This window comes from Salvelinus fontinalis, chromosome 6 (genome assembly GCF_029448725.1).
Source record: "Salvelinus fontinalis isolate EN_2023a chromosome 6, ASM2944872v1, whole genome shotgun sequence".
Classification (NCBI taxonomy): Eukaryota; Metazoa; Chordata; class Actinopteri; order Salmoniformes; family Salmonidae; genus Salvelinus; species Salvelinus fontinalis.
The window spans coordinates 39,564,313-39,689,925 of NC_074670.1; the positions used below are offsets into that span (position 1 = coordinate 39,564,313).

Genomic DNA, 125,613 nt, shown 5'->3' on the forward strand with positions numbered 1-125,613 from the left:
CACTTTGTTCTTTGAGATAATATTACCAATCGAACATGACCTTTATGAATTATGATGCCTTTATGTGCTTGTTTTGATTACATAACGTCAAGAAAACGATGCGTTATGATTCTGGATGGCCAGATAGCTAGCAACAATGACAAGAAACTGTCATGTGGTGAATCTTAAGTGGCTCGTTTGATCTTGTTCTTGATACCATGTCGTGTATTGAGGTGTTATGCCGGTCTATCTATGCTAATATGGCTAGCTAACCAGCAAATGTTACAATATATTTGAGAGACAAGTGCTCATTTTGCAACTTTATTTATGTTTTCAATATAGTTTACATGTTATTAACAATTTAAGCCAAGCCTGTCTCTTTTCCCGCAAAGTCGCGCAAGCATCGGTTTTGTTACTAAACAACCAACCCATCTATAAGCTATGCTTTTGAGAGGGCTCCTTGTTGCTTGAGCATGGGTCCATTTGCAGGAAGTGTCATCCATCGAGGTGTATGGCTGGTGCTTTCATATCCACATTTATCCCATTTTGTGTGACTTCCTTCAGCTTTTTGAAAGTATTTGTACACCTTGATGGTAGTGGAAAATTTTAAAAACGTTTTAGTTACGTGAAGCGGTGAAACATAGTCAAAGTTCAATATATTTAAATATCAGTTCTGATTACTTTGATAGACTATATCAACCTTATTACTTTGGACTGTGGGGCAGTTAGATCACATTAAATCACAAATAACTATAATAAGACTACTACTCTTTACCTATAAGGAATTAGAAATGTTTTAAGCTATCATTTAGGGAGAGAAATATGATGGTGCATCTAGTGGAAGAAGTTTAGAAGTTTGTTAGTGTTTAACATTTTCTGTGGTAGTGTCCCGACTTCCACCGAAAGTGGCTCCTCTCCCTGTTCGGGCGGTGCTTGGCGGTCGTCGTCGCCGTCCTACTAGCTGCCACCGATCCATTTTTCCTTTTCGTTTGTGTCTGTCTGTATTGCTTACACCTGTGTCTTATTAGTTGATTTCGGTGGGTATATTTACCTCCGCTGCCTGTTAGTGTTTGTGCGGGATTGGTTTTCTGTGGTTACGTTAGTAGGGGTGCGTGTCTGCACCACGGGGTTTCTTTTCTCTCGGCAGTTGTGCGGTTTGGTAGTGAGTTTAGGATTAGAGGTTTCTCCTCCGTGTGTAGCGCTTTGTTCCCTGTGTGTGTGGCAACCTTGTTTGGGCGTGTTTCAGTCCCATGTTTGTAGTTGAGTTGGGACTGCTCAATAAACATTATTTGCCACTGGGATTTCCTTGCTCTCCTGCTCCTGATTCCTGCACCCCCCTCCGTTAGGAGGCACGTAACAGGTAGTTGAAGTTTTAAAAGTTTTTCTTGAGCGAAGTGTGGGGATATAGTCAAAGTCAAAACATTTTGTGGTAGTTGAAGTTAAAAACATTTTACCCGAGTGGCGCAGCTGTCCAAGGCACTGCATCTCAGTGCAAGAGGCGTCACTACAGACCCTACTTTTTCTTAATTGACTTGCCTAGTTAAATAAAAAGTAGCGAAACACTTCGCTCAACTTTTTTAACTTCTTCAACTACAACAACATTTCACTCTTACTATATTATGCTACTTTGCTCAAGTACAGCTTTGTAAACTTCTTCCATTTCCATATTTCTCTCCTCAAATGATAGCATAACATTTTTATAATTCCGTATGACTAAAAGTGTAGTAGTCATGGGCCTCCCATGGTCTAAGGCCCTGCATGCCAATAGAGATCCTTGTTCGAGTCCAGGCTCTGTCGCAGCTGACCAGGAGATGCATGGGGCGGTGCACAATTGACCCACTGTTGTCTGGGTAAGGGGAGGGATTGGCCTGAGTTTGTGTGCAACCTCCACTTACCCAGACGATGGTGGGACTCGAACCAGGATCCCTAGTGGCACAGCTAGCACATATTTAAGCTGCAGCTGGCCCAGAACAGAGTGTCACGTTTTGCTCTTAATTGTAATCAGAGGGATGATATAAATACTATGCATGCCAGCCTCTCTTGGCTAAGAGTTAAGGAGAGACTGACTGCATCACTTCTTTTTAAAGAAACATTAATGTGTTGAAAATCCTAAATTGTTTGCATAGTCAACTTACACACACACTTATCCCACCAGACATGCCACCAGGGGTCTTTTCACAGTCCCCAAATCCAGAACAAATTCAAGAAAGGCGTACAGTATTATATAGAGCCCTAATTCCATGGAACTTCCTTCCAGCTCATATTGCTCAAGTAGACAGCAAACCTGGTTTCAAATAGCAGATAAAGCAACACCTCGCAGCACAACACCTCTCCCCTATTTGACCAAGATAGTTTTTGTGTATGCATTGATATGTAGGGTACGTGTGCCTTTAATTTTTTTTTAATGTATTTCTGTCGTTGATATGTTCTTGTCTATTGATGTTCTGTATTATGTCATTCTGTTTCATGTTTTGTGTGGACCCCAGGAAGAGTAGCTGCTGGTTTTGCAACAGCTAATGGGGATCCTAATAAAATACCAAATGCAAAGTAATTTGGTTGATATAGTAGTTTATCAAAGTAATCAGACCAATTATTTTACAAAATTGTAGTTTGATTATATATGACTTTTGCTTTAAATAGTCAAGTAAAACTTGTAAAACTTCTTCCATTATGACACAAATACTTTTAAAGACCTAAAGCAAGCCATCCCCACTACTCCACTAAGCTAGAAATGCCATTCAGACTTTAAAACATTCAGACTGGTCTGGAATAACTTGCTAGCAAACACATTTTTGATACTATTCATATTTTTTAAACTGTTAAACTTAAACTTTCATGAGATTTCTTCAAGATTCTAAAGCTTCCATTGTGACATAATGACTTCCAACATTCCATTTACTGTGAATGAAACAATGCAACTTTTGACACAAATCAGCTACTGATTTTCATATGATTTGTGAATCTGTTTAGTCCCGAACAGCTAGCACGACAGCTAAAATGGCTTTGGGGAAAAGAAAAAAAAAGAAAAGAAAAAAAATCAGCTAATAGGTAGAAGCATCTAACAATAACTACATTATGGCATTCACTAATCATAAACTATTGACATATAATATAAATTGGGGTACATTTGTGAACAAAATTCGAAACTTACTGTGGGGCAGTTTTGATTTTCATTTTTTAAATTATCCTTACTTTTCAATACAGTTTGCGCCAAGCGAAGCTACGTCTAGCAAGATGGCGTCATAAGCGATTAACATTTCTCGACAGAAACACGATTTATCATAATAAATTGTTCCTACTTTGAGCTGTTCTTCCATCAGAATCTTGGGCAAAGAATCCTTTCTTGGGTCTAATTGTCTTTTGGTCGAAAGCTGTCCTCTTGCCATGTAGAAATGCCCATTGCGTTCGGCATGAACTGGAACCGTGCCCAGAGATTCACAGTGTCTCAGAAATAAATGTCCCAAAATCGCACTAAACGGATATAAATTGCTATAAAACGGTTTAAATTAACTACCTTATGATGTTTTTAACTCCTATAACGAGTAGAAACATGACCGGAGAAATATAACTGGCTACACTAATGCTTGGAAAAAGGCATCCAGCATCACGTAAAGGCATCCAGGGGAAGACGTAAGCAGTGTCTGTATACTCATAGCAATAACAGTGGCCTTTTAACTGACTCCAGATCAGGGGCCAAAATGTGTGAAATCTGACTCCATGTCAGGGAAATTGCTGTAGAATGAGTTCTGTTCCACTCAGAGACAAAATTTCAACGGCTATAGAAACTAGAGACTGTTTTCTATCCAATAATAATAATAATATGCATATTGTACGATCAAGAATTTAGTAGGAAGCCGTTTCAAAAATTACACGATTTCCATAAATAGTGACAACAGCACCCCCTAGCCTCAACAGGTTAACCTGTCTAGGACTGGGGTGCCGCTAGCGGCACACACCCCCCACATTCCACTGAAAAGGCAGAGCGCGAAATTCAATTATTATTATTATTTTTAAATATTTAACTTTCACACATTAAAGTCCAATACAGCTAATGAAAGACACCGATCGTGTGAATCCAGCCAACATGTCCGATTTTTAAAATGTTTTACAGGGAAGACACAATATGTAAAGATATAAATCTATTAGCTAAACTCATTAGCATAAGACACCATCTTTTATTTGTCCACCAACACCAGTAGCTATCACCAATTCGGCTAAACTAAGATATTGATAGCCACTAACCAAGAAAAAAACTCATCAGATGACAGTCTGATAACATATTTATGGTATAGGATAGGTTTTGTTAGAAAAATGTGCATATTTCAGGTAGATGTCATAGTTTACAATTGCACCCACCGTCACAAATGGACTAGAATAAATATATAGAGCAACGTGTTTACCCAATTACTAATCATCAAACATTTCGTAAAAATACACAGCATACACTAATCGAAAGATACAGATCCTGTGAATACAGACAATATTTCAGATTTTCTAAGTGTCTTACAGCGAAAACACAATAAATCTTTATATTAGCATACCACATATGCAAACGTTACCAGAGCATTGATTCTAGCCAAAGAGAGCGATAACGTAAACATCGCCAAAATATATTAATTTTTTCACTAACCTTCTCAGAATTCTTCAGATGACACTCCTGTAACATCACATTACAACATACATATACAGTTTGTTCGAAAATTTGCATATTTAGCCACCAAAATCATGGTTAGACAATGACAAAAGTTGCCCAGCTGGTCAGACAATGTCGTGCGCCATATTAGACAGTGATCTAGTCGTATGCATAAATACTCATAAACGTGACTAAAAAATATAGGGTGGACAGCGATTGATAGACAATTTAATTCTTAATACAATCGCTGATTTACATTTTTTTAATTATCCTTACTTTTCAATACAGTTTGCGCCAAGCGAAGCTACGTCTAGCAAGATGGCGTCATAAGCGATTAACATTTCTCGACAGAAACACGATTTATCATAATAAATTGTTCCTACTTTGAGCTGTTCTTCCATCAGAATCTTGGGCAAAGAATCCTTTCTTGGGTCTAATTGTCTTTTGGTCGAAAGCTGTCCTCTTGCCATGTAGAAATGCCCATTGCGTTCGGCATGAACTGGAACCGTGCCCAGAGATTCAGTGTCTCAGAAATAAATGTCCCAAAATCGCACTAAACGGATATAAATTGCTATAAAACGGTTTAAATTAACTACCTTATGATGTTTTTAACTCCTATAACGAGTAGAAACATGACCGGAGAAATATAACTGGCTACACTAATGCTTGGAAAAAGAACGGGTCGGTGTACACCGTGCGTCCGACGCAGCAGGAAAGGAGTGCCTACCTACACGTGTTTTTGTTTTATAGGGGCTGTGATTGCGCAATCGATACCATTCAAATCGTCATCACGTAAAGGCATCCAGGGGAAGACGTAAGCAGTGTCTGTATACTCATAGCAATAACAGTGGCCTTTTAACTGACTCCAGATCAGGGGCCAAAATGTGTGAAATCTGACTCCATGTCAGGGAAATTGCTGTAGAATGAGTTCTGTTCCACTCAGAGACAAAATTTCAAAGGCTATAGAAACTAGAGACTGTTTTCTATCCAATAATAATAATAATATGCATATTGTACGATCAAGAATTTAGTAGGAAGCCGTTTCAAAAATTACACGATTTCCATAAATAGTGACAACAGCACCCCCTAGCCTCAACAGGTTAACTAGGTTTTCCTTGCAGCACTGGACCACACGACTGGACAATAATCAAGCTTAGACAAAACTAGAGCCTGCAGAACTTGCTTTTTGGAGTGTGGTGTCAAGAAAGCAGAGCATATCTTTATTACGGCCAGACCTCTCCCCATCTTTATCACCATTGAATCTATATGTTTTGACCATGACAATTTACAATCTAATGTAACGCCAGGTAATTTGGTCTCCTCAACTTGTTCAACAGCCACACCATTCATTACCAGATTCAGCTGAGGTCTAGAACTTAAGGAATGATCTGTACCAAATACAATGCTCGTAGTTTTAGAGATGTTTATTACTGGCCACCCATTCCAAAAGACTGCAACTCTTTCTTAACCTCGCTGGTGTAGGGGACAGTATTTTCACGTCCGGATGAAAAGCGTGCCCTGGGTAAACTGTCTGCTACTCAGGCCCAGAGGCTAGGATATGCATGTTATTAGTCGATTTGGATAGAAAACACTCTGAAGTTTCTAAAACTGTTTGAATGATGTCTGTGTATAACAGAACTCATATGGCAGGCAAAAACCTGAGAAAAAATCCAACCAAGAAGTGGGAAATCTGAGGTTGGTCGATTTTCAACTCAGCCTCCATTTGAAGATACAGTGGGATATTGGTCATGTTGCACTTCCTAAGGCTTCCACTAGATGTCAACCGTCTTTAGAAACTTGTTTGAGGCTTCTACTGTAAAGGGGGGCTGAATGAGAGGGGATTGAGTCAAAGGTCTGGCAGAGTACCAGGACCTGGTCATAAACATTGACATGAGAGGTAGCTCCCATTCCATTTGCTTTTTCTGAAGACAAAGGAATGCTCCGGTTGGAACATTATTGAAGATGTATGTTAAAAACATCCTAAAGATTGATTCTATACATCGTTTGACATGTTTCTACGGACTGTAATGGAACTTTTTGACATTTCGTCTGCAACTAGTGAACGCGCTTCGTGAGTTTTGATTTGTTTACCAAGCGCGCTAACAAAAATAGCTATTTGGACATAAATGATGGACATTATTGTAACGGTCCTGACCTGTTTTATGTTGTTTTTGTATGTGTTTAGGTCAGGGCATGTGTTTTGGGTGGGCAGTCTATGTTATCTGTTTCTATGTTGGTTTTGGTTGCCTGGTATGGCTCTTAATTAGAGGCAGGTGTTTTGCGTTCTCCTCTAATTAAGAGTCATATTTAGGTAGGGTGTTCTCACTGTTTGTTTGTGGGTGATTGTCTCCTGTGTCTGTGTCGATGTTACACCATACGGGATTGTTTCGGTTTGTTCGTGCGTTTTTGTAGTAAGTACTTGTTCGTTCGTTCTGCGTGTGTTATGTCAGTTCGTCGTACTAAGTCTGTCTATTTTCGTTTTGTTATTTTGTTAGTTTATTCAAGTATAGTTTGTTTCGTTTTGTATTGTAAATAAAATTCATCATGTATTCACAACCCGCTGCGCCTTGGTTCGATCACTACTCCTCCTCTTCTTATGAAGAGAGAGAGGAACGCCGTTACAATTATCGAACAAATCAAACATTTATTGTGGAACTGGGATTCCTGGGAGTGCATTCTGATGATCATCAAAGGTAAGTGAATATTTATAATGTTATTTCTGACTTCTGTTGACTGCACAATATGGCGGATATCTTTTTGTCCTGATTGGGCTCTGAGCCCCGACCTCAGATTATTGCATGGTTTGCTTTTTCCGTAAAGCTTTTTTGAAATCTGACACAGCGGTTGCATTAAGGAGAAGTGGATCTAAAATTCCATGTATAACACTTGTATCTTTGATCAACATTTATTATGAGTATTGCTGGAAATTGATGTGGCTCTCTGCAAAATCACCGGATGTTTTTGGAACTACTGAACATAACGCGCCAATGTATACTGAGATTTCTGGATATAAATATGAACTTTACCGAACAAAACATGTATTGTGTAACATGAAGTCCTATGAGTGTCATCTGATGAAGATCATCACAGGTTACTGATTCATTTCATCTCTCGGATTCGGATGGAGATTTAGGTGGGAGAATGGTGCAGTATTTTTTACTTCATGCTATCTTGGCTGAGCTCCTATGTCAAGCACCAGGAAACGGACTCCAACATCTCAGACGAAGTAAGGTCTTGTCTTTTCATTTAGCCAATTGCTTGTAATTAGCTGGATGGCTATACAGATTAGCCCTGAATCACGACGAGTGGTGCGGTGCAGACCATTTTATTGGATTCCTATGACTGCTCCCTGAAGAGCAAGAAGTAAGAATGCTCTGAATTCTGTGAAAGCGGCATCCCAGTAAATGCTGTTTGGCCACTCCAGACGTCAGATTGACCAAGCAGCCTTTTAAATGAACGAGTCACACATAGCCACTATAGCAGCGTGAGCAACTAGTGCTAGCAATTCAGTGAACAACTATCCCAAAATGGAAATATCTGACATGAATAACAAATAAACAAGTACAATCAATCTCTTGAGTACCTGTTAATGAGTGAAGTTGACACCAACCAGAATAATTATCCTACGGTATAGAGTCCTCCTCTGGCATATTGCCTGGTCTGCTGATCTATCGTTATGGACCAGACAGGTAAACTTGCATGCATATCATACTTTTTTAAATAGCTAAAAAAAAAGAAAGAAGCTAAATAAACTATTTTACTGACTGTTAATAATGATTTAAAAGCCAGAATAGTGGTGTTTAAATGTGAAACTAATATTGCATTAGAGCTGCTGATGTTTTTTTCTAATGAGTAGGCATGCATTGTGATTAATTTATATAACTATCACACCAGTGCATATTATTAAATGACACTGATGTTCAAGATAACTAATATTGAAAGGTGATATGATGCAATCTTAGATTGGAAGGCTACTTCATCCTAATGTAAACTACATGCAGATTAGCTCGCTCACAAAACTAGCCAAGTTAGCTGTATTGTTGCTTGCATGAGATTAGCTGTGGTCTTGCGGGTGGCACACAGCCTGGGAGACAGTGTTGCCTGTCAGGCATTGTTCAGGACCTAAATGTCCCAATAAAGCTTAATTGACCCATGAGCTCTTAGCTCAAGGTAAGGGACATTTAGCTTGCTAACATTCTAACTTAATTGATAATAAGCTCCAAACACAAATGAAAGCATAATGTTAGCATGGATTATATCGTCCCTTAGTGTAGCAATCAATAAAGACGTATGCACTGATCTACCATCCTCAGGCACACTGTCAATCTATCATCAATACATCCACTCCTATTTACAGACTTTATCTTGTAATCTTGACAAAACCACCTTTATTATGTCATGATCATGAGAAAATTATTGTGATTGACAAAAAAATAAAAACATTTCGTGATCATGAGATACTGTACATACGTTGTGATCGAAATAACGAGGGGAGTAAATTTTGTATTCATATGTCCTCTCTGGACTTCCATACTAAACAGCCGATAAGCAGGATGATATCGCCTGCTAGCTATCTATCGTGTCCTACATGTCACCTAACTAGGTTGGCAACGGCTGATAAACATCAGTCACTCAACATTTGACTTAAAAATTCATAGCTAAAGTTTTGCCTGTGCTGCAGATGGCGAGATACTGTACATACGTTGTGATCGACATAACGAGGTAATAAACATAACATAAACATCAGTTACTCAATTTAATTCATTGTTAAAGTTATGCCTGTGCAGCAGACGGCTATATCAGTCAGCTAATACAGGACTATTAAAGTCCCAGTGCACTACCCTATTTCCCGCGGATATGATGAGACATCCTGAAAATCGTTTTTCTCCAAATGTCTTCTGTAATGTCCGAACGGTTTGGCCTACAAACTATTATGACCCCTCCGTGGAAAGATGAGACTCTCACTAACATGAACACATTGGTTGTTTTGCTCTACGACCCCCCCACAAGTATCGTGGGACTCGTCTGATGTCGGTACCACCGATCTGCCAACTTCTGTCTGTAGCGTCGGTCTGTGGAAAGGTGACTCTCACTAACATGTACAGTACCAGTCAAAAGCTTGGACACACCTACTCATTCAAGGGTTTTTCTTTATTTTCATTTTTTTTCTACATTGTAGAGTAATAGTGAAGACATCAAAACTATGAAATAACACACATGGAATCATGTAGAAACCAAAAAAGTGTTATATAAATAACACTTTAAATATATTTTATTTTTGAGACTCTTCCAATAGCCACCCTTTGCCTTGATGACAGCTTTGCACACTCTTGGCATTCTCTGAACCAGCTTCTTGAGGTTGTGACCTGGAATGCATTTAACAGGTGTGCCTGGAATTTATTTTCTTCTTAATGCATTTGAGCCAATCAGTTGTGTTGTGACAAGGTAGGGGTGTTATACAGAAGATAGCCCTATTTTGTAAAAGACCATGTTCATATTATGGCAAGAACAGCTCAAATAAGCAAAGAGAAAAGACAGTCCTTCATTACTTTAAGAGATGAAGGTCAGTCAATGCGGAACATTTCAAGAACTTTCAAGAGTTTCTTCAAGTGCAGTCGCAAAAACCATCAAGCTCTATGATGAAACTGGCTCTCATGAGGACCGCCATAGGAAAGGAAGACCCAGAGTTACCTCTGCTGCAGAGGGTAAGTTCTTTAGATTTACCAGCCTCAGAAATTGCAGCCCAAATAAATAATTCAGAGTTCAAGTAGACACATCTCAACATCAACTGTTCAGAGGAGATAGCGTGAAGCAGGCCTTCATGGTCGAATTGCTGCAAAGAAACCACTACTAAAGGACACCAATAAGAAGAGACTTGCTTGGGCCAAGAAAATTAATGGACATTAGACCGGTGGAAATCTGTCCTTTGGTCTGATGAGTCCAAATTTGAGATTTTAGGTTCCAACCTCCGTGTCTTTGTAGGTGAACGGATGATCTCCGCATGTGTGGTTCCCACCGTGGAGCATATGGGAGGAGGTGTGATGGTGTGCTGTCTGTGATTTATTTAGAATTCAAGGCACACTTAACCAGCATGGCTACCACAGCATTCTGCAGCGATACTCTATCCCATCTGGTTTGCGCTTAGTCCCACTATCATTTGTTTTTCAACAGGACAATGATCCTACACACCTCCAGGCTGTGTAAGGGCTATTTTACCATGAAGGAGAGCGATGGAGTGCTGCTTCAGATGACCTGGCCTCCACAGTCAAGGGGCAGCAGGTAGCCTAGTGGTTAGAGCGTTGGACTAGTAACCGAAAGGTTGCAAGATTGAATCCCTGAGCTGACAAGGGTAAAAATATGTCATTCTGCACCTGAACAAGGCAGTTAACCCACTGTTCCTAGGCCATCATTGAAAATAAGAATTTGTTCTTCACTGACTTGTCTAGTTAAATAAAGGTAAAAAAAATTAATCACTCAACCCAATTGAGATGGTTTGGGATGAGTTGGACCACAGAGTAAATGTTAAGCAGCCAACAAGTGCTCAGCATATGTGGGAACTCCTTCAAAACTGTTGGAAAAGCACTCCAGGTGAAGCTGGTTGAGAGAATACCAAGAGTATGTCAAGAGTGTGCAAAGCTGTCAAGGAAAAATTATCCTTGGAATGACCTTAAAACAATTCCATATAGCTTAGTAGAACATAGACAGGGCTCTTACTGTAATGGGTTAAGCTATATAAAACAACGATTGTTGATGTGTATGGCTGCATTTCAGATACATTTTTGTACATTTGAATGTTGCAGTAATATGACCTAGGCCTAGCCTTTGAGTGAGCGAGAGAGAACATTATTTTGATAGCCCTGATCCCAATAACTTGAATGCCCCCGCATGGAGAGAAAGAGTGCTGCTCATTTTCAGCTACTCACAAGGCTCATTTGAATTTCCTGATGCATCAGAAAAATTCTCAGTGACAAAAGAGTGATGAAGTACGACCCTGCCTCACACAGGAAGCGGCGCAGGTCCTAATCCAGGCACTTGTCATCTCCCGTCTGGATTACTGCAACTCGCTGTTGGCTGGGCTCCCTGCCTGTGCCATCAAACCCCTACAACTCATCCAGAACGCCGCAGCCCGTCTGGTGTTCAACCTTCCCAAGTTCTCTCACGTCACCCCGCTCCTCCGCTCTCTCCACTGGCTTCCAGTTGAAGCTGGCATCCGCTACAAGACCATGGTGCTTGCCTACGGAGCTGTGAGGGGAACGGCACCTCAGTACCTTCAGGCTCTGATCAGGCCCTACACCCAAACAAGGGCACTGCGTTCATCCACCTCTGGCCTGCTCGCCTCCCTACCACTGAGGAAGTACAGTTCCCGCTCAGCCCAGTCAAAACTGTTCGCTGCTCTGGCACCCCAATGGTGGAACAAACTCCCTCACGACGCCAGGACAGCGGAGTCAATCACCACCTTCCGGAGACACCTGAAACCCCACCTCTTCAAGGAATACCTAGGATAAAGCAATCCTTCTGCCCCCCCCCCCCCCCCCCCCCTTAAAAGATTTAGATGCACTATTGTAAAGTGGCTGTTCCACTGGATGTCATAAGGTGAATGCACCAATTTGTAAGTCGCTCTGGATAAGAGCGTCTGCTAAATGACTTAAATGTAATGTAAATGTAAGTTAAGATCCGACATCTGTAGATGGTAACTTTAAATGGAGTAAAGTTGTGGGGCTTGTTTAGCACTTTAAAAAAATGTTGTCGGAGAGGAATACATTTAATAATAGAGCACTGTAGACAATGAGACATTGTTGAAGTTTTAAATAAACAAATACATTTTTTCACAACGTATTTCGACAACAGCAGGATTTTCTTGAAGTCCTCACTGGGCTGGAGGGGGATCAGTGGGACGAGGGACCCTCTGCACCTCTGCCCCCAGGGACACAAGTTAACTGAGCATAGCATACACAGGGCCATATAAAATCCATTTAATGTTTTGCCTGATTCCTTTTTCTCTGTTTAGTTTTTCCAGGTTTCCTTTTGTTTTTCTCGCTCTGAAAATCACACTTATTAAATAGAAAAACAGCAACGCTTATTTTTTTGTGCAGTGTGAACACTCCAAAGGAACTATCCTCAAAAGGGCCCCCGAAGCAAACCGAACTGAGACCATCTCGAGAAGTGGTCTGAGTTCCTATACCAGGGTCAGGTTCTCTTTTTGAGTACAATGTCAATGCAAAGCTCCCCAGGTTCGCTTGTCATAATTCGCGCACCACACACTAGACTACTGCAACACCATTTCCCCTGCCATAAACCCTCACATTGGTGCCACAAAAGAGAGATGTGCAGGTTTGCTGAAAAAAATGTGTGCGGTTTTTGCATATTGATTAGCGATTGTCAAGGACGCACATATTCTAAAATGTGTCAAGTTTTTAGTTAAGATTATTTGTTTGCAATATGTGCATCATAGGTAAACAGAGCTTTATAAGCTTATTGATTGTGTGGTTTGAATAGTGTGAGAAGACAACATATTTGGTGAGAATCTCAACATAGGGTACAAAATCTATTCTCTCTTAAAGGGGCAGTAGCCTACATTACCTTGGGTGGACCATTTTCAATTACAGTATTATTTATTATGCAGTAATTATACTGCTATAATTCTGTTACCAATGTTAATAGTATCTTCTGATTACAATTATTACAGTGCATTCGTGCACTGTGCAAAAGTATTCATATGACTTTACTTTTTCCACATTGTTACATTACAGCCTTATTCTAAAATGTATTCAATTGTTTCCCCCCCTCAATCTAAACAAAATACTGCAAAATGACAAAGCAAAGACAAGTTTCAACATTTTTGCAAATTTTATTTTAAAAAACTGAAATATCACATACATAAGTATTCAGACCCTTTACTCAATACTTTGTTGAAGCACCTTTGGCAGCGATTACAGCCTCGAATCTTCTTGGGTATGACGCTACAAGCTTGGCACACCTGTATTTGGGGAGTTTCTCCCATTCTTCTCCGCAGATCCTCTCAAGCTCTGTCAGGTTGGATGGAGAGCGTCACTGCACAGCTATTTTCAGGTCTATCCAGAGATGTTCGATAGGGTTTACGTCCGGACTCTGGCTGGGCAACTCAAGGACATTCAGAGACTTGTCCCAAAGCCACTTCTGCATTGTCTTGGCTGTGCGCTTAGTGTTGTTGTCCTGTTGGAAGGTGAATCTTTGCCCCAGTTTGAGGTCCTGACCACTCTGGAGCAGATTTTCATCAAGAATCTCTCTGTACTTTGCTCCGTTCATCTTTCCCTCGATCCTGACTAGTCTCCTAGTCCCTGCCGTTGAAAAACATCCCCTTAGCTTGATGCTTCACAGTAAGGATGGTGCCAGGCTTCCTCCAGATGTGACGCTTGGCGTTCAGGACAAAGAGTTCAATCTTGATTTCATCAGACCAGAGAATCTTATTTATCATGGTCTGAGAGTTCTTTCGATGCCTTTTGGCAAACTCCAAGCAGCTTCTCATGTGCTTTTTACTGAGGAGTGGCTTCCGTCTGGCCATTCTACCATAAAGGCCTGATTGGTAGAGTGCTGCAGCAATGGTTGTTCTTCTTGAAAGTTCCCCCATCTCCACAGAACTCTGGAGCTCTGTCAAAGTGACTATCGGGGTCTTGGTCACCTACCTGACCAAGGCCATTCTCCCCCGATTGCTCTGTTTTGCTGGGCGGCCAGCTATAGGAAGAGTCTTGGTGGTTCCAAACTTCAATTTAAGAATGATGGAGGCCACTGGGTTCTTCAATGCTGCAGACATTTTTTGGTACCCTTCCCTAGATCTATGCCTCAACACAATCCTGTCTCGGAGCTCTACGGACAATTCCTTTGACTTCATGGCTTGGTTTTTGCTCTGACTTGCACTGTCAACTGTGGGACCTAATATACTGTAGACAGATGTGTGCCTTTCCAAATAATGTCCAATCAATTGAATTTACCACAGGTGGACTCCAATCAAGTTGTAGAAACTTCTCAAGGATGATCAATGTAAACAGGATGCACCTGAGCTCAATTTCGAGTCTCATAGCAAAGGGTCTGAATACTTATGTAAATAATCAATTCATGTTTAGATTTTTTTTATACATTTGCAAAACTTTCTATAAACCTGTTTTGTCATTATGGGGTATTGTGTGTAGATTGATGAGGATTTTTTTTTTATTTCATCCATTTTAGAATAAGACTCTAAGGTAACAAAATGTGAAAAAAGTCAAGGGGTCTGAATACTTTCCAAAGTACTGTAAATGTCATAGTTTAACTAAATACAGTCTATTAGCTTCCAAAATGTAAGTTGTTATATCTATCTTTCCAATAACGCATTCTGATTGAATGGCTTGCCCTGCACTTTGTAAAAACCCAGATTGCATGTAGGAAAAAGATATTGGTTCCTTTCTAAACATAGCAATGTGAATTTAAAGACGACTTGGTCCAAAAAAAAGTTGACCTGAACTGGCAAAAGAGTTGAGTCCTCACTCAATGGAAAGAGCAGTGTGAATACAAAGTGAACTGAGTTATTTTGCTTTAAAAAAAAAAATAGGACTGAGATCGGTTCTTTTGAAGATAACTATATGTGAAAACACCCTTAAATAGCTGAGAAGTATACCAATATGTTATACCCTTTATGTTTTTGTCTAAAGTTGTAGAAATGTAAATTGTTTGGAAGTAGAGGAAGATTTCAAATGCTTTAACTTTTTGTTAAAATTGATGGGAAAGTGGTCAGAGTAGCATATCTTTGTCAAAAGTTGCATTGTTCACTGTGAATGGAATGTTGGAAGTCTGGGAGTTGATGTCACAATGGGAACTTTAGAATGTTGAAGAAATCCTGTGAAAGTGAATGAAGATGGACAAACAACGTACTAGTTTTAAAAGTATAAAAGATACAGTATCAAAAAGTTGTATGCACACACTGGTCCTGACCACTCTGCACATTTTAAAGTTTGAATGAGGTGTCTAGCATAAAGCTGCAATATGTAACTTTTTTGGGAGATCCAATTCACATAGAAATGTGAATTATGGATATGTCATTCTCATTGAAAGCAAGTCTAAGAAGTGATAGATATGTTCTATGTGCGCTATTTCTATGATTCCTTGATTAAGTTTCCTTTCTGCATCTTTTACTTTTGGTTTTGTACACAAGCTCCAAACAGATAAATGCAAATTTTTTATTATGGAACATATATTTCACAGCGGTTTAGATGGTACAATGATTTTCTACAATATACATGTTTTTTTGTAACAAACTGAATTAGGTGAACTATTAGAATTTTAGCAACCAAGAAATGGTGGAGCGATTTCTGCATAGTGCATCTTTAAACGGTGTAATAGTATTCGTTTTCCAGATAGTAGTAATAATAAGAAGTATGTTGAATATTTAAAGTGGGGACTCTTGCTTTGCAAGTCCCATTATGAAAAATATTTAAAGTTGGGACTTTTGCTTCACAAATTCCATCTATGTAAAATGTCCTGTTAAGCCAGGCCAATGAGAGACGACGAAAGGGGGCGGGTTCCTCTTGACGTCTGGTGCGGCGGCGCGGATGTTTGTGTAGCGCGAGATGTTTTTGTTGTTCTAATCTTCTGAATATGGCTTCGTAGCTCGTTCGACAAGGCGTAGGGAAAGTCCCCCCCCCCCCATAATTTGTTTCAGCTTGCCTTCAAGCATCGCTGCAAGATCTGCGCTACACCTACCGTGACACAGCCGAGGAAATGCGGACTTCTAGCCCTTTCGCTACGGGTTAAATGGCTGCAGCACCCACACCGTAGCAAGCTGGTAAGTAGTGCTAAATGGTGTAACTTCACGCTATGTATTTTAGTCGTTCGAATGACCGGGTTAGTGAATAATATGATGGCATTATGTCCAAGCTCTAGGAACTATTAAGACATATGGCAGTTGTAGGCTAATGCTGTGAAGTGGAAGACTTTGGCACTCACTCTGTTTATTTTTACAATAGTTGAGGTGCTCAACATTCAAGTTGCCCAATCTCAGTATAAAGTATACAGTATAATATTGCTACTGTAACGGTATTGGAACTGTAGTATATGCCGTGAATTGAATTGCATTTCCTGACTGCCAAATCACAGAGTTTCTAAACCCAGAGGCACAACATCGCAAGACTTTCGGGAACGCTTGTGAAACAGACCAAGCAGTCCAGGTCCAGGTTTGGGGTTTGAGAAGTCAGTGAGAGTAATTGTTACTTAGTTAATTTTCTGAAATCAAAAGACACAACCTTGTTTCGAGCCAATGTCTTAAGTAGTTGAACACTCCACCCTCTGGAAGGTGACAAGCTGACACGTTTTCATTTCATTCAGAAACAACTTCATATCGAAGGAGGGCCTTTATCTTACGGCCGGCACATGCGCAGTTTGTCGCGAGACTACCGTTTGAGCCATTTACGTGTTTCTGCGCATGAGTTTCGCAAGCTAACATCGCCATGACATCATCAAATATGATAGGCAGAAACTGCTTCTAAAGTAGAGATCTTCATACTGTACTGTCTTTGATCAAATTCTGAATATGCTATGCTATTATTGATAAGAATTTTGAATGTGTATTTTGACATAGGCAAAAATTAGAATATGCTATATATTTGACATACGTCTGTTTTAAAATACTTTTTTGTTGTAATATAGTTTATATCGTGCATTTCTAGTATCAATTGTGTGCGTAAAATAACCGTGCGCAAAATATTTGTGTGCATAAACTCCAGCCAGGCAAAAGTTGTATTTTTTTTTTTCTTGGTTACATTCTTGTGCAATGGGGAAAAAGAAGGGTGGCAAAAATCGTTAGGTCTACCTGCCTTCATTCACCAATGTAAAGTCTGACCATTTTATATGAATTAATGTGATAACTTGCTCAAGAGATTCCTGATGATTGCAGTTGATCATGTTATACAGTGAAATAATAGCTTAGAATAGAACTTCATTGGCCTACATCTGTCAAGATGTGATTTCTAGAAATATCATCTTGAAATGTGATAGCAAAGCATGCATTCATCCAGTTTAGGCTTACCTATATGCCAGTCTGTTGATTATGAATTCTGGATAGCGCCCACTGCCCAGAATGAAATTACTTATAGCCTAGTGATGGGCTGCTTTGTTGGGAAAGCTTGAGTCAGTGCACTGTAGTGGGTCGCCTGTCAGAAAACACACATTACAGTAATGTTGATCGTACTTGATCTCCTCAATATGGTGGTATGACATTTTCTGTGCATTGGTCATAGGACACGGTCAATATTTTTTTTTGTTATTGTCCATGTTTGACGTGATGCGGTCTTGGTTCTTTTTTTACACACGTTAAAAGGTACTGCCATCAAAGGCATTTTAGGGCAAACAGTTAGACTATACTGTAGGCCTACATGACATGCCCATGATATAAAAATATGTTTTGCGTGGAATCCTGAAGCATTTGCTTTGCATCTATTCTTTATTTCCTTCATATGTTCTATTACCCCTTATATTAATTACTCATTAGTGTGGATAACTTTAAAATCTGCATACACTTCATTTTTTTATACTGTCCTTCATTCTGAAAGGTAGTAGCTTGCTCTTTTGGAAGTTTAGAACTTTCACTGTGCACATTCCTAATAATCTCATTCACAACCCGTCACTGTTTCATTAGCAAATAAATCTACTCATTTCAATCAGGTCAGTGACCGGTCCAGTGGTTTCAAAAACCTGCCCTTTTATGTCATCTCTGTTGCCTGCATCTTTTATAATTTTCCCTGTACAAGTGTAATTACAGCTTAAGTGTAATACTAACTTGCACCACCAAGACATTTTCTGACAGAATGTGTCCAAGATGCTCTCTGATCGCCCTCTGCAATTGGTTGGTCGCTTCGTTTTGTTGTTCGATTCGATTTATAATTGATTTCTGCCTCCTCTCCTAACGGCTAAGTAGAGGATGTCACTTCAATAATGTGTTGAAATATATTATTTTACTTACAATGTGTACTGCATTGAAACATAAACATGGTATTTTAAAATAAATCTTGTTCCTCTAGTAACTAAAATCAAATAATGTTATTGGTCTCATTACACATATTATATTTAGCAGATGTTATTGCGGGTGTAGCGAAATGCTTGTCTTCCTAGCTGCAACAGTGCAGTAATATCTAACAATACACAGAGATCAAAAAAAGTAAAATAATGGAATTTAGAAATATTAGGAGGAGAAACGTCAGTCTGGAGTGTGTGTGCGTGTACAGTGCATTCGGAAAGTATTCAGACCCTTTGACTTTTTCCACATTTTGTTACGTTATAGCCGCGTTCTAACATTTATTAAATAATCTACACACATTACCCCATAATGACAAAGCAAAAACAGGTATTTAGAAATTGTAGACATACCCAAATCTATATGCCTGTAGCTCAGGCCCAAACAGCAAGCAATGCAAGTGTAGAAGCACGGTGGCTAGGAAAAACTCCCTAGAAAGGCCAAAACCTAGGAAGAAACCTAGAGAGGAACCAGGCTATGAGGGGTGGCCAGTCCTCTTCTGGCTGTGCCGGGTGGAGATTATAACAGAACATGGCCAAGATGTTCAAAATGTTCATAAGTGACAAGCATGGTCAAATAATAATAAGGAATAAATGTCAGTTGGCTTTTCATAGCCGATCATTAAGAGTTGAAAACAGCAGGTCTGGGACAGGTAGGGGTTCCATAACTGCAGGCAGAACAGTTGAAACTGGAACAGCACAAGGCCAGGTGGACTGGGGACAGCAAGGAGTCATCATGCCCGGTAGTCCTGACGTATGGTCCTAGGACTCAGGTCCTCCGAGAGAGAGAGAGAAGGAGAGAATTAGAGAGAGCATACTTAAATTCACACAGGACACTGGATAAGACAGGAGAAGTACTCCAGATATAACCAATTGACCCTAGCCCCCCGACACAAACTACTGCAGCATAAATACTGGAGGCTGAGACAGGAGGGGTCAGGAGACACTGTGGCCCCATCCGGTGATACCCCTGGACAGGGCCAAACAGGAAGGATATAACCCCACCCACTTTGCCAAAGCACAGCCCCCGCACCACTAGAGGGATACTTTCAACCACCAACTTACAATCCTGAGACAAGGCCGAGTATAGCCCACAAAGATCTCCACCACAGCACAAACCAAGGGGGGGGCGCCAACCCAGACAGGAAGATCACGTCAGTAACTCAACCCACTCAAGTGACGCACCCCTCCTAGGGATGGAATGAAAGAGCACCAGTAAGCCAGTGACTCAGCCCCTGTAATAGGGTTAGAGGCAGAGAATCCCAGTGGAGAGAGGGGAACCGGCCAGGCAGAGACAGCAAGGGCGGTTCGTTGCTCCAGAGCCTTTCCGTTCACCTTCACACTCCTGGGCCAGACTACACTCAATCATATGACCTACTGAAGAGATGAGTCTTCAGTAAAGACTTAAAGGTTGAGACAGAGTCTGCGTCTCTCACATGGGTAGGCAAACCATTCCATAACAATGGAGATCTATAGGAGAAATCCCTGCCTCCAGCTGTTTGCTTAGAAATTCTAGGGACAATTAGGAGGCCTGCGTCTTGTGACCGTAGCGTACGTGTAGGTATGTACGGCAGGACCAACTCGGAAAGATAGGTAGGAGCAAGCCCATGTAACGCTTTATAGGTTAACAGTAAAACCTTGAAATCAGCCCTTGCCTTAATAGGAAGCCAGTGTAGGGAAGCTAGCACTGGAGTAATATGATCAAATTTCTTGGTTCTAGTCATGATTCTAGCAGCCGTATTTACCACTAACTGAAGTTTATTTAGTGCTTTATCCGGGTAGCCGGAAAGTAGAGCATTGCAGTAGTCTAACCTAGAAGTAACAAATGCATGGATAAATTTTTCTGCATCATTTTTGGACAGAAAACTTCTGATTTTTGCAATGTTACGTAGATAGAAGAGTAGAGTAACGAGTAGAGTCAAGAGTAACGCCGAGGTCCTTCACAGTTTTATTTGAGACGACTTTACAACCATCAAGATTAATTGTCAGATTTAACAGAAGATCTCTTTGTTTCTTGGGACCTAGAACAAGCATCTCTGTTTTGTCCGAGTTTAAAAGTAGAACATCTACATTCCAGCCCAGGTGCAATGTAGATGTTGGCTGCTAGATGGCTGCAGTGTATGTGAAGTTTTAGACTGATCCAATGAAAGGTTGCATTTCTGTTCAAAATGTTTTATCAAGACAACCCAAATGTGCCTAATTTGTTTATTAATACATTTTCATGTTCAAAACGGTGCACTCTCCTCAAACAATAGCATGGCATTCTTTCACTGTAATAGCTACTGTAAATTGGACAATGCAGTTAGATTAACAAGAATTTAAGCTTTGCCAATATCACATATGTCTATGTCCTGGGAAATGTTCTTGTTACTTACAACCTCATGCTAATAGCATTAGCCTATGTTAGCTCAACCGTCCTGCAGGGGACCCACCAATCCTGAAGATAAAATACAAAAAAACATATCACATTTACATAACTATTCAGACCCTTTACTCAGTACTTTATCTTGGGTATGATGCTACAAGCTTGGCATGCCTGTATTTGGGGAGTTTCTCCCATTTGTCTCTGCAGATCCTATCAAGCTCTAACAGGATGGATGGGGAGTGTAGCTGCACAGCTATTTTCAGGTTTCTCAAGAGATGTTCGATCGGGTTCAAGTCCGAGCTCTGGCTGGGCCACTCGATGACATTCAGAGACTTGTCCCGAAGCCACTCCTGCATTGTCTTGGCTGTGTGCTTAGGGTCGTTGTCCTGCTGGAAGGTGAACTTTCCCCCCCAGTCTGAGAACCTGCTCCAGAGAGCTCAGGGCTTCATCAAGGATCTCTCAGTACTTTGCTCGGTTTATCTTTCCCTCGATCCTGCCTCTGAAAAACATCCCCAGAGCATGATGCTGCCACCACCATTCTTCACCGAAGGAATGGTGCTAGGTTTCTGCCACATGTGAATCTTGGCATTCAGGCCAAAGAGTTACAATCTTGGTTTCATCAGACCAGAGAATCCTGTTTCCTTTAGGTGCCTTTTGGCAACTCCAAGTGGGCTGTCATGTGCCTTTTACTGAGGAGTGGCTTCCGTCTGGCCACTCTACCATAAAGGCCTGATTGGTGGAGTGCTGCATGGTTGTTCTTCTGGATGATTCTTCCATCTACACAGAGGAACTCTAGAGCTCTGTCAGAGTGATGATCGGGTTCTTGGTCACCTCCCTCCCGATTGCTCAGCTCTAGGAATAGTCTTGGCGGTTCCAAATTTCTTCCATTTTAAGAATGATGGAGGCCACTGTGTTCTTAGGGATCTTCAATGCTACAGAAATGTTTTAGTACCCTTACCCAGATCTGTGCGTCGACACAATCTTGTCTCGGAGCTCTACAGACTATTCCTTTGACCTCATGGCTTGGTTTTTGCTCTTATATAGACAAGTGGACTCCAATCAAGTTGTGGAAACATCTTCAAACTTCATAAGTGTAGTTGGCAGTATTTTCGTTTTTGGCTAAAAAACGTACCCATTTGAAACTGCCTATTTCTCAGCCCCCGAAACTAGAATATGCATATAATTGTCGGACTAGGATAGAAAACACTCTAAAGTTTCCAAAACTGTCAAAATTTTGTCTGTGAGTTTAACAGAACTGATATTGCAGGCTAAAACCTGAGGAAAATCCAATCAGGAAGTGCCTCTGTTTTTGAAACCTCTCTGTTCTTACGCATCCCTATCACCCATTTAAAGGGATATCAACCAGATTCCTTTTTCTATGGCTTCCCTAAGGTGTCAACAGCCTTTAGACATAGTTTCAGGCTTTTATTTTGAAAAATGAGCGAGAACCATCACATTGCGTAAGTGGATAGGTGGGGGCTCTCAGAGTGAGTTGTACGCAACAGAGAAAGGCCATTGTTACTCCCGGTACTATTGAAAAACCAACACTCCCGGTTGATATATTATCGAATAGATATTTGAAAAACAACCTAAGGATTGATTATAAAAAACGTTTGACATGTTTCTGTGGACATTATGGATATTATCTGGGATTTTTGTCTGCGTTGTCGTGACCGCTTTTTCCTGTGGATTTCTGAGCATAACGTGCCAAACGAACGGAGGTATTTGGATATAAAAATATCTTTATGGAACAAAAGGAACATTTGTTGTCTAACTGGGAGTCTCGTGAGTGAAAACATCCGAAGATCATCAAAGGTAAACGATTAATTTGATTGCTTTTCTGATTTTCGTGACCAAGTTACCTGATGCTAAGTGTACTTAATGTTTTGTCGAGCGATCGATAAACTTACACAAACGCTTGTATTGCTTTCGCTGTAAAGCATAATTTCAAAATCTGAGACGACAGGTGGATTAACAAAAGGCTAAGCTGTGTTTTGCAATATTGCACTTGTGATTTCATGAATATGAATATTTTCTAGTAATATTATTTGACTGTGGCGCTATGCTATTCAGCGTTGCTGATGACAATTATCCCGGAACCGGGATGGGTGGTTCAGAAAGGTTAAGGGTGATCAATGGAAGCAGGATGCACCTGAGCTCAATTTCGAGTCTCCGAGCAAAGGGTCTGAATACATATTTAAACAAGGTATTTCTGTTAATGTTTAATACATTTGCAAAAAAATCTATACCTGTTTTGGCTTTCACCAGACAGGATGCTCTTGTCAGCATACTTGGGATCCAACATGTACGCTGCGGCGTGTATGGGCTTCAGGCAGACGTCTTAACGGCTTTTGATGTATTTCAGAACTGCAGTTTCCTCTGCTTGAAGCAACAGTGAAGTGGGAAGGGCAGTGCGGATTTCTTCTCTTACAGAGAGCAAGCAGAGTCTAAACATCAGACAGGATGGCATTGTCTCCCTCAATTTGTGCAATGGCTACTGCTATAGGTTTCGGGTGTTTCAGGCTGCTTATCACTCTCTCCCAGAATACGTCATCCAGGAGGATCCCCTTGATGGGGCTGTCCGTATCAACAGACTGTGATATTACCATTTCTTGGAGAGACTCCTTCACCTCCAGGAGACTGTCAAACATGATGACAACACCACCCCAATGAGTGTTGCTGGGCAGCTTCAATGTGGTGCTCTTATTCTTCTCGCTTGGTGAGGTAGATTGCTGCTATAACTTGATGACCCTTCACATACCTAACCATTTCCTTGGCTCTCTTGTAGAGTGTATCCATTGTTTTCAGTGCCATTATGTACTTGAGGAGCAGACTCAATGCATGAGCAGCACAGCCAATTGATGTGAGGGTAGGACTCCTCCACTTTAGACCAAGCAGCCTTCATGTTCACAGCACTGTCTGTCACCAGTGCAAATACCTTCTGTGGTCCAAGGTCATTGATGACTGCCAGCTCATCTGCAATGTAGAGACCGGTGTGTCTGTTGTTCCTTGTGTCTGTGCTCTTGTAGAATACTGTTTGAGGGGTGGAGATGATGTAGTTAATTATTCCTTGCCCACAAACATTTGGCCACCCATCAGAGATAATTGCAATATAGTCTGCTTTCTCTATGATTTTCTTGACCTTCACCTGAACTCTGTTGAACTCTGCATCCAGCAAATAAGTAGATAAAGCATGTCTGGTTGGAGGGGTGTATACATCAATAAAATCAATTTAGCCTCAAATAAATAATGAAGCATGTTCAATTTGGTTTAAATAATGCAAAAAAGTGTTGGAGAAGAAAGTAAAAGTGCAATATGTGCCATGTAAAAAAACGAACGTTTAAGCTCCTTGCTCATAACATGAGAACATATGAAAGCTGGTGGTTCCTTTTAACATGAGTCTTCAATATTCCCAGGTAAGAAGTTTTAGGTTGTAGTTATTATAGGAACTATAGGACTATTTCTCTCTATACCATTTGTATTTCATTAACCTTTGGATGTTCTTATAGGCACTTTAGTATTGCCAGTGTAACAGTATAGCTTCCGTCCCTCTCCTCGCTCCTACGTGGGCTCGAACAAGGAACACATCGACAGCAGCCACCCTCGAAGCAGCGTTGCTCATGCAGAGCAAGGCGAACAACTACTCCAAGTCTCAGAGCGAGTGACGTTTAACCGCTATTAGCGCGCACCCCGCTAACTAGCTAGCCATTCAGAACGGTTACACCAGCCTAATCTCGGGAGTTGATAGGCTTGAAGTCAAACAGCAGAGCTGCTGGCAAAACGCCCGAATGTGCTGTTTGAATGAATGTTTATGAGCCTGCTGTTGCCTACCATCGCTCAGTCAGACTGCTCTATCAAATCATAGACTTAATTATAACATAATAACACACAGAAATATGAGCCTTAGGTCATTAATATGGTCGAATCCGGAAACTATAATCTCGAAAACAAAACATTTATTCTTTCAGTGAAATACGGAACCGTTCCGTATTTTATCTAACGGGTGGCATCCATAAGTCTAAATATTCCTGTTACATTGCACAACCTTCAATGTTATGTCATAATTATGTCAAATTCTGGCAAATTAGTTCGCAACGAGCCAGGCGGCCCAAACTGTTGCATATACCCTGACTCTGCGTGCAATTACCTCACCACCATGGCCTTTTTTGCCTTTACCTCCTTATCTCACCTCATTTGCTCACATTGTATATAGACTTATTTTTCTTCTGTATTATTGACTGTATGTTTTGTTTATTCCATGTGTAACTGTGTTGTATGTGTCGAATTGCTATGCTTTATCTTGGCCAGGTCGCAGTTGCAAATGAGAACTTGTTCTCAACTAGCCTACCTGGTTAAATAAAGGTAGAACAAAAAGAGAAGTGACACAATTTCACCTGGTTAACCTGTTGGGGATGGGGGCGCTGTTTAGACTATTTATGCTAATGTGGCTAATTTTTTAAACGGCTTCCCACAAAATCCTTGATCGTACAATATGCATATTATTATTATTATTGGATAGAAAACAGTCTATAGTTTCTATAGGAGTTGAAATTTTGTCTCTAAGTGGAACAGAGCCCATTCTACAGCAATTTCCCTGACATGGAGTCAGATTTGAGAAACGTTGGCCACTTTTCTGAAGTCATTTAAACGGGCACTGTCGTTGCTATGACTATACGGACACTTCTTACGTCTTCCCCTGGATGCCTTTACGTGATGACGATTCCAACGGGCTCGATTGCTCGTTCACAGGCCCTACAAATGAAAAAAACCTTTAGCTAGCAAGTCTTTTCTTGCTGCGTAACGCGCGTGGAAGACACCGACCCTCTCCTGTTCCAAGCGTTAGTTTAGCCTGTTATATTTCTCCGGTCATCTTTTCACTCGTTATAGGAGTTACAAACATCACAAAGTAGTTAATTTAAAGCGTTTTATAGCAATTTATATCCGTTTAGTGCGATTTTGGGACATTTATTTTTGCAACGATGTGAAAAGTTGGTCACGCTTTTCAGTTCATCCCGAACGTAGTTGACATTTCCACATGGCAAGAGGACAGCTTTCCACCAAAAGACGATTTCTCCCAAGAAAGGATCCTTTGCCCAAGATACTGATGGAAGAACAGCTCAAGGTAGGACATTTTTATTATGATAAATCGTGTTTCTGTCGAAACATTTTAGTGGCTTAGGACGCCATGTTTTTTGACGTAGCTTCGCTTGGCGCAAACTGTATTGAAAAGTAAGGATAAATTAAAAAATGTAATAACGCAATTGTATTAAGAATTAAATTGTCTATCAATCCCTGTCCACCCTATATTTTTTAGTCACGTTTATGAGTATTTATGTATAAGAGTAGATCACTGTCTAAGTGGCGCAAGGACGTTTTCTTTACCAGCTTGTCTACATTTCACATTGTCTAACCATGATTTTGGTGGCTAAATATAAACATTTTCGATCAAACTGTATATGCATGTTGTAATGTGATGTTACAGGAGTGTCATCGGAAGAATTCTGAGAAGGTTAGTGAAAAAATTAATATCTTTTGGCGATGTTGACTTTTATCGCTCACTTTGGCTAGAATCAATGCTGGGCTGCTAATTGCTATGTGCTAAGCTAATATAACGATTTATTGTGTTTTCGCTGTAAGACACTTAGAAAATCTGAAATATTGTCTGTATTCACAGGATCTGTGTCTTTCGATTCGTGTATGCTGTGTATTTTTACGAAATGTTTGATGATTAGTAGTTAGGTAAACACGTTGCTCATTGTAATTATTCTAGTCCATTTGTGATGGTGGGTGCAATTGTAAACTATGCCATATACCTGAAATATGCACTTTTTTCTAACAAAACCTATCCCATACCATAAATATGTTATCAGACTGTCATCTAATGAGTTTTTTTGTTGGTTAGGGGCTATAAATATCTTAGTTTAGCCGAATTGGTGATGGCTACTGGTGTTGGTGGACAAATAAAAGATGGTGGAATATGCTAATGTGTTTTTTAGGTAATAGATGTACATCTTTACATATTGTGTCTTCCCTGTAAAACATTTTAAAAATCGGAAATGTTGACTGGATTCATAAGATCTGTGTCTTTCATTAGCTGTATTGGACTTTAATGTGTGAAAGTTAAATATTTTAAAAAAATATTTTTTTTGAATTTCGCGGCACTGGTTTTTCAGTGGGGGGGGGGGGGGAGTGCCGCTAGCGCCACGCTGATCCTAGACAGGTTAATATTGCCTGCTAACCTGGATTTCTTTTAGCTAAATATGCAGGTTTTAAAATATATACTTCTGTGTATTTATTTTAAGAAAGGCATTGATGTTTATGGTTAGGTACAGTCGTGCAACGATTGCGCTTTTGTTAAACCATACCCCGTTTGGCGAAGTTGGCTGTCGTTGTTAGGAAGAAATAGTCTTCACACAGTTCGCAACGAGCCTGGCGGACCAAACTGCTGCATTTGCCCTGACTCTGTTGCAAGAGAAGTGATACAAAGAAATTCATGTTAGCAGGCAATATTAACTAAATATGCAGGTTTCAAAATATAACCTTGTGTATTGATTTTAAGAAAGTCATTGATGTTTATGGTTAGGTACCTTTTTCGCTAATGCGCACCGCATCGATTATATGCAACACAGGACACGCTAGATAAACTTGTAATATCATCAACCATGTGTAGTTAATTAGTGATTATGATTGATTGATTGTTTTTTATAAGATACGTTTAATGCTAGCTAGCAACTTACCTTGGCTTCTTACTGCATTCTGAGAAGTCAAATATACTGTTTAGGTTTTCTACTGCCAGGTTTACACATTCACTCTCTTACAGTGAAAAGTTTTGTCCAGGAAATTGTCTAGAAAGGATTGAATTTGTTGTTGCCTAATTGTTTTTTGGTAAATTTCCACACTACTTTCCTTCCATCTATAGCATTTTGTAATATCAATCAGTTTCTTTGGCATTGATGCCTCATGATTGACCATAGCTCTGTTCAAGTAGTGTGATTTTGCTGTGATCTGAGAGTGGACTGACTGTGAACGCTCTGAGACTGAGGTCAGTGATAAAGTAGTCTACAGTACTACTGCCAAGAGATGAGCTATAGGTGTACCTACCATAGCAGTCCCCTCGAAGACTACCATTGTCTATGTACATACCCAGCGTCCGACAGTGTTGTGACACGTTTTTGTTGGTTATGTTGTTGTGGTTGTGTCTAGGGAGGTATATGGGGGAGGGAATGCTGTCTCCTCCAGGTAGGTTTTTGTCCCGCTGTGTGTTGAGGGTTCTTGTCCAGTTCTGGCACTTCCGACTTCAACTGTATGTCCTGCTGTCATGTTGAGGTCCTTGCCGCAGGGGTGGGGGGCGTTGGGTGGCCAGAAGGGGCATAGGTCTGATTTGGAGGGGCTACAGTTGATGTCAGAAGTTTACATACACCTTAGCCAAATACATTTAAACTCAGTTTTTCACAATTCCTGACATTTAATCCTAGTAAAAATTCCCTGTCAGTTAGGATCACGACTTTATTTTAAGAATGTGAAATGTCAGAATAATAGTAGAGAATTATTTATTTCAGCTTTTATTTATTTCATCACATTCCCAGTGGGTCAGAAGTTTACATGCACTCAATTAGTATTTGGTAGCATTGCCTTTTTTTAAATTGTTTAACTTGGGTGAAATGTTACGAGTAGCCTTCCACAAGCTTTCCACAATAAGTTGGGTGAATTTTGCCCCATTCCTCCTGACAGAGGTGGTGTAACTGAGTCAGGTTTGAGGGCCTCCTTGCTCGCACACGCTTTTTCAGTTCTGCCCACAAATTTTCTATAGGATTGAGGTCAGGGCTTTGTGATGGCCACTCCAAAACTTTGACTTTGTTCTCCTTAAGCCATTTTGCCACAACTTTGGAAGTATGCTTGGGGTCATTGTCCATTTGGAAGACCCATTTGCAACCAAGCTTTAACTTCCTGACTGATGTCTTGAGATGTTGCTTCAATATATCCACATAATTTTCCAACCTCATGATGCCATCTATTTTGAAGTGCACCAGTCCCTCCTTCAGCAAAGAACCCCCACAACATGATGCTGCCACCCCCGTGCTTCACAGTTGGGATGGTGTTCTACAGCTTGCAAGACTCCCCCTTTTTCCTCCAAACAAAACGATGGTCATTATGGCCAAACAGTTATTTTTTGTTCCATCAGACCAGAGGACATTTCTCTAAAAAGTACCATCTTTGTCGATATAGGACTCGTTTTACTTTTGATACTTTTGCATCTGTTTCCTCCAGCATCTTCACAAGGTCCTTTGCTGTTGTTCTGGGATTGATTTGCACTTTTTGCACCAAAGTACGTTCATCTCTAGGAGACAGAGCGCGTCTCCTTCCTGAGCGGTATGACGGCTGCGTGGTCCCATGGTGTTTATACTTGCGTGCTATTGTTTGTACAGATGAATGTGGTACCATCAGGCGTTTGGAAATTGCTCCCAAGGATGAAACAGACTTGTGGAGGTTTACAAAAACATTTTCTGAGGTCTTGGCTGATTTTGCTTGACATAATGGAAAAATCAAAAGAAGAGGCACTGAGTTTGAAGGTAGGCCTTGAAATACATCCACAGGTACACCTCCAATTGACTCAAATGATGTCAATTAGCCTATCAGAAGCTTCCAAAGCCATGACACACATTTCTGGAATTTTCCAAGCTGTTTAGAGGCACAGTCAACTTAGTGTATGTAAACTTCTGACCCACTGGAATTGTGATAGATTATTTCACTTATAATTCAATCTATCACAATTCCAGTGGGTCAGAAGTTTACATACACTAAGTTGACTGTGCCTCTAAACAGCTTGGAAAATTCCTCAAATTTCTTGTTATCAAACTATAGTTTTGGCAAGTCGGTTCGGCCATCTACTTTGCATTACAAGTCATTTTTCCAACAATTGTTTACAAAGTAGATGTCCTAACCGACTTGCCAAAACTATAGTTTATTTTTTTATTTTTTAAATTTTATCCCATTTTCTCCCCAATTTTCGTGGTATCCAATCGCTAGTAATTACTACCTTGTCTCATCGCTACAACTCCCGTACGGGCACGGGAGAGACGAAAGTCGAAAGCCATGCGTCCTCCGAAGCACAACCCAACCAGCCGTACTGCTTAACACAGCGCGCCTCCAACCCGGAAGCCAGCCGCACCAATGTGTCGGAGGAAACACCGTGTACCTGGCCCCCCTTGGTTGGCGCGCACTGCGCCCCACAGGAGTCGCTGGAGCGCGATAAGACGAGGATATCCCTACCGGCCAAACCCTCCCTACCCCGGACGACGTTATGCCAATTGTGCGTCGCCCCACGGACCTCCCGGTCGCGGCCGGCTGCGACAGAGCCTGGGCGCGAACCCAGAGACTCTGGTGGCGCAGTTAGCACTGCAGTGCCCTAGACCACTGCGCCACCCGGGAGGCCAAACTATAGTTTGTTAACAATACATTTGTGGAGTGGTTGAAACACTTAGGTTGGAGTCATTAAAACTAGTTTATGTAAACTTTCGACTTCAACTGTATATAGGGTGTGGCCAGAGTTTGCTTGGGTTGGTCTTAACTGGTTTGGGTGTGGCTTGTGATGCTCTGGTCTGGGTGTAGGTCATTTTGGCGTGGGTTCTCTCGATTCAGGTCCTTCAGGAGTTGGTCTTGAAGGGTGTCTCGCTGGTCTGGACAGGGTGTCCGTTGCTTTGTTGCTCCTGTGTGAGGTGCTGGGGCTACTTTGTGTTGCATTGAGAGATCAGGCCAGATGCATGACTTTCATATTTATCGATTGGTCTTGCAGGCAAGGCATTGCATTTCAGTGGTGGGACACACACACACACACACACACACACACACACACACACACACACACACACACACACACACACACACACACACACACACACAGAGACACACACAGAGACACACACAGAGACACACACAGAGGTTTTATAGGTCCCAGGATACACAGGCCCTCAGCTGAGTGTGTTGGAGGGTACACCCTGTTTTCACAACTTCCCAGAACGTAACCTTTTTAACAAGACTTCATTGTTCATTTAAATTGTACCATTTAACTTCCTGATGAGTGACACACTGTTCAGTGAAGATAGTGGCTGAAAATCAAGTAAAGCAATTTTTAGTGCTTAAAAAGCTTGTTTCGAAGCTAAAACAAAATATGTCAGCTTTCTTGTACTTTACCTCCCTAATCTGTTCTTCTCGATTTCTCTTTTCTCTTACTCCCTGCTCTTTCTCTTTGCCACACTCTCCCTCTTCCCTTCTCCCCCGCCCCCTCTTTTCTGCCCATGTGTGGTATCTGCATGTCCTTTTTAGGCTCAGCTTGTTCACACCTCAGTGGTTAAGTGAGGAAGGTATGCTTGTCTGTGCCTGTGTACACACCAGAGAAAAAAACAAGTGACAAAAACATGCAGGAGCCACACAGACTAGGCTACACCACCTCTGTATCTCTCTATTTCCCAATCAAGTTTTCCACTGCTCTGTAACCTGTCTCCCCTGTGAGAGTAGCAGCGCTGTAAGCAAGGCTGTGTCTGTGTTCCTTTGTGCTTGTGTGAAGCCGTCTAGGTGGTTGCCAGTGCTGGACCCCTGTGTGCCTTGCTCTGGGGGGATTCTGCTTCATGGGGGGGAGGAGTTAGGAGGGGAAGAGCGGAAGAGGGTTTTGGGGGAAAATCCTCCAGCCGTGCCTGGGATCTGCCGAGTGAATTCTGCTGACAGGAGACGCTCCAGAAAAGCCCCCACAGCCTTGCCTCTGTCTATGAAAACAGAGGCCACAACACACACATGCACAGTCTGAAAAATCGCTTAGAATCCCTATAAAGGTTTCCAGTGTGGTATCCAGTCTCTCTGACACTACTGTCTATGGTGCACCATGTTCAGCCCACAGCAATGCTGTCTGTCTCGGTGTGCTTGTATGACAAACACATATATCCACTTTTAATTGTTGCCCCCTGTGTCGTGTGTGTGTGTGTGCAGCACAGGGTGGGTTGCACCAACATGGTGTAAATTAATCTTAGATTAGACCTAATCTAGACTTTGTAAATGTAGGCTTATAATTAATCAGATATATGATGCATAATTTAATTTTAAGCCTAATCTAAGGTTAAATCAATACACATGTCATAAAGGATTCATCATAGCAATTTGTTCAAATTATTTTTCTGTGGAAACAAACCCGCATTGCTAGCTTGGTTGCTGGCTAGCTAGCAAAGTGGGTTTTCACTTTTTTGTCAAATTAGTTTGCTGGATAGTTGAGTTTTACATACATGATAAGCTAAAGGAAATAGCGTTGTTAATCACACAAAATACTGCGTATACACAGTTAAATAAAGGTTAAAATAAAAAAATATATACTGACATTTGATGAACTTAAAACCCCTATGCAGTCTTTTTATTTTTTATATCATCACTATGTCTAGTAAATCACTATTTATTTAATGAAAATATCTCCAAGATACACTACCGGTCAAAAGTTTTAGGACACCTACTCATTCAATGTTTTTTCTTTATTTTTACTATTTTCTACATCTGTGAATGATGGACTGTTGTTTCTCTTTGCATATTTGAGCTGTTCTTGCCATAATATGGACTTAGTCTTTTACCAAATAGGGCTATCTTCTGTATACCCCTCCTACTTTGTCACAACACAACTGATTGCCTCAAACGCATTAAGAAGGAAAGAAATTCCACAAATGATCTTTTAACAAGGCATACCTAATAATTGAAATGCATTCCAGGTGACTACCTCATGAAGCTGGTTGAGAGAATGCCAAGAGTGTGCAAAGCTGTCATCAAGGCAAAGGGAGGCTATTTGAAGAATCTCAAATCTATATTTTTAATTTGTTGAACACTTCTTTTGGTTACTACATGATTCCATATATTTTTTATAGTTTTGTCGTCTTCTATTATTCTACAATGTGGAAAATATATTAAAAATAAAGAAAAATCCTTGAATGAGTAGGTGTTCTAAAACTTTTAATCAGTAGTGTATGTGTTTATTTTTTCGTGTGGGCATTAGGAAACAAATTTGAAGATATTTATTTACACAGCCCTGATTTACTGAAAGGATGGTCTAGAGCTAGCCTGACTCACACTACATTGTTCTGTCGTTCCCTACATACTTTATTGTAAGACTGCCATCATTGAAGTCGTTTGTGGTGATGAGGGGCAGGGGGGGTGTTGTACAAAACAAACTCATCAGCGATTTGATTGTCTCTAACCAAAATCAAAGTATCAAAGCTCATAACAAATTTTCAAACTGCCGCTTTACCCACATGTTTTCTGGCTCTAGCCCAACCCATCGGTTTCTGGACTAATCAGACGGCCCCGAATGTGTTAGCATTCGGTAAAGGGTCGGGGATGTACTCAGATCCAGACTCATTGCGGAGAAGAAACTGACATCCGTGGGTGTGGCGTAGCGTTTGCCCGGAGCAAGGAGTCTGGGTATCCAGGCAAGTCTAGAGCTCACCCCTTTTTACGTATGAACCGTCATTGGTCTATTGTGATCAGATCACATTGTGATGTCAATATGTGCGCCAAAAGTTCCATCCCACCCTGAACAGGCTGAGAGTTACTCAAAAAGGACAATCATAATTTTCAAAATGTTAAGTGTTATTTCAACCTCATAGGGTGGAAATATATAATTTAACCCTTTTGACAGGTAAGAACACTCCAGTGTGATCATTCCACAGTGGTCCCTGCAGCATATGCTCAAACCGGTGTGATGAGAACATTTATTTAGAATGTCCAGTTACGATTGACGCAACAACAGTCAGCGTTTTTAGCTGGCCACACTGTTTTTCACAAACATTTTGCACAAATAGTCTTTACAACGTTACGTCAATGTGAGAAGTTTATTTTTGGATGCAATGTTAAGACATTCACAGAAGTAGCGACAGCATAACACAGTTCTCACCCAAACTGGAAAACGTAGGCTACATTAGTCCTTGCACTAACTGAGGATAGAGTGACCTAACACAAGCAGTCATATTTAGCTAACTCTTGGGTGACAGAAACCATAATATGAATTAGCTAATAGCAATTACTATTTACAGTTCATCACGGGTGAGCTCACCAGTGATCTAAATAATTGAGTAAAACACTTTCTAAAAATCGAAAGTAATCTGACGATGGGTAGTTTGTGCACACCACCCATGTTTGTTTTTCCGCAACCACCAAAGATAAGTGGTTACGAGATGGGTCTGTTTTGCAGTATGTATGTTGAAGGGGGTGTGTCGTCTACCATCATTCACTTCCTTTATTCACCTCCGGAAGTTTACTCGAAAGAGGAGTGAACCATCCCTTCACCTCGTTTTGTGATAACATCTTTGGTCTGACCGACTTATGTGACAACCAGAATGCATTGTATGATGTCAACAAACATGGCGCCACACATAGCTGCCATTTTAATAATCAAATCAACTGTATTTTTAAAGCCCTTTTTACATCAGCAGATTGTGCTTATACAGAAACTCAGCCTAAAATGCCAAATGGCAAGCAATGCAGATGTAGAAGCACAGTGGCTAGAAAAACCTTCCTAAGGCAGAAACCTATAGAGGAATCAGGCTCTGAGGGGTGGCCAGTCCTCTTTTGGCTGTGCTGGGTGGAGATTATAAGAGTACATTGCCATAAAGGCCAGATCGTTAGCTTAACATTAGCTCATCATCAGTACAACATTCAAAAAAGTATTTACTTATACTATATGAGTAGGCTGAACACACCTCAATTCAAACTGTTATTATGAAATAAAACTTAGTCAGAAAATCATTTGAAATTGACAAGATGTAACAGTCTATAGATAATTAGCAGGCATCATGCCTTGGTTTGAGGTCAGTGCCCTGTTGTGCAACAATCACGTTTTGGAACAGTGAGTGCATTCTGACATCATGCGCATAAAAAAAACGCATGCAGGGGCGACCATTAGATAGTTGAAACTCAAGCGTGAAAAGGTTAAAAAAAACTGCACTGATACTTTGAACCTCCTCCAGTGGCAGTTTTAGATTTCATCACTAAACTCAATTTTAAATTTCATTTTAAAACTATGGAGCAAAAATATTACATTTGATCTTGGTTTGAAGTCAATTAAACTTATTTTAGAAGAAGTATTACATTGAACTATGACTTATTTAGAACTAGGTTTATAGTTTGGTACAACATCGTTGATAGATAAACCTTGATTTAACAGAGTTTTAAGAGTTAATCCATGTTGGTGCAACCCAACCACACATTTGTAGGGTCGGTGGTGGGAGTGACAGGGGGTGTTGCAATGAGCGCAGTCAACTAATTGTCACGGCTACATTTATCTTAAATCCCCATCTTGGCGTTGTAGAGAAATGTTTGCATTTTTAAACCAATTTCCTGCAATGCTACAATTTCCTCCATAGAGCTGAGAAAATTGTTTTCAGTTTCAAAAAACGATACTTCGGGATTTTGGCAATGAGGCGATTTAACTACTTAAGAGTCAGATGAACTCGTGGATACCGTTTCTATATCTCTGCTAGCAGATACCCATAGACTTCCAATAATTGCGCTAACGTTAATTAGCATTTGTTTGTGAAACTACCTCTGACTTCCTTCATACTGGACACAGACATATAAATGGTATCCACGAGTTCATCTGACTCTGGGGGAGTAGATAAAGGGCATCAAAAATATAAATGCAACATGTAAAGTGTTGGTCCCATGTTTCAGGAGCTGAGATAAAAGATCCCAGATATTTTCCATACGCACAAAAAATATTTCTCAAGTTATGTGCACAAGTTTGTTTACATTCCTGTTGGTGAGCATGTCTCCTTTGCCAAGATAATCCATCCACCTGCCAGGTGTAGCATATCAAGAAGCTGATTAAACAGCCTGATACTTAATTAGACAATAAAAGACGCACTCTAAAATGTGCAATGCACACACAATGCCACAGATGTTTTGAGGGAGAGTGCAATGAGCATGCTGACTGTGTCCACCAGAGCTGTTGCCAGATGATAATTAAATGTTAATTTATCTACTATAAACTGCCTCCAACGTCGTATTAGAGAATTTGGCAGTACTTCCAACCGGTGTCACACCGCAGACCACATGTAATCACACCAGCCCAGGACCTCCACACCTGGCTGTTTCACCTGTGGGATAGTCTGAGACCAGCCACCCAGACAGCTGATGAAATTGTGGGTTTGCACAACCAAAACATGTCAGCAAAAACTGTCAGAAACCGTCTCAGGGAAGCTCATCTGCGTGCTCGTTGTCTTCACCAGGGTCTTGACCTGACTGCAGTTCGGCGTGGTAACTGACTTGGGCAAATGTTCACATTCGATGGAGAAGAGAAGTGTGCTCTTCAAGGATGAATCCCGGTTGACAGACAGTATGGCGTCGTGTGGGCGAGTGGTTTGCTGATGTCAACGTTGTGAACAGAGTGCCCCGTGGTGGTGGGATTATGGTTTGGGCAGGCATAAGCTACGGACAACGAACACAATTGCCAGCAGCATACCACCGTGTATCCCACTGCTGGTTTGCCTCTGAAGCTAAGCAGGGTTGGCCCTGGTCGGTCCCTGGATGGGAGACCCAGATGCTGCTGGAAGTGGTTTTGGAGGGCCATTAGGAGGCACTCTTTATTATGGTCCAAAAAAAAGTACCCCAATGCACCAGGGCAGTGACTAGGGAAATTGCCCTGTGCAGGGTGCCGTCTTTCGGATGGGACGTTAAACGGGTGTCCTGACTCTCTGTGGTCACTAAAGATCCCATGGCCCTTATCGTAAGAGTAGGGGTGTTAACCCCGGTGTTCTGGATAAATTCTCCTGTTTCAGTATGATAATGAATGCTCCCGTGTCGCAAGGATCTGTACACTATTCCTGGAAGCTGAAAATGTCCCAGTTCTTCAATGGCCTGCATACTCACTAGACATGTCACCCATTGTCACCCATTGACACTCATTGAAGATGAGTGGGAAAACATTCCACAGGCCACAATCAACAGCCTGATCAACTCTATGCGACGGCAAGGGGCGGAGGGGTGGCAGGTAGCCTAGTGGTTAGAGCGTTGGGCCAGTAACCGAAAGGTTGCTATATCGAATCCCCAAGGTAAAAGTCTGTCGTTCTGCCCCTGAACAAGGCAGTTAACCCACTGTTCCTAGGCCGTCATTGTAGATAAGAATTTGTTCTTATCTGACTTGCCTAGTTAAATAAAGATTAAATTAAAAAGATGTCGCGCTACTTGAGGCAAATGGTGGTCACACCAGATACTGATTGTTTTTCTGATCCACGCCCTTACCTTTAAGGTATCTGTGACCAACATATGCATATCTGTATTAGGGCCTAATACATTTATTTCAATTGACGGATTCCCTTATATGAACTGTAACTCTGTAAAATCTTTGAAATTGTTGCATGTTGCGTTTATATTTTTGTTCAGTATGTCCTGCAATTCTTCCATTTTTTTTCCATGGAGCTGAGTGAAAATGTTGCATTTTTAAAGCTAATTTCCTGCAATTCTATGCACTTCTTATGCTCATACATAATAACAAAATCAATTCAATATTGGGTCATGCATGCCTTGACCATGAGCCTACAGTGGTTCCTCCTTTTAAAAGTTGCGAGCTTACACCGCGGGACTTAGCGTTAACCATTGTCACTGCTTCATTGCTCCAGACCACCACAAGGGGGAGTTAGAGCACTCCTTATGCATTTGGGTCCCAAGGTTTTTATGGCCAATCATATCGAGTAGTTCCAATGACGAATTTGACGAGAGTCACCCGCCCCTGGTGACTTTTTTCAGCAAAGATGGCTGACAAAACATTACAGTGGAAGCTAATTTAGGTCATAACGTCATAATGAGTCAAACAAAAAAATGTACAATTGAGAGGAATATGTTAATGTAGAGACAAAGGCTGATTTTGTAATTCATATATACAGAATAAAAAAACAGTACATCCTGCCAGCACGCCCACAAGCGAGCCACTCAGGTGGAGAATGACACGTGGAAGAGAGCAGGAACGAGATGGGAGTAACAATCCAGGCTATTTGCTCTGAGACTGGCATAATAATGTAATGAAACAAGCAGGGAGCAGGTTTCGAACCCTCAACATTGTAGCCCAAAGTCCCACATGCTATCGACTGTGCCCAAATGTCTTAATTGGAGTTGGGGCCAATTGTGGCTGAAAACACTTGATCAATTGGAATCTTTAACATGTGGAAAGGGACAAAAGTATTATTATTAGTTTTTCACAAGCGTAGCAGGATGGCCTATTAGCTGAACAATAGACTATTCAACCTTTTACTAAAGACTTGTGTAATAGCTGAGCTAGGTGTTAACCCCCCCCCCCCCCCCCCCAGCATGCAACAAATCATTTGTATCTATCTTTCCACATCTACCTACACAAGGTTAATGTTCTGGGTAAAGAGAGTGTGTGTGTACATACACATACAGTTGAAGTTGGAAGTTTACATACACTTAGGTTGGAGTCATTAAAACTCGTTTTTCAACCACTTCACAAATTTCTTGTTAACAAACTATAGTTTTGGCAAGTCGGTTAGGACATCTACACTTTGCATGACACAAGTATTTGCACTTTGCATTCCAACAATTATTTATAGACAGATTATTTCACGTATAACTCACTGTGTCACAATTCCAGTGGGTCAGAAGTTTACATACACCAAGTTGACTGTGCCTCTAAACAGCTTGGAAAATTCCAGAAAATGTAATGGCTTTAGAAGCTTCTGATAGACTAATTGACATCATTTGAGTCAATTGGAGGTGTACCTGTGGATGTATGCTTGTGTTTCTAGCTCCAACAGTGCAGTAATTATACCTAGCAATACAAAACAATACGCACATAATATATAATGGCGTGTGAATAGACCGGATGGACAGTATATACAGTACCAGTCAATAGTTTGGACACACATACTCATTCCAGGGTTTTCCTTAATTTATAACTTTTTTCTACATTGAATAATAGTAGTGAAGACATCAAAACTATGAAATAACACATATGGAATCATGTAAGTGTTAAATGTTAAATCTATTTTGATTTGTTTTTCAAATATCCACCATTTCCCTTGATGACAGCTTTGCACACTCTTGAATGAGTAGGTGTCAATTTTTTTATTTCACTGGGCCAGTCAGTTAAGAACAAATTCTTATTTACAATGACGGCCTACCTCGGCCAAAGCCGAACGACACTGTTATGAACAAATTCTTATTTGCAATGCCGGCCAAACCCGGACGACGCTGGGCCAGTTGTGTGCCGCCCTATGGGACTCCTATTCACGGCCGGATGTGGTACAGCCTGGATTCGAACCAGGTGCTGTAGTGATGCCTCTTGCACTGAATGGGAATCAATTGTTTTGTCTCCACAAGAATAATAAAACAAATGTTTGTGGGCGGTTTTGGGATATATTTCCACCGTAGGTGTGTGTTTGTCTACTCTATCTGTAGGTATGTATGTGTTTATGTATATTCAGTTTTTTCTGCTGAGACCTCTGTACTGCAAAGCCATGCAAGGGCATCTGTTTCTCCGCTGCACTCTCTAATTGAAGGTCAATATTTGCATGAGCATTCCTACAGAAAATGTTTTTGCTCAGCTCGGGGCAGAACTCAGCGTGGTAGTGTACTAAAGCAACACAAGGTACACTGCACTTCATATGACACAAGCTGGTGATGTGCGTTAAGCCTAAGGCCAATGCTAGAAAAGAGTGTTTGATAGAAAGCAGGTATAATGTCCCTGGGCTTCATTATCACATTTGCATTTATTATGATCCCCATTAGCTACTCTTCCTGGGGTCCAGCAAAATTAAGGTAGTTCTACAATTTAAAAAACGTTACAATACATTCACAGATTTCACAACACACGGTGTGCCCTCAGGCCCCTACTCCACTACCACATATCTACAATACAAAATCCATGTGAACGTGTGTGTATAGTGCGTATGCATGTGTTTGTGCCTATGTTTGTGTTGCGTCACAGTCCCGCTGTTCCATAAGGTGTATTTTTATCTTTTTTTTCCTTTAAAAAAATCTACTTTTACTGAATGCATTCTTTTCTTGATGTGGAATAGAGTTCCATGTAATTATTGCTCTATGTACTATTGTGTGCCTCCCATAGTCTGTTCTGGACTTGGGGACTGCGAAGAGACCTCGTGGCATGTCTTGTGGGGTATACATGGGTGTGCTAGTTTTTTAAATGGACAGCTCGGTGCATTCAACATGTCAATACCTCTCACAAATACAAGTAGTGATGAAGTCAACCACTCCTCCACTTTGAGCCAGGACATGCATATTATTAATATTAGCTCTCTTTGTACATCCAAGGGCCAGCCGTGCTGCTCTGTTTCTGAGCCAATTGCAATTTTCCCAAGTCCCTTTGTGGCACCTGACCACACGATTGAACGGTAGTCCAGGTGCGACAAAACTAGAGCCTGTAGGACCTGCCTTGTTGATAGTGCTGTTAAGGTAGAGCAGTGCTTTATTATGGACAGACTTCTCCCCATCTTAGCTACTGTTGTGTCAATATGTTTTGATCATGACAGTTTTACAATCCAGGGTTACTCCAAGCAGTTTAGTCACCTCAAATTGCTCAATTTCCACATTATTTATTACAAGATTAAGTTGAGGTTTAGTGAATGATTTGTCCCAAATACAATGCTTTTGGTTTTAGAAATATTTAGGAGTAACTTATTCCTTGCCACCCATTCTGAAACTAACTAACTAACTCTTTATTAAGTATTTCAGTCGCTGTAGTAGTTAACATGTATAGTGTTGAGTCATCCGCATACATAGACACATTGGCTTTACTCAAAGCCAGTGGCATGTTGTAAAGATTTAAGGAAGTAAGGGGCCTAAGCACACTTTCTAGTAGGCTTAAATTGAAAATATGGAAAATTGGAGTGGCAATATTGTCTGCTATTATCCTCAGTAGTTTTCCATCCAAATTGTCAGACCCCGGTGGCTTGTCATTGTTGCTATATAACAATATTTTTTTCACCTCTTCCACACTCACGTTAAGGAATTCAAAATTACAATGCTTTTCTTTCATAATTTGGTCAGATATACATTACCAGTCAAATGTTTGGACACAGCTACTAATTTTTCTTTATTTGTACTATTTTCTACATTGAAGAATAATAGTGAAGCCATCAAAACCATGAAATAACACATGGAATCATATAGTAACCAAGAAAAGGTTAAACAAATAAAAATATATTTTAGATTCAAGATTCTTCAAAGTAGCCACCCTTTTGGGAGCCTCGAGTTCCTTCAATCTGCGGTCCAACTCATCCCAAACCATCTCAATTTGGTTGAGGTCGGGTGATTGTGGAGGCCAGGTCATCTGTCATCACTGTCCTTCTTGGTCAAATAGCCCTTACACAGCCTGGAGATGTGTAGGATCATTGTCCTGTTGAAAAAAAGAAGAAGCGCAAACCAGATGGGATGGCGTAGCGCTGCAGAATGCTGTGGTAGCCATGCTGGTTAAGTGTGCCTTGAATTCTAAATAAATCAGACAGTGTCACCAGCAAAGCACCCCCACACCATAATACCACCACCTCCGTGCTTTATGGTGGGAAATACACATGCGGAGTTCACCCACATCGCGTCTTACAAAGACACAGCGGTTGGAACCAGAAATTTCTAAATTTCCACCGGTCTAATGTCCATTGCTTGTGTTTCTTGGCCCATGCAAGTCTCTTCTTCTTATTGGTGTCCTTTAGTAGTGGTTTCTTTGCAGCAATTTGATCATGAAGGCCTGATTCACACAGTCTCTTCTGAACAGTTGACGTTGAGATGTGTCTGTTACTTGAACTCTGAAGCATTTATTTGGGCTGATATTTCTGAGCCTGGTAACTCGAATGAACTTATCCTCTGCAGCAGAGGTTACTCTGGGTCTTCCTTTCATGTGGCGGTCCTCATGAGAGCAAGTTTCTTCATAGCTTTTGTGACTGCAATTGAAGAAACTTTCAAAGTTCATGTCTTAACCTCTAACGCCTACCAAACCCGGATCCAGGAGCACCCCCATCACAAAAGCTGACTAGCATAGCCTAGCCTAAAGCCACAGGGATATCATATAATAAAATGTTCATGAAATCACAAGTCCAAGACACCAAATGAAAGATACACATCTTGTGAATAAAGCCATCATTTCTGATTTTTAAAATGTTTTACAGGGAAGACAAAATATGTAAATCTATTAGCTAACCACGTTAGCAAAAGACACCACTCCCATACTCCACCATTTTTTACTCCATCACCAGCTATCACAAATTCGACCAAATAAAGATATAAATAGCCACTAAGCAAGAAACAACCTCATCAGATGACAGTCTGATAACATATTTATTGTATAGCATAGGTTTTGTTAGAAAAATGTGCATATTTCAGGTATAAATCAGAGTTTACCATTGCAGCCACCATGACAACTCTCACCAAAGCCACTAGATAACTACAGAGACCATCGTCTATTAGCTAATTACTCATCATAAAACATTTCTTAAAAATACACAGCGTGCAGCAGATGAAAGACACAGATCTTGTGAATCAAGACAATATTTCAGATTTTCTAAGTGTTTTACAGCGAAAGCACAATATAGCGTTATATTAGCTTATCACAATAGCGAACATCACACCAGCATTGATTCAAGGCAAAAATAGCTATAACGTATAAACCACCAAAATATATTAATTTTTTCACTAACCTTCTCAGAATTCTTCAGATGACAGTCCTGTTACATCATATTACACAATGCATATAAAGTTTGTTCGAAAATGTGCATATTTAGCGGCACAAATTGTGCTTATACAATGAGAAATGTAGCCAAGAGCTCAAGCAATCTGTCCGGCGCCATCTTGGAAAGCCACCTACTCTTATCGAAAACTATTCATAAACTTGACTAAAAAAATGCAGGTTGGACAGCAATTGAAAGACAAATTAGTTTTTAATGCAATCGCTGAATTACATTTTTTAAATTATCGTTACTGCGCAATACAGGCTGCGATAACGCAATGCTATACTGCAAGAAATGGCATCTCATGCATTTTACTTTTTTCAACAGAACAATTAATTAACAGCATAAAGACTGCTTACTATTAGCTGAGCTTCAATCAGAATCTTGGGCAAGGTGTCCTTTCTTCAAAACAATCGTCTTTTGGCTGAAAGATGTCCTCTTGTCCAGTCGAATTAGCCGCTAAACGTTAGCCACCCACTGGAGAGGTGCCCAACTAGTGGAAGCGCATCACAAAGAAATCCAGGAAAATCGCAATAAACTGATATAAACTGCTATAAGTCGGTTTAAATTAACTACCTTATGATGTCTTTAACACCTATAACGAATAAAAACATGACCGGAGATATAGAACTACTAAAACGAAAGCGTTTGCAGGACGTCATTGTGATGTCTTCTTGGTCCAGGCGCACCGTTGAAAAGGACGGTACTTCCTGTTCCACGGTCTAATATTAGGTCCCAGATTGCGCAATCGACTCCATTCAAATTCTCACCGCTTACTGACATCTAGAGGAAGGCATATGCAGTGCATGTACCCTCATAGCTTACATGGGGACTTATAAACTGACCTTAGAACAGGGACCTCGATTTCTGAAATCTCACTCCCTGACAGGAAATGTGCTGCAGAAAGAGTTCTGTTTCACTCAGAGAAATAATTCAAACGGTTTTAGAAACTAGAGTGTTTTCTATCCAATAGTAATAATAATATGCATATTGTACGAGCAAGAATTGAGTACGAGGCAGTTTAATTTGGGCACTATTTTTCCCAATGGTGAAACAGCGCCCCCATATTGACAAGAAGTTAAAGTGATGGACAGTCGTTCCTCTTTGCTTATTTGAGCGTTTTTTGCCATAATATAGACTTGGTCTTTTACCAAATAGTGCTAACTTCTGTATACCCCCCCCCCCCCTCCCAACTTGTCACAATTGATTGGCTCAAATGCATTAAGAAGGAAAGCAATTTAACAAGGCACACCTGTCAATTGAAATGCATTCCAGGTGACTACCTCCATTAAGCAGGTTGAGAGAATGCAAAGAGTGTAGAAAGCTGTAATCAAGGCAAAGGGTGGCTATTTGAAGAATCTCAAATATAAAATACATTTTGATTTGTTTAACACTTTTTTGGTTACTACATGATTCCATATGTGTTATTTCATAGTTTTGATGTCTTCAGTTTTATTCTACAATGTAGAAAATAGTAAAAATAAAGTAAAACCCTTGAATGAGTAGGTGTTCTAAAACTTTTAATCGGTAGTGTATGTTTCACAAGTTTGGACATTAAAGTACAGTACCTTATCGTGTAATCAACTCTAGTACTGAACTATACTCTACTTTTTATTTTCTTTACTATACTTTAACGTACTGTGCTGTCCAAAGTTGTGAACCAAACTGTTGTTTGTGACGACTATGATTTCCCATTGATTGTAGCCAATTCTATTGACTCTTCGCTAAGTCCCGCCCCAGAATTTTGGGCAACCAATCGCAGCGCGCCAATGGATAGCAACTGTCGTCGAGTCCAACACCTCAGACAAGTTCACGTTTGAAATACACTACCATTCAAAAGTTTAGAAATGTCCTTGTTTTTTAAAGACAATCACTGTTTTTGTCCATTAAAATAACATCAAATTGATCAGAAATACAGTGTCGACATTGTTAATGTTGTACATGACTATTGTAGCTGGAAATGGCTGATTTTATAAAAATAATTAAAAATCATGGAATATCTACCTAGGCGAACAGAGGCCCATTTATCAACAACCATCACTCCTGTGTTCCAATGGCACGTTGTTAGCTAATCCAAGTTTATCATTTTAAAAGGCTAATTGATCATTAGAAAACCCTTTTGCAATTATGTTAGCACAGCTGAAAACTTGTGCTAATTAAAGAAGCAATAAAACTGGCCTTCTTTAGACTAGTTGAGTATCTGGAGCATCGGCATTTGTGGGTTCGATTACAGGCTCAAAATGGCCAGAAACAAAGAACTTTCCTCTGAAACTCGTCAGTCTATTCTTGTTCTGAGAAATGAAGGCTATTCCATGCAAGAAGTGGCCAAGAAACTGAAGATCTCGTACAACGCTGTGTAGTACTCCCTTCACAGAACAGTGCAAACTGTCTCTAACCAGAATAGAAAGAGGAGTGGGAGGCCCCGGTGCACACCTGAGCAAGAGAACAAGTACATTAGATTGTCTAGTTTGAGAAACACAAGTCCAACTAGCAGCTTCCTTAAATAGTACCCGCAAAACACCAATGTCAACAGTGAAGAGGCGACTCCGGGATGCTTTCCTTTTAGTCAGAGTTCCACTGTCCATTGTCTGTTCTTTTGCCCATCTTAATCTTTTCTTTTTATTGGCCGGTCTGAGATATGGATTTTTCTTTGCAACTCTGCCTAGAAGGCCAGCGTCCCGGAGTCGCCTCTTCTCTGTTGACGTTGAGACTGGTGTTTTGCAGGTACTATTGAATGTACAGAATAAACGTCCAAGTTCAATGTGTTTCCATCGCTTTTTCAACTCTACTGATAGTTTAGTCACAAAAACTGTTGCGTGAAATAGCAAATATGCATACTCTGGTCTTGGCATGTGCACTCTAGAAAAACAGCTCGCAGATACACCGGGTAGGCAAGTTAAGTCTACATTATGAGACTATTGTGGATAAGAGCAATAATATTTTTATTTGTCAAACAGCAGTCAAGCATTGATTGTCATGTCACCAGAAAAAGACACTTGCAATATTTATTGGAACAGAGCATCAAGCTCATCACCATGCACTTTCACCACCCTGTGAAGCATCATAACTTATTTCATCCATAACATAATAATCTGCATGGTGTCTCGAGTTGTAGTGGGAGGACCACACACCATATTGTCGCGTGACATGATGGTTATTATTTCAATATATGCGCACAAAGGAACTTCCACTGCCATTTCTCGCGTAATTAAGTTTACAGACACAAAAACATCCCACCATGTCGAACCAAAAAATTCTGTCTGCATTTTTTTAATTGTACCAAAACTTCCAGTTTCCATCACAGTTGTCGTAAAAAATGTTTTATACGATATGACTTTTGTGGCTGGAAACGTGGTTATGAGTAAGATGTGGAATCTAAAGAAATGGTCAAAAGCCACCCACGGATACTCCAATCCCAACCCAATAAGTATGCTGTATCAGTTCTCTATGTCTGACAAGTAGTATGGAGCTGCAGCTTGGAGTGTTTCTTTATCCAATGTAATGTATTCTCATTGAATTTGGGGATTGTTTTTTGTCCATGTTCAGAGTTACGTTAATGTCCCATCATACATCCTGGAATTACCAGGTTCTGACCACTAGATGGTGGTGTTAAGGTCATAGGAGAGTATCTCTCCCTACAGTACAATACTATTTTTGCATAATGGCAATGCAGTGTACTGGCCTGGGCAGATTGGGAACACATGGGAGGATTTTGTCAACTGTAAACCAACTCTGGGTCTGAATGGAGGTGTTTGTCGCTGTGGGCAGAGAATTATTACTTAGATTGGCTTGGCGGTGGTGTGGGTAAACTCCGTCCTCAGCAGGCTGCCTGCCGTGGGAGGTCTGTTTACTACTGGAAGACCCCTGACATCCAGCAACCTGTTGCCCTTTTTTGAACACACTTAAATGGTGCAACAACCTGTTGACTCTCCCTTGAGCCTGTGTTTGTGCAGGAGAACGCCCAACGGGTAATTAGCATAGTTTATCATAGTCACAGCGGTTACAAATATCCGCTGATATGGCACCCGGTTATACTCAACGCACCAATAGTGATGGCAGCACTGGGATTCTGCTATACGAGGGAAGCTCTGTGGAGGGAATTTGAATTGGTCTTTCCTTGCCTTTTCATGGCGTTGCTTCAACTACTCAGTTCCTGATGTCTTGTCAGGTTTTGGATTTTAGTTGAAAGTGATGGGATGTCTTTGCTCAGTTGTTGAGTTGTATGGGGAGTCATTCCATTTTTCATACAACTCCCTCTTTCTTTTCAAATTGTCATTCACCTCAGATTATAGTGACCTTAGAATAACTCTATGGGTGCTGTGGGACTATAGGCTGAGTGTGAGAGTTTTCTCTAGACTGAGAGAGTGTAAGTAGAGGAGTGTGAAAGTGTAAAACTATTTGCATGCTGTCCCGACGCCCACACAACAGCAGCGAAACGTGGGTGGAGGGAGGGAGGGGGGGCGTCTAAAAATGACACGTCCTCTTTCTATTTTTGTCTTCTATCTTTCCCTCATGCCATGATGCATCACATTTTTTCTTTCCTTTGTGCATCTCTCTTGTCAGTTCTATGGCTCTGGGTTGTTTTAGGTTGGGTTCAGACAGCTACTGTGGCAGTTGAAAAGACTTAGACCGACAGTGAGTGTTTGGTTTACTTCTGTTTGCTTTGTGTGGGCCTTTTTTCTGACAGTTAATTTTAAAAATATTAATTCACCTTTATTTAACTAGGCAGACACAAAAAACATGTTCACAGATGGGTTGTTCCATCAATTCAGTGCCTTTTGACAAGTGTAACTTAATTTAACTTAAACTTAACTTCACTTAATTTTAACATGCTGTCATAAAGAGCACATGTTCGACTTCATAAAAAAGCATGTTTTCCCAAATCAAGTTTAAAAAGTGATTATCAAGGTGCAAATAAAGTAACAGGGTTGACAGTAAAGGGGTTGACGATTTCTTCTTAAATCAGCCAAAAAATCCCTTGTAACAGGGGGAATGGAAGTGTGTTGAGGTCACACAAGAAGTTTTGTAGTGAATCTTATGTTGATGACGTAAAGAATATTTGCTGGTCTGTGGAGTGTAATGAGGAGCAACCATACTTGACACATTTCTGAAATTGCTTATTCCAGTTACTAATAAGCATGCACCCATAAACAATTAATGTAAATACTGTCAAATCCCCTTGGATTGACGAGGAATTGATGAGGGGCAGATACAATGTTATTTTACAGTAAACAAATTGACAAACTTTCAGCACACTTATAGGGAATAACATTCAACAAGCACAGCACTTACATTGGCTGAAAGAAATTGATGATAAGATTGTGGAGGCTGTTTCTTTTAGACTTCAGTGCGGCTTTTGACATTATCGATCATAGTCTGCTGCTGGAAAAACGTATGTGTTATGGCTTTACACCCCCTGCTATATTGTGGATAAAGAGTTACTTGTCTAACAGAACACAGAGGGTGTTCTTTAATGGAAGCCTCTCCAACATAATCCAGGTGGGATCAGGAATTCCCCAGGGTAGCTGTTTAGGCCCCTTACATTTTTCAATCTTTACTAACGACATGTAACCGGCTTTGAGTAAAGCCAGTGTGTATGTATGCGGATGACTAAAAGCATTGGATTTGGGACAAATCTTTCACTAAACCTGAACTACATCTCGTAATGACATTTTTTGAAATTGAGCATGTTGAGGTGACTAAACTGCTTGGAGTTACCCTGGATTGTAAACTGTCATGGTCAAAACATGTTGATACATCATTAGCTAAGATGGGGAGAAGTCTGTCCATAATAAAGTGCTGCTTTGCCTTCTTAACAACACTATCAACAAGGCAGGTCCTACAGACCGTAGTTTTGTCACACCTGGACTACTGTTCAGCCGTGTGGTCAGGTGCCACAAAGGGGGACTTAGGAAAATTGCAGTTGACTCAGAACAGGGCAGCACGTTTGGCCCTTAAAAGTACACGGAGAGCTAACATTAATGATATGCATGTCAATCTTTCATGGCTCAAAGTGGAAGAGAGATTGACATCAACACTACTTGGTTTTGTAAGAAGTTTTGCCATGCCGACTGTACCAAGCTGTCTTTTTTTAACTACTAGCACACAGCTCGGACATCCAAGCATACCCCACAAGACATGCCACCAGAGGTCTCTTCACACCAGGAAGTGTACAAACTGGGAGTGGCAATTGAATGCAAGCTTCACAAAACAAAATATTACGTGATTAATAATTAAATAATTATTACGTGATTAACCTTCTAAATGAGAGTATGGATTTTCATATAAAGTTTAACTAGTCAGTGGCCACACCCCCGTGAGCCCAGACATCACATTGAAAGAAGGGGCGGTTCTGAGTATAAAACATCCTACAAAATATACATTAAGGGAAAGTTAACCAAAGAATGACGTCTACAGGACGATCGAGGATTCCAACAGAGACGACAACAATGACATTCGGGCGTAAATATATACATTGTAATTACTCTCGATTGATTGGCCGCTCATGTGCAAATGATTAGCATTTCAATTATTATAATTATCCACTGTGTGTAGTGAATCTATTTTGTCTTTCCCACTCTGTCCTCACCCCTTTCCTTTGTCTACCAAGCCGTCATATCGGCTAAGCCCACTAGGGACTTTTCTATCATTATTACTGCTTGTTTGTTATGTATTTCTGTGATTAGTTCGTAAATAGACAATTTGTATATTGCTGATTCATGACGGAAACTAGGGTTTGTGCAGATATCCAAGGGTTTGCGATGTTCAGTAATGAGAACTGATGAGGTAATAATAATAATTCATTAATAGAAGACTAATAGATCAGATAATAAAATATGAAGCGTTATATTCTGAGAAATATTACTCTGTAAAACTCAACTCGTGGTGCCCCGACGTAGTTAATTTTTACATGATTAGTTGAACTTCTTGACGCTAGGAGGCAGAATTTTTATGTTTGGAAAAATAACGTTCCCAATGTAAACGGCCTATTTCTCAGGCCCAGATGCTAGAATATGCATATAATTGACAGATTAGGATAGAAAACACTCTAAAGTTTCCAAAACTGTCAAAAATATTGTCTTTGAGTATAACAGAACTGAGTTTGCAGGCGAAAACCTGAGGAAATCCAACCCGGAAGTGCCTCTAATTTTGAAAAATCCCTGTTCCATTGCCTACCTATCCTCCATTTAAAGGGATATCAACCAGATTCCTTTTTCCAATGGCTTCCACAGGTTGTGAACAGACTTTAAAAATAGTTTCATTCAATAGCTTTTATTCTGAAAAATGAGCGAGATTTATCAAATCGCGTCAGTGGATAGCCAGATGTCCTTTGATTAGTTCTTGCACGCAAAAGTGGAAGCTCAACATTTTCTTTCTCTATTGTATTGAATAGTTTACCGTCCGGTTGAAATATTATCGATTATTTATGTTAAAAACAACCTGAGGATTGATTATAAAAACGTTTGACGTTTCTAAGAACCTTACGGATACTATTTGGAAATTTCCTCTGCCCTTCATGACCTGCCTGAGCCTGTGGATTTCTGAACATAACGCGCCAAACAAATGGAGTTTTTTTATATAAAAATAAATTTTATCGAACAAAAGGAACATTTGTGTAACTGGGAGTCTCGTGAGTGCAAACAACTGAAGATCAAAGGTAAGCGATTTAATTTTATTGCTTTTCTGACTTTCATGACCAATCTACATTGGTGCTAGGTGTTTGTAATGTTTTGTCTAGTGATCGATAAACTCACACATGCTTGGATTGCTTTCGCTGTAAAGCATATTTTCAAAATCTGACACAGGTGGATTAACAACAAGCTAAGCTGTGTTTTGCTATATTGCACTTGTGATTTCATGAAAGTAAAAAATGTCATTTTTTTTTTTTTTTTTGCGCTCTGCTATTCAACGGTTGTTGATGAAAATGATCCCACTAAAGGGATCCGTGCGCCAAGAGGTTAACTTCATGTCAATAGGGGGGCGCTGTTTTCACTTTGGAAAAAATCGTGCCCAATTTAAATGGCCTCGTACTCTGTTCTAGATCATACAATATGCATATTATTATTACTATTGGATAGAAAACACTCTGAATCTTCTAAAACTGTTTGAATTATATCTGTGAGTAAAACAGAACTCATTTGGCAGCAAACTTCCATACAGGAAGTGAAAAATCTGAAAACGAGGCTCTGTTTCAGGGCCTGCCTATTCAACTGGCTTTTATTTATCGATATGTATGCACTTCATACGCCTTCCACTAGATGTCAACAGGCAGTGGAAGGTGGAATGGGGTGTCTAGCTTGATCTGAGGCCGAACAAGAGCTTTTGGAGTGACAGGTCCGGTATTTTCTTTGTCTTCGACGGCGCGCGGGGGAGCTCAACATTGTCTTCTGAAAAGCGTTCGGTGTACACAGCGAATATCTCCGGCTCTGATTTTATTTGATACATATGAGAAAAACATCATAAAGTAGGTTTTTTCAACCGAGTTTTATCAGTTTATTCAACGTTTAGTGGCACTTTTGCAATTTTCCGTTCTTTGCGCCAAGAGAGGATGGGAATGTTCGCGCCACAATGCTAGCCAAGGTTGCTAATTCGACAGAAGAAATGGGCATTCTAAAACCAAACAACGATTTATTCTGAAAATAGTACTCCTTGTACAACATTCTGATGGAAGCTCAGCAAAAGTAAGACAACATTTCTGATGTTATTTCGTATTTCTGTGTAATATGTTGATGCCTATTCTCCGCCGTGTTGGTGAGCGCTGTCTCTCAATAACCCAAGTTGTATGTTGTGGTAAAGTTATTTTTTTAAATCTAACACAGCGGTTGCATTAAGAACCAGTGTATCTTTCATTTGCCATACAACAAGTATTTTTATGTAAAGTTTATGATGAGTTCTTTGGTCAGATTTAGGTGAGTGTCCAAAATATCTCTGAACATTCTGGGGAAATGTTGCTACGTATTCACAATGTATAACCACGATTTGCAGCTCTAAATATGCACATTTCCGAACAAAACATAAATGTTTTGTATAACATGATGTTATAAGATTGTCATCTGATGAAGTTGTCCAAAGGTTAGTGATTCATTTTATATCTATTGCTGGTTTTTGCGAAAGCTACCTTTTGCGGTGGATAAATATCTTTGTGTGTTTGGCTATTGTGGTAAGCTAATATAATTCTATATTGTGTTTTCGCTGTAAAACACAAAAAAAAAAATCGGAAATATTGGCTGGATTCACAAGATGTTTATCTTTCATTTACTGTACACCATGTAGTTTTCATAAATGTTTTATGATAAGTATTTATGTATTTCACGTTGCTCTCTAATTATTCTGGCTGCTTTGGTGCTATTTTTGATGGAGGCTGCAATGTAAAACTATGATTTATACCTCAAATATGCACATATTCGAACAAAACATAAACGTATTGTTTAACATGTTATAAGACTGTCATCTGATGAAATTGTTCAAGGTTAGTGATTAATTGTATCTCTTTTGTCGGTTTTGTGAAAGCTACCTATGCGGTGGAAACATGGTGAAAATATGCGGTTGTGTGTTTGGCTATTGTGGTTAGCTAATAGAAATACATATTGTGTTTCGCTGTAAAACATTTTAAAAATCGGAAATGATGGCTGGATTCACAAGATGTTTATCTTTCTTTTGCTGCATTGGACTTGTGATTTCATGAAAATTATATTATATGATATCCCTGTCCCGTTAGGCTAGGCTATGCTAGTCAGCATTTTTGATGAGGAGGATCCCGGATCCGGGAGGGTGATGAAGTAGAGGTTTTTAAGAGATGCAGTTGTGTGTTTCCTGTCCGTCATGAGATCACCAAATGAAACACATTCGTCATGACTGTCCCTTAAGTGTCCACGGACCATTCCCACATTCTCAAAAATATAAATATTGTTTAGTTTGTTCTGGTCGACTCTCTCTTTCAATACTGCATGGCAGTTTCTACTAGGTATTTATGTATTTATGACCTGTCGTAAAGTCATAAAACTTGTGGTGGGGAGAGTGAGAGAGGGGGGAGCCACGATATACACCCCCAAAAGGCCACGTCGTAACACTATCTATGGTTAACAGGGTTGATGTGTTATGCACGACCCTCTCAGTTTTCTACCACAAACACCAGACAATTGCCAAAAAGAGTAGAAACAGCTCACCTGCTTTTAGTCTATGATAAGATGTTCAATGTTTTTTTGTAAAAAAATAAATATATATTTTTAAAGGAATAGTTTCACCATATTAAAACGAGTGTTCAGTTCACGTAATAGGGCTGACCTTTAAAATGAGGGACAGACGTAAATGTATCACTAATCACATGAAATAAATACTTAATCGTCAGAAATTACTTTTTGTCAAAGCAACAAAATTATTAGAAATTTTGAGACGTTTGGGATTAAGTGGGTTAGAGTCTTGAAGTGACACGGTTGTTGGAGGGACATGTGAAAATGCGGAATTATTGAATTCTCCATGTGGTCTACATTAAAGGGAACTTAATTTAACGGCTTTTCAAATTAAATATTGGTGCACAATTTCCACTTAAAATATCAAATGCAAAAGGGACTCATTTCTCAGCTCCTGTTCCTCAGGCAGTTTATTTCATACCTAGGCCAGCTAAGGTAAACTAAAGCTACAGGGGGTACAGTGTTAGACCTTGTTTTTCTTACCAATGGGGCACCAGAGAGAATCCCTCTTACAGTAGGAGGACTATGTATTCATTCACCACCAAGTGTAGATCTATAAAAAGAGTCAAACAAGCTAATTTGATCATATTTGTCATAAGCCAGCTTTAGGGTGTTTTAGTACTGAGCAATTTTTTGGTTTTTAAGGTATTTGTAAACGTTAATAATCGATCAAATTGAAGACGGGCCGCCATTGTAAATAAGAATTTGTCCTTAACCGACTTTCCTAGTAAAATAAAGGTTACATTTAAAATTTAAAAAAACAAAAATCTCATCTCTATAGAGCTGCTGCTGATGCTGTCTGACAAAATCACAAAGTAAATAAGGCAGATTTTTATGACTACTGAATATCAACTATCAATCACGTCGATCCTGATTTCCCTCTCGATATCAAATTTTTCGGTCTCTTCTCTCCCTCTCTGTGTCTGCCCCACACAACCTAACGTAGCAGGCGTAAAATAAACCGCACACAGACCGGACAAGTAAGAGCACAATGGATTATGCTCATTGTAGTAAATTACCATGTTTTCTGCGCTAAACTACGTAGAATATTGGCCTGTTGGAAACTCCCTACTTCATTGCACAGTTCGGGTTTGATTGGATTTCTCTAGAGAAACTACGCATTTAACTCACAAAAAATTAACAAAATGAAATTCAAATAATTTAACCGATGTTGTTCAATTAGTTGTTTAACTTCTAGGATAGGAGGCAGCATTTTCAATTAATTTTCATTGGGATACTAGATTTCTAATCAACCTGTTTGCAGTTCCTACCGCTTCCACTGGATGTCACCAGTCTTTGGAAATAGGTTGAAGTTATTCCTTTGTGCAAATGAAGAAGAACGGCCATCTGGAATCAGTGTAACGTTATGTGTACTGTTTGAGAGTTGCGCAAGACTAGAAAAGTAGCGTTAGTTTGTTGACCTCCTGTATTGAAAACAGATGGCCTTCACCGGCCAAAACCGGACGACGCTGGGCCAATTGTGCGCCTCCCTATGGGACTCCCAATCACGGCTGTTGTGATTCAGCCTGGATTCGAACCAGGGTGTCTGTAGTGACGCCTCTCACTCTGAAATTCAGGTCCTTAGACCGCTGCTCCACTCGAGAGCCCAATAATGTCTGAGATGGTGACTTGGAAGTAAATAAAGTAATCAAATGTAATATACACAACAACGTAAATATTTTATTAAAGTAATGTGACTTAATTATGGTTTTAAAATATATATATTTTCACCTTTATTTAACCAGGTAGGCCAATTGAAAACAAGTTCTCATTTACAACTGCGACCTGGCCAAGATAAAGCAAAGCAGTGCGACACAAACAACAACACAGAGTTCCACATGGAATAAACAAACGTCAATAACACAATAGGAAAAAGTCTATATACAGTGTGTGCGAATGGCATGAGGAGGTAAGGCAATAAATAGGCCATAGTAGTTAAAATGTAGCAAATGAACACTGGAGTGATAGATGTGCAGATGATGTGCAAGTAGAAACACTGGTGTGCAAAAAAGTAAATATAAACAATATGGGGATGAGGTAGGTAGATTGGATGGGCTGTGTACAGCTGCAGCGATCGGTTAGCTGCTCAGATAGCTGATGTTTAAAGTTAGTGAGGGAGATATGTCTCTAACTTCAGCAATTTGTTCCAGTAATTGGCAGCCGAGAACTGGAAGGAAAGGCGGCCAAAGGAGGTGTTGGCTTTGGGGATGACCAGTGAGATAAACCTGTTGGAGCGTGTGCTACGGGTGGGTGTTGTTATCGTGACCAGTGAGCTGAGATAAGGCGGAGCGTTACCTAGCAAAGACTTTTTGGCACTGTGGTAGATTGCATCCAGTTTGCTGAGTAGAGTGTTGGAGGCTATTTTGTAAATGATATCGCCAAAGTCAAGGATCAGTACAGTCATGGCCAAAAGTTTTGAATGACACATATTAATTTCCACGAAGTTTGCTGCTTCAGTGCCTTTAGATATTTTTGTCAGATGTTACTATGGAATACTGAAGTATAATTACAAGCATTTCATAAGTGTCAAAGGCTTTTATTGACAATTACATGAAGATGATGCAAAGAGTCAATATTCGCAGTGCTGCAATCCGCCCTGGCATGCTGTCAATTAACTTCTGGGCCGCATCCTGACTGATGGCAGCACATTCTTGCATAATCAATGATTGGAATTTATCAGAATTTGTGGGGTTTTGTTTGTCCACCCGTCTTTTGAGGATTGACCACAAGTTCTCAATGGGATTAGGGTCTGGGGAGTTTCCTGGCCATAGACCCAAAATATCGAAGTTGTTCCCCGAGCCACTTAGTTATCACTTTTGCCTTATGGCAAGGTGCTCCATCATGCTGCCATTCCTGAGCAAGCTCTGTACTGGTGGTGCCCCGAACACGCAGCTGAATCAACTTTAGGAGACTGTCCTGGCGCTTGCTGGACTTTCTTGTGGGCACCCTGAAGCCTTCTTCACAACAATTGAACCGCTCTCCTTGAAGTTCTTGATGATCCGATAAATGGTTGATTTACGTGCAATCTTACTGGCAGCAATATCCTTGCCTGTGAAGCCCTTTTTGTGCAAAGCAATGATGACAGCATGTGTTTCCTTGCAGATAACCATGTTTGACAGAGGAAGAACAATGATTCCAAGCACCACCCTCCTTTTGAAGCTTCCAGTCTGTTATTTGAACTCAATCAGCATGACAGAGTGATCTCCAGCCTTGTCCTTTTCAACACTCACATCTCTGTTAACTTCTTTGGGGTAGGGGGCAGTATTTTCACGTCCGGTTGAAAAGCATGCCCAGAGTAAACTGCCTGCTACTCAGCCATAAAAGCTAGAATATGCATATAATTAGTAGATTTGTATAGTAAACAGTCTGAAGTTTCTAAAACTGTTTGAATGATGTCTGTGAGTATAACATAACTCATATGACAGGCAAAAACCTGAGAAAAAATCCAACCAGGAAGTGAGAAATCTGAGGTTGGTCAATTTTCATCTCAGCTCCTATTGAAGATACAGTGGGATATTGGTAATGTTGCACTTCCTAAGGCTTCCACTAGATGTCAACCGTCTTTAGAACCTTGTCTGATGCTTCTACTGTGAAGTGGGGCCGAAGGAGAGGGGAATGAGTAAGGTCTATCATGACCTGAACAGGCACTGACCATGCGCGTTCATGTGAGAGCAAGCTCTGTTCCATCGCACTTCTGAAGACAATGGAATACTCCGGTTGGAACATTATTGAAAATTATGTTAACCTCTCTGGGGTAGGTGGGACGCAATCGTCCCACCTGGCCAATAGCCAGGGAAAATGCAGAGCGCCATATTCAAATAAAATGATATAAAAATCAAACTTTCATTAAATCACACATCTAAGATACCAAATTAAAGGTACACTCGCTGTGAATCCAGCCAACATGTCCGATTTCAAAAAGGCTTTTCGGCGAAAGCATAAGATGCTATTATCTGATGATAGCACAACAGTAACCAAAGAGTAGCATATTTCAACACTGCAGGCACGACACAAAATGCAGAAATAAAAATATAATTCATGCCTTTGACGAAATTCTTTTGTTGGCACTCCAGTATGTCCCATAAACATCACAAATGGTCCTTTTGTTCGATTAATTCCGTCGATATATATCCAAAATGTCAATTTATTTGGCGCGTTTCATCCAGGAATAACACAGCTTCCAACTTGCGCAACGTCACTACCAAATATCTCAAAAGTTACATGTAAACTTTACCAAAAGATTTCAAACTACTTTTGTAATACAACGTTAGGTATTTTTAAATGTTAATAATCGATCAAATTGAAGACGGGATGATCTGTGTTCAATACAAAAAGAAAACAAACTGACAACTTTTCTGGTAATGTGCCTCTCTCAAACAATTTACTTCAAGTGACTCATTTAAGATGGCCTTACTTCTTCATTACACAAAGGAAAAACCTCAACCAATTTCCAAAGACTGCTGACATCCAGTGGAAGCGGTAGGAACTGCAAACAAGTCCCAATGAAAACTGGTGTCCCAATGAAAACTCATTGAAAAGACAGTGACCTAAAAAAAAAAAAAAAATCTGAATGGTTTGTCCTCAGGGTTTTGCCTGCTACATATAAGTGCTGTTATACTCACAGACATGATTCAAACAGTTTTAGAAACTTCAGAGTGTTTTCTATCCAAATCTACTAATAATATGCATATCTTATAATCTGGGGATGAGTAGCAGGCAGTTGAATTTGGGCATGCTATTTATCCAAAAGTGAAAATGCTGCCCCCTACCCCGAAGAATTTGAAAACATCCTAAGATTGATTCAATACTTAGTTTGTCATGTTTTTACGGAATGTAATGTAACTTTTTAAAATCTCTTCGTCCGTACTTTCCGCTGGACTTGCCCGCGCGTCGTGAGTTTGGAAATTGTACTGAACGCTAGAACAACGAGGAATTTGGACATTAATGATGGACATTATCGAACAAAACAAACATTTATTGTGGAACTGGGATTCCTGGGAGTGCATTCTGACGAAGATCATCTAAGGTAAGTGAATGTTTATAATGTTATTTCTGACTTCTGTTGACTGCATAATATGGCGGATATATTTGTTTCTTGATTGGGCTCTGAGCACCGACTCAGATTATTGCATGGTTTGCTTTTTCCGTAAAGCTTTTTTGAAATCTGACACAGCGGTGTCATTAAGGAGAAGTGCATCTAAAATTCCATGCATAACAGTTGTATCTTTTACCAATGTTTATTATGAGTATTCCTGTAAATTGATGTGGCTCTCTGCAAAACAGGAAGTCCTATGATTGTCATCTGATGAAGATCATCAAAGGTTAGTGATTCATTTTATCTATATTTCTGCTTTTTGTGATTCCTCTCTGTGGCTGGAAAAATGGCTGTGTTATTCTGTGAATAGGCACTCACCGAACATAATCGTTTGGTTTGCTTTCGTCGTAAAGCCTTTTTGAAATCGGACCCTGTGGCTGGATTTACAACAAGAGTATCTTTAAAATGGTGTAAAATACATGTATGTTTGAGGAATTTTAATTATGGGATTTCTGTTTTGAATTTGGCACCCTGCAGTTTCACTGGCTGTTGAAGAGTTGGGACGCTACCGTCTCACGTACCATAGAGAGGCTAACGAGAGAATCACTGACATGTCAGCTGGTCCTTTTGTGGCAGGGCTGAAATGCAGCGGATTTTTTTGGGGGGGGGGGGATTCAGTTAATTTGCATGGCAAAGAGGGACTTTGTAATTAATAGCAATTCATCTGATCACTCTTCAAAACATTCTGGAGTGTATGCAAATTGCCATCATACAAACTGAGGCAGCAGACTTTATGAAAATGTATATTTGTGTCATTCTCAAAACTTTTGGCCACGACTGTAGGATAGTCATTTTTACGAGGGTATGTTTGGCGGCGTGAGTGAAGGAGGCTTTGTTGCGAAATAGGAAGCAGATTAAAAAAATAATAATATGAGTTTAATATGAGTATGGAAGGAGAGTTTACAGTCTAGCTGTAGAGTGTACAGTCTAGTTTACAGACACCTAGGTATTTGTAGTTGTCCACATATTCTAAGTCAGAACCGTCCAGAGTAGTGATGCTAGTCAGGCAGGCGGGTGTGGGCAGCGAACGGTTGAAAAGCATGCATTTGGTTTTACTAGCGTTTAAGAGCAGATGGAGGCCACGGAAGGAGTGTTGTATGGCATTGAAGCTCGTTTGGAGGTTTGTTAACACAGTGTCCAAAGAAGGGCCAGATGTATACAGAATGGTGTCGTCTGCGTAGAGGTGGATCAGGGAGTCACCCGCAGCAAGAGCGACATTGTTGATATATACAGAGAAAAGAGACTGCCAGAGGTCCGGACAACAGGCCCTCCGATTTGACACACTGAACTCTGTCTGAGAAGTAGTTGGTGAACCAGGCGAGGCAGTCATTTGAGAAACCAAGGCTGTTGAGTCTGCCGATAAGAATACAGTGATTGACAGAGTCGATGAAGACGGCTGCACAGTACTGTCTTTTATTGATGGCAGTTATGATATCGTTTAGTACCTTGATCTTGGCTGATGTGCACCCGTGACCAGTTCGGAAACCGGATTGCACAGCGAAGAAGGTACGGTGGGATTCGAAATGGTCAGTGATCTGTTTATTAACTTGGCTTGGTTTTCAAAGACTTTAGAAAGGCAGGACAGAATGGATATAGGTCTGTAACAGTTTGGGTCTAGAGTGTCACCCCCTTTTGAAGAGGGGGATGACCGTGGCAGCTTTCCAATCTTTAGGGATCTCGGACGATACGAAAGAGAGGTTGAACAGACTGGTAATAGGGGTTGCAACAGTGGCGGCAGATAATTTTAGAAAGAGAGGGTCCAGATTGGCTAGCCCAGCTGATTTGTACGGGTCCAGGTTTTGCAGCTCTTTCAGAACATCTGCTATCTGGATTTGGGTGGAGAAGCTGGGGAGGCTTGGGCAAGTAGCTGCAGGGGGTGCGGAGCAGCCAGGAGGAAAACATGGCCAGCCGTAGAGAGATGCTCATTGAAATTCTCTATTATCGTGGATTTATCGGTGGTGACAGTGTTTCCTAACCTCAGTGCAGTGGGCAGCTGAGAGGAGGTGATAAACAGTAACGTGCAGGCACTTCCATCATGGAACTTTTATTAATTGTTTTATTCTGTTATAACATTCAACCCCCACAATGTGTAGTGCTTTTAATGTAAAGAAAATATTTGAAACCGAAATACGTTTTTTTTTTACTGAACCGACCTCAAGAGCACTAATCGGCCAGCACTAATGAGTTTTAAATAATACTATTAGTCTATTTTTCCCTATTTATGTTTGCCATTCTGTCCTTGTTTGTCCAGTGTAGATATATTCTGCAGCATAGATCTGCCCCTGTGAGATGGAATAGGAAAATGAGAGTGGGGTCCCCAGAGGGTGATAAGGGTAATGAGAGAGGTGAGGAGTACAGGAGAGAGGCAGTGTGGTCAGTCTCAGTGTTTTACTGGATCAGATGTCAGATCTGGCTGAGAATAAGTATCGATCTGGATTAACAAAAGACTCGCATGCAGGACTCCATTAGTTGCCAGAGAAGCTAGTCGGCTTGAACCTCTCTTTCCTTCTCACTTGAGTGGAGCTGTGTGTTTGTGTGCATTCATAGGTGTGTGTTGACCTTTGTGCTTTCTATCTATTTAGTAAATGACATATTTGGCCCCGTAGGCCTGTGTTATGAAATAGCTATGGCATCCCTCAAAGGGGCAGTTCCTTGAGGATAGTCTTTCTGCAGCAGTTGAGGTAGGCCTTCTTGTGGTATCTGTTTTTCACCCCCAGCCTACACAAATACAAAAAAACAGGCAGAAAATGGGACAGACCCACACAGTGTGCGCACATGTAAATGTAAACTAGGTGGGCACAGTCATGTTTCTATCATAACATCACAGTCTGTGCACAGAGAGGGTTGGCTCAATGTAACCGCACACTTCTTAAATAGGCTCCCCCGCTGCTCTGTTTTGGCCCTTTTTGCGGGCTGTGTGTCCAGTTTATGGGGTATAAACAGTAATAACAGCATAAGTGATGAGTCAAAAGAGTTAGTCCAGGTAGCTACCTCATCACTTATGCTGTTATTACTGCCATAGGTTAACTATTTTGCAATCTTATGGTTTGAGTGTAGAAGCTGTTCATGGTCCTGTTGGTTCCAGACTTGGTGCATCGTTACCACTTGTCGCACGGTAGCAGAGGGAACAGTCTATGACTTGGGTGGCTGGAGTCTTTGACACACAACTTTTTGAGGATCTGAGGGACCATGCCAAATTCTTTCAGCCTCCTGGGGGGGGAATAGGCGTTGTTGTGCCCTCTTCACAATTGTGTTGGTGTATGGACCATGATAATTCCATAGTGATGTGGAGTTCTCAGCCTTCTCCACTATAGCCCCATGGCTGTGGATGGGGGCATGCACGGCCCTCCGCTTCCTGTTCAATCAGCTCCTTTCTCTTGCAGATGTTGAGGGAGAGTTGGCATGGCACCACACTGCCAGGTATTTCATCATCATCGGTGATCAGGCCTACCACTGTTGTGTTGTCGGCAAACTTAATGATGGTAAATGAGTTGTGTGTGGCCATGCAGTTGTGGGTGAACAGGGAGTACAGGACGGGACTAAGCACGCATCCCCGAGGGGCCCCTGTGTTATGGGTCAGTGTGGCGGATGTGTTGTTGCCTACCCTCACAACCTGGGGGTGGCCTGTCAAGAAGTCCAGGATCCAGTTGCAGAGGGAGGTGTTTAGTGATGAGTTGAGGCCACTATGGCGTTGAACTCTGAGCTGCAGTCAAAGAACAGCATTCTCATGTAGGTGTTCCTTTTGTACAGATGGGAAAGGGCAGTGTGAAGTGCAATAGAGATTGTCATCTATGAATCTGTTGGGGTGGTATGCGAATTGGAGTGGGTCCAGTGTGTCTGGAATGATGGTGTGGATGTGAGACATGACAAGCCTTTCAAAGCATTTCATGGTTACAAATGTGAGTGCTACGGGGTGATAGTAATTTACACCAGAGTTCTTGGGTACAGGGACTATGGTAGTCTGCTTGAAACTTGTAGGTATTACAGACTTGGTCAGGGAGAGGTTGAAAATGTCAGTGAAGACATTGGTCCGCGCATGTGCATGCTCTGAGTACACATCCTGGTAATCCGTCTGGCCATGTGGCCTTTTGAATGTTAACCTGTTTAAAGGTCTTGCTAACATCAGCTACGGAGAGTGTGATCACACAGTCGTCCGGAACAGCTGGTGCTGTCATGCATGGTTCAATGTTGCTAGCCTTGAAGCGAGCATAGAAGGTATTTAGCTCATCTGGTAGGCTCACGTCACTGGACAGCTCACAGCTGGGTTTCCCTTTTGTAATCTGTGATAGATTGCAAGCCCTGCCACATCCGACTAGTGACAGAACCGGTGTAGTAGGATTCGATCTTGGTCCTGTATTGACACTTGGTCCATCGGAGGGCGTAGCGGGATTTCTTATAAGCGTCCTGATTAGTGTCCCGCTTCTTGAGAGCGGTAGCTCTCTTCTGGTTGGGATATGTACGTACGGCCACTGTGAGGATGACCCCCTCGATGCACTTATTCATGAAGCCGATGACTGATGTGGTAAAATCCTGAATGCCGTCAGATTAATCCCGGACATATTCCAGTCTGTCTGTGCTAGCGTGATATCTTGTAGCTTAGCATCCGCTTCATTGGACCACTTCCGTATTGAGCGTGCAACTGGTACTTCCTGTTTAGAGTTTTTGCTTGTATGCAGGAATCAGGAGGATAGACTTAGGGTCAGATTTGCTAAATGGAGGGCGAGGGAGCGCTTTATATGCATCTCTGTTTGGAGTAAAGGTTTTTTCACCTCTAGTTGCACAGGTGACATGCTGGTAGAAATTAGGTAAAACGGATTTCAGTGTTCTTGCATTAAAGTCATCGGAGCGCCGCCTCTGGATGAGCATTTTCTTGTTTGCTTATTGCCCTATAGTGCTCCTTCAGTGCGGTCTTAGTGCCAGCATCAGTTTGTGTTGGTAAATAGACAGATACTAAAAATATAGGTGAAAACGATTTTAACTGAGTTAGTTCATATAAGGAAATCCGTCAATTGAAATGAATTCATTAGGCCATTATCTATGGATTTTACATGACTGGGCAGGGGCGCAGCCATGGGGGGACCTGGGAGGACATACCCACTGGGGAGCCAGGCCTAGCCAATCACAATGAGTTTTTCCCCACAAAAGGGCTTTATAACAGAAAGAAATACTCTTCAGTTTCATCAGCTGTCAGGGTGGCTGGTCTCAGATGATTCTGCAGGTGAAGAAACCGGATGTGGAGGTCCTGGGCTGCCGTGGTTACACGTGGTCTGTGGTTGTAAGGCCGGTTAGACGTACTGCCAAATTCTCTAGCACAACGACAGAGGCGTGTTATGGTAGAGAAATGAACATTCAATTCTCTGGCAACAGCTCTGCTAGACAGCTCTGCTAGACATTCCTGCAGTCAGCATGCCAATTGCATGCTCCCGCAAAGCTTGAGACATCTGTGGCATTGTGTTGTGTGTCAAAACTGCACATTTTAGTGTGGCCTTTTATTGTCCCCAGCACCTGTATAATGATCATGCTGTTAAATCAGCTTCTTGATATGCCACACCTGTCATGTGTATGGATTATCTTGGCAAAGGAGAAATGCTCACTCAAATGTTGAGCACAAATTTGTGTACATCCATGTTAGAGAGCTTTTTGTGCGTATGTAACATTTCCGTGATCTTTTATTTTAGCTGATGAAACAATGGGGCTAACACTTTACATCTTGCGTTTATATTTTTGTTCAGTATGGTCTACAGCTTATTCTAACCTAGGCAAGCAGAACCTCGAGACTTCCCTACTGTTAGCGATTGCGCACCAGCTGTTAAGAGACACACACCACCTCCCCTGAGCTTCTGTTCTGTCCTGCTGATGTATAGAAAGAATTGCTACATTTATATTTACCATGTTCTTGTTCAGCCACAACTCAGAGACATAGGATATTGCAGTTCCTTAGGTCATGTTGATAGGATAGTCTCGAACGGAGCTCATCCAGTTTATTCTCCAATGATTGCACGTTCGCCAATAGAACGGAGGGTAGAAACTATTTATCCACTCTCCAACGTAATCTCGTCAGGTATCCAGCACGCCGGCCTCTAGCGCCGTCTCCTCTGAGTGTCTGGTGATTTTGGCCTGGTCCGGGATAATCAATGTCTTTTGCCTCCGACTCATTGAAGTAGAAGTCCTCGTTCACAAAATAGCACAATTGGTCAGGAGCGATGTTCCCTCATTGTTTTCAGCACTGAGCAAATTTCATGTCTGCTGAGCACAAACTTGAATGTTCTGTGCAACTTCCAGTGCACGCACGTTTACTGTGAACACTAAGGCTGTACCAGCTTTAAGTTAGTTTTAAGTGGCCAAGTAGGCTACTGTGGCTATATTATAATGTAGGCCTACCAGAGTGGCCTACCATCAAAACAATGGAGAAAATGCATCCCATAACATTTTAACGTCGAAATAGCTTTTCTATCATTCAGCCTACAGTAGCAGCCACTGTGTGGTGTTCAATGCAAGAAACCACTTCACAAAATAAAATTCATTATTATTCCCGTACCATTATTACAGAGAATCAGACAAATTATGCTACACTCTGCCTATTGTCTACTTAGCTTATTCAAGACGTCTCAAAATACAACACCTTCAAGATAAGAAAACGCTCTTTACCTGACTCGATTTTCAAAGATGGCTTAGAAATGCACACATTTTGTGCTCTTGTTGGAAGCAACTACTCCCCCATTTGTTGACTAGAAATGATTTATAACTGGGCTAATAACTCACTAACTAGCAAAGGATATAAACACATGTGCACATGTGGATACATGCAGCTCTCGCTTTGATCTCAAAACAAGCGCATCTACTCACGACCTCTCATACTGTATTCTAAACACAGTCCAGTTCTGTTGTATAGCACACTGTATTACTTATACAACTAATATAAGGACAGGACATGAGACGGGAGTAGAAATTAACGTGGGTGTTTAATGCGTTTCACAGGACAAAACATTTCAAGAATTCTAATGTACGTAAGCAGGGCGGGTGTTACAGGTGCCCTAAAGGGACAAACTAGAATATCAATACACAAGTTCAAAGTAAATGGCACAGATCTATATATGGGAATGGCTATTTACATATAGGCCTACTGCAACCCTGATTGGTTATGACACACCAGTCTATGTAGAGTACAGGCCTGAGTCATGCCTGTCAATGCAATAGAATCCTACTCCAATGTGCTCTCCCTACAAGAAAATCTCTTGCAAAGATAGTTTTGCATACTATGTTTTGGATAGTTCGTTTTGTTACGGTATGTTACATTGAAAGTGGCTAATATTGTGTAATTCGATCATAATTCCCACAGTAGAGAGCAATGTTCATAGTGTTAACTAAAGGGGAAAACTCTAGAAAATTGAGTGAAGTTTAATCTAGTGGTTCTTTGTGCTGGCTGATATTTCTGCAGTCTGAGGGGAGCTGCACGCCCCAGCACACACGCAGTTTAGAGGGAGCATTGGTCAGGAGACCATTAAAAACGGACGCTATTCCCTCCAGCGCCATTCTCCAACAATACTATCCAGGTCTTGTTTGCGGTCTATCTCAATTTCAATCCATTTATTCAATAATTGAATTGTGCTCTTATGGAGTATTTCCATGATGTCCATTTGAACTGACAAGGATTGAAGTAATCCAAGCTCTTGTCCAGGAACTCACAACTTGAGTCCTTTTTGTGTGGAATTATTGAATTTCCTACTTGCTGTATCCTATTTTCCAGAGAGTAACTGAGCTTGCAGCCTGGTCCCCAGCCCTTCTTATCATGTCAATGTGTAGCAGCTTTCTTGTCAATCATGTCCACAGAGGCTGTATTGTCCCTACTTACTGCCCATCCACTGTAAGCCCCACTCCTCCCCCAGTTTGAAGAACAGAGAACAAAAGGATGACAGATGGGTGAAACTCCCTCTCTGGGAAGTACAGTATGGGAGGTGTGTGCTGGGGCTGCCGTACGACGGCCACAAAGATCACATTCAACCCAAACACAATACAGTACAATACTATAGAGCCCCTTCGGGCCAGGACAGGAACGGCCCCAGGCCAGCACAGTACCACAACGCCTGCCTACTACACAGAGCTGGGGGTTAGGGTTAGCACCAACAACTAAAAATAGAGAGTGGGACAGCAAAGGGGTTGAGGAAAAAGTTGATAAAAATAGGAGAGTAAGAGAGGGACAGAGATGGGTGAAAAGGTGGATAAAGGAAAACTAGCTAGGGGACAAAGGATAGCAAATGATATAGAGAGGGAAAAGTTGTGTTTGACCAAGGTTTAGAGACTGTAGAAATCCCCGTAGTGACCCCCACTGTATCTCATGCCTGCCGCCCAGTAAGGAGAATGGTAATTGTCCCACTGGGTAATAATTAGCAGACAGAACTCCCTCCCTTGTCTGTATGTGTGCCAGTTGAGCTCGCTGTGTGTGACTGTTTATTTTAGAGTATGACTCACACTTCCTGTGCCCAACCAGTGAGGCTTCAATGGAACAGCAGGGCCTCCTCTCATTCTCAATTCCACACAGGAATAATATTTTTCAAACTGTGCGGGGTACTTGAATGGATGAGCTGGCTCTGGAATTCATTTACTAGTGCACTGGGACCGCGGTAGATTTCTTTGGAAGGTAGATTTTTTTAATGTAATGAATAGAGCACCATGACTGACGTTTTGTTAGCTGGAAAAGACCACCGTTAGACACAGTCATTGTACGTTTCAGTGTTTCTTGAGTGAAATCTTCTGGGAATTCAACACGCCATCATCACTACTTCCGCTTACTTAGTCAATAATGGTTGGCGATGATGACTGGTTGATAGATCCTGTGGAAAAACCTGTCTCCCTTCGGTGTCCTGCCTGCTCTCCGGGGGAAAGACCTGTTTGTAATGGAATCTACAGCCGACTGTGCCACTTTATTAAAGGTGCACAGGAGAGTAATTGTGATGAAATGTCTCAAAGCAAGAGGATTCAGACCTGGTTTGAATGAGTGTGTTTTCATTCATATTCCAGGCACTATATTTATTTTGCTTAATGAAGTCTGACCACAAACGTTAATATTAGGGATGCACGATATATCGGTAAGCACATCGGAATCGGCCGATATTAGCTAAAAATGACAATACCGGCATTGGCCCAATGTCTATTTTAACGCCGATGTGCAAAACCGATGTCAAAGCTGACGTGCATACCTATATAACGTAGGTAGACAACGTAATGACGCCACGAAGAATACAGCGCTACACGTGCAACACAGCAATTCCTAACCTAGCCCACAATGTCTGCTGCGTGGATCTATTTTGAAGTTTCAAAGGAAGATAACAAAAAGGCCATATGCAACGTTTGTGCTGCTATTGTTTCCCGAGGGGAGAAGGTGAAATCATTCAATACCACAAACCTAATTACTCATTTGAAAGTGCATCACCCCCAAACGTTCAGCGACTACTTAGAACAAAAGCATCAAAAATCTAGGCGAACTTCCAACAATTTAACAAGTTCAAGTCCAGCAGTCATTTGAAAGAATAAGAACATTTCAGCGAGACAACTCAAAGGCAGAATCCATTAACTTCAAGATAATGGGATTCATTGCCCTTAACAATCAACCGTTCTCTGTGGATGATTTTGGCTTTCGCCGACTGGTCGAGCACCTCGAGCCCCGGTACACACTACCAAGTAGGCGCTATTTTTCAGATGTTTCCCTACTGGAGTTACACAGTATTGTTGAAACGCACATCCGTGAGCTACTTGCTATGGGCGCCACTGCTATTAGCTTCACGACTGACATTTGGACCAGCGACGTCAGCCCCATGAGCATGCTGAGTCTGACCGCACAGCGGGTCGACAAGGATTTCATACGGAGGAAAAGGCTTATTGCATGCTCAAGAATGTGCTGGTTCTCATACCGCTGCTGCCATGTCAATGGCATTTGAGAACATGTTTGAAACTTGGAAACATGAACACCTAGCTCCATTTGAACAACTGACTCGAGAAATGAGCTCAACGTCTGCAGCAGATGTGATACCATCTGTCATGGCATTGAAACGCCTACTCAACAAAACTGCCGACACAGACCGTAAGGTTAAAATAAAAGTACTCTACTAGAGGCTGTGAACAAGCGATTCTGTGGGCATTCTCTCTGGGCCTCTTTACTGTGTCGGCACCATGCTCAATGCTAGGTACAAGGGCCCCTACTTCGATGCAGACAAGAAACAGGTTTTACGTGATGTTAGACATAGCTAGACAAGTTGGAAACGGACACAGTTACAGTGCGTACTGAGGAAGAGAGGCCACGGACAAACAGAGCTGAAACTTCACTACTTGACATGTATGATGAAATCCTGGTTGAATGAAACGACTAAACAAATTAACAGCACAGAAAGTAAGTGAAATAAATAGGTTTTGATTATGTTTTACTGGTAACGGGGACATACGTAAATGCCAACAAAATAACTTTTTGGTGTGTGTGTGTGTTAGAACTATTTAACTACTAGAATGCTTAAAAGGCTGCTAAAATTCTAAATATCGGTATTGGGTTTTTTGGCAAGGAAAATATTGGATATCGATATCGGCCAAAAGTGCTTCGATGTTACAACAATGATGATGATGATGATGTTGATAATGTTTGTAATGATGATGGTTATTCTAAGGTGGCAACTTTGTAGGTCCCCCCTAGCTCTCTTAACTTTTTTTTCTCATCCCTCTACTTTCCATTACAGGGCTAACACTTGTTAACGCTTTCTCTCCATCACTCTCTTTTCGCCTCACCCCCTCCCACTCTAAGAAACACACCCTCTCAAGCACTCATCCGCTCGCTCTCTCCCCGCATGTCTCTGAAGCTCCTCTGAGGGGTGAAACCAGGCTACTCTCTCCCAGGTAAACTGTTCTCATCCTCCCTCTCTCATTTTCTCTCTCTTTCTCTCCTTCATCAATCTCTCTGTGCTCGTTCACTATTTCACTCTTTCTCTCACTCTCCGCTCTCCTCACAACTCTCTCTCTCTCATACACCCTGAGGCTAAATGGCCACTGTAATGGGATTGGTCTGTTAGATTGGGATTGAAAGTCCTCATAACTGTCTGCTGTGTGATCTGCTGCTGTACCGTAGGTAGTGTTTCTATCTGTGTGTGCTTTCTCTGAATGGGTTGCCGTTCCTGATTTGTCTTCTTTACTCCAGTTTGCTTGAGTGTGTTAGGTACTGGATGTGAGTGTAGCAGCTACCTGGATTCTAGGAGTTCTAGTTCTTTCATGGTTGAGTGCAGCTAAATGGGATTGTTTAAAGAGCATCGCCGAAAAGCAAAGTCCTCAATACTCCATTGTTTTTGGAGGGTTAATGGTGGCTAGAGAGAGGATGACTAATCAGTGTATGTGTGGTCTACATATGCATGATTCAGTTATACAGGCATATTCCCTCCACTTCCTGGTGTGGGTGTGCTCTTTGCCTTTCTTGATACGTCGAAAAGGCAGTAAAATAAATATTGACAGCTTCTACGGGCTTATTAGACTGGTCTCACTGGATTGGGTTGAATCCCTAGACTTTTTGAAAATATGAGAACAGCACTTCGGTTAGAGCTCCTCTTCTTATAGTTTATAATGTTACCTGAATACATGATTAGTGACCTTCATCCTAGCCCATTGTTCATTTCTGTAAAATCCATCTGGGTTCTTCTTGTGGTTCAGATTACTGTTGTGAACGTTTAAACGAAGTTGGGATTTTTAACATTAACCTCTCTGGGGTAGGTGGGACGCAATCGTCCCACCTGGCCAATAGCCAGGGAAAATACAGAGAGCCATATTCAAATAAAATGATATAAAAATCAAACTTTCATTAAATCACACATCTAAGATACCAAATCAAACCTACACTCGTTGTGAATCCAGCCAACATGTCAGATTTCAAAAAGGCTTTTCGGCGAAAGCATAAGATGCTATTATCCGATGATAGCACAACAGTAAACAAAGAGAGCAGCATATTTCAACACTGCAGGCACGACACAAAACGCAGAAATAAAAAATATAATTCATGCCTTACCTTTGACGAAATTCTTTTGTTGGCACTCCAATATGTCCCATAAACATCACAAATGGTCCTTTTGTTCGATTAATTCCGTCGATATATATCCAAAATGTCCATTTATTTGGCGCGTTTCATCCAGAAAAACACAGCTTCCAACTTGCGCAAACGTCACTACAAAATATATCAAAATTTACATGTAAACTTTACCAAAACATTTCAAACTACTTTTGTAATACAACGTTAGGTATTTTTAAACGTTAATAATTGATCATTTTGAAGACGGGATGATCTGTGTTCAATACAAAAAGAAAACAAACTGACAACTTTTCTGGTAATGTGCCTCTCTCAAACAATTTACTTCACGTGACCCTCATTTACTTACTTCTTCATTCCACAAAGGAATAACCTCAACCAATTTCCAAAGACTGGTGACATCCAGTGGAAGTGGTAGGAACTGCAAACAAGTCCCTTAGAAATCTGGTGTCCCAATGAAAATTTATTGAAAAGGCAGTGACCCCAAAACAATTTAAATTCTGAATGATTTGTCCTCGGGGTTTTGCCTGCTACATAAGTTCTGTTATTCTCACAGACATGATTCAAACAGTTTTAGAAACTTCAGAGTGTTTTCTATCCAAATCTAATAATATGCATATCTTATATTCTGGGGGTGAGTAGCAGGCAGTTGAATTTTGGCATGCTATTTATCCAAAAGTGAAAATGCTGCCCCCTACCCCGAAGAAGTTAAGAGAAATTATCACAACTCCTCTCTCTCCCTCGCGCTGGCTCGCCTGCTCTTCGCTTATGATGAGTGTGTGTGTCCAGTCTTCGGTTTGTTGCGTGTTGAATATCCTAGCCTATTCATTGATGATAGGCCTGCTTTACTGGAGTTGCAAGACATTGCAAGACACGAAATTGCAAGGTACAGCATTCCATTGTGATATACAGCTTTTGATTGCCGATTTAGAGTCAGGCCTAGTGCACAGTTCTGTCTGCCTGGTGGCCGACCTGCCTATACTATGCCCTTCCCGCTATTAAAGATGCGAGTGTTTGTGTTCTTCAAAGTATGGCAATTAATCAGTCTTCCTAGCGGAATCTAATCTTGATCCTCAGAAATGGGTCGACATGCAAGGAGTCGAGGAATAAACCATTTTGGAATCTGCTCTCCACCACTACGTCATCAGCAGCAAAGTCCTGTATGGCAATACTTTGAAGTTAAATGAGAACGAAATGCAAACTTTACGAGGTGGAATTGAGGTACAGTAATGGTAGTACAGGTGCAATGCATAACCATCTGAGAGACAAACTGTTGCTGGCAGCAGCGCAGCTGCATTGTGAATTCACGTGGTTATTATAGTTTAAACATTACTATTTTTTTCCCATTTGTCACATCCCTAGTTCAGATGTACATTTCGCTATGCCTTTGTGCTGCTTGTGTTTGATTTGGAGGGAATTGACCTTCAGTCCATCGGCTAGTGTTTAATCGAAGTGAGCATGGTGATCGCTGTGAACCGCCTGTCTTTTCAAAGCCGTCTGAAATCCTGCTTGTATGCAGTTTAAGAGAATTCCCTCTGAGTGTGTACATCTCCTACTAGACACAGTGGGAGTAACCCGAGGTGGGTCTGGGGAACATTGGTCTAACATGCCATCTGGTTTTGAGAGCTTCTGTCTTCTGGGTTTCTTTAATTGTAAGTTCTAGTAAAAAGAGCTTTATTGTGATTTTGCCACTTGGTTACAATAACACCCTCAGGTTCAGGTTTGGGTGTTAGTTTGATCTGGTAAAAGTGCTTAAACTCTCTCTGAGAAAGAATACCAAGAACTGGGTGAATCCCTCCACAGGACATATGTATGACTATGGTTTGAGCTAATGTCACTACCACAGACCTAAGTAATGAATGTAAACAAGTTGCCCCTGAGACACTGATCTTACAGCAATGTAGCATTGTCACAGCCAGGTGGTTATGGTCACAATTTGGTGAAGGTGAGCTGGGCCTAGATCTGTAGGCTGCTTTCTACCTTCAGCGACCCTCAAGCCCAGCGCTCAGGGGTTAGGGGCTGTACGGCATGAGTGCAGAGGTCAGGCTGTTCCACCACTTCCTCCTGCCAGCTTACATCCGTACCCAGAGAGGATGCTGGGTGATAAATGTAGCCCTCCAGCTCTCTCTCCATCTGCCATAGCTCCAAGTAGACCCGTTTCCATGGGAACCAGTGAACCAGCAGCACCAGGCTACAGTGAGGAAAGGAGAGGCGGGAAAGAGGGTTTATCGGTTCTCCAGGTACAAGCTCATTTAATGTTTAGCCCATATTTTTATCCATCATTACCAGCCGTGGAAAGACCTGCCAAAATGAGCACAAACTCATAACCCGGTCTGCTCTTTGTTCTTGGTGTCTGTGCATATTAATATGGAGACAGTTCTGATATTGTACTAGTACAGCTTTTTACGTATTGAGTGACTGAATGGTGCTTGTAATGATGCCTCATGTTATGTGACCTCAGTTTATCAAAGTTACAGTAGATCACGATTTGTTGCTGTGTCTCAATCTTCAGATGTTAAGGTTAACATAGCAGGACTTCCAGCAGACCTGGTTGATCAAAGAACTCTTTAACAACGTTATCGCAATGTTGCTAGCTGTTATTGGCATGGTCAGGTTTCCTCTGTCTTTTACAAACATCCCACCAATGTCAGAATAATCTTGCTCCCTAATGAATGGTTAGAACATTAGATTGGAGCCTGGGTGAACATTTTGCTTAACTACTCAGTGCTGTTCCTCATGTTGTCCACACATTACAACCACTTTCAATCAACGTGTTCATACCATTTTAACAACATTTCCTAGCAGTTTTATCAACAGACCTCGAGAGAAGAGTTTAGCCTTTAGTTGGAAATGCATAGTTCTTTTCACTTAGAAATGTCTAGGAAAATAAATCTAGTCAGGTGTCAGTCTATTTTATCTGTTTTAATCTCCCCTCAAGACATGACGCAAGGTGCTTCAAGGTGCCATATTGATAAGGCTGATGCCCTACAAAGCTTATCTTTTGTGTTGATGAAATTCAGGGGTAACCCCTCAAGTATTTGTGAGGACATTTGAATGCATGACACATATCCAGAGTGAAGGGATATTTAACTTGTCCTGCATTTTTAAATATGTCTCTGCAGACTCACTACAAGTGTTCCATGGAACAAGAAGAGAGGGAACCTCAGAAAGACATGAAGGAGAGAAAGACTGCTTCTTCCTGGGTCTGCTTTCCCCTGGGTACCGCCATCACTGTTTGTGTGTCTGCTGGCAATGCACCGCACTCCCCCCCCCCCCCCCCCACACACACTTACTGGTCTGAGCTAGGCAGGAGCTAAGCAATCCATTTCACACCATGATATGCACGCCTCACGCATGTACACACAGACATAAAAAAATACACTCCGACAACACCCCAAGTCTACTTGGTACTGTTTCCAACTGATGACAGCAAAGGAATGTACTGTACAGGCAAAGGTTAAAGATAGACAGCAGAGAGGTGTGTCCCATTACAGGTTCCCATACTGAAGGACCTGATTCTGCAGAGTAAAGGATTCGCGGTTTAATTTCCTGATACTAATATTAGCTCTGGCATTTTGCTTGTGACAACTCCTCAAAGGAATGTGTCACTGTAAGAAAATGGAACACTGCTGCATCGTCGGCTTCACTAAAAGTACATTCACACCCTATAGACTATAAATAGATCTTTGTGAATGAGTGAATCAGCAACTTTTCCCCGTCTGCATTCATCCACAGTAGAATTCTAATTACCATCCTGAGATTCCAGCATTGAAATGTTTGCACAGCAGTTGAAGGCTGACAGTCCATTTTCGGTCTCACTTCCTTCATATGGTTCCTTCTACCTGGTTATTGTAAAGCATTAAGGTAAGGGGGTCAGTGGGAAGGAAAAGCCTTTGTGAAACAACAGGAGGAAATGTTGAAAGGAACCAGAGCCACTGGGGAATGGCAGGATCTCTTTAGGGTCTGGTTTGCTTACCTGATCTGACTGTCAGAATGGATTTGAGACCGACAGGCTACAGAGGAGGGTGTTCTGGGCAGTGTAACGTGTGAGAGAGTTGGTGCGTGTGTTTTCAAGAAAATAACATGACAGTCTCTGCCATATTTCCCCTACCCAAGGTGATTGTTCCCTGTGTAATACAACGATTATGAATTAGCCTATTATTTCTAAACAGTGTAGTTCCTTATCCAATCTCAAATAATTGTGAAAGGAATACAATAATGACAATGTAGCCAAATGAAATAATCGTTATTAATACATTTAATTAATATGATGACAGTCTGTATATGATGAGGTGTTTGATTCATGTCTCGTGTAGCAGCAAGAACCAACTCTGGAGTTCCAAGCTCTAACCAACCACATATTTGAGCCAGTTCAGATTAGTTTCCAGGTGATCCATTGTCTCTCCAAGGGTGTGCCTCCCTTCTGGCAGTATGGTTGTTGAGCTTATGCACCATCAGAATGCCTCATCACCGTACTCATCTTTTGAGTCAAAGTAAAAGTTACCAGACTCAGTCGGACTGATGGCGCCGAAGAACATGGCTGACGTTTTACATTCTCCCAACCAATTGTGCTATTTTGTAATATATTTCCTTGCGTTTTGTGACTTCTTTTTTAAATTGTGTACATAATGTTGCTGCTACCGTCTCTTATGACCGAAAATAACTTCTGGACATCAGAAAAGCGATTACTCACCGTGGACTGGGTGAAACTCTTTCCTTTAACGAATCCAACGAGAAAGATATCCTGCTTTCACTGGAACAGGCCCAGATCCACGCTTTTGTGTGAAGAAAAGACGCCGGAAAAGGAGCCGCAGATCGGGCATCCTTATGAGAATCCGGAGGCGAGCGAGTGAACTCCCACTGCCTTCCATTCTTTTGGCTAACATGCAATCGTTGGAAAATTAAATTGATGACCTATGATTAAGATGATCCTACCAACGGGACATTAAACTGTAACATCTTATGTTTCACCGAGATGTGGCAGAATAAAGATACAGACAATATAGAGCTTGCGGAATTTTCCATGCACCGGCAGAACAGAGATGCTACCTCTGGTAAGACGAGGGATGAGGGTGTGTCTCTTTGTCAATAACAGCTGGTGCGCAATGTCTAATATTAAAGAATTCTCGAGGTATTGCTCGCCTGAGGTAGAGTACCTTATGATAAGCTGTAGACCACCCTATCTACCAAGAATTCTCATCTGTATTATTCGTAGTCGTCTATTTACCACCACAAAACGAAGCTGGCACTAAGACTGCTCTCAACCAACTCTATAAGGCCATAAGCAAAGAAGAAAATGCTCATCCTGAAGCGGCGCTCCTAGTGGCACGGGACTTTAATACAGGGAAACTTAAATCAGTTTGACCAAATTTTTACCAGCATGTCACATATGCAAACACGGGGGAAAAATCCTAGACCACCTTTACTCCACACACAGAGATGCATACAAAGCTCTCACCCGCTCTCCATTTGGCAAATCTGACCATAATTATATCTTACTGATTTCCTGCATACAAGCAAAACCTAAAGCCGGAAGTACCAGTGACTCGCTCAATACGGAAGTGGTCAGATGATGCAGATGCTACACTACAGGACTGTTTTGCTAGTACAGACTGGAATATGTTCCAGGATTCATCCAATGGCATTGAGGAGTACACCACCTCAGTCATCGGCCTTAACAATAAGTGCATCGATGACTTTGTCCAACAGTGACTGTACGTACATATCCTAACCAGAAGCCATGGGTTACAGGCAACATCTGCATTGAGCTAAAGGCTAGAGCTGCCGCTTTCAAGGAGCGGGAGACTAATCCGGTTGCTTATAAGCAATCCCGCTATACCCTCAGATGAACCATCAAACAAGCAAAGCATCAATACAGGAATAAGACTGATGCTTGTCGGATATGGCAGGGCATGAAAGCTATTACGGACTACAAAGGGAAACCCAGACGCGAGCTGCCCAGTGACAAGAGCCTATCAGATGAGCAAGCAACACTGAAGCATGCATGAGAGCACCAGCTGTTCTGGATGACTGTGTGATAACGCTCTCGGTAGCCGATGTGAACAAAAGCTTTAAACAGGTCAACATTCACAAAGTCGCTGGGCCAGACGGATTACCAGGATGTGTACTCAAAGCATGCGCGGACCAACTGTCAAGTGTCTTCACTGACATTTTCAACCTCTCCCTGACCGAGTCTGTAATACCTACATGTTTCTAGCAGAAACATGTTTTAGCAGGTAAACTGCATAAATGATTACTGCCCCGTGGCACTCACATTCGTAGCCATGAAGTGCTTTGATCTCCCCAGCAGATCCACAGAAGACGCAATCTCAATTGAACTCCAAACTGCCCTTTCTCACCTGGACAAAAAACCTCAGACTTTCGTTCTTGATTAATAAAAATTTTCTTGGCGAATGCTTTCGTCTGTCTTGCGCCGGTCCAAGAATTTCACCTCTTGCGGCACCATACGAATGCCCCCGGCGGTCCCTCTTTATCATGGCCCCAGTTCAGAAGAAAAACCCACAAAATAGAACCAGAGTCCTATTATATTATTCCTAGCTGCGGTATTTAGGCGACCGGGCCTGCTTTGAACACTCACAGTAAACGCTTCGGACCCCGCGGGACACTAAGTTAAGAGCATCGAGGGGGTGCCGAGAGGCAGGGGCTGTAACATGCGGTAGCTCGCCTCGCGGCGGACCACCAGCTCGATCCCAGAGCCAACTACGAGCTTTTTACCTGTAGCAACTTTAAGATGCACTATTGGTGCTGGAATTACCATGGCTGCTGGCACCAGACTTGCCCTTCAATGGATCCTTGTGAAAGGATTTAGTGTACTCATTCCAATTACAGGGCCTCAAGAGTCCTGTGTTGTTGTTTTTCGTCACTACCCCCCCCCCCCCCCCCCCCGAGCCCCCCCCCCCCCCCTAGTCGGGAGTGGGTAATTTGCGTGCCTGCTGCCTTCCCTGGAGAACGGCCGGGGCACGGTTCTACCCTGTGAGGTGAGGAGGCCCTGGTGAAATCCACCGCGTGCCCAGAAAGAGGCCCTGCACTGCCCATGGCCAACTCCACAGAAGCCAGGGCGCCACTCGAGAGGTCTTTGTCAAGCTGGAGATTTTAGTAGAAACCGCACAACCGAGCCAACAACACAGTTTGAGAAACACACGTGTCTCTGGCGCCAGATGCGTAGCGAGGTGGCCCCCTACCACAGGCATCGCTTCCTGGGCGTAACGCTGCCCGCATTGGAACACCAATGTAGGGCCACTGGGTCAGACAGGTCGGCTGGGTCTCGCTCGGACGGGGCTCGGCTGGAGCGTATCGGAGAAAAGGGGTAAAGCATCTCCGAAAGGGGCTCCACCGATAGAGGCAAATCCACGTGGGGCGTGAGGAACCATCCGGCCGACGGGGGCCCTCCCAGGTGGATAACGGATGGCAATCGGTCAGAAGGAATGTAACTGTCTGGACAACAGAGAGGAACCATGCATGAACCATGCATGCGAGGTGAACGCTGGGATAGAGCACCTGCCAAGGACAGCGCTCAATATCCGCCCGCAACCAAGCTGGGAACTGGGCTCGAGAGCCAGGCCCTCTCTGGGGCTTAACAACCACCAATCGGTCGCCGAAGGGATGATCACATTCGGAGCGTTAAAACTGTGGTCCTGAAGGCCCCAGAACCCTTAAAAGAGCCCATTTCTACATAACCGCACGGGTTTGAAGTTTTCCACCGTTCCCGGATCTCTTTTCGGACACTAAAGTATTTAGACCCACTGTCACGAACCACGTGCACCTGGTAACCTGAAACAACATCTGTGCACCTGGTGACCCACCCACTTTCCGCTCAGGCACTAAGTCCACGCATATGGGTTACCAGGTGCTGGTGGAACTTTCAGCATGGGTCTGCACCTTCACTCGCCTGCTTGCTCTCTCTCTCTCTCTCTCTCTCTCTGGGCCTCTGGTCTCTCGTACTCTGGCTCCTGGCCCTTGTCTGTGCACCTGGTAACCCGTTAGTAAAGGAGGAAGGTGGAGGAAGATGCCTTCCGTCCCCGACAAAAGCTTGGATCGAGGGCTGACTTTCAATAGATCACAGCGAGTGAGCTGCTCTGTTACGTATGAAACCCTGACCCAGAATCGGGTCATTTACGAGTGATTTAGCACCATGTTCCCCGCAAACATGTGGTACGCATCAGGAGAGGAGCGGCAACTCATCCGGCTGCACCCCAACCCTGTCACGAATGGCTCTACTCACCTGCCAAAAGAGGCAGGCTATCCCGGGACAAGTGAAGATCCGCAGCGCTACGGTATCATTACGTTTAGGGGGGATTCTGACTTAGAGGCGTGCAGTCATAATCCCACAGATGGTAGCTTCACACCATTGGCTCCTCAGCCAAGCACATACACCAAATGTCTGAACCTGAGGTTCCTCTTGTACTGAGCAGGATTACTATTGCAACAACACATCATCAGTAGGGTAAAACTAACTTGTCTCACGACTGTCTAAACCCAGCTCACGTTCCCTATTAGTGGGTGAACAATCCAAGGCATAGCGAATTCTGCTTCACAATGATAGGAAGAGCCGACATCGAAGGATCAAATAGTGACATCGCTATGAACGCTTGGCCGCCACAAGCCAGTTATCCCTGTGCTAACTTTACTGACACCTCCTGCTTAAAACCCCAAAAATCAGAAGGATCGTCAGGCCCCGCTTTCATGGTCTGTATTCATACTGAAAATCAAGATCAAGCAAGCTTTTGCCCTTCTGCTCCACGGGAGGTTTCTGTCCTCCCTGAGCTTGCCTTACGACACCTGCGTTACCGTTTGACAGGTATACCGCCACAGTCAAACTCCCCACCTGTCACTGTCCCCGGAGCGGGGCTCACCTCCCCGCTACACCGGGTAGGCAAAAAAATGATAAGAGTAGTGTTATTTCACCGGCTGCCGAGGCCTCCCACTTATTCTACACCTCTCATGTCTCTTCACAGTGCCAGACTAGAGTCAAACTCAACAGGGTCTTCTTTCCCCGCTGATTCCGCCAAGCTCGTTCCCTTGGCTGTGGTTTCGCTGGATAGTAGGTAGGGACAGTGGGAATCTCATTCATGCTCGTCTCTAATTAGATGATGAGGCATTTGGCTACCTTAACAGAGTCACAATCACTCCCGCCCTTTACCCGGGCTTCATTGAATTTCTTCACTTTGACATTCAGAGCACTGGGCAGAAATCATATCGTGTCAAAACCCACTTCGGGCATTTGCAATGCTTTGTTTTAATTACACAGTCAATTTCCCCTGACCCGAACCAGTTCTAAGTCAGCTGCTAGGTGCCGGCCGAGGCGACCCGCCAGAGAACCCGCGCAAATGGGGCCGGCGAGCGTCGTAGCTGGGGAGATCCGCGAGAAGGGCCTGATACGCATCCAGAGTCGCTCCCGCCAACCGCCGGACCCAATCCTTCACCGGTCCGCCTTTGGCCCGCTGGCAGACACCACCCCGATGAACCCCGAGATGGGTCAGACTTCCAACGTTGGCGGGAGCTTTGATTGCCATAGATACCAGCAATAATTCTATAATTCCAAATAATTCTAAATAGATTCCCGTCTACCTTAGCATACTCTCACCTTCGGAGATAGCAAGCTTTTAAATCCTTTGGTTGACTCTTGAAATGGTCAGCATTTAACTTAAAACATGTCAGCACACAACATGGAGTCAAATAAAACTTTATTTGTTACATGTGCCAAATTCGACAAGTGTAGACTTTACCGTGAAACGCTTACTTACAAGACATTAAAACCTCTTATGTCTTGGGGGCAGTATTTCGACATATGGATGAGAAGCGTGCCCATAGTAAACTGCCTGGTACTCAGGCTCAGAAGCTAGGATATGCATATAATTGGTAGATTTGGATAGAAAACACTCTAAAGTTTCCACAACTGTTAAAATAATGTATGTGAGTATAACAGAACTGATTTGGCAGGCAAAAACCTGAGGATTTTTTTTTGATGTGGGTACTTTTCAATTGAATGCCTATAGAGTATCTAATGGGTTAGGACCCAGATTTCAGTTCCTATGGCTTCCACTATATGTCACCAGTCTTTAGAAATTGTTTTCTGAAAAATGAAGAAGAATGAGACCTTTTTGTCAGTGGACTGAGGAAGAATGCAGAGCTGGTTTGCGCGTGTGACTGAGTGCGCGCCCTTCGTTGTTTTTCCTTTCTATTGAATACGCTATTGTCCGCTTGAAATAGTATCGATTATTTAGACAGTTGACAACCTGAGGATTAATTCTAAACATCGTTTGACATGTTTCAGCGAACTTTACCGGTACTATTAGGATGTATTCGTCTGCATGTTTTGACTGCCTTTGAGCCAGTGGAATACTGAACAAAACGCGCCAACAAAACTGAGTTTTTGGGATATAAAGAGGGACTTTATTGATCAAAACAAACATTTATTGTGTAGCTGGGACTCTTGTGACTGCAACCATATGAAGATCTTCAAAGGTAACTGAAATTTTATCGCTATTTCTGACTTTTGTAATTCCTTTACTTGGTTGTAAAATGTTTGTATGCTTTTGTAAGCGGGGCGCTGTCCTCAGATAATCGCATGGTATGCTTTCGCCGTAAAGCCTTCTTGAAATCTGACAAAGCGGCTGGATTAACAAGAAGTACATTTTTAAGCCGATGTATAACACTTGTATTTTTTATGAATGTTTATTATGACTATTTCTGTATTTTGAATTTGGTGCTCTGCAATTTCACCGGATGTTGTCGAGGTGGGTTGCTAGCGGAACGCCTGCGCCAGAGAGGTTAACCTGTTAGTGCCCCTATCTGCCTTGGCTCTCTTTTCCTGTCAGAGCACTCTACCTGAGCTGCCTAGTATCCCTTGGCCTCCCTTGGCCCCCTCCTGCTAGTGAGAAAGGACCAATGCTCTTTCTTTCACTTTCCAAATTTGTCCAGGTTTTTTGGAGTCGACTGCGTCTCCTGCTATCGTCCGACGCCGACTCCAATTTGACCAAACTGACCAAAATTAGCAAAACTTGTCTGTGTGTGTGTGCTCGCACACTAATGAACTGGGTGATTTGATTAGCAATGCATATGGAGCTGACGATCTAATGACCCAAATTTTCAAAGCTAATCGGTAGCCTACGTCAGCTAGCTGCTTAGGCAATTTTTTGTTGTTGTATAACTCCAGAATTTTTGGAGTCAACTCCGACTCTTGTGGTCAAGGAGTCGAGGAATCGACTCTATGGAGTCGACTCTCCACCACTATTCGTTACTGTGTGTGTGTGTGTACACATGCTATAGTGTGTGTGTGTACACATGCTTGAGTGTGCATATGTCTGTATGTGTGTGCACGTATGTACTGTATGCATGCTTGTTTAAATGTGTGTGCTTGCTCACTGGCAGGCTTTCCCCCTGTCGTCCTGGCAAAGCCCTAATGTGTGTTTCCATGCTCTGAGCTGGAGTCTAGACTACACTGCCATGCATAATTCAGACGGTGCTCTCCCCCACCCTAAAACCGCCTAATCATTCTGTTTAAAGGTTGCATCAATACTATGCCAGAGATTATTAAGCCTTACACTGTGATGGCCAACGTGTGCTCAGTTCAAACAACACAAGTAGGAAGGGAGAAGACACTTTCCTTCTTTTTTCTTTCTTTCTCTCGATATTTCTATATACAATATGTATCGCCCTCCTACGCACTCTGGCTTCATAGTGGCGTCTTTTTTCTCCCCATTCATCTTCCCACTCTTTACCTGTCTTTTCCTGTCTCTCCCACTCATGCCTTTTTTATTTCTCAGTCTCACACTCCTGTAGTATTCTCACACTCACTTTTCTTTCTTGGGAATTGTGTGTGAAGAGACCACATTGGTTCATGACCTAGCTACAGTATAAAACAATCCCTTTTCTAACTATTCTAGCTAATTCCCAAGGCTAACACCACAATGTAGCTGGACAGCTCAGAACATTTTCTTGTCTACCTCTCTTATTGTGAGGCGTTTGAGTTCATTTTAATGCCGCCACTTCCGTCTGTTCTTATTAATAATTGCTACTGTTGATGGTACTCTGCAGTAAGCAAAGTAAACTTCTGTTTGGCTAAACAGACTAAATGGATGATCATCATATGTTGGGGAACGTGGAAATGGATCTGATAATCTGTCAATTCCAAAAAGGAAGAATGTTTCTAATTTATTTTCCACTGTAATGAACACAGACTGTGCTGTGTTTTTCAGGAACATATGGAGAAAGAGAGAAACCCGGGCTCATTAAAAAAACCTGTCACCGCTGCCCCAGCTGGAGTCTGTCAGACTAGTCTTCTGCTAGGCCTGTTTAGCCAGCCGCTGGAACACTGAATGACTCCAGAGCCTCTCAGAGTTATCTCTCTCTCTCGCACACTCACTCACTCTGTCAACTTGTCAGCCTCTGTCACTGCATTTGCCTTACCCAGGGAAGGTGGGAGGGAGACACTGTCTTACACACTGTGTTAAATGCACTAGCTTATAACACCTACGTCTATTCCCTCCCTGAAAAGTGGTCTTCTGAAATATGATTCATTATTCAGACTAAATTATGATTTACTCCCGATTTGATTTCAAATGAAACTTATTGAAAAGTTGAAGTATTATATATTTTGATTTCATCAGGCTATTATTGATGGTTATACTTATGCACCTGATTACCTAATAGTGTGGCCTATTATGAACACCAGAGATATGGAGGGATATCTTTATACAGAGCTGTTGCAGCAGGGAGGAGAACACAGTTTAAAATGCCAAAAATCACTGCACATGAGCAGAGAGAGTAAGCTATCCTGAGAAGTGTGTGTTGATGGCTCTGCTCTGATGATGATGGATGTCAGTGGATGGGCCTCAACTCGGACTGTTGGCAGTTGGCTATGGCAGCTCAGTGACATTTGTTTTGATTGGCTGCGGTACAAGATTTATGTGTGTGGAGTTGAGACCTGGGTTTCTCCTAATGTGGGAAATATAACAGCAGATATGTCTTGATAAAAGAGGGGAGCAGTTCCTCATCTTCCTGCAGTCTTTTTTCTATCTTCAACTACTTCACCCATTGCTGTCAACTCATCTTTACTCATTACAAGAAGATGGCCCCCTTTCCCTAGCTTTAGAACAAGATCAAATAAGCTCAGGCTGAATTTCAAACGTTTGTTTAGACTTGGTGCCATGACATTGTGTCACACATTTATCCTCTCTGTTGGCGCTGCTGCCCTGGATGTTGACCTTGCTTGGCCTTCTCAGAGCAGTGGTGTTTCGTGCAGACTGTTCTCTAGCCAGATGGCTTGGAGTCAGAGATAGATACACAGTGGTGTGGTAGACTTTTCTCTCTCACTGTGTCTGATCTCTTTTTGGAACTAGAAGGTTTTATGTTGGATATTGCACATTAATGCATTGAGACCATTCGAGCACATTTCTGCATACAGAACCAACATTACAGGGTGGAAGTACACTGAAATAGACATTTTCTGTACGTGGCAGAGACCCTTCAGCATACAGGTAGGGCAAGAACAGATCAGAGCAATAACAGTATTACCGCAATTACCTCGCTAATGTGATCATTAGAACGCTTCACCACTCATCAGGCCAAGGAAATGTGGCCTTATTTGTCAGGGTATAATATGTGGCAGCAATATCAACGTGAGAGTCAGTGTTTCACAGGGCTTTGACTAGGCCTTAACCCCATGACAAACAGTCTGTTTTTGGTGTCTGTAGGGACTGGCCACCTAGTCATTGATAGTGTCACGAGTCAATGATGAAACAAATGCCTAGGTGTATTTTGTTAGGTCTGCCTAAGCTCTGTGACTCACTTCTGCTTATTTATGTGTTTCTGCAGATCCAGTGAGGTGCTAGGATTGACCAGTGACGGCCTAAGAGGAACAAGAGAAGACCCAGAGGTTTCTACTCAGCAGAGCCACAGTGTCAGAACGGTCCAGCAGTATGCAAAGCCAAACCCTCATCTAGCTCTGTCACAATGGCTCAGGCCGGACGGGAACAGGCTTACTCCGTGATGAGAGAGGATCTATGTTTACCTAAATCCTCTATGCTGCTCTGGGGCACTTTTTAATTATGTCTTATTTGATCCTCTTGAATGACTTTTGGCCTGCTCATAAAAAAGGTACTCCATTAGATGTTCCCTCGTCCCAGGCATCTCTGCGGCACTGTGGCTAGCCTCATGAGGCTGTGTGGCACACTGCTCCCAGAGGCATTCCCTGTGTGTCTGTAAGGCCTCCTCCCCACTCTATGGAGGCGGAGCCCAGCCATCCTGCTGATGGTGAGCGATCCGGAAGGCAACAGCAGCCTCTGTCTGCTGGGGCCGCTGAGTCCCCCACAGGGTCCTGTCCACCTCAGCCACAGCAGCCGCCATCCATCCCCCGCCCCGTCCACGGTGGCCTGGGACGACTCCACCACCGCAAGCCCAAGCGTAGCGACCTGCTCCTCAGGCTTCAGCATCAGCACAAGACCCATGCAGCAGCATGGCAGCTCTCAACAGACACCCCAGGTCCTTCAGGAGGCAGCATCTCCTCCCCCTCCACCTCATCCCTACAATCCTCCTCTACCCAAGGCCACAACACTCAGGGGGTCCAGTCCCAGCCCAATCAGGAAGCCCCAGAGGGCAGCCCGTCTAAAAGAAGTGAGAGGAAGCCCCAGAAACCGGGGAAGTATGTGTGCACTTACTGCGGCCGTCCATGTGCCAAACCCAGCGTTCTCCAGAAACACATCCGCTCTCACACAGGGGAGAGGCCTTACCCCTGTGTCCCCTGTGGCTTCTCCTTCAAGACCAAGAGTAACCTGTACAAGCACCGCAAGTCCCACACCCACCGAATCAAGGCAGGCCTGGCGTCCAGCCGGGACGAGCTGAGCCTGAGCAGAACTGCGATGAGCGCCCCGGGAGAGGATCCCGAGGAGCCTACAGAGGGGGAGAGCACAGACTCTGAGTCGTCGTCAGGTCAGTACAGGAAGGAGAGGTTGGGCAAGCAGAAGAGTAGCAGCAGTTTGGCGCTGTTAGGGCAAGAGGAGGGCCAGGGGTCTGACAACTCCCAGGCCGTAAAGCAGAGACTGGCCATGAGGCTGAGTGAGAGGAAGCGAGGCCCCATGGCCTCCCCAGAAAGCCCTCCCTCCTCCTCCACCTCCTCCTCACTAGGGCCCAGCAGTAAAGGCAGCCAAGAGTCAGGCTACTTCTCCCTTTCGAGGAGCACTGAGATGAGCCGAGCTGACTCCCAGGTGAGCCCTCGCACCGCCAAAACTTACGCCGAGATCATCCTGGGCAAGTATGGACGGCTTGGAGGGCAGCAGCGCGGTCCCCATCATCAGCACGCCCACTCTTCACCAGGGATGGAGGAGAAGAGCAGCATGCCCTTCAGCGTGCCCAAGACACAGGTCATCGAGCACATCACCAAACTCATCACCGTCAACGAGGCGGTGGTGGACACCAGCGAGATCGACAGCGTCAAGCCCAGGCGCTCCTCGCTCTCCAGGAAGAGTAGTCTGGAGTTACCCAAGTTCTCCTGCCCCAAAGACCCCTATATGTTTGAGCCTAAGGGAGAAAGTCCAAGCTCCAGTATGGCAGGCCAATCATTCTTTCCCCATGTCCAAGACGTGGACCCATCTGGGGTCCAGGAGTCTTCCTCCTCAGTGCCTCTGCTGAGAAGCCACTCCATGCCCACCTCAGCAAGCCAGGGAAACTACTCCACCACCTCTTCCTGGGGCTTCTGTCGTCTGAGCCACTCCTTTGATGAGCAGCAGAGTGTGGTGGCCGAGATGAGGGTGGGCGGGCAGCACCGTTTGCTGAGGCGCCAGCCCGCCATCGAGGTGCCCCTCGGGGCTGAACTCAGCCTGGAGGAGGCTGGCCTCTCCTACGCAGCAACAGAAAGTGGCCTAACCAGGAAGCAGCAACGCAAAGGTCCAAGGCTCTATGAGTGCAAGGCCCGCTGTAAACAAAGGGAGAGTTACGAGGCCCACAGGGGTCTTTGCACAGGCCAGCCAATAAAGGAGCTGGAGAGAGGAGAGGTGGATGGGGCGTGCCGGGATGACCGTCCCCAGATGATGCACTATAAATTCCGGGCACTGGCCATGGCAGTGAGGAAGAGGAGGAAAGAGGAGAGTCTGGAGGAGGATCCTCCCAGCCCCGGGCCTACAGCTGTTGTGACCTGCAGCCCCGCAACCACGACTGCAGTGCCAAGCCTGGTGGAACAGAGTGAGGATTTCTCAGGTGCTCTCTCACAGGCTGAGCAGCAGCAGCAAGACAGGAAGGGCATCTCTGTCATCCAGCACACCAGCTCCTTCGAGAAGCAGGAAAGTATATCCATGGAGAGCCAGGAGTCTTCAGAGCTCAGTGAGAGCCAGTCAACACTGCAAAAACAGCCACAGCCAAAATCATCTCGCTCCATGTCCCGCCTGGTCCGCCAGCACAACATCCAAGTGCCAGAGATCCTAGTGACGGTGGAGCCTGACGCTGATATGGTGTCAGTGTCGCCCACGGCGACGGCATCCTCGTCCAAGGAGCCAGAGAGAGTGGTAGAGGCGTTCCAGTGGCCTCAGCGCAGCCAGAGTATGGCTCAGCTCCCCGCCGAGAAGCTGCCACCAAAGAAGAAGCGTCTCCGTCTAGCCGAGGCTGCTGCCCAGTCTTCTGGGGAGTCCAGCTTTGAGTCGGTATTGCTGGGGCCCCGGAACCCCAGCCAGGAGAGCAACATTTCCCACTCACCCAGCCGATCTGCCTCCTTTGAAGACATGGGGGGAAAACCTGCTGAGCCTTCCTCCTGGGGCTCCAGCAGCACCCAGGGCTCCCACATGCTAACCGTGCCCTCGGGCCCCCACCAACAATACCAACCCCAAAGAGACATGCGGCGCTCAGCCTCGGAGCAGGCCCCTGCCAGCCCACAGCACACGGACGAGGTTGTGGAGACTAGGAGCAAATCCTTTGACTACGGGTCCCTATCGGCGCAGCGGTCTGCATCAGCCTGGAGGGAGAGGAGGAAGTGCCTGCTGGTGAAGCACGCCACCCTGGGCGAGCCAGACCACGAGGAAGGGGCCGTGGCCAGCCACTCGGGCCGACCAGGGAGCCCCAAGCCGGGCCCGTCCTACACCAGCCACCCTGCCCTCCACCCAGCTGAAGCCAGCTCCTCGAGGCTCAGCCCAGAGGCCATAGGCAAGACCGTACAGCTGTTCCACCAGCCCCGGATACCCCCATTCCCCATGCAACCAACTGGGCATGATCGGTTCCCTCTTGGCCAGATAGCCCAGCTCCACCCGGTCACCACTGCCATCTCAGATGTCCTCTCCACCCACATCATCCACAGAGCCTTCTTACACACACACCCTTCTCCTCCAACCATACAAGTCCACCCAGGGCAGCTTCACATGGCAGAATGCTTAAGCCTGCCCCTCGATCCTTTCTCAGCTCTGCTCTCCCTGCAGTACCCCACCGGGGCTGGCGAGACTGTGTACCTCCCCATTTCCCCTGGGCTCACCATCCAAGTCCCCACACAGCCCCCCATACCCTCCACTGTGGTTCTCCCTTCCCCATCTCCTCAGTCCTTAATCCCCCTACCCTGCCTCCATCCCCCGCCTGTCATCGCAACGTGCCTGGCGCAGCTGATGCCAGTCGTGTCACTGGTGGTGCCAGTGCGCCTCCAGACCCACATGACCACCTATGCCAGTGCCCTGTACACCACCCTATCCCAGATCTTGGCGTCAGCCTGCTCTCAGGAGCCCATCTGCTGCATGGCCATGGTTATCATGGGCCAGCTGGAGCAGGACAAGCTGCAGAGGTCCTATCTGAAGATCCCCACCCCGGACTTCAAGAGCTACCTGCCTCTGTCTCTGCCCCTGGAGCTGGGCTCTGTGTCCAGGGAGGGCTACGGGCCACTGGGGGCTGGAGGGAGCAAACGCATGCTCTCCCCTGCAGCCAGTCTGGAGCTTAGCACAGAGGCCCAGCGTCAGCAGAAACGAGTGAAGGAGGAAGAGGAGGAGGAAGAGAAGGTGGGAGAGGAAGAGGAAAATAGGGGTACTGGGGGAGAACCTGAAGCAGGGGAAGATGAAGAGAAGCAGCCGGAAAGGGCACAGATAGGAGTAGTTACTGTGAAAGTCGAGGAGGAAGAGAAGTTACGGGACCCAGAGGGGCACAGGGAAGAGAGGGAGATGCAAGGGAAGGCTGAACCTAAGAAAGAAAAGGGGAGGGAGAAGAATGAGAGCCGGGGAGTGAGTGCTTCCTTTGTAACCCAGAGTCCAGAGCGAGCCAAAGCCCCCTCGTATACCAGCCTCCACACAACCACCTCAGTCAGCTGGTGCTACTTGAACTACGTGAAGCCCAACCCATCTGCCCAGAGGGAGTCACAAACCTCCGTTTACACCTCCTGGAGCATCAGCATGCACAACCCCAACCTGCCAGGCCTGTCCACCAAGCTGGCCCTGTCCCTGCTGAGCTCTAAGCAGAAGCACAGCTCTGAGACCTACACCATGGCCACAGCTCTAACCCCTGCAACAGGCAAGGTGGTCTCTGCCAGCAGCAGAAAGACCTACATTTCAGAGGTAAATATAACAGCAATATTCAATATCTAGGAAAACACAGCATGGGCCAATTAGACCATAACTACCAAAACCACTTAGTTTTAGTTATGAATTATATCGTATAATGCATACCCCACAAATCCACTGCTGGAAATTACCAGACACTATGCTGTTAGATGATATACTACAACCAATACATTAAATGTTTGGCATTAATTGTTGTTCCAATGTACTGTATATCATCATTGCTAACCAAGATGTCAGGGTGTGTTGGTGAATTTGCCTGTGTCTGTCTTTGAGTGTAGGTACATGCTATCCCACCCAGCACCCCTGTCGAAGTGAAGGAGCCACCACAGCAGCCTGAGAAGGGGAAGAGAGAAGAGCAAGGGCCCTCCACCTCCAAACAGAGCGAACCTCTCCGCGTCAAAATCTTAGAGGGCGGGTAAGAGAAAGAGGACACAGGAGTACTGCAATACCTCTCTGATCAGCTAATACTAGTGGATTTGTTCTATGAGCAGATTTTTCTGCAAAATTCATCATGCAGATATTCAACGTTACTGACAGATAAAGGCAAAGGCAGTAGAGATGTAACAATACAGTAGATGTGAGTCATTGTATTCAGATACGGTAGCCGTACCAGGCAACACAGAGCTGCCACCAAATGCAGTCTCAAAATATAAATGCCACATTATGAAGGGAAAAAGGCAGTAACAGTAGAGAATGTTTTACACTTCAGTCTCCCAGAATAACAGAGAAACAGGTGAGCTAGCCTCCAGGGACTCCATTTATACCGACAGCAGAGCCTTTCCCATTCACAGCTGGTAGAAAAGGTAGATCTGAATGTGTTGAATGGGGTTGGTATTTGTGCGGTGCAGCAGACAAGCAGAAGGCATCCCTCCATATTTGTTTTGAGATTCTCATTTGTATCTGTATACCTTCCTCTCAATGACACGAGAGCAACTGAAGTTTAGCTGCTGTACTGTACATACATATGTAGGAAAGAAGTCACTTTAAGTATCTTGAGTAAAGGCAATATTTGGGTGTGGGGATTGAACAAGGCTAATTGCTGCGAAGTTGTGTGTGTCAGTCTTCTGTATCTGCTCTCACTGTTGCCTCTGATCGCAGCTCACAAAGCTGCCTTTCCTGTGGCAGCTGCTGCAGTCTAGCCAACAGATAGTGATCTGCCAAGAGCACAGTAAAAGACAGAGTGTGATAGAGATGGAATTGAAAGGGAAAGACAGAGGGGAAATGGTGGAGAGAGGGAAAAATAGAAGGAAGCGTTGAACATTTTTTGTTTCCTTATTACAGACAAGGACGTGTGCGAAAAAGATGGAGACAGAAATACAAACAGATAGGTGTTGATAGAAATATGTGTGATAGAGAAGTGTTTACAATGAATGACAGATGGACAACATAAGAGGTGCATGTGGGTGGGGGGGAGTGATTAAGCTTACACAATGCTGTTTGTGGTCTAATTATTGACACTATTTTAGGATGTTAATAATGATTTCTCATAAAATTGTTACTTATACATTGATTTACTATAACATTTGTGAAGAATGATAATTCCAGCTAAAATAATATACAGGATTAGAGCTTTCCATAAATCACCATATATCATTTTCTAATTTAGAGAGCTTGCTTTGTCATAATGATCAAATCTGAAAAATTCTAATTCTATATAGTTGGTTCTGAACACATCTACATTAATTTGGATGCTACCATGATTATGGATAATCATGAATAATGATGAGTGAAAGTTAGAGACATACAGTAAATATCACACCCCCCCAAAAATACTAACATCCCTTGTTATTGGTAATGGTGAGAGGCTAGCATGTTTTTTGGGGCATGATCACAGTTTTCCACTAATGGAATATAAAATGAATGAATCTGTTAAATATAATGAAAATAAGTTATTGTGTTTAATACATACAGATATTATAAATCAGGGTTGTATGAAAGACTGTAAAAAAACAAGGAAGCCAGCTCCAGGTGATTTTAATTTTGGTAATCTGTTCCCAAGTATTCCCACACATAATGGAGGGGTAGGCTGTTTTCCTGGATTTAGGACCGTGTGCACACCACAAAGCGGGCAAACAGGCTGTGTGAAGACAAAGCTTCTGGAAGGCTGGCTGGACCAGCACAGGAGAGTTGAACATAGTGGTGCACAACTCCAGGATTTTTGGAGTCGACTTTGGCTCCTGCGATTGGAGTCGACTTTGGCTCCTGCGATTGGAGTCGACTTTGGCTCCTGCGATTGGAGTCGACTTTGGCTCCTGCGATTGGAGTCGACTTTGGCTCCTGCGATTGGAGTCGACTTTGGCTCCTGCGATTGGAGTCGACTTTGGCTCCTGCGATTGGAGTCGACTTTGGCTCCTGCGATTGGAGTCGACTTTGGCTCCTGCGATTGGAGTCGACTTTGGCTCCTGCGATTGGAGTCGACTTTGGCTCCTGCGATTGGAGTCGACTTTGGCTCCTGCGATTGGAGTCGACTTTGGCTCCTGCGATTGGAGTCGACTTTGGCTCCTGCGATTGGAGTCGACTTTGGCTCCTGCGATTGGAGTCGACTTTGGCTCCTGCGATTGGAGTCGACTTTGGCTCCTGCGATTGGAGTCGACTTTGGCTCCTGCGATTGGAGTCGACTTTGGCTCCTGCGATTGGAGTCGACTTTGGCTCCTGCGATTGGAGTCGACTTTGGCTCCTGCGATAGGAGTCGTAGGAGTCGACTCTTGCTCAACTCCCAAAACACGCTGAAACGGATGCGCACACACATACACCTCATTGTTGCAGAGTCCTACTAGGAAGACTACATTTGCATTTTAGAGGACTGACATGAGCATGATGCTGCCCATTTGCTTATGAAAGGGCTATTCTGTTTGAATATAGAACGTGATGTGTAGGAACTCAAATATTTCAGTGATATTTCTGCTGTCTTGACCGATCCCATGGGATGATGCGGTGCACTCTATGCTGATAAGGTGTTTCTTTGCCATGTTCTATCCCTATTCAGACAGGTATTACTAGATATGTTGGTTTTGTAATTATTATCCTAGCATGTGCCTTATTCCAGAGCAATTCACACAGGATTAGTTTTTCAAAACTGCACCATGTAATACTTAATTTTTTGAATTGAATCGACTCTTATGACGGAAACCTGCAGTTTTTTTTGTTGTTGTAGGCGTGAAGATATTTCAACGTCATGTCCAGACGATAATAGGCTACACTGATACCTCTTGCTTGGCTTCCAAATGTATAGGTCTCCCCATAATATTTAAATGAATGAATTGTGATCATAATCATTATTTTAGCAATCCATCCATGGTAGACGTCCTTCCTAATAGCAATCCCCCCCATCCTGCTGATTTCAGCTGCTGAACCATATTTGCAATTGGCCGTGTTTATGGATGAGAAAGTGAACTTGCTATTTCCAAAAAGTTTAGCGGGGATCCTGCTTTGCGATCCCTGTTCGTGGGTTGGAGAGCCCTGATCTAGGACATCAACAGCCAGCCAGGGTTTCATTCCTATAGCCTACATATCTTGATTACCTGCACGCTTCTGACTGTCTGCCTGGTGGCTGACATGCCTAACTAAGCCTGGCTGTGCCACTTCTATCTATCTATATCTCTCTTTCTCTCTCTCTCTCTCTTTCTTTTTCTTTCTTTCGTAAGATGCAAGAGTTTGTTCTCGAAGTAGGTTGTCTATTCCTAGCGGAATCTAAGCTTGACACCCAGAAATGGGAGTCGATGGACAAGGAGTCGTCTCCCCACCACTAGTTGAACATTGGCAGCTGCTGTCGGTGTGTATAGTGCCTTTGGGAAGTATTCAGACCCTTTGACTTTTTCCACATTTTTGTTAGTTTACAGCCTTATTCAAAAAAAAAATCCCCCTCATCAATCTACACACAATACCCCATAATGACTAAGCCAAAACAGGTTTTAATAAATGTAAGCTATTTTATAAAAAATTCAAAAAATAAATATCACATTTACATAAGTATTCAGACCCTTTACTCAGTACTTTGTTGAAGCACCTTTGACAGCAATTACAGCCTTGAGTCTTCCTGGGTATGACGCTAAAAGCTTGGCACACATGTATTTGGGGAGTTCTTCTCTGCAGATCCTCTCGGGCTCTCTGGTTGGATGGGGAGCATTGCTTCACAGATATTTTCAGGTCTCTCCAGTGATGTTAGATCGAGTTCAAGTCCGGGCTCTAGCTGGGCCACGCAGGGACATTCAGAGACTTGTCCCAAAGCCACTCCTGCATTGGCTTGGCTGTGTGCTTAGGGTTGTTTTCCCGTTGGAAGGTGAACATTCACCCCAGTCTGAGGTCCTGAGTGCTCTGGAGCAGGTTTTCATCAAGGATCTATCTGTACTTTGCTCCATTCATCTTTGCCTCGATCCTGACTAGTCTCCCAGTCCCTGCCGCTGAAAAACACCCCCACAGCATGATGCTGCCACCACCAATCTTCACCGTAGAGATGGTGCCAGGTTTCGCTTGGCATTCAGGCTAAAACGTTCAGTATTGGTTTCATCAGACCAGAGAGTTTTAGGTGCCTTTTGGCAAACTCCAAGCAGGCTGTCATGTGCCTTTTACTGAGGTGTAGCTTCCATCTGGCCACTCTACCATAAAGGCCTGATTGGTGGAGTGTTGCAGAGATTGTTGTCCTTCTGGAAGGTTCTCCCATCTCCACAGAGGAACTCTAGACCTATGTCAGAGTGACCTACTGGGTTCTTGGTCACCTCCCTGACCAAGGCCCTTCTCCCCTGATTGCTCAGTTTAGCCGGGCAGTCAGCTCTAGTAAGATTCTTGGTGGTTCTAAACTTTTTCCATTTAAGAATGATGGAGGGCACTGTGTTCTTGGTCCTTCAATGCTGCATACAATTTTTAGTACCCTTCCCAAGATCTGTGCCTCGACGCAATCCTGTCTCGGAACAATTCCTTCGACCTCATGGCATGGTTTTTGCTCTGACATGCACTGTCAACTGTGGGACCTTAAATAGACAGGTGTGTGCCTTTCCAAATCATGTCCAATCAATTGAATTTACCACAGGTGGACTCCAATCAAGTTGTAGAAACATCAAGGATGATTAATGGAAACAGGATGCTCCTGAGCTCAATTTCGAGTCTCATAGCAAAGGGTCTGAATACTTAAGGTATTTCTCTTTTATTATCTTGTAAATTTGGACCCAAAAAATCAACATGTTTTTGCTTTGTCATTATGGAGTATTGTGTGTAGATTGCTGAGGATTTTTGGTAATTTAATTAATTTTAGAATAATGTTGTAATGTAGCAAAATGTGGAAAAGGTCAAGGGATCTCAATACTTTCCGAAGGCACTGTATGTGTTCTCTTTTCTCCGAATTGTAAAAGCAAGCAGAGCAGAAACAGGCTAATATTTAGTTGACTAATGTAGCTGGCAAGGTAACTTTTGTTTAATTTAACAGGGGAAAAAACTACATTTGTGAATATTCCCAGTGCTAAGCTAGTAGCGCTAGTGTAACTGATATGTAACGTTAGCTAATGTTTCATCTCCGCTCGACTGAGGTGAATTAATTAAATCGCTAGTAGCTAGCTACCACAGCCAGTTCAGCTCTAGCATCTAGCCATCTATCAGATAGCGATATGAGGTGGGTATTATTACTATATTTCTAACAGCTGTTGTGGTTTGTGTGGAAATGTATTGTAGCCTTTGTTTTGTCTCGTTTCAACAGAAGTACAGGGCTGGCTTTTACCAGTTGGTGTACCATTAGAGAGAGAGCTGGGCAAAAGTTGGTTAACGTTAGCTGTTATTTTTGCCTCAATCACGCTAGACCCGGATCAAATGATTAAACCATGATTCTATTCTTGGATAATATAATTTATAAACGTACACCAAGGTAATTCTTTGTCATGCCTCATCTTACGAGGATCAGATGGTGACAGGGGTCTCAGCGGGGTCAGGCAGCCAGGGAAGACCCAGTCTGACAGAGCTTAGATGGATTTTTAGAAATGCAAGATTTTATTCTCTGTGCAGCAACCACTGGACAAGCCAGATACTTCAAAGATTGAAACTATTTTAAGGCAATCTGAAAAACCTCAAGTTGATTTCCAAACTATATCAAGGGTTGATAGAGGCTTTTCCCAATGACACAAAACATGGAAAACAAAAATGTTAGGAAGACCTGGTGGAAACTATTGATGGTGATTCATGGATACAGATATGTTTGAATGCCCAGTCATGTTCATATAATCTCAGACATAAATTACTGCAGTTTTAAGACAGTCCATAGGCCGTACTATATGCCAGTGAAACTTAATTACATGCACTCAGAAGTGTAATTCCTCTGCTGGAGGTGTAAAACTCAAAAGGGGACATATTTGCATAAGTTATGGTCTTGTGAAGGCTGGCGGAATTCTGGCAAAGAGTATATTATTTTATCTCAGCATGTCTACAGATTCCCTTCTCCCTGTTTTTGTTTGCTTGGAAATGTTGATACTGGAGACTTATCAGAAGAAACTGTGTAACCAAGCATTTATAGCGGCTAAGCATTGCCATTAATTGGAAGGTTGGTTATCCTCCCTCTGTCACAATGGATGGCAGAAATATCAAGTTATGTGTCACCAGAATTTATTTATTAAGGGTATACTGGGTACTTTCATAAGGTCTGGATGCCTTATATGGAATGTAGTACTACAAAAGGAGTCTATTGAAAACATGCCCAAGTCAGGGGAGATACCTTTTTTGTCAATCCCTAGCTGCTGGACTGCTCAAACCTGGCCCTGGGGGTCTTCCGTCTTGTGGGTTGTCACTCTGGCCTTGGCCTAACACACCCAAAACCAATAATGAATCTTTCTCTAAGATCCTAAAGCTGAGTGGGGTGTGTTGGGTTGGGGCGCTGCAGGGTGTTGGACCCCTAGTTACAGGATGGGGCGACCCAGCTATTTTGTGTGCAAGTAAAAGGAGCTCTACAGTACTATTAGGCCCATGAGATTAATTATATGGAGGATTTGCTGTTTCTTTGTGTTAATGTATATTGTGTTGGGAAAAAGTTGAGAAATGTACTAGACTGGTGGTGGTCGGGGGTGCAGGCGGCTCAGGCTGGCTGGGCAGTCTGGCAGAAATGTTATATAGATGTCTTAATAAAGACAATCAAGTCTTTGAATTTTTGTTAATTTGCTATGTTATTGGTTAAAGGTGCAACACAACATTGATTATTGAATTTCCTTTGATCTAGTTCAGTCTTATCAATCACTTAAACATATTTAATAATGATCTCTTACCATGCTTGAAGACTGTGGGCATTTTTGTTTACTTTTTGTTGTTCTAAATAGAGATGGCATATTGGATTGTGTAGACACGCAGGAAATTAGCTATAGATGGCCCACCGACAGGTTATGTCCCCCCACATCTATAACTAGCATCAATGGTTGCTAACAGGGGTTTACAATTTACAAGCCATAAAGTTTTGACCTTAAAGGGATAGTTTAGTGATTTTACATATGTAAATATTTGTTTAAATTGAAAGCAGTCTATGGAAAAGGAGTGACTGCAATCCACACTTTGGCTTTCTGAAACTAGCCATTGCAAAGATTTTGCAACATTAGCATTTTGGGAGACCTTTTTTTCCATGGACAAATCTCAAAATTATTTTTTTACCAATTCATTGAGTAACGCAATCAATTTAAGCAGTGATTTTAGCATGAAATGTGATACATGCTAAACGGGGAAGATTGACTTGGGGAATGGGGAACAGCTGCTGCTCATCAGGAAACAACACAGTGACATAAACAGAATTTAGACATCTGGGACATTTTTCTGGAAGCACTGTGCTCAAATCCAATTTCCAGGTTGCACAGCAAAAAATACAATATGCTACAGCTGACTTCTCTCTTGGTTCCGTAGCCAACAGATTAACCTAACGTAGCAGGCGTAAAATAAACGCCTGAAACTAGATCCCCTATAATGGCCTACATAACTGGTCTTGAGGAGAAGGTGGAAAAAACTGTTGGGAGGTTCTCTTCTGCACTGTTCAACCAGTCCAGTAAATGTGCAGGAAGAGTTAAGATGGACCATTTTCCCTGAAAACCGGAACAACCGTTTGTTGGGGACTCAGCAGAGGTACTTGATATGCGTTTCTACGGGTTAGTGTCGCTGTTCGTATGGGTGTCCCCTCTTAACACATCTCAGACAACAGCAAAAATATCAAACATGTCTGAACATGTTTGTGATGTCCCAGTCTTAATCTGGAGAATTTAACAGCATCCATCAGGGCTCGTTGGCCATCTCGCACTATGAGCAGAAGAATGCGCAAATGAGTTTCTCGTGCGTGCACATTTCAACATTATCTTTAAAACTTGTCTGGGACACTTAAATCTTGCAAATATTGGGGAACACACAAACACACACACAATGCATGTAGCACTCCAGAAACAGTGTGTCATTCATTCTACCTCTCTTCTCTGTGTTCTCAACCACGACTGCCGACATCGGAACACAACACACATCACTACTTTCTATAAATACACGGCATGCAGGCAGCTCAGCTCTGTTTTGTGGTTTTAATGACTTGTATGTTTTCATCCTGATCCAATTAAGTCACGTCTGTGAGAGAGGAGGGACTGACTGGGGGGCTCTCTGGAGCACATTAACATTATTCAGTTGGAGAAACAGATGCTGTAACATGGCAGGCTTTTTCCTCACTGTCGCTTTTCTCATAAACTAAAGGAGCCGTGGGCGTCCTCTGTGACAGCGGAACATTGGGTTTAATCTCCTTAATCTGCATTTAGTGCAGCTGCAACTGTCTAGTTGCTCTTAACACAGCCAGACATACATTTTTATGGAGTAAATACATTATCACATTTTCTCATTGGCTTGGTGACATAGTCAGCTTAGCTCATTCCACTGTTAACCTGTGAGGTCATGATCAGTGTGTTTATCATATTGTATGAAGTTCAACAGGATGCAGGGTTTACCATAATTCACAGTCACATTCATGCCCAGCATCATCACAACCAGAAACAGATTGAAATTGTCAGTGTTTATGTAATTTTTCACTTATTTTGTCCTGTTTCACCTGCTGGGTGTATGCCGTGTGCCTGTGCACTCACAATAGTGACTCAAACCACTGTTGCATTCCATCAATGGCATCACCATCCGTTGTTGCTGCTTTGAAATTCACAGTCCCCATCTAAAAGAGTAATAGGAAGAGTTGTGCTTCGTCACATCTGTTTGCTCTATCAGTCATGATGCCATTGTACAACTGGGAATGATTTGTCAGCTTCCTTGCAGGAACACCTTGAGTGCTCCCTGATTGAAAGGCAGATGTGTGCAGCTTGAGTCTCGCTCTGCTGGAAATGAGGCAACATTTTTAGCCGTGCCACGAAATGTGTGTCAGTGTGCAGACACAAGCTGTACTGAGTGAATGCAATAGAATGGCACTCTGGAGACTGTTTCTCAGTTGAGTAAGAATGTGTTCAAAGTACTGTTGTTGCCTCATTGGAAAGCCCAATGGGAATACTGATCTTTATTCATGTTGATCTAGTATACTGTATGACAAATTCTCTATTTAAAGATGAGTGTACATCGAGTTGGGTAGTGCATAGTATTTTCGTAAGCATTAAAAACAACATATAAACTAGTCTTTTATAGAGTAGGGCTAAATGTAGAGTTGGATTTTGTATTGTATTGTAACTTTGGGGGCAGTTGGCTAAAGCCAGGCTTCCCTCTCTGTAGCTGCTGCTGTTGTTGACCGAGCCAACCAAACTGAGGATAAAGGTTGGGTTCGCTGTCTACCTGCCTGCCTGCCTGCCTGGCGTAGACAGGCTGGAGAGAGCAAACTACAGGGGGACTTAAAGGAAGCCGGGGTTTAGTGGGGCTAACCCGTTCTGATGTGAAGAGTGCCTTGTGTAGAGTAGGCCCAGGGAGCTATCTTTACCTACTTTTAACTTACTATGTATTTTGTTTATCTTTTCTCACTCTCTCTCCCCCCACTTCCTCTCTCTCTCCCTCTTTCCCATCAGGTACAAGTCTAATGAGGAGTATGTGTATGTGCGGGGTCGCGGCAGAGGAAACTATGTGTGCGGAGAGTGCGGGATCCGCTGTAAGAAGCCCAGCATGCTAAGGAAGCACATTCGAACACACACGGATCTCCGGCCCTACATCTGCAAACACTGCAACTTCGCCTTCAAAACCAAAGGTGAGGAAGAGGAGGTGTGACCTTTCTAAATAGGCCCCCAAGTCATAATATGGCATTCAGTGTCGCTCTGCTTCGTATATGGTTGAGCAGTTTCTTTAACGATTAGCTATACTCCAAGTCGATATTCACGTCATAACAAGGAATTCCCCTCGACCACTCCCACAAATTGGGGAAAACAAAACATTCTTTCCCGTTGACCCCCATTGTAAAAGAGCCAGCTTTGTCAATTTTCTTATTATACAGAAATAACAAAAAATGCCCGAAAACTGCTGTGTTGTTCAATGAACATATAACCAGGAAAAAACAACATAGGGAAATAGAGCCTGCGAGAAGAGCCATGTGGCTTCAGGCTATTCGACATGGAAAATATGGGATCCGGTTCCCAAGTAGGCTACACGTAAAGTGCATTCAGAAAGTATTCAAACCTTTTGACTTTTTACACATTTTGTTACATTAGTCTTATTCTAAAATTGATAATAAAAAAAAAATCCCCTCAATCTACACACAATACCCCATTTTGACCAAGCAAAAACAGGTTTTTAGAAATTGTTGCAAATTTATTAACCTGTCTGGCTCCGGCGTTCCGCTAGCAGAACTCCTCCCACATTCCACTGAAAAGGCAGAGCGCGAAATTCAAAAGATATTTTTTAGAAATATTTAACTTTCACACATTAACAAGTCCAATACAGCAAATGAAAGATACACATCTTGTGAATCCAGTCAACATGTCCGATTTTTAAAATGTTTTACAGCGAAAACACCACATTTATGTTAGCTCACCACCAAATACAAAAAAGGACAGACATTTCACAGCACAAGTAGCATGCACAAAGCCAACATAACTAACCAAGAACCAACCAAACTAACCAAGAAACAACTTCATCAGATGACAGTCTTATAACATGTTATTCAATAAATCTATGTTTTGTTCAAAAAATGTGCATATTTCAGGTATAAATCAGTTTTACATTGCAGCTACCATCACAGCTACCGTCAGAAATAGAACCGAAGCAGCCAGAGTAATTACAGACACCAACGTCAAATACCTAAATACTCATCATAAAACATTTCAGAAAAATTGATGGTGTACAGCAAATTAAAGACAAACATCTTGTGAATCCAGCCAATATTTCCGATTTAAAAAAAAAGTGTTTTACAGCGAAAACACAATATAGCATTATATTAGCTTACTACAATAACCTACCACACTACCGCATTCATTCATCAAGACACGTTAGCGATAGCAATAGGCACGTTAGCGATAGAGAATAAACCAGCAAAAGATATTAATTTTCACTAACCTTCATAAACCTTCATCAGATGACAGTCCTATAACATCAGGTTATACATACACTTATGTTTTGTTCGAAAATGTGCATATTTAGAGCTGAAATCAGTGGTTATACATTGTGCTAATGTAGCATCTTTTTCCCAGAATGTGCGGATATTTTTATGACACTCCAACTATTCTGACCAAATAACTATTCATAAACGTTACTAGAAAATCCATGTTGTATAGGAAATCATAGATACACTAGTTCTTAATGCAATCGCCGTGTTAGAATTCTAAAAATAACTTCATTACGATATGCAGTTTACGTTATGGCGAGAGCGTGCCCAAAACCTGGCCGCAAACGACTATTTCACATGTTCGACAGATATATGAAATAGCATCATAAAATGGTTCCTACTTTTGATGATCTTTCATCAGAATGTTGTACAAGGGGTCCTTTGTAGGGAACAATCGTTGTTTGGATTTAGAATGTCCTCTTCTCCAGTCAATTAGCACGGAAAGCTAGCAAAGTGGCGCTAAGCTCTCCTTCCTGAACAAAGGCACACAACGCAACACGCCTAACGTCCCGAATAAATTTCAATAATCTAATAAAACTATATTGAAAAAACATACTTTACGATGATATTGTCACATGTATCAAATAAAATCAAAGCCGGAGATATTAGTCGTCCATAACGACAGCTTATCAGAAGGCAAATCCAGGTCCCTTCACGCGCTCTCCAGAAAACAGGAAACTGGTGACACGTCATGCCGAGAGCTTTTATTCGACACCAGATCAAGTTACACACTCCATTTCTTCTCACTGCCTGTCGACATCTAGTGGAAGACGTATGAAGTGCATCTATACTAATAAATATCAAGGACATTAATAGGCATGCCCTAGAACAGAGCATCGATTTCAGATTTTCCACTTCCTGTCAGGAAGTTTGCTGCAAAAGTAGTTCTGTTTTACTCACAGATATAATTCAAACGGTTTTAGAAACTAGAGTGTTTTCTATCCAATAGTAAAAATAATATGCATATTGTATGAGCAAGAATTGAGTACGAGGCCGTTTAAATTGGGCACGATTTTCCCCCAAAGTGAAAACAGCGCCCTCTGTCCTCAACAGGTTAAATAAAAATATAAACTGGCATCACATACATAAGTATTCAGACCCTTTACGCAGTACTTGGTTGAAGCACCTTTGGCAGCGATTATAGCCCGAAGTCTTCTTTGGTATGACGCTACAAACTTGGCACACTTGTATTTGGGGAGTTTCTCCCATTCTTCTCTGCAGATCCTCTCAAGCTCTGTCAGGTTGGATGGGGAGCGTCGCTGCACAGCAATTTTCAGGTCTCTCCAGAGATGTTCGATTGGGTTCAAGTCCGGGGTTTGGCTGGGCCACTCAAGGACATTCAAAGACTTATCTCGAAGCTACTCCTGCGTTGTCCGCTGAAAAACATCCCCACAGCATGATGCTGCCACCACCATGCTTTACCGTAGGGATGGTGCCAGGTTTCCTACAGATGTGACACTTGGCATTCAGGCTAAAGAGTTCATTCTTGGTTTCATCAGACCAGATAATCTTGTTTCTCATGGTCTGAGAGTCCTTTAGGTGCCTTTTGACTAACTCCAAGCCGGCTGTAATGTGCCTTTTACTGAGGAGTGTCTTCCGTCTGGCCACTCTATCATAAAGGCCTGATAGTACCCTCAAAGCTCATCACCAAGCTAAGGACTAAACACCTCCCTCTGCAACTGGATCCTGGACTTCCTGACAGGCCACCCCCAGGTGGTGAGTGTAGGCAGCAACACATCTGCCACGCTGATCCTCAACACAGGAGCTCCCCAGGGGTGCGTGCTCAGTCCCCTCCTGTACTCCCTGTTCACCCACGACTGCATGGCCAGGCACGACTCCAACACCATTAAGTTTGCTGACGACACAACAGTGGTAGGCCTGATCACCGAAAACGACGAGACAGCCTATAGGGAGGAGGTCAGAGACCTGGCCGGGTGGCGCCAGAATAACAACCTCTCCCTCAATGTAACCAAGACTAAGGAGATGATTGTGGACTACAGGAAAAGGAGCACCGAGCACGTCCCCATTCTCATCGACGGGGCTATAGTGGAGCAGGTTGAGAGCTTCAAATTCCTTGGTGTCCACATCAACAACAAACTAGATTGGTCCAAACACACCAAGACAGTCGTAAAGAGGGCACGACAAAGCCTATTCCCCCTCAGGAAACCAAAAGGATTTGGCATGGGTCCTGAGATCCTCAAAAGGTTCTACAGCTGCAACATCGAGAGCATCCTGACCGGTTGCATCACTGCCTGGTATGGCAATTGCTCAGCCTCCGACCGCAAGGCACTTCAGAGGGTAGTACATCACTGGGGCAAAGCTGCCTGCCATCCAGGACCTCTACACCAGGCGGTGTCAAAGACCCCAGCCACCCCAGTCAGACTGTTGTCTCTACTACCGCATGGCAAGCGGTACCGGAGTGCCAAGTCTAGGACAAAAAGGCTTCTCAACAGTTTTTACCCCCAAGCCATACAACTCCTGAACAGGTAACCAAATGGTTACCTGGACGATTTGCATTTTGAGCCCCCCAACCCCTCTTTTACGCATAGTAAAATGCATAGTCACTTTAACTATACATTCATATACATACTACCTAAATTGGCCCGACCAACCAGTGCTCCCGCACATTGGCTAACCGGGCTATCTGCATTGTGTCCCACCACCTGCCAACCCCTATTTTTACGCTTCTGCTACTCTCTGTTCATCATATATGCATAGTCACTTTAACTATACCTACATGTACATACTACCTCAATAAGCCTGACTAACAGGTGTCTGTATATAGCCTTGCTACTCTTTTTTTCAAATGTCTTTTTACTGTTTTATTTCTTTACTTACCCACACACACACACACACACACACACACACACACACACACACACACACACACACACACACACACCATTGGTTAGAGCCTGTAAGTAAGCATTTCACTGTAAGGTCTACACCTGTTGTATTCGGCGCATGTGACAAATAAACTTTGATTTGATTGGTGAAGATTCTCCCATCTCGAAAGAGGAACTCTCCCGATTGCTCAGTTTGGCTGGGTGGCCAGCTCTAGAAAGAGTCTTGGTTGTTCCAAACTTCTTCCATTTAAGAATGATGGAGGCCACTGTGTTCTTGGAGATCTTCAATGCTGCAGAAATGTTTTGGTACCCTTCCCCAGATCTGTGCCTCGACACAATCCTGTCTCGGAGCTCTACGGACAATTCCTTCGATCTCATGGCTTGGTTTTTGCTCTGACGTGCACTGTCAACTGTGAGACCTTATATAGACTGGTGTGTGCCTTTCAAAATCATATTCAAGTTCAAGTTGTAGAAACATCTCAAGAATGATGAACGGAAACAGAATGCACCTGAGCTCAGTTTCAAGTTTCATAGCTAATGATCTGATTCTGGGAATCTTCCAACTGGGATTCTGGAAAAAACAGGGAATTTATTGAAAGTTCCCAGAATTTTGCAAACCTAGCTATGCTCGACTATTTGGTTGTACTCTGGTCTCTCCCCGCACCATCAATTATTCCTCATCTACCCTGCTCCGGTTCAGTCTAATTCGGCTTTGCTCTTCTTGTTTTCCTTGTCTTCATAGGGAACCTTACCAAGCACATGAAGTCCAAGGCTCATGGGAAGAAGTGCCAGTCAATGGGAACGTCTGGGTCTTCACTGGACGAGCCAGAGACCGAGGAAGCAGGTACAATACCATATGGAGGAAACTTCACCCATCAAACATCTTTCCTCAAACCTGACTCGATAGCTAGCCTTGTAGCTATATCTGCTCCTCTAAAGACACTGGAACTGGGCATGCCATGTATGTTGGATATGTAAGGCAATATGTTGCTATTCTCGTTCCTCTGTCGTGCTAAAGAGAAAATAAAAATATTTAATTAATACATAAAGAATACATGGCCAAATACATTCCATAGAGTCTGTTTCTGCTGCAGGATGGGAGAGATGTACAGTGTTGTTTTCAAGACTGCAGTCCTGGCCTTTAAAGAACAGCATTCCAGACATTCACATCCACCCCCTCTCTGTGCAGGCTCAATGCCACCCATCCCTCTCTCAATCCCTCCCGGTAGCAGACTGCACTCAACACTGAGCGGAGGACAGCCCATTCAAATAACCCTTCCATTCAAAAGCCAGCTGTTAGACTTCATGAATGGAAACAGCAGCACGATTCCATTAAATCAAACCTTGTCCATCTGTTTGCTATTTATAATATCAGGTTGGATAGGAAGCCAGCCTGTCCTGGTCCTAGTGCCCATTTCATGTGTTTGTGTGTATGAATGTGTGTTTGTATACAGTGAGCTCCAAGTATTGTGGTAGTGCTCAATTTTTTTATGTTTTGGCTCTGCACTCCATCACTTTGGGTTTGAAATGATACAATGACTGTGAGGTTAAAGTGCAGACTGTCAGCTTTAATTTGAGGGTCATTTCATCCAAATCTGGTGAACCGTTTAGAAATTACAGCACTTTTTGTATGACCAAAAGTATTGGGACAAATTTAGTAATGTGTTTTAAAGTAGTCAAAGTTTTTGAATTTGGTCCCATATTCCTAGCATGCAATGATTACATCAAGCTTGTGACTCTATAAACCTGTTGAATGCATTTTCAGTTTTTGATTGTGTTCAGGAATGTTTTTGCCCAATAGTAATGAATGGTAAATAATGTATCGTGTCATTTTAGAGTCACTTTTATTGTAAATAAGAATATAATTTTCTAAACACTTCTACGTTAATGTGGATTCTACCATGATTATGGATATTCCTGAATGAATCGTGAATAATGATGAGTGAGAAAGTTAGACACAAGTATTATACCCCCAAGACATGCTAACCTCTCACCATTACAATAGAAGGGGAGATTAGTGTATTTGTGCGTCTAACTTTCTCACTCATCATTATTCACGATTCATTCAGGACTATTTATAATCATGGTAGCGTCCACATTATTGCACATTAAGTGTTTAGAAACATATTCTATTTTTATTGAAGCTCATAGTCAAATCCAAAGTGCCTGAGGACAAAGCCAAAACAACTTCAAATGTCAGTGTCCCAATACTTTTAGAGCTCACTGTAAGTCCAGAGTGACTTAGACGAACTCCGTATCTGGAGAGCTGCATTGTCTGCTGGTTTTCAGTCTTGCCTTTCAATCTGGAACTAGTTTAGACCAAGCGTTTCGTATTGGGCACGTTCTGATAGAAACAGAGTGAAACGGGGAGGTACTAACTGCTTTCTTCCATTTCGTGACTGCTGAACACAACTGTGTTCATTTAGGTGTAGCCTGGAGGACAGGAGTTTGGAGAATTAGGCATAGTGTAAGTTTCCCCCTCTTCTCATCAGGAGGTATTGAAGCGCATTTGTCTGGCTCCGAGGACCAGGATGAGCACCAGTTCTCTGACGTGGATGATTCAGAGGAGGACGATGATGAGGAAGAGGAAGAGTCCTCATCTCACGATGAGCTGCCCTCATCCTGCTCCGAGGACCGCAGTCTGTCCGCAAGGGGGCACTCCAGCAGCGGAAGACGGTCCCAGCAGGGTACGCCTGACCCCTCAGCCCCAGAACTCCAGCCAGATCCCAGCCCCTGTCCCAGCCAGGAGCTCTCTCCCAGCCGTAGAATGTGGCCCAGCGGGCATACTTCCTCTCCAGAAAGCCGGAGGGCACTGTTCTCCCGCCGGGGCTGGGATGCCTCCCCCAGGGCCTTCTCCCCTAGCAGTGAGAGCTGCTCTCCCATCCGAAGCCTTTCCCCCAGACGGGAGCTGGCCTCCCACAACCGACACCTCTCGCCTTCCCCCAAGAAAGGACCATCCCCCATCAGAGCTCTATCTCCCCTGTACCCCATGCGGCCTCTCTCCCCTCTCCGGCCGATGTCCCCTAGCCAGTATCGGGTGTTGTGGGCCCGGGCCTCTCCCTCGCCCCTGGGGGTTCAGCATAGACCTCGCAGCTCACCCAGTCGTTTGCCACAGGACATCCCCAGTATGATGGCCAGCGATCGCAGACAGGTGGGTTCAATGGTAAGTTATGTATTTAATTCACTTTCTGATCCTGTAGTTTTTCATGTTATTTTAATCCACAGTTATTGTTGTCAGTTACAAAATGAGATGTAATTAGCCATCCCTCCACATAACTACATTGTCAGTAGTAAATGCATCGTATTGCCTTAGACCAAGTGTTTCGTATTGGACAAGTTCTGATAGTACTTTTATAAAAAGTAATTTATGTGCAAGCTAGATGACAGATACAAAGTTATAGGTTATATTCCCATGTCAAATTGTTTGACTTACCTCTCTTTTACAAGAGTTAATTTTAGTATTTTATACACTAGTGCCACTGAAATAAATATGATTCAACAATAATTCATAAACGGTCGTATTTGGTACTAAGCTAACACTCACTATATGAGAATAGCAGAGGCCTAAATACATAACTATGCTATACTTTGTAAATTTACTTTTGATGGTTCATGGTGTTTAATGCCTGTGGTTGTGTCTTGTTGCTTCCCTCCCCTGTGTTTTAAAACCTGCATTGGAAGCCCAGTTTAGCCAAAGGCAATGTGAAAACAATTTCAGTGTTTTGTTCTACTGTGTAAAGTAATGATGAGGTCCTTGCTCCCCCAACAGGAGAGAATAGGAACACCAAGTGAAGGGCAGATTGGTCCAGAGCCCTGCCTGTCATTCCCCCCAGTTTTCCGTCTGTCCCCCAGTGACAGCCCTAAAGCCCAGTCCCAGTCCATGGACCGAATCTTCAGCCACCTGCCTCTGCACTCACAGCAGGCCAGGGTGCCCTACCTGATGATCTCCATTGGGGGCATTCAGATGGTGCAGGCTCGTCCCCGCTCCCACCCCACTACCCCCACCTTGGCCTCCTCTCCCCCGATGGAGGGGTTTCTACTGGGCCAGACCAGGAGGGAAGCCCCCTGGTGCAGGACCCCCAGAACTCAAGGGCTCAGAACTCCTGGGGACCACTGGTCAGACAGCCAGGAAGTAGTAGGAGCCAGCCAATCAGGGCTGTGCATTCCCAGTTTAACCCCACCCATACATTCCAAACCCTCCACCTCGCAGCAGGGTAGGATGGACCCAGGGATGATAAACACAAAGCAATATCACAGCTCCTCCCACTCACACAGGTCTGAGGCAGAGACCAGAGAACGATGGCCCTCACATGGCCAGGCAGGACCGTCCCCCCCTCCCACACACAGGATTGGACAGCTGTTTGAGAGGCAGGAGCCACCAGGGTTGGGGTCCAGAGCGACTGGTTCAGAATTGGTAGAGAGAGGAGCTAAAGGCGGAGACTCAACCAATCAAGACCAGAGCACTTAGTCTCCACCCTTTGATACGTCCTTTACGCTTTTTGTTGCTACTCTTGTTTTTGGGTTTTGTATTGCTTTGTTTTTATACAGTTTTCAATAAAATTGTTAACTTAAATGTTAGTTCTTCTGCAATATTCAGGTTTGTTATAAAATGCACTTTTTTCTTTTTGACGATTTCTTTAAATCTCTCGATCTTACCTTCTGTATCTCTATTGATACTGCTATCTTAATATATATTTGAATATATATGTAAAATAAATATGAATACATTTGTAAATGACCAAAATCTTTAAATCAACAATAAATGCACATGTTGTTTTCTCTTTGTCCAGTATTACTCAAACTGTAGTTACTTGTGCCTTTTCTGTCTGGGTTTGTGTCTTGAAATGACGACAAAGATAAAAAGGCTGTGAAGTTTTGATATGCACTCTGTTTCCAGGAAGGGGGTTCCTGTGTGGCGTGATGACTGTTCGTATCCTTAAAGGGATAGTTAAGGGTTAGAGGTAGTTTCGGGAGCCAATGATAACTAGCTGTACCCGGAGACTTCAAGTCTTTGCACTAAGCTAGTTAGCATTGGCTTGCGAAACTACAGCACCTCTACCTTCATTCATACTGGATGCAGAGAAATAAAAATGAATTGCCAAAACCCCAAACTATCCCTTTAAGGCCATTGCATTGATGTCAGGGTATTTTAAAATATGGTATATGAGGTGGTATATTGAAGGAACAGTGAGCGCTTTGCAAAGAAAATGCACTGAAGTCATATTTTTTTTATAAAAAAAGAGTTGTCAATGTAATTTATTTTGTTAAACTATGAAAGTGATTCTTGTTTAAGTTCTTTTACTTTGTATTTTTTTGGGGGGGGGAAACATGCCATAATTTTTTTGTCATGTGTCTGTCTTTTTCATAATGTTCTCACGACTTGAAATGGAGATGGACAGGATGGTCTCTTTAAGATTGGATATGGTACAAGGAGGAACAAGTGCCCTAAAGATTTTCACACACAGCAAATGTTTTGTCTCTGAACCAATAAAAAGTGCACCAGACTTCTTTGAGACTGTTTTACTGGTTTTTGAAAAATGTATTTTTTTTAAATAGATAAACCAAAATAACGATTGATTAATACATATAGAATGCTGCTGTTTAAATTCCACAAAATAACAATCTGAGTTAAAATCAACAAAAACAAATACATTTGTCACTTGCTTTGTAAACTACAGGTGTAAACTAACAGTGAAATGCTTACTTAATGGCCTTTCCCAACAATGCAGAGAAAAAATGTTAAATAATAGACAAAAATTCTAACAAGGAATAAATGCACAATGAGTAACGATAACTTGGTTACAGTGCCTTGTCACCTGATCTCAGTATATATACACCTGTTCTGAAAGGCCCCAGAGTCTGCAACACCACTAAGCAAGTGGCACCATGAAGATCAAGGAGCTCTCCAAACAGGTGAGGGTTTGGTTATAAAAAAATATCAGAAGCTTAAAACATCCCACAGAGCACCACTAAATCCATTATTTAAAAATGGAAAGAATATGGCACCACAACAAACCTGCCAAGAGTGGTCCGCCCACCAAAACTCACGGACCACGCAAGTAGGGCATTAATCAGAGTAGCAACAGATAACCCTGAAGGAGCTGCAAAGTTCCACAGCGGAGATTGGAGTATCTGTCCATAGAACCACTTTAAGCCGTACACTCCGCAGAGCTGGGCTTTACGGAAGAGTGTCCAGAAAAAAGCCATTGCTTAAAGTAATAAAATTAACAAACACGTTTGGTGTTCGCCTGAAAGCATGTGGGAGACTCCCCAAACATATGGTAGAAGGTACTCTGGTCAGATGAGACTAAAATTGAGTTTTTTGGCCATCAAGGAAAACACTGGCGCAAACCCAACACATCTCATCACCCCGAGAACACCATCCCCAGAGTAAAGCATGGTGGTGGCAGCATCATGCTGTGGAAATGTTTTTCATCGGCAGGGACTGAGACGGGTCAGAATTGAAGGAATGTTGGATGGTGCTAAATACAAGGATATTCTTGAGGGAAACCTGTTTCAGTCTTCCAGAGATTTGAGACTGGGACGGAGGTTCACCTTTTAGCAGGACAATGACGCTAAGCATACTGCTAAAGCAACACTCGAGTGGTTTAAGGGGAAACATTTTTAAATGTCTTGGAATGGCCTAATCAAAGCCCAGACCTCAATCCAATTGAGTATCTGTGGTATGACTTAAAGATGGCTGGAGCAGTTTTGCCTTGAAGAATGGGAAAAAATCCCAGTGGCTAGCTGTGCCAAGCTTATAGAGACATACTCCAAGAGACTTGCAGCTGTAATTGCTGCAAAAGGTGGGCTCTACAAAGTATTGTGTAAATCAAATGATACGAACCCCCCCCAAAAAAATTATTTCAGGTTGCAAGGCAACAAAATAGGAAAAAATGCCAAAGGGGGTGAATACTTTCGCAAGCCACTGTGTACAGACGGGGTACCAATACTGAGTCAATGTACCTAATAAACATAGGCCAGTTTATTAGGTACACCACCCTGTTCACAAATGGTGAGTCACGTGACTGTGGCTTGCTGTATAAAGCAGGCATTGAGGTATTCAGTTACTGTTCTGTTGAACATTAGAATGGGCAAAATTAGCTTTTCACGCACGACAGTGTCTAGGGTTCACCGAGAATGGCACGACAAACAAAAAACAGCCTGTGGGTGCTAACAGCTCGTTGATGAGAGGTCAGAGGAGAATGGCAAGAATCTTGCAAGCTAACAGACGGAAACAAATTGGGAAATAATGGCGCAGTCCATCTGTAGTTTTCAGAACGCCATTTTGAAACTCGCAACTCGTCGGCCCTTGGCACGTATGTATGGGCTATTGCAGCAGATGACCACACCGGGTTCCACTTCTATCAGCTAAAAACAAGAATAGTCTCCAGTAGGTTGCGCAATTACCAACACTGGATAATTGAGTGGAATCGCCTGGTCCGACAAATCCCGGTTCCTGTTGCGTCATCTTGATGAGAGCCAGGATTTGTCCACTCTTCCCTGGTGTCAACGGTACACAGGCTGGTGGTGTAATGGTGTGGGGAATGTTTTTCTGTTTGCTCAATTGGTATCAAGGGACCTATGTTTCCATGCCCCGAATACTTCAGGATGTTTTGGAGACAAAGGGGGTCTGACCGGGTAACTAATAAACTGGTCACTGAGTGCAGGTAGGGGTAAAGTGACTAGGCAACAGGTAGATAATAAACTGTAGCAGCAGCATGTTTAATGAGGCAAAATAATTATTGCAAAAAAAGTCAATGCAGATAGTCTGGGTAGCTATTTGGTTAACTATTTAGCAGTCTCATGGCTTGCGGGTAGAATCTGTTCAGGGTCGTATTAGTTTCAGACTTGGTGCCTTGGTACCGCTTGCCGTGCGGTAGCAGAGAGAACAGTCTATGATTTTGGTGGCTGGCGTCGAGACAATTCTTCAGGCCTTCTTCTGGCACAGCCTGGTATAGTGGTCCTGGATGGCAGGGAGCTCGGCCCTATTGATGTACTGGGCCGTACTCACTACCCTCTGTAGCGCCTTGTGGTCAGATGCCAAGCATTTGCCATACCAGGGCTGTGATGCAGCCAGTCAAAATGGTCTCAATGGTGCAGATGTATAACTTTTTGAGGATCTGAGGGCCAGTGCCAAATCTTTTCAAACTCCTAAGGGGGAAGAGGCGTTGCCGCTTCTTCTTCATGACTGTGTTGGTGTGTGTGGAACATTCCTTAGTGTTGTGGACACCGACGTGTCCACAACACCAAATGTGAAGCTCTCGACCAGCTCCACTACAGCCCTGTCGATGTGGATGGTGGTATGCCCGGTCCTCCGTTTCCTGTAGTCCACGATCAGCTCCTTTGTCTTGCTGACATTGAGGGAGAGGTTGTTGTCCTGGCACCACAATGCCAGGTCACTGACCTCCCTATTATAGTCTCGTCGTCGGTGATCAGGCCTACCACCGTAATGTCGTCAGCAAACTTAATGATGGTGTTGGAGTTGTGCAGCCACACAAATGGCATATCCTAACTTCCATGGGTGAGGGAGCATGAACAGGGTGGGACAAAAGTTGGGGAAAGCTGAGTATGCAAATACTCTGCGACATCGCAACGCTGTTGACCAATCGAAGCTCTATATAGCTTCCAGCCCCTAGTGGGTTGGCTGTTGATACCTAGCCTGCTTCCTAGCACCAACATGAGGGCAAAGCTAGAGTGGCTCTCCGAATTATCGTGTTATGTGGAAATCTACCATGACGAGAGGGAACCCTTTGCTGATGTTAGCTAGCTTTAAACTCATTATACATAATTATTTTCTGCAAAATAAACATTCCAGTCAACTCCGACATTGTTCCAATTAAATATTTGGCAAGGTTTGTTCATTTCTGACACCATGTTGTAGCGGTATTAATTAGAGAAAGGTAAAGAAGATTTTGTTCGGGCGCCAGGCAGGTATTAACCCTGCCGAAAGGAAAATAGTAGAACAGCGAGAGTACCACTACCAGACCCACACACATCAACAGAAGAGACTGCCTAGAGTGTAGCCTGTTGACCAGATAGCCAGCGGATAGAAAAAATAATACACACCCTATAGATCCCACATCACATCAGTCCTTCCACAATTCTTGGTAACCCCACCAAGCATACCTCATATAACAATAATGGCAGAGCAAATAAACAGCAACTTCATACAACAACGAATGAAACCAGTCATCACACAGAGGATTTGCAAGAGTTTGTATTCTCTTCCAGGGAAGGAGTGCAGAGGGTATGAATGTGTGGTGTTCATATACACACTAGTCCAGCTCCAATGAAACTTCAATGCATTTATGAAAATAGAGTTGGTTGCAGTGTAAAGCACTGGACCATAGCGGAAAGAGAGAGAAAGGGAACAAGAGAGGTCTTAGCTGTGGTCTTGAGGTTGCAGGTGTACAGTCTGACTGTCCGAATGGAGTGTTGGGTTGTAGTTGAACGCTTCGCAACAATGTTGCTACTAATCCCTTTGATCCATAACCGTCGCGGTCCCACATGAGAACAACCACGTCGTCGAGCGATCACACCGAGGACTTTTCCTAACACTGTACAACCACATACGCTGAAGATAAACAAACAAACTCTGCAGCATAACACACACACACACAACCAAAACTGGCGCGCCAATCAATAGCTCCTCCCCAATAGAGCTTAACGAGCTCTTTTATCTCCTCCTTCCTACTGCTCATGCGCTCTTAAAGTGGCAGCGCACTTAAGTGCAGGATTTCGCCACAATGTTAAGATGTGAGGACTGAACAGAGACTCAGGCAACTGTGGCCTCTTCTTCGGTGGGGTTTATCAGCGGTTGGCATCCAATGTTATGGTGCATTACCACCACCTACTGTACTGGAGTGTGGGCAAGAGACTGGGAGAAACTAAATCCTACCTGCCAGCCCCATTGCTCTTAAAACATATTTTTATTTATTTTTGATTTTACCGTTATTTTACCAGGTAAGTTGACTGAGAACACGTTCTCATTTGCAGCAACGACCTGGGGAATAGTTACAGGGGAGAGGAGAGGGATGAATGAGCCAATTGTAAACTGGGGATTATTAGGTGACCATGATGGTTTGAGGGCCAGATTGGGAATTTAGCCAGGACACCGGGGTTAACACCCCTACTCTTACGATAAGTGCCATGGGATCTTTAATGACCTCAGAGAGTCAGGACACCCGTTTAACGTCCCATCCGAAAGACGGCACCCTACACAGGGCAGTGTCCCCAATCACTGCCCTGGGGCATTGGGATATTTTATTAGACCAGAGGAAAGAGTGCCTCCTACTGGCCCTCCAACACCACTTCCAGCAGCATCTGGTCTCCCATCCAGGGACTGACCAGGACCAACCCTGCTTAGCTTCAGAAGCAAGCCAGCAGTGGTATGCAGGGTGGTATGCTGCTGGCAATAAACATTGCCAGCAACATATTAAATATTTGAGACTATATCTAATGACGTTCTACTCAATATACTCTTTAAACTAATACTAGATCTCAGCCTCTATCTTTCCCGAGTGGGAAATCTCAGTGCTAGAGGTGTCACTACAGATCCTGGTTTGATCCCGGGTTGTATCAAGACCGGCCGTGATCGGGAGTCCCATAGAGCGGCGTGGTTAGGGGAGGGTTTCGCCCCTCCCCGACTTTTTCTCTGTACTTGAAATAAATGCCCGCCCTTAGTATCTCTATTTCACTGCTCCTGCCACCTCTGCACCATCACTGTCCATATCAGGCTTTTTGCCTTGCTCATTGAAACTACAACATCAACATCCCCACTACTAAGTGCTTGTTTAGCCAGTACATCAACTGCCTCATTCCCCTCCACCCTATAATTGGCTGGGACCCAAGTAAATCTTATCTGTATATACCCATCTGTCTAATCCTGCCATGGGTTGTAGCACCTCATAAAGCAGGTCTTGTCTGCTACGTGAGCTAAAGAACTAGAGACTCAACACTGCACATGAATTAGAGCAAATAACTGCTCTGCCTGGCTTGACTTCCTCACCCATTGCAAGGCTAACAGTATGGCCATCAGCTCCACCGTATATACAGCCAGATGATCTGTAATATGTTTCCTGACTGCCACCCCACATTCCTGCACTACAAATGCTAACCAAATACGTCCTGTCCTTGGATCTTTTGAGCCATCTCTGTAAATGGCCACAGAATTCTGATACACAGTATCCAGACGTATCTTAAAACAAATCAGATGGATCAACACCCTATCTTTCTGTAGTCTCTCCAACGGTTCTAGATCAACTACTGGAGGCGGGATTAGCCATGGTGGATCTAAAGGAATATCTAACGTTGGACTAAACTCCCTTCCATACAGTCCCTTCGCCTGGGTATTACCCACCCACCCAAAGCTCATGTCTGTCTTCGCTCATGTTACCGGCATGCCTGTAAAATCCCTTTCGCGGGATGAGACACCCCTTTGTCCCTGTAGGTTTACTCAATAATTAATTGCCAGCTGCTGTCTCCTAATCTGCAATGGCATATCCCCCATCTCCAACTGTAGTGCAGCCACTGGGGAGGTCCGAAACGCCTGTATAACAGTCCTTGCCCCTGTATAACTTCTAGCCTTTCCAATGAGGTCCGGGATGCCAAACCATACACTCTACTGCCATAGTCTATTACAGTTCGGATCAATGCAACGTATATGGTCCTCAATGAGGAATGCCCAGCCCCCCACTCCTTCCCAGTCAGACTGCGCATCACATTTACCACCTTCTTACTCCTTCCCACCACTCTCTCAATGTGTTCTGCCCAGGTCAGTCTAGTGTCAAAGTATACACCATGGAACTTGAAGGGCCCCACCCTCTCCAAGTTTCTCCTATATAACATCAGGTATACCTCATCTCCCACCTTTTCTCCTGGTAAAGAACACTGTCTTAAGTTTTCTATACAGAGAACCTGAATGCCCACCGCTCTACCTCATCAATTGCTTCCTGTACCTTCCTGACTAGGTATGACACATTTCTTCCCCTCTTCTTTAAGGCCCCATCTGCAAATAACAGCCTCCCAATATCCATTCATACCTGAGAGTAAACATCATTGATCATGATTGAGAACAACAGAGGACTAATCAGGCTCTCCTGTGGTGTACCGTTATCCACCAGGTAGCTGCCTGATATAGACTTCCTCACCTGGATGGGCCTTCCAAACAGGAAATCCTTTATCCAGTTGTACGTTCTTCCTCCTACCCCCATATTATCAAGCTTGATTAACAACCCCTCCTTCCACATCATATCATTAGCCTTCTCCACATAAGAAAAGACAGCTATAACCGTCTACTTGCTCACCTGAGCCTTCATGATCTCTGCTTTTAAGCAGAGCACTGGGCCCATAGTTCACATACCCTTCCTGATACTAGCCACCTGCTCTCCAGGAAGTAATTTAGCCTCTCCGTAATCATACATTCCATAATCTTACATACATGTGATGTTAAAGTAATTGGCCGGTAGCTTGTTGGCCTCGTTGGGTCCTTCCCTGGCTTCCGGATTGGTACCACTACTGCCTCAGAGAGAATACAGTAGACGGCACACGTCAAACGTTTGATTTATGACCCTATGTCCGGGTGACGTGTGCATGCCCATATTTGGGCATCCTGTCAGGACATCCTGGCTGGAAGTTATCACGTGCTCTAGGGAGTGCCAATATATGGGCATCCGGTCAGGACATCCTGTTCCTGTTCTCACGCCTTAGAGTGAGTGTTAATTTATGCATATAGTGCATCTTTTCCTTTGAAGCTGTTACGCTTTAGTTAGTGTTTATTTAACAAGATAGTGCATGTGTATGCATTTTATATACCCTGGTGTGTGTGTGTGTGTGTGTGTGTGTGTCTCTGCAGGGGTGTTTGAAACAATGTTTTTTTATCTAAACAATTCAACAATAGGAGGGCATATATACATAACAATACCCAAACAACAGGTGATTTTTCTTAGGTTGTGGATCAAAGGAGAGCTGCTCTCCAGGGGGGTGGCTGTCACAGTCAATCATGCAAGCCTCTTTTTGAAAGGGTAATTGTACTCTTTAATTGGTCCCTTTATTTATGACAAACAGATTCATTTTCTACCCAAATTATTAATTAATGCAGTGGGATAAATCAGGTGTTTCTTGGTGGTCTTAACGGGATCGACTTGACAACAGCCAGTGAAAGTGCAGGGCGCCAAATTCAAACAGAAATCTCATAATTAAAATTCCTCAAACATACAAGTATTTTACACCATTTTAAAGATAAACTTGTTGTTAATCCCACCACAGTGTCCGATTTCAAAAAGGCTTTACGACGAAAGCACACCATCTGATTATGTTAGGTCAGTACCTAGTCACAGAAAAACACAGCCATTTTACCAGCCAAAGAGAGGTCACAAAAAGCATAAATAGAGATAAAATGTATCACTAACCTTTGATGATCTTCATCAGATGACACTCCATAGGACTTCATTTTACACAATACATGTATGTTTTGTTCGATAAAGTTCAAATTTATATCCAAAAATGTTAGTTTACATTGGCGCGTTATGTTCAGTAATGTTTTGCCTCCAAAACATCCGGTGATTTTGCAGAGAGCCACATCAATTTACAGAAATACTCATAATAAACATTGATAAAGGATACAAGTGTTTTACATGGAACTTTAGATAAACTTCTCCTTAATGCAACCGCTGTATCAGATTTAAAAAAAACTTTACGAAAAAAGCACACCATGCAATAATCTGAGTATGGCGCTCAGACACAAAAACAAGCCATACAGGTACACGCCATGTTGTGGAGTCAACAGAAGTCAGAAATAGCATTATAAATATTAACTTACCTTTGATGATCTTCATCAGAATGCACTCCCAGGAATCCCAGTTCCACAATACATTTTTGTAAAGTCCATAATTTATGTCCAAATACCTCCTTTTTGTTTGCACGTTTAGTTCCAAAATCCAAATTCATGATGCGCAGGCCAGACGAAAAGTCAAAGAATTCCAATACAGTTCGTAGAAACATGTCAAATGATGTATAGAATCAATCTTTAGGATGTTTTTAACATACATCTTCAATAATGTTTCAACCGGAGAATTCCTTTGTCTGTAGAAATGCAATGGAACGCGGCTAACTCTCACGGGGGCGTGCCTGAGTGAGCTCGTGGCACTCTGCCAGACCCCTGACTCAATCAGCTCTTATTCCCTCATCCTTCACAGTAGAAGCATCAAACAAGGTTCTAAAGACTGATATCTAGTGGAAGCCTTAGGAAGTGCAATATGACCCCGTAGACACTGTATATTGGATAGGCAAACCTACAAACCTCAGATTTCCCACTTCCTGGTTGGATTTTTCCTCAGGTTTTTGCCTGCCATATAAGTTCTGTTATACTCACAGACATCATCCAAACAGTTTTAGAAACTTCAGAGTGTTTCTATCCAGATCTACTAATAATATGCATATCTTAGCTTCTGGGCCTGAGTAGCAGGCAGTTTACTCTGGGCACCTTATTCATCCAAGCTACTCAATACTGCCCCCACCCATAAGAAGTTTAAATGTTTATGTTTATAACTGTCTGTTGTAAGAAAGACTGTATTAGTATAAAATAAGACATTGTTTCATTCCACGTTCCGTAAGTTTTCCAGGCACAAAGTAGTTCACATCCAGACAGGCTTTGGAAAATACATTCGAACTAGCAGATTTTATAGCATTTCTACTCTATCTGACATGTTAATGTGATCTTTTTTTAATGTCAATTAACAGGTGTGTAAAGTGTACACTTTTGTTTCACAGTAGATTTGTTTAAAGGTTATTAAAGTGTAGTACTGTGTCTGGTAATGATGTACAACTGTAGCCCAACAATGTTTATACATAAAAACATTCTTGCGCAGTAAAATTGTTTAATTATAACCTGTTTTAAAAGGTCTGTAACTAAATATTTAGAATTAAATAAAGTGATTTAAAGCTGTATCTCACCTTTAACGAAGGGACTCTGTCTTTTCGCTCTATCTCACAGCCTGTCCCGGAGAAAAAGGGCTTTCGGGAAAGACGTGTGTGTGTGTGTGTGTGCGTGGGCATGTATGTGTGTGTTTCAAAAACAAAGGGTTTTCGGGGGTGTGTGTTCAACAATACCAAGGCATTTTGCACTTAAGGCTCTCTCTCTCTCTGTCTCTGTCTAGATATCTGTCTACCCCCATCAAAAAGTGTGTGCGGTGTATGGGGGCTGTGTGTGTGTGTGCATCTCTTGAAACAATAACGTCTCTTACGATTCATTAGCACACAAGCCTTTCAAATCCGTATTTATCTCACCCCAGAGGATGTGGGGGCCCAAAGTCAAACCCCACAGCCGGGATATAACATGTCTAGAATGACCCCTGGGGTTAAAAACATTGTTATTTCTAATCATCACCGATACTAACGTTCCCCCCACCCCGCTCTGTAAATTTACATTGGACAGACCCCCATGCTGTTGCTATGAAGCAAAAGTCAATACAGCCAGTATAGAATAAGTCTAGACATCCCCTCCTGTTGTTTTAAAACACTGCTTTTTTTCTCTAATCATTTGGGGTACTATAGATCCATTTTTGCATACAGGATGGCGCCCCGAAAAAACAGGCAAACAAACCCCCAGGCTGTAAATTCATTACATACTATCTCTCAGTCACGACAGAGGTCCTGATGAAACAGACCGTATTCTACACTTCTATACGACCGGCGTTAACGCAACTACAAACCCTCGGCCAACAGCCCAGAAGAATGGAAGACCGAACAGCTAAAAGATCATCTGTGAATCCTTCCTCATGGAGCTTTTTGAAGGTGAGTTAGTGAAAATAATATATTCGATTTGGATGCGTTAGGTATTTTTTCTGGGAATTGTTTGGATATTACACTTTGATATTGTTATAACATTAAACCTTAGGTACAGTGGGGAGAACAAGTATTTGATACACTGCCGATTTTGCAGGTTTTCCTACTTACAAAGCATGAAGAGGTCTGTAATTTTTATCATAGGTACACTTCAACTGTGAGAGACGGAATCTATAATAAAAATCCAGAAAATCACATTGTATGATTTTTAAGTAATTAATTTGCATTTTATTGCATGACATAATTTTTTGATACATCAGAAAAGCAGAACTTAATATTTGGTACAGAAACCTTTGTTTGCAATTACAGAGATCATACGTTTCCTGTAGTTCTTGACCAGGTTTGCACACACTGCAGCAGGAATTTTGGCCCACTCCTCCATACAGACCTTCTCCAGATCCTTCAGGTTTCGGGGCTGTCGCTGGGCAATATGGACTTTCCGCTCCCTCCAAAGATTTTCTATTGGGTTCAGGTCTGGAGACTGGCTAGGTCAGGACCTTGAGATGCTTCTTACGGAGCCACTCCTTAGTTGCCCTGGCTGTGTGTTTCGGTTCGTTGTCATGCTGGAAGACCCAGCCACGACCCATCTTCAATGCTCTTACTGAGGGAAGGAGGTTGTTGGCCAAGATCTCGCGATACATGGCCCCATCCATCCTCCCCTCAATACGGTGCAGTCGTCCTGTCCCCTTTGCAGAAAAGCATCCCCAAAGAATGATGTTTCCACCTCCATGCTTCACGGTTGGGATGGTGTTCTTGGGGTTGTACTCATCCTTCTTCTTCCTCCAAACATGGCGAGTGGAGTTTAGACCAAAAAGCTCTATTTTTTGTCTCATCAGACCACATGACCTTCTCCCATTCCTCCTCTGGATCATCCAGATGGTCATTGGCAAACTTCAGACGCGCCTGGACATGCGCTGGCTTGAGCAGAGGGACCTTGCGTGCGCTGCAGGATTTTAATCCATGACGGCGTAGTGTGTTACTAATGGTTTTCTTTGAGACTGTGGTCCCAGCTCTCTTCAGGTCATTCACCAGGTTCTGCCGTGTAGTTCTGGGCTGATCCCTCACCTTCCTCATGATCATTGATGCCCCACGAGGTGAGATCTTGCATGGAGCCCCAGACCAAGAGTGATTGACCGTCATCTTGAACTTCTTCCATTTTCTAATAATTGCGCCAACAGTTGTTGCCTTCTCACCAAGCTGCTTGCCTATTGTCCTGCAGCCCATCCCAGCCATGTGCAGGTCTACAATTTTATCCATGATGTCATTACACAGCTCTCTGGTCTTGGCCATTGTGGAGAGGTCGGAGTCTGTTTGATTGAGTGTGTGGACAGGTGTCTTTTATACAGGTAACGAGTTCAAACAGGTGCAGTTAATACAGGTAATGAGTGGAGAACAGGAGGGCTTCTTAAAGAAAAACTAGCAGGTCTGTGAGAGCCGGAATTCTTACTGGTTGGTAGGTGATCAAATACTTATGTCATGCAAAAAAATGCAAATGAATTACTTAAAAATCATACAATGTGATTTTCTGGATTTTTGAAGTGTACCTATGATAAAAATTACAGACCTCTACATGCTTTGTAAGTAGGAAAACCTGCAAAATCGGCAGTGTATCAAATACTTGTTCTCCCCACTGTATATGTGTCTTTACAGATATTCTAAAGGGAGGGGACAGCGACTATTCAGGTAATATGTCAATTGCATGTATTTTTATAAGTTAAAGTGTATATATTACGTAGAACTATATTTTTTTATATTATCTAACGTCCGCAGGATATCCAACATTGAGCCAACTGCTCCCGGTGATAAATGCTTTGGATCATCCAACATCAGCTGTTATAACTATCCCTGATGATACCTATTGACTTCTTAATGAACCAGCATGTTGAATTCCCTAAGTATGTTAATAATGATTGTTATGATTTGATCTTTGTGATTATGAATTTGATAGGATACATGTTAAGAATATGATAGGATACCTGTTCTGTTTCATTTGTTATGCAGCACAGACTACACAGTAAATATACCACTTTATGGTTAAAGGAATTCCGGCCGCAGTCTCCTCCATTCCTCTGTCACCAGACACCTTCAATGGCGGACATCCTACATGTCCAGCTACCCACACAGATTCCACTAAACTTTCAATTATTTTAAACGTCTATAGGATTCCCAGGGGCTACCGGGAATAATTGATTTGGGTCATACAACATTAACGGTTATTTATTTATTTAACTTTTATTTAACTAGGCATGACAGTTAAGAACAAATTCTTATTTTCAAGGAACAGTGGGTTAACTGCCTTGTTCAGGGGCAGAACGACAGATTGTTACCTTGTCAGCTCGGGGGGATCGATCTTGCAACCTTATCAAATCAAATTTTATTTGTCACATACACATGGTTAGCAGATGTTATTAATGCGAGTGTAGCGAAATGCTTGTGCTTCTAGTTTCGACAATGCAGTAATAACCAACAAGTAATCTAACCTAACGATTCCACAACTACTACCTTATACACACAAGTGTAAAGGGATAAAGAATATGTACATAAAGATATATGAATAAGTGATAGTACAGAACGGCATAGGCAAGATGCAGTAGATGGTATTGAGTACAGTATAGACATATACATTATATTAAGTGGCATTGTTTAAAGTGGCTAGTGTTGCATTTTTGATCAATTCCCATCAATTTCCATTATTAAAGTGAGCTGGAGTTGAGTCAGTATGTTGGCAGCAGCCACTCAATGTTAGTGGTGGCTGTTAAACAGTCTGATGGCCTTGAGATAGAAGCTGTTTTTCAGTCTCTCGGTCCCTGCTTTGATGCACCTGTACTGACCTCGCCTTCTGGATGATAGCGGGGTGAACAGGCAGTGGCTCGGGCTGTTGTTGTCCTTGATGATCTTTATGGCCTTCCTGTGACATCGAGTGGTGTAGGTGTCCTGGAGGGCAGGTAGTTTGCCCACAGTGATGCGTTGTGCAGACCTCACTACCCTCTGGAGAGCCTTACGGTTGTGGGCGGAGCAGTTGCCGTACCAGGCGGTGATACAGCCTGACAGGATGCTCTCGATTGTGCATCTGTAGAAGTTTGTGAGTGCTTTTGGTGATAAGCCGAATTTCTTCAGCCTCCTGAGGTTGAAGAGGCGCTGCTGCGCCTTCTTCACAACGCTGTCTGTGTGGGTGGACTAATTCAGTTTCTCCGTGATGTGTACGCCGAGGAACTTAAAACTTACTACCCTCTCCACTACTGTCCCGTCGATGTGGATGGGGGGTGCTCCCTCTGCTGTTTCCTGAAGTCCACAATCATCTCCTTTGTTTTGTTAACGTTGAGTGCAAGGTTATTTTCCTGACACCACACTCCGAGGGCCCTCACCTCCTCCCTGTAGGCCGTCTCGTCATTGTTGGTAATCAAGCCTACCACTGTAGTGTCGTCTGCAAACTTGATGATTTGAGTTGGAGGCGTGCATGGCCACGCAGTCGTGGGTGAACAGGGAATACAGGAGAGGGCTCAGAATGCACCCTTGTGGGGCCCCAATGTTGAGGATCAGCGGGGTGGAGATGTTGTTACCTACCCTCACCACCTGGGGGCGGCCCGTCAGGAAGTCCAGTACCCAGTTGCACAGGGCGGGGTCGAGACCCAGGGTCTCGAGCTTGATGACAAGTTTGGATCCGTGATTGACTGTAGACCCTGCCACATACCTCTTGTGTCTGAGCCGTTGAATTACAACTGTACTTTGTCTCTATACTGATGCATAGCTTGTTTGATTGCCTTGTGGAGGCCTTGCCCTGGTTAAAAGCAGTGGTCCGCGCTTTCAGTTTCGCGCGAATGCTGCCATCAATCCACGGTTTCTGGTTTGGGAATGTTTTTAAAGTTGCTGTGGGTACGACATCACCGATGCACTTTCTAATGAACTCGCTCACCGAATCAACAAGTTGGAAGCAATGCGGAACATATTCCAATCCACGTGATCGAAGCAGTCTTGAAGCGTGGAATCAGATTGGTCGGACCAGCGTTGAACAGACCTGAGCGCGGGAGCTTCTTGTTTTATTTTCTGTCTGTAGGCTGGAAGCAACAAAATGGAGTCGTGGTCAGCTTTTCCGAAAGGAGGGCCTTATAAATAAGTGGAAAAGTACAAAATATTAAAATTATTATTATTTTGTAATAAAAGTACAAAATATCTAAAAAATTACCTGTAAACTTTTCCAAAACAATTCAAACTACTTTTGTAATACAACTTTAGGTATTTTTTAACGTAAATAATCGATAAAATTGAAGACGGGATGATCTGTGTTCAATACAGGATTAAAACAAACTGTAGCTAGCCTTCTGGTCATGTGCCTCTAACAAACAGGACACTTCGAGTGACCCTCAATCTAGATGGCCATACTTCTTCATTACACAAAGGAAAAACCCTCAACCAATTTTTAAAGACTGTTGACATCCAGTGGAAGCGGTAGGAACTGCAAGAAGGTCAATTAGAAATCTGTATTCCCAATAAAAATCCATTGAAAAGAGAGTGACCTCAAAAAAAATAAATCTGAATGGTTTGTCCTCGGGGTTTCGCCTGCTAAATAAGTTCTGTTATACTCACAGACATGATTCAAACAGTTTTAGAAACGTCAGAGTGTTTTCTCCAAATCTACCAATAATATGCATATCTTATCTTCTGGGAATGAGTAGCTGGTAGTTGAATTTGGGTATGCTTTTCATCCAAACGTGAAAATGCTGCCCCCTATCTTAGAGAAGTTTTAACAAGAAGTGTATCTTTCATTTGGTCTATTGCACTTGTTAATGTGTGAAAGTTACATATTTCAAAAAAATACTTTTGAATTTCCCGCGCTGCCTTTTCAGCGGAATGTTGTCGAGGGGCTCTGCTAGCGGAACCCCTGGCACTAAGAATTAAGCCATTTTGCCACAACTTTGGAATATGCTTGGGGTCATTGTCCATTTGGAAGACCCATTTGCGACCAAGCTTCAACTTCCTGACTGATGTCTTGAGATGTTGCTTCAACATGTCCACATCATTTTCCAGCTTCATGATGCTACCTATTTTGTGAAGTGCACTAGTCCCTACTGCAGCAAAGCACCCCCACAACATAATGCTGCCACCCCGGTGCTTCACGGTTGGGATGGTATTCTTGTCACGCCCTGACCATAGAGAGCCACGGCACTCGCCCTGAAGTGCGTGTCACCAGTCCGGTGCCACCTGTACCGGCCCCACGCATCAGGCCTCCAGTGCGCCTCCCCAGTCCAGTATGTCCTATGCCTCCTCCCCGTACTCGCCCTGAAGTGCGTGTCACCAGTCCGGTGCCATTTGTACCGGTACCACGTATCAGGCCTACAGTACGCCTCCCCAGTCCAGTACGTTCTGTGCCTCTTCCCCGCGTTCGCCCTGAGGTGCGTGTCACCAGTCCGGTACCACCAGTGCCGGCCCCACGCACCATACTTCCTGCGACGATTCCCAGTCCAGAGCTTCCAGCGACAGTTCCCAGCCTGGAGCTTCCGGTGACAGTTCCCAGCCCGGAGCTTCCGGCGACAGTTCCCAGCCCGGAAATGTTATGAACCTCCTGAGACGGTCCACGGTCCAGAACCTTCGGCGAGGGTCAATGGTTCGGAGCTTCCAAACACGGCGTCCAGTCCAGCTCCATGGCAGGAGCCTTCCTCTGCGCCGATGCCCAGTCCAGACACGGCGTCCAGTCCCGCTCCATTACAGGAGCCTTCCTCTGCACCGAGGTCCAGTCCAGGCACAGTGTTCAGCCTGGGTCCATGGCTGGATCCGCGGGATGAGCGGGTTCTTCGCCCCGCACCAGAGCCGCCCCCCGATGCTGGCATGACTGGGGTGTTCTAGTCTTTTATTTCTATGTGGTGTTCTAGTTTATTATTTTTATTTGGCGTTCTAGTTTTCATATTTCTATGTTGGTGTGCTTGATATGGTTCCCAATTAGAGGCAGCTGGTAATCATTGTCTCTAATTGGGGATCATATTTAGGTAGCCTTTATTCCACCGGTATTTTGTGGGATATTGTATTTTATATTTTGAGTAAGTGTATGTAGCACCTCTGTAGTCACGGTTCGTTGCTCATTTATTGTTATTGTTTTTGTTAAGTTTCACTATTAATAAATTATGTGGAACTGTAATCACGCTCCGCCTTGGTCCGTTTCTACAAACGAACGTGACAGTTCTTCAGCTTGCAAGCCCCCCCTCTTTTTCCTCCAAACGTAACGATGGTCATTATGGCCAAACAGTTATCTTTTTGTTTCATCAGACCAGAGGACATTTCTCCAAAAAGTACAATCTTTGTCCCCATGTGCAGCTGCAAACCGTAGTCTGGCTTTTTATGGCGGTTTTGGAGCAGTGGCTTCTTCCTTGCTGAGCGGCCTTTCAGGTTATGTCGATATAGGACTCGTTTTACTGTGGATATAGATACTTTTGTACCTTTCCTCCTGCATCTTCACAAGGTCCTTTGCTGTTGTTCTGGGATTGATTTGCACTTTTCGCACCAAAGTACGTTCATCTCTAGGAGACAGAATGCGTCTCTTTCCTGAGCTGTATGACAGCTGCGTGGTCCCATGGTGTTTATACTTGCGTACTATTGTTTGTACAGATGAACGTGGTACATTGAATTGTAAGTGAAATAATCAATTGTCTGTAAACAATTGTTGGAAAAATTACTTGTCAAGCACAAAGTAGATGTCCTAACCGACTTGCCAAAACTATAGTTTGTTAACAACACATTTGTGGAGTGGTTGAAAAACAAGTTTTAATGACTAAGTGTATGTAAACTTCCGACTTCAACTGTATCAAAGCTGCAGGCTAAAGTTAAATCTAGACTTGGTTTCCTCTGTCGTAATC

At 42.8% G+C, this 125,613-nt stretch overlaps 1 protein-coding gene across 7 annotated transcripts; it reads left to right on the forward strand.

Annotated features, from left to right (window-relative positions):
- The first annotated feature begins 16,134 nt into the window (after positions 1-16,134).
- On the forward strand, positions 16,135-108,430 carry LOC129857823 (transcription factor HIVEP3-like). 7 transcript variants are annotated; one of them, XM_055926431.1, is made up of 7 exons: positions 16,135-16,406; positions 83,877-88,570; positions 88,855-88,991; positions 98,551-98,726; positions 103,665-103,766; positions 105,349-106,085; positions 106,692-108,430. In XM_055926431.1, exons 2-7 carry the CDS (start codon positions 84,284-84,286, stop codon positions 107,388-107,390), a joined length of 6,138 nt encoding a protein of 2,045 aa, XP_055782406.1. In that variant the 5' UTR covers positions 16,135-16,406; positions 83,877-84,283; the 3' UTR covers positions 107,391-108,430. The 7 variants fall into 7 exon arrangements, with proteins under 7 accessions (XP_055782406.1, XP_055782409.1, XP_055782410.1 ...); XM_055926434.1 differs by having other exon boundaries at positions 105,349-106,073; XM_055926435.1 differs by having other exon boundaries at positions 105,415-106,085.
- Positions 108,431-125,613: the final 17,183 nt, after the last annotated feature.

Bases quoted from the DNA above. Each gene is read 5' to 3' on its own strand.
- LOC129857823 (XM_055926431.1), top strand. From the start codon at position 84,284: ATGGAGGCGGAGCCCAGCCATCCTGCTGATGGTGAGCGATCCGGAAGG. The intron at 88,571-88,854 runs GTAAATATAACA...CTTTGAGTGTAG, and splicing joins GAAAGACCTACATTTCAGAG to GTACATGCTATCCCACCCAG. The intron at 103,767-105,348 runs GTACAATACCAT...GTGTTCATTTAG, and splicing joins GCCAGAGACCGAGGAAGCAG to GTGTAGCCTGGAGGACAGGA.